The sequence below is a fragment of the Amblyomma maculatum genome, chromosome 4 (assembly GCF_055883805.1).
Source record: "Amblyomma maculatum isolate TAMU_Amacu chromosome 4, ASM5588380v1, whole genome shotgun sequence".
In the NCBI taxonomy this organism is placed as follows: Eukaryota; Metazoa; Arthropoda; class Arachnida; order Ixodida; family Ixodidae; genus Amblyomma; species Amblyomma maculatum.
The window spans coordinates 147,625,481-147,769,659 of NC_139347.1; positions in this window are offsets into that span (position 1 = coordinate 147,625,481).

The following is a 144,179-nucleotide window of genomic DNA, read 5'->3' on the forward strand; positions in this document are numbered from 1 at the left end:
GGACCGCAATATCCGGCGTAGACTGGTGCGCGCACATACGAATATCGAGAACTATGCAATAGAACTCACTTGACAGAGCTGGCACAACATAGATGAACAAGACTCCAAATGCTCGTAAGACGTGGAACCTCCTTCGACATTTACTCGACCCAGCAGGAGACAAGCTCCAGACACGCCAACAGCTCGAGCGAATCTTCCACCAGTATCCTGACACGTCTGACGAGCTCAAACAAGAGCTTATAAATACTTACATCCGCCTTGAACCCACAACCAACCTCCCCTTCTATCAGGGCGCGGACAAGCTCTGTCTAGACGCTCCAATTCCTTTTGCGGAGGTCCGAGCAAAACTCAATCGCCTCAAGACGACTTCGACGGCCGGCCCTGACCGCATTTCAAATAAAATGCTTAGGAATCTAGACGATGCATCCATTCATGCTCTTACCGACTATTTTCAAAACTGTTGGGCCAGCGGTACCATCCCTCAAGAGTGGAAATGCGCCAATCTAGTCCTCATCCCCAAGCCGGGCAAACCACCAACCTTGGCCAACCTCCGTCCCATCTCTCTTACGTCCTGCGTTGAGAAGCTGATGGAACACGTTATCCAGACCAGACTCTCACGATACCTTGAAGAAATCCATCTTCTCCCAGGCACAATGTCGGCTTCCGCCCTCATTTAGCGGCCCCGGACATCATGTTTCTTCTTCATCATCAGGTAGTCATGAGACGTACACTAGACACGAAAGTCATCGTCGGCCTCGATGTTGCCAAGGCATTCGACAACGTCCTCCATGAAGCGATTTTTGAACAACTTCAAGCTCTACGTGTTGGACATCGCATGTATGCGTACATCCGAAACTTTCTCACCGATCGCGCAGTGCAACTTAAAGCCGGCATTAGAGATCCTTCCATCATCTCTCCGGGAAACCGTGGCACGCCGCAAGGCGCCGTACTTTCGCCGATGCTTTTTAGCGTCACACTGATAGGCCTGCCGAAGCTACTGGCCAACATCCCCCATCTGCATCACAGCATTTATGCTGACGACCTCACACTTTGGATCACGCGCGGCAGTGACGGTCAGATTGAATAGACTTTACAGACCGCGATCGAACGGATTGGAGATTATCTAAGTACAGTTGGCCTCACTTGCTCGGCGACAGAGTCCGAGTATATCATCATCCCTTCCCAGGGACGACGCCCTTCAAATATACTTCCTGACATCAGCCTCCAGGTGCAAGGAAACCCGATTCCTCGAACAGACAATATCAAGATCTTGGGCTTGCATCTACAGGCCAACGGCAGCAACAACATCATGATCCAACGCATCGACCAGTCGGTTGTACAGATCGGACGCCTCCTTAAGCGAATCTCCAACAAGCATCATGGCATGCGAGAGTCCAACCTCCTGCGCCTCATTCAAGCTTTCATCTGCTCTCGCATCACCTACTCTGGACACTACTTACGTCTCACTCGTGCCGAAGCGAACGGCTAGAGGCTTCACTTCGAAAAGCGTACAAGACGGCCCTAGGTCTTCCCATGTCCACAGCTACCCATAAGCTCATGGCTCTCGGAATCTCCAATACCGTGAGCGAACTGATCGAGGCAACCCTCACCGCCCAATATTAGCGGCGCTTACTCACACATGCTGGCCGAGCGATACTGCAGCAAGTTGGGATCTCCCCACCGAGATCGGCCCCAAGTTACGCTGAACTTACACCGGAATATCGCCTAAATCTCCGCATTCCTCCCATTCCCAAACGGATGCACCCGGAAAACCACGCCGAGAGACGGGCCGATCGGGCTCGTCAATTCGAGAAACGCTTCAGTGGACGTCCGGACGTCACGTATACGGACGTCTCTTACCATCCATCGAGGCCAGCGATGGTGGCGGTAGCTCTCGCCCCTCACCGCAGCTGGTACACTGCCTGCAGCATTCGCAATGCAGAAACAGTCACCGCAGCTGAGGAGGTTGCCATTGCGCTAGCGCTAGCCGATCCTAATACCAAAGTCGTCATCAGTGACTCTCAACCGGCTATTCGCAATTACGTAGCTGGCCGCATCTCTTGCCAGACGTTACACATTCTACATTATACAGCACCCTCTTCCACATCTCGCTTACTTCTTTGGGCTCCAGCCCACGAGTCGCTCAGCGGAAACACCCAGGCACAAACTCTCGCTCGAGATCTCAGCTGCCGAGCCGAGAGTATGATCAGCCACCCTGCTTCCGCTGACACTAACATATCACGCGCTTCTCTACTCACCACTTACACGGACATACTCCAGCACTAGCGACTCCAAAGATGCACATATCCTCCCGCACACCGCGATCTAACAAGACGCGAGGCCGTCCAATGGCGCAAATTACAAACTGGCAGCTTCCCACACCCCCTCTTATACAGCAGGATCTTTCCGGATCAGATAGCCCCCATGTGTAAACACTGCTCAACTCCGGCCACACTCATACAGATGGTGTGGACTTGTACACATTACAACACAGACAACACAAACACCCCAGAGACGTGGGAGTCTCTCCTGTGTACTTCCGAGCCAGCAGACCAATGCTGGCTTATCCAGCGCGCGATGGAGGCCGCGGCATTCCAAAGGATCCCCGCCGACCTCCTCTCAGTCAGCGCAACCGGCCCTTTGACTGCTCCCCTGTTTTTGGGCGCAATAAAAGAGTTCACCATCACCACCCGATCAAATGGTTGACTTGTTGAGTTCGGTTCCGGAGACCTCGGATGACGTCACCGTACACGTGAATAAAATGAAGGATGAGGCCCAAGATGCTAATATTTTTTATTTGTGGAATTGGGGGGAGGGGGGGGGGTTACCTAGCGTGATTGAGATGGGCGTAGTGCCGGTATTGTGCGGCCTGGTTTAGTATAGGAATAATAATAATAATAATTGGTTCACAGGAAGGGAAAGCCGCAGTATCTGTCACATTTGTTATGTGGACACCTGAACCGCGCCGAAAAGGAAGGGTTGAAGGAGGGAATGAAGGTGGAAAGAGAGAAAGGGGAGTCGTGGTGGAGGGCTATGGAGTATTTCGACCACCTGGGGATCTTTAACCTGCGCTGACATCGCACAGCACACGCAAAAACTCTGATTTTGAAGGCAGGCAGGCTAGGCTAGGCAGCGCAATGTTAAGTCGAGAAGGTTGAAAGCATATTGCAGGTTGTTTTTCCTTGTTGTCGTAGACAGTGATGTCAGCATATTAGGTAAAATATATGTCGGGGACACCGACGATTTTTGTAAGGGCTATGTGTAAGAGGATAGGAGTCAACACATCACGCTGAGGCATTTTCCCACGCGCTCCCAGTGAAACACCCAAAAGCTTGTGGTCGCGCAATGTGAGTGCGGTGTCATGATGTACATCCACACTTCGTTTAAACAGGCTTGCCTATGTAAGGTTACATCCGCAAGCCTGTTTAAACAACGTGGAGACCTAGGATTTCTTCGTAGGTAAAATTGTTCAACGTTTTCGTCATTGCGACGCTGAGAATAGTCTTCGTGTCGTCCATGGGGGAGTCAAGAAGGTTGTGGATAAGTTGTAGAAAGATATCCTGGATGGGACGGATATCATACATGGAAGGAAGCTTTCGGTTGCTGAATTCAAGATAACGGCTGACTGGGTGTTGAGCACGTACTGTGTGTTTGTCCACACTTAGCTGAGAGGATTGGAACGGAAGTTAGCGAGGCGAAGTACTTTGCCGGATTTTGCTATGAAGGCTACTTTGGCGTCCCTAAACTGCGGTAGCAGGGCGCCGCCTAGTCAGCATTTTTAAAGCTGTTGGTTAGGGTAGTGATGGAGAGGGAATCGAAGTTGTGAACTGCCTTGTTATGCATTCCGTTAGGGCCTGAAGCTTAAGACGATTTGGGTTGCTGAATTTCTGCCCTGACCAGCGCGTCAGTGATGTGTTGGTAGAGGAGGTCTTTTGTTGATTTGATATAGTTGGAGTAGTCGGCCAACGGATGTGTGGGGAAGTAGAGATCACAAAGCTTCTCAAAGAGTTCCTGCGGTGAGACCGCTGATGTGTGTATGAGCTTGACATGGTTATGCCTCTGATGAGTCTTAGAATGAATCGAATCAATGAGATGGCAGAGCTGGTCCCAGATCTGGGGCAGGCTCATGTTGCTATTTAGAAGCATTGTCAATTTGGTCGTAAGAGTCGCAGCATGCGTCTCAAACTTCGCTGTGAGCCTGGCCGGACGCTGTCTGGGTGTTCTATTCTAGCGCTGGAACCGCCTCTTCCTCTCAATACCCACTTTGGGTTCCAGGAATGGCAGACGTTGAGAAACAATCGCATCGGCAGGACAGTCCTCTGTAGAGGGCGAATCACGGCGCCGACATCGCACTGGAGCTGGTCGGAGTATAGTTATGTCTCAGATGATGTCTAGAGCGCCCGTTGCTCTGAAGGTGCGGAAAGAGTGTCATTTACTGATGGTAGCACCAAGAGAAGGTCTCCTCGTTGGGCTTACTTGTAGGAAAATGTGGATAGTGTAGGGATCGTTACCCATATTCTCTTCGCTGTTCCATCACGAAGCTTGGGGAATTCGGTGAGTGAATGTGTAGTCGGGTGTGTGATATCTGAGACACTGTTTTCGGTGCGGGTATTGGTGGTATGAATAGTCAGAAGAGTTAAACAGGCTTGCTGAGCTTCAAGCCATGCCATGCCCCATTGTGGGTGTCGGTTGTGTAGCCACTGACCGTGTGTGGGTTGTTGATGTCCCCTAAAATTACGAGAGGGTATTGTGCGGCGAGATTGACGAGTGTGAAGAGTAGAAGTACCGCAGGCGTTTTGAATTGCTGTATGCGTTGAGGATGAAGACACTAGTATCCCGAGTGCGCTGCCACACGCCGTCGATGAAGAGATGCCACTCATCCTATATGGGATCTTGCTTACACAGCAATTGTCCGACATTCATTAGCAGTTTCGAATCCCCATCAGTTACATCTTGTCATTTGCATCAAAGGGGAGTAGTACCACTAGATTAATACATTCATGCTACAGACACGATGCCAGCATATCATCACCCAATAGAAACTGGCCTGCAGCATATTTCACTTGGTTGCCACACTGCTTGTCTCGGTTCTTTTCACAAGTGTTACTACTCTGCATTTCATCAGGAACCCTACATCTGCTGTCCGATCACCATAAAGGTTTTAATGGCCACGCGCCCATATTATCCCCTTCTTAAGGCATTCTTAGCATTAAGAGCAGCCGACTAGAACGATCTTCGTCGCGATATTACTGCCATCTTGTGACCCTTGATGTTTTGGGAAAGTGTTACGACGCATCATGTGTAAATAAATCTTTTTTTTTTACTATTTCTGTCCTACCCTTTATGCAATACTCCTTACGGGGACTTCAAGCAAATAAAATTATATAACGTATGCAATACACATACTCCAGAATCTCAAAACTACCCCATTGTTGTAAATGCAGAATTAAATCGCTAGACATCTCAAATTAGTTCATGCGATATAATTTTTGAGTGTTAATGTTAATGCGACATCGGTTCTAAGTCGTTTGAGTAAGATTGCCTCAGTTCGAAAACAAAAAAAAAATCTTAGAACACGGGAACTGATTTTGGAGGTTTTCGTGGGGTATATGCGGCTCTTCGATCATAAGACTCTGCAGAAGGTGCGAAAAATAATTTTCTCTCTTCAGGAAATTCTAAAGGAACGCGCACGCTCACAGGCATCTTTAGCGCACATAAATACTGTCGAGTAAGAAAATGGAATTAAACCTATTTACTGAAAATAGATTTAGCTCCGCCGAGATGTACGAGCGTGCACTTTGTGGTGTTTCGAAACCTGCTACTGATTTATTTATAGGAAAGGAAAGGCGCGGTAACTGTCTCACTTGTTGTCTGTGGGCACCTCAACCACGTCGTAAGGGAAGGGAGGAAGGTAGGAGTGAAAGTGGAAAGAGAGAAAGAGGAGCAGTAGTGGAGGGCTACGGAGTAATTTCGACCACCTGGGGATGTTTAACGTGCGCTGACATTCGAAACCTGCTGCAATTCACAATTCACACTAACCACTCTTCGCTAGTTTCCTACTACTGCGCTAGCTGCCCAGGCGCGGCTCTTCGATTATAAGACTCTGCAGAAGGTGCGAAAAATAATTTTCTCTCTTCAGGAAATTCTAAAGGAACGCGCACGCCCTCAGGCATCTTTAGCGCACATAAATACTGTCGAGTAACAAAATGGAATTAAACCTATTTACTGAAAATAGATTTAGCTCAGCCGAGAGGTCGCCCCGCCGGGGTGGTGCAGTGGTAAGACGCCCGACTACTGTGCCGGAGTTCCCGGGTTCGAACCCGACCTCGGCGGCTGCGTTTCGATGGAGGCGAAACGAAGTGGCGTCCGTGTGCTGTGCGATGTCAGCGCACGTTCCCCAGGTGGTCGAAATTACTCCGTAGCCCTCCACTACGGCTCCTCTTTCTCTCTTTCCACTTTCATTCCCACCTTCCTCCCTTCCCCTACGGCGCGGTTCGGGTGTCCACAAAGCAAGTGTGACAGTTACTGCGCCTTTTCCTTCCTGTGAACCAATTTAACTCAGCCGAGAGGTACGAGCGTGCACTTGGTGGTGTTTCGTAACCTGCTACTGATTTATTTATAGGAAAGGAAAGGCGCGGTAACTGTCTCACTTGTTGTCTGTGGGCACCTCAACCGCGTCGTAAGGGAAGGGTGGAAGGTAGGAGTGAAAGTGGAAAGAGAGAAAAAGGAGCAGTAGTGGAGGGCTACGGAGTAATTTCGACCACCTGGGGATGTTTAACGTGCGCTGACATTCGAAACCTGCTACAATTCACAAATCACACTAACCACTCTTTGCTAGTTTCCTACTACTGCGTTAGCTGCCCAGGCAACCGAAACCTAGAGATCAGCGTTGGTACTGTATCGGTAACGAGCGGTCCCACATCGCTCCGGACGTTGTTAACATAGTACCAACAGTGGGCCGAATATTTGTGCTGTTTGAGGGTGGGTGTCCAGTCACCCGTTAATGCTTACATTACAACGCTCCCGGCTATATAAATCTCTCTGCCAATGGTTTAGAAACATTTATTCGTTCGTGTATGCATAATGGTAAGGATTCTGAACACCGCTCCAGCATCCACCAGCTAGTGTGCTTTCCGCTTAAGCTTTTTTGAAATAGTCGTACATTCTTGGAATGGTTGTACGCATCAGGATGTTGAAGCAAGGTTTACATTCTTCGAAATTCTTCTTCATACGCGACAGTATCATGGCTAAATATTAAATGCGTTTTTTTCTATGTCTACGTGTTAGTTAAACATTAGGTATTCGTTATGTTATTCATTTTTTACCTTTGGTTATTCTTTCAGATAGAACTGCCAACATAACCCTCTCAACCGATTTTGATAAGTGTAAGGCACCCAGAATTACGGCGTCTTGACCTTAGTGATTAGCGCACTCGTAGGAGAACTTAGATATTTAGAGGTGTTGCATAAACCACAAACTACTAACATTCGTTTTCACATGTTATATTTTTTGGCAGCGCTACCAGCCGCAGTAACAAATTCATGAAAACATTCTATAATAATTCTTATAAAACCAATGCGTCAATGTCGGGGTTCTCTACAAAAAGATGTTTTAAGTAAATGTGACAAGCTGCTTTACGACAATTAATCACTGCTAAATGATTATCTGTGTTGCTGGGAGAATCGTTTGCCCTGACAACAGTGGCTAAAACAATTTGTCACAGCAGCGTGCGACTTACATGTCAAATAACCGATGCGGACTAAGCGTTCCGTCACAATGATCACAATTTCTTTTCAAAATGTCGCTGCATCACTCAGAATTTTGATGTTTCCATGTAATTACGTGCTTTCCGCTCTCATTCGCATCCTGCCGCAGCAATGTCGGTGGCCGGCGCCCTTGCCATAAGATTAAAATGTCGAAAAATATTACCATAAGATGCAATTTGCAAACTAATCTTCATTGACATTCTGTTAATGCGCACAAATCGTTCGGGGAAAAATATTACTGGAAAATTAGCATTATCAGGAACATTGTTTTTTAAAATAGTTCAGTGGTATATTTCATCAGCGAAGAAATGGCACTTTGCATGTTTTCATGATGCACCCCATTTTTTAGGAGCATACTAATTAAACAATCCGCTGGTTTATTTACTTCGATGTACTTATTTAAGGTTTGCATTAGAGCTAGTGAAAAATTTGAAGGAACAGCTATCAATTAGCGTGCCTGAGCTGAATCCGAGTCAGGCAAGCGAGCACATTTCTCAGCCTTTTGCTAGCATGTTTACCGTTCCTATAACCTTGGTGCCTGTGGGCCCTATTGCACATACACGTTCTCATAGGGGAACTTCTTTACACAATTGATTGCAAATTCCTCAATTTGTAGCGCTGACATGTCACAGTCATCAGTATGCAGCTGTACAACTACAATAACTACTACAACTTATGAAATGCTTTGGTGAAATCTAAAAATATAACACCTATATGTCCATTATTGGCGAGGAATAACGCAAAATATGCATTACTTATACAGATCTTTACAAACAAACAAAACTAACATCCAATACACGTTTTTCGGAGAACCCAGTAATAACATCTGGTGCTGAAAAGACACTGAGAATATTCATTAAACAGCTTCTTTATATCTCTGTTATCAGTTACCGGTGTGTCATACACTATTTATTGCAAAATTGGTTTCTTTTTCTCCTTCATATGCTTCCAAATTTATCAGGATTATGTTTAGTGAAGTTAAACGGTAAAGTTTTATAAAAATAATAATATTTAGCTACTTTCAACTTCTGTTCATGCCACCCTTGGCTTCTTTTATTTTATTCGGATTGATATTATTTTTCTTCAACCTTTTTATTGTTCGTTTAGCAGAAATCAGGTCGCGTGTCATTCAGGGTGTGCGCTTGTGAACTTTTTCTCTTAATAGGTATGACATTTGCACCACAGTAGAGACACCTACTTTTGAAAGTATTCCAAAAAGAACATACATTGGCGCTGATGAAATCAAAAAGGCAATTTTTCATGTAATTAAAATATTTGGGACTTCATCAGCATATTAATAATCTTTGTAACAAGCCACCGAAGAATAATTTTGTGTGATTTGCACAAGTGGAAGGGTAATGCTCACCATGCAGGGATCTCACAGTCCTTCTATACAAACAAAATATTCCGAGGATTCCCGACTAATAGAAACTAAATCTAGAAATGAACTGCATGTTCCCTGTACACATGTTGGTTAATGTACCACCTTTGTTAGGTTAACGCACGATAATGTTGAAGGCGAGGCTAATGATTTGTTTTACGGACTTGTTCTCAAACAGAGACGGAGGAAGAAAGAAGGAAGAGGAAGAGGAAGTGTGCGCGCCCGTTCGACCTTTGTCTTGTGGCAGTTGTGTCGTCCCCGCTAGCCGTGTGTACCCAGCGTACTGAACCGACTAGAACGTCTCGGTCGCGACGCTAAGGGCGTAACATTGTGGTGGAGAAGCCGGGTACCGATCCCTGGCGCTATAGACAGAACCGACACAACTGGAGCCTCGCCGGAGTCGTCGCCTTGCGGGCCTCGAACCGCAAACCAGCGCCATGCAATCGGCCAATGACCCGCAAGCAGCCCGTGGTGACGCGGTGATCCAGGCTGAAGACCGGCCTGCGGGCGCAGTGAACAGTTCGCATCACTATCGGGAGCCCCGGACTTTCGCGGGAGCGGCAGGCGAGGACGTTGACTAGTGGTTGACCCACTACCAACGGGTGAGCCGCTACAATCAATGGGACGCCGCCGCTAAGCTCGCAAACGTGGTTTTATTCCTGACCCATACCGCTCTTGTTTGGTTCGAAAACAACGAAAACTCTCTTAACACCTGGGACCGTTTCGTTACTGAATTGCGGCAGTGCTTCGGCGACTGTCTTGCACGAAGGAAGCGAGCTGAACACATGCTTACGCACAGAGCTCAGCTACCTGGGGAAACATGTACAACTTACATAGAGGAGGTCCTGAAACTATGCAAAACAGCAAGCGCTAATATGACCGAGGAAGATAAAGTAGGACACCTTCTAAAGGGCATCGCAGATGATGTTTATAATTTTCTAATTGCCAAAGGTGACCTGAACGCCGTCTGTGATGTAATTCGGCATGTTCGCACATTCGAGACATTGAAGACTCGTCGCATAACGCCAAAATTTGGGCGGCTCGCTAACGTTCCATCTGTGGCGAGCATTGAAGACAACTTCATGGACTTGTCGTCGACGATCCGGCAAATAGTTAGCGAGGAACTGCAGCGGTTTGAGCCCCTGTACGGTCTCCATCATCTTTGCCCACTGACGTTGTCGGCTCTCAAGGGCCTACTTCCTTGCTCCCTTCGATGCCCGTTGTGAATTCTATCAATACGGCACACGCGGACGTTTACTCCAACAGCCCGACGCCAAGGTTCGACAGCGCTGGTCACCCGCCTCGCTACGACTCGCGCCCGACTAACTTCTTGTCGCACTATGATCAGCACTATGAGTACCACCCTCAACCACCACCTGCTGGCTATTTCCGGCGTCCAACCCGAAGACCTGAAGATAAGTTTCGCTACCCAATGCACCCTGTCTCCTCGGAGCCCTCCAGGGGACAAGTTTTTCGTCGCACAGTCCCCGTGTGCCGGCGCTGTGGCATTGAGGGGCACATAGCTCGATACTGCCGCAGCCGCCCACTCACCCGTTACGATCGGCCCGTCCTAAATGCTCCGCCACGTAACCGTTTCTACGACTCTAATTGGCAATAGCCCCCATCTTCGTATGAATATCCCCAGACCAATGGACCACGCAACCACTCTCCTGCTTCCGAACGAAGTGTCTCACCACCACCTGCCTCTTCTGCGCGCCGCTTTCCGTCACCACGACCACGACGGCGGTCGGCATCGCCTTTGCCGGAAAACTAGTCAGCGCGGCCGCTGGAGGTCAGGCCGCTGGAGACTGTGCGCTGCCTCAAGAAATTCCTCCATCTGTTGTTATGTTAAAGAATACGGTCTATGTGCTTGTGGATGGTGTGGCGACAATGGCTTTAGTGGATACCAGGGCAACTATTTCAATAATGAGTTTATCGTTTGAGAAGCGGTTAGGACGCAAAGTTATGTTTGTTTGGGACAGAAATGTGAATTTTCATGGCGCGGGAGGTGAATTGTTGTGTCCCCTAGGAATGTGTAGTGCTTGAGTGTCCCTAGGTGGAGCGGTATTCGCAGCGGAGTTTGCAGTGCTTTCGCGATGTACGCATGACATAATTCTAGGTATTGAATTTTCGAGAATGTGTGGCGCTACGGTCGACTGCCGCTCTGGGGAACTCTGCGTCGATGGTTCCTTTCCTTCTGGACTCTTAGAGAAGCCACACGTCCGTGAGGATGTGTTCTGTGTAACAGAGGATACCAATGTGCCAGCCTTGTCTATGGTGTGCGTCCCAGTTTTGTGCCCCAGCCGTGCTTCCGACACCTTCGACGCTACAGTGGCACCGCTTCATTCTAACTGTGCAAAGAAATACATTCTGGTTCCTCATCGCCTACTGTCGGCAGTCAAGGGCTGCTCACGGCTGTGGGCCATTAATTGTTCTTCGCAACCAGTAGTTTTGCCTGTGAATATGAAGATTGCGACCTGTAGCCAAGACGACGCCCCGTCGGTGGCTTTGGTTACTGATGCACCTGGCGAAAGTGCTGCCGCTCCAGCCCCTGACTCGCAACTACATCGGATGATCAGCCGCTCTCTAACCAGGGACCAGCGTGACGCTTTGGAGGCCTTACTGGTCAAGTATTCTTCCATATTTGATTTTTCTGAGCCTAGCGGCTCACGGTGCATTCCCGTGACACGTACCCGGCATCGCATTGACACAGGCTACTCACACCCAATTCGACAGAAGCCGTACAGAGTGTCACCAACAGAACGCCAGGTCATCAGTGAGCAGGTTCGGAATATGCTGGAAAAGGGTGTTATTCAAGAGTCATGCAGTCTTTGGGCCGCCCCTGTAATTCTGGTGAAGAATAAAGATGGTACATGGCGCTTTTGCGTCGACTATCGCCGTCTGAATGCTGCAACAAAGAAGGATGTGTATCCCCTTCCGCGGATCGATGACGCCATAGATTGTCTGTTCTCAGCATCATATTTTTCATCCGTCGATCTGCGATCGGGATATTGGCAGATCCCTATGCGCCCTGACGACAAGAAAAGAACGGCATTTATCTCACCCGATGGCCTGTTTGAATTTAATGTAACGCCTTTCGGGCTTTGCAATGCTCCTGCAACTTTCGAGAGATTTATGGACGCTATCCTACGGGGACTAAAATGGCAAATATGTATGTGCTACCTCGATGATGTCATTTTTGGCCGGACATTCGAAGAGCACAGCGAACGCCTCGCTCTCGTGCTTGACTGCTTCAAAAACGCCGGTCTAGTACTTCATTCGAAGAAGTGTCGCTTCGGTGAGCGTCAGATTTTGGTATTAGGACACCTCGTTGATCGTGAAGGCGTCAGACCTGACCCTCAAAAGACCGCGGCCGTTGCATCGTTTCCAAAACCTCAGAACGTGAAGGAACTCCGAAGTTTCCTAGGACTGTGCTCATATTTCCGCCGCTTCATTCCCCGTTTTGCTGACATTGCTAACCCGCTTACGTGCCTTCTCCACAAAGACGCTCCCTTCGAGTGAACATCAGAGTGTGACTCTTCTTTTTGCCAGCTCAAGTTTTTACTAACGTCACATCCGATTCTCCGGCATTTCAACCCTTCTGCTCCAACGGAGCTGCACACGGACGCCAGTGGTGTTGGCATTGGTGCTGTGCTGATTCAGCGTTACGGCGACAAGGAACATGTTATTGTTTACGCCAGTCGTTCCTTAAGCAAACCTGAACGCAATTACACAATTACTGAGCAAGAATGCCTCGCGGTAGTTTTCGCCGTTCAGCGGTTTCGCTGTTATCTATACGGGCGGCCCTTCACAGTGGTCACTGATCATCATTCCCTGTGCTGGCTGATAAACCTCCGTGACCCATCTGGCCGTCTTGCACGGTGGGCAATTCGTTTACAAGAGTTTGATTATACAGTTTCGTACAAGAGTGGATGCCGGCACGCTGACGCGGACTGTCTCTCACGTTTAGCGCTTCCCACAACGGAATGTGACGCCGACAATTTTGATCATTACATCGCTGCGGTTCTACCTCCATTCCCTGATACCCGTACGTTCCGCACTGAGCAAAGATGAGAATCTCCAACCATTCTTTACCGCTGCAAGGGACCCTACAGCTTCCAGTCTCTATTGTATACGGAGTGGTCTTTTGTACAAAAAGGACTATTCTCCCACTGGTCTCCGCTACCTTCTGGTGGTGCCCGTCAGCCTACGCTCCTCTGTTTTGCGCGTTATGCACGACGACCCCACTTCGGGACACCTGGGATCTGCGCGGACACTCTATCGCATCCAAGAACGTTTCTACTGGCCCCGGATGCGTGAAACCACTGAGAAGTATGTGGCTAGCTGTACTCAATGTGCGAGTCACAAACGCCCCGCCGGCACTCTTCCTGGTCTTCTTCATCCAGTGACGCCTCCAAGATCACCTTTTGAGAAAGTCAGGGTAGACCTCTTGGGGCCCTTTCCCAAGTCTCATTCCTGCAACCGCTGGATCGTCACCTGCACTGATTACCACACTCGTTACTGTGAGACGGCAGCCCTTCCATCGGCTACTGCACACCAAGTCTCCCTCTTCCTGCTGCACTTTGTTATACTGCGCCATGGGCCTCCCCGAGTGTTGATCAGCGACCGAGGGCGTCAGTTCACCGCTGATGTTGTCGAAGAACTCCTTCGTTTGTGCCAAACGCATTTCCGACATTCTACCCCGTATCATCCGCAAACAAATGGGTTGACCGAGCGAACCAACCGGACACTCACCAATATGCTTTCAATGTACGTCGCCGCCGACCACAAGGACTGGGACACTGTGCTACCATTTATAACATACGCATACAACACCGCCCAACAGGAAACAACAAGTTACAGTCCATTCTTTCTCCTCTATGCCCGGTCTCCTCGACACATCCTCGACACCATCCTCCCGTTCTCCACAGATGACGAACCTGAGATTGCTGAGATCCTGTGCCGGGCTGAAGAAGCCCGCCGAGTAGCCCGCCTGAGAACTCTCGCCTCACAAAAGCGCTCGAAATCCCGCTACGACGACCACATCGCCACGTCACCTACCTCCCTGGAGATATGGTCTGGCTTCGGCGTCCACTAAGGAAGCGTGGCTTAAGTCAGAAACTGCTCGCGAAATTATATCGGTCCCTATGTTATCCTCGAGGCAATTAGTGACCTCACCTATCGAATTGCGCGGCCGACGTTCTTCACGAACTGAGCTTGCCCACGTCGCGCGTCTGAAACCCTGTCATCCTCGGGCTGACGATTAACTCGCCCGGAGGGCTTCGCCTGCGACGGGGGAAGTGTTACGGACTTGTTCTCAAACAGAACACGGAGGAAGAAAGAAGGAAGAGGAAGAAGAAGTGTGCGCGCCCGTTCGACCTTTGTCTTGTGGCAGTTGTGTCGTCCCCGCTAGCCGTGTGTACCCAGCGTACTGAACCGACTAGAACGTCTAGGTCGCGACGCTAAGGGCGTAACAACTTGTAATACATAATCCCAGCATTAGGGCGCTCCTAATTATTATTTAGCCGATTAAAGTCCGCCTTTACTAAAATCCTATTGTTAGCACGACTGACCATTTTATCCTTCAGTTTCTGCAAAAATACTCGACAGGAGTATAGGGTGTCCGCCCGCGGCGGTTAAACATCAAAAGGTGAGGGTGGCTGGTCCTGGCCCTGATGGGGCTGGAATAAGGTCACCGCCGCTTGCGGCGGGGGTAGCCTAGCATTGAATTTTTATCTGTTGTGGGCCATTATTTCACCCGCCACAGCTTCGGTGGTGGACGTAGGCTGTTGCGGCGCACGTATTTGGCTCCCTGTTCTTTTTCTTTCTTCTCTATTTTCTCTTCTGTCCGCACGAGGCCGCGGAGGTGGCGTTTCCTTTCGTGTGGAGACAACGAGGCACCCTAGTTTCCTCCTTCCGACAGCCACACAACCGACCGTTGTGCAAAAGTGGACGAAATCTACGGAGAAGACTCTTGTGGATTCAACAAGCAGACATCTCTGAAGATGTCCAAGAACCGCAAATAATATAGGGCTAAATAAAGTTTTTCCTCCTCCTCCTCCTCCTCATCCTCCTCCTCCTCCTTCCTACAGTCACAACAACAAGAACAACGTTAAAAATCCCCATGTGGTCGAAACTACCCCGTAGCCCTCCACGGCAGCTCCTCTTTCTCTCTGTCCACTTTGTTGTTGTTGTGGCTGTAGGAAGAAGGGAAAGAAAATGCACGGGCCTGCTACTGACTCTGTAGCTGAGCCACCTCCGCTGCCGCGTGCACGCAGAAGAGAAAATGCAGAAGAAAGAAAAGAAAGAGGGAAAGAAAGACGCGCGCCGCAACAACTGCCGTCGTCCACCACCGAAGCGGGGCTAGTGCAATGATGTCCTACAACAGATAAAAATTCGGTGGGAGGCTAGCCCCCGCCGCAAGCGGCGGTCACCGACCTGTCCCAGCCCCATCAGGGAAGATTTCAATCCCACCTTCCTATACTCCCTTAGGGCGAGGTCAGGTTTCGACAAAAACAAGTGTGAGAGATACGGCGCCTTCCTCTTCGTGTGAACCAGTTATTATTATTTATTAATAATATAACTTTCCTGCAGATAGCGTAAACAATGAAGTTGTGTCCCCAAGAGTTTAATTTGCCGCCCAAACATTAAGTGCCAAAGATATTTTCGAACGGATAGACAGATATGCTATTTTTGATAAGGATGGCTACACCACCACCTCAGTTGCATCTGTCTTTTCGCCAAACAGTATAGAGAGACGAAAATAGATCGTCAGCTATTTCTTCATTAAACCAAGTCTCCGTTATAGAGTAATGTAAGGATCATAGTCTTACTGATTGGTTTCCGATTGAGAAAGGGGTGAGGCAAGGCTGCATACTGTCGCCCTGCCTATTTAACCTATATGCAGAGTGCATCATGAGGAAGGCCGGTCTGGACGAGTCTTCAGCTGGAGTGAAGATTGCTGGAAAACGTATCAACAACCTTAGATATGCGGATGATACCACTTTAATGGCAGAAAGTGAAGTGGAACTCAAGAGACTTCTGCTGCGCGTACAAGAAGAGAGTGAGAAGTTTGGGCTTAAACTGAACATTAAAAAGACGATCATGGCGTCTTGCCCTATCAAGTCCTGGAGCATCAATGGACAAGAAGTGGAAGCTGTGACAGATTTTCTGTTCTTGGGCGTCAAGATTACCTCGAAAGGAGACTGCAGCCATGAAATCAGGAGACGCCTGCTTCTGGGAAAGAGAGCAATGGTTAGCCTTGACCACCTAGTAAAGAGCAGAGACATTAGTCTGCCAACCAAGATCCGTATAACCCGTTCTATGGTCTTTCCAGTTGTGATGTATGGATGCAAAAGTTGGACTGTGAAAAAGGCTGACCGCCGAAGAATTGACGCGTTTGAATTGTGGTGCTGGCGAAGACTCTTAAGAGTTCCTTGGACTGCCAGAAGATCAAATCAGTCGATATTGTCAACCACAAACCCTGACTGCTCATTGGAGGGTCAAATTCTAAAGTTAAAGCTCAGCTACTTTGGTCATCTGATGAGAAGAGAGGAGTCGCTGGAGAAGGATTTGATGTTGGGAAAGGTTGAGGGTCGCCGGAGAAGGGGTAGGCAGCGAACGCGATGGTTAGATGGCATTCTCGAGGCATTGCGGATGAAGCTATGTGATGTTAAGAAGATAGTGAGAGACCGGAAAGCGTGGCGTGACGTGGTCCATAGGGTCACGAAGAGTCGGACATGACTGAACGCCTGAACTGAAGGATCATGCTTCAGTAATAACACTTCTAACGCATCAGTTGTATTTCTGATACGGCGGGCATTCATATTGATATATCTGAGCTCTTTAAGAGGTGCTGCAGTCTCCCATGAAATTTGTGTCTGAGGAATCTCTAGGCATGTCCGTCCCAGGAGACGTTCTTTGGGAAGTTTTCTCACATTTGTTTAAACTTTCAACCAAATAAAAAGTATTTTAGCAAATTTAAGCTTATCATTAAAGCTTATCAAGCTTTTATTCTAAGACTTCTTTCCTCTTTTCAACTCTCCCGGAGAAGTTCTCGTTTCGTTAATGTTGATCAAGAGTAATCAATCTGGGCGTAAATATGAGACCCTTTTAATCCCTTGCAGTTTGCGAAAATGGCCTTCTTTTCGGGGTACTCTTGAAAGAAATATTTATTGGACTGTTTTCCTTGTCTTTTCTGATCTATCTATTAGGCCAATTGACTCACATTTCGCGACCAGCTTTTCCTGAAATACCTCATTGCTACTTTTCCTTTTTTTCTAGATCCTATGTTGGGTCAGCCGCGTCCTTAATTCCATAAATACTCAGACTGGAATTTCTGCTATGGTCCTCCAAACTATTTAGCTTTTTTGTCTGAAGGCCACGACTTGTTCTCAAGTTTTCAGCATCGTTTTCTTTTTACCCAAATATAACTCTGACGCAGAAAACTGATGTAGTTTAGCGTGCATCTTTTTTACTATGTTTTGAAGGGTGGTAAGTACATTGTTTATGCTGCACAGCTGTGTTTTCATTTTATTCAGTTCTGTAAGACTACTTCATGGCTCTCAAGTCATTCTTCGTACAATGCCTTTTGCGCTGGTCCTAGATTTGTTTCCGCATGCACGCATACAACTGGCTACCAGAAAACAATCGTAAGCAACACTGGCACACTGCTGTGGGCAAGGCAGGATCACAGTGCAACGGGTGTCACTTTGAACACTGCTAAACCTCATAGGCCCAACCAGCACCACGAAGAACAGGTGCCGAGACAGAACCGCTGCGGTGCGGGGTCCACTGTGCCCACTGATACCGAAGAAGCATAGGGTTTTTTTGGTGTAGCTACTCATGATGTCAAACGGCGCTGACCAAAATGTGTCACCAGAAAATCAGGGCCGGAGGAGTTGACGGTGCAAAGTTTTTGATGGTTCGCACGAGCTCCATACAATAGATGCTGATATGGTGATCTGTGCAGTGGAAATTGCAAGTCGTTGATATAGCGGCGGTTCCCAGCATCATCTGCACAACGAAGAACAGGTGCCTTGTCAGCATCGTTGCAGTGCAGAGTGCACCGTGGCACCCGTAAATTGATGCACTTGGGCACCGCCGTCAATCGGCCGTTTTTTATATGCAATTCTCGTGTAATCAGTGGTGTGGTTGCACCTTCGTTGGTGCTAAGCTACGGCTACACTGGTTTGCCACATGAAACTATGGCTGACATATCCTAGTATTGCTGAAAGCATAATTTCAGTTACCTAACTAGTTGAGCGGACGCTTTCAGGCGCCTAACTACGGGAGCTGACGCCCTAAAAGTGATTTCTCAGCAAAAAAAAAAAAAAAGGGCGTAACGCTTACTAGTGTGCAATGAAAAAAGTATTTATATCGGCATTATTGTGTGTTAGGTTAACCTCATCCAGTGAAACTTCACTTCAGCAGCTGTTTTGTGTTTCACAGGTTTTAGTGCAGTTATTGACAATTATTTAAAATGGCCGAGATATTCAGAAATGCTTGCTGTAATGAGTTCTGAGCTCTATTTACGCATGGACCATTATGTGGCTGTTTTACATAGCCAATTTGCTTGCACACGCCTCAAAAGTCTGCATGCTGCAGCTGACAAGATTAAGTGCTGATTTTCTTATGACATCATTGGCTTTTGCTTCAGCATAAGCCACGTGTATGGAATAACCTCGTATCTATGTTTGAAAAGACTAAAGAAAAGGAGATAAAGAGCATTCAAGCTCTCAACTTTATGAAACATAGTCAAGATCTATGCTTGATTATCGGCTGTGGCATGTATAAACTGTCAATTTCAGGTATTGGGTAGTTAAACAAATTAAACATAAACTATAAACATAAACTGAAGGTTGTACGGGCCTATGCACTTACATGTAGTTATGATGACCAGGCAGTTGAAAGCTTCTATGAAGATGTAGAATCGGCAATGCGAAAAGTAAAGACGCAGTATACTGTACTAATGGGCGACTTCAATGCCAAAGTAGGGAAAAAACAGGCAGGAGACAAGGTAGTAGGTGACTATGACATTGGTTTTAGGAATAGCAGGGGGGAGTTACTAGTTGAGTTTGCAGAGCGCAATAACTTACGAATCATGAATACTTTCTTCAGCAAACGGAAGAACCGGAAATGGACATGGAAAAGTCCGAACGGGGAGACTAAAAATGAAATCGACTTCATAGTGTGTTCAACCCATGCCATTATGCAAGATGTAGAGGTAATCGGGAAAGTGCGATGCAGTGACCACAGGATGGTGAGGTCACGAGTTAGCCTAAATCTGAAGAAGGAACGCAGCAGATTAGTAAGAAAGAAACCCATCAACGAATTAGCTGTGAGGGGGAGGGCAGAAGAGTTCAGGATCTCGCTACAGAAATGGTATTCAGCTCTAACCGAGGATGGCGGCATTACCCTACTAGGAAGGAACAATAATTTCAGAGATATCATTACTGAGTGCTCGGTAGAAGTAGGCGGTAGGAGAGTTGGAGAGGACACCAGTAAGCTGTCTAAGGAGACGAAAGATTTGATTAAGAAACGCCAGAGAATGAAAGATTCCAATCCAACAGACCGGATCGAATTGGCCGAGATATCAAAGCTAATCAATAAGCGCAAGGTGGCCGATATAAGGAAGTATAACATGGAGAAAATTGAGCATGCTGTAAACAACGGGGGAAGCCTTAAAGCGGTAAAGAATAAATTGGGCATAGGCAAAAACCAGATGTATGCGATGAGGGACAAGGCGGGCAACGTCATCGCGAATATGGATAAGATAGTCAAAGTAGCCGAGGAGTTCTATACAAATCTCTACAGTAGCCAAAGTAGTCAGGACCGTAATGAGATTGGCAGTAGGGAAAAACATTCAGACGTTCCACCAGTGACGAAGGACGAGGTCAAGAAAGCATTAGAAACTATAAAAAGGGGGAAATCAGCTGGAGAGGATCAGATAACTACGGATTTGCTGGAGGACGGGGGGGGGGGGGGGGGGGTAGATATCGTGTTAGAAAAAATGGCCACCTTGTATACGCAGTGCCTGGTGTCATCGACGATACCGGAACCATGGAAGAATGCAAACATTATCCTCATTCATAAGAAAGGGGTCTCTAAGGACCTTAAAAATTACACACCAATCAGCTTACTGTCTGTTACGTATAAGGTATTTACTAAGGTAATCGCTAATAGAATCAGGACAACCTTAGACTTCAATCAAGCAAAGGATCAAGCAGGGTTTCGGAAACGGTACTCTACTATCGATCATATCCATACCATCAATCAGGAGATAGAAAAAAGCTCGGAATATAACCAGCCCTTATACATAGCATTCATTGAATACGAAAAAGCATTTGATTCAGTTGAAACCTCGGCGATGATGCAGGCATTGCGAAATCAGGGGGTAGACGAGCCGTCCGTGAAAGTGCTGGAAGATATATACAGTGGCTGCACAGCAAGCATAGTTCTGCATAAAGAAAGTAACAAAATTCCTATAAAGAAAGGTGTTAGGCAAGGAGACACAATCTCCCCAGTACTATTCACAGCTTGCTTAGAGGAAGTATTCAGAGACTTGGAATGGGAGCAGTTAGGGATAAGGGTAGATGGAGAATACCTGAGTAATCTGCGATTTTCTGGTGACATTGCCTTGCTAAGTAACTCGGGAGATGAACTACAAATAATGATTGATGACCTAGACAGGAAAAGTAGAAAGGTAGGCTTGAAAATCAATATGCAGAGGACTAAGGTAATGTTCAACAGCCTCGGGAAGGAACAGCAGTTTACATTAGGTAGCGACGTACTGGAAGTAGTAGGCGAATATGTCTACTTAGGACAGGTAGTAACCGCAGATCCGGACCATGACAAGGAAATAACAAGAAGAATAAGATTGGGATGAAGCGCATTTGGCAAGCACTCGCAGATTATGTCTACCAGCTTACCGGTATCGCTAAAGAGGAAAGTATATAACAGTTCCATCTTACCTGTACTCACCCATGGCGCTGAAACGTGGAGGCTAACCAAGAGAGTTCTACTTAAGTTGAGGACAACCCAGAGGGCTATGGAACGAGAAATGGTAGGGGTAACATTAAGAGATAGGAAGCGTGCAGAGTGGGTCGGAGAAATAACTCAAGTTACCGACATTCTAGTGGAAATTAAGAAGAAGAAATGGACATGGGCAGGACATGTAGTGCGAATAGAGGATAACCGATGGTCGCTTAGGGTAACAAACTGGATTCCAAGGGAAGGAAAGCGTAGCAGGGGGCGGCAGAAAGTTAGGTGGGCGGATGAGATTAAGAAGTTCGCAGGGGTCAAGTGGATGCAGCTAGCACTGAACCGGGTTGAGTGGAGAAATATGGGAGAGGCCTTCGCCCTGCAGTGGGTATAGTCAGGCTGATTATGATGATGGTGATTTATTCACATTCTCTGCATAGGGCCATAAAGGTATTACAACTATTTATTACAGTACGAAGTAACATTCCACCTATACTCTTGGCACTGCATGTGTACAAACACAACAATAAAACAGGTAACAATCCGAAGCAAACAATATATCAGTAAATAAAAAAGATGGCCATATAATACACTGCAGTTAAGGATAGGTCCGAGGACGTCATTCTTTTAAACCAACTGCAAAGCTTAAGCAAGGAATTCGAATAAAATACCGAGGAAGGTTGTCAAAAACCAATATACGCGAATTATAGCTCGCAAACACCCGTGAAAATCTGTTTCTACCCATTATATATAATTGACAAGTGCTTTTGCAAAAGGATTCAGGTCACAACACTCAACCAAACGTTTTAGCAATTTGCTCCACTGCTCAATGATTAGGACAAAAAATGAGTGTTTAAAAGATTCGGCATAAACTTATAGGTGTGATGTGTTTGAATTACTTGTCCTGGTATAACAGGGATGATGTAATGTCATATATGTTGCCAGGCTTAAGACATGAAAAAAGAAAGCTGAATTTTGTGGTTCACAGTTGTGAGCCCATCGCTAACTCTAATTTCGGTTACTGGCTGACTTCTGGCGTATAAGCTAAAAATAAACCTGAGTGCTTTTTTTGTATTCGCTCAAATTTCAGAAGGTATTGTTGGGATTATGGCTCCCCAATATTACTAGCATAATTGATTAGAAGGAGTACTGTCACGTTGTGCGCCATGGGGTTTACATCGTGGGTGGCGCCGCGAAGTTTTCACCGCAGTGATATTGCCGATATGCACAGACAAGAAGTAATCTAGTGTAAAATGTGTCCCTAGATAGTAAAGTACTGAAAATTGAGTTTATTTTATGCCTTTTATACTGCACGAAACATTAACATATCCTTATTGCTGGCTATATGCATAAGAAAGGATTCAAATGCATTCAATTGCATTTGTCAATTATTGCACCTTACGGTAATTTTATCGAAACGATTACTGAGTTCGATTTGGTCAGTAAGAAAATGAATTATCCTATAAACATTAATGTCATCTTAAAAATGTTTTATTGATATTCGAGGCGAAATACATGAACCCATATCACTAATATAAATGCAGAAAAATAAAGGGCCTGCTGCGGAACTCTGAGGCACACTGGATCGAGCGGATTTGTAGGCAATGGAAACCGAGTTGAGGGACACAAATTGTACCTATTGTTACAGATATGCTGCACTCAATTTTATTAAAAAATGAGTCACCCAGAAAAGAAAAATATTTTATGAGAAATTTTCTCGTGCAAAATTCTATCAAGTGCTCTTCAGAATTCGACAATAACTGTTGCTTGTGCTGTATTACATTTATGAACGTCTTCCAACTTGCCGAAATGAACGTTCAGCTTAGCCATTCCACTAAAAGTGAGACTTAAGGCTGTTAACAACTGCTGATAGTGAGCACGTGGGTAAGAATAACCAGTTACAGTAGCTCTCAGAAATAGCTGTGCATACTAATCGTTAATTTGCGCAGCAGATTTAAAGTATTTCGGTTATATCCCTCCAAACCCCATTGCTTTCTATGCCAATAAATTTGCGCTATTTATTTCATTGATAAAGATATTGTCCGAGTTGTATTCATCCTTTTACAGTTCTTGCAGGGCTTGGAAAAGTGCCCGGACGTTGCAATGTAACTAACGATGTTTTTCTGCTCTTGAAGCCTTATGTTGATGCAGCTGGCTGTCTGGTGGATGTAATTTTTACGCATACCACGCAGGCAGAGACTAGAGGACGCCGGTTTCATAGGGACAGTGGTGTTGAGAAAGTCTTCCCGCACCCGCTGACGATCAAAGGATTGTTATTTGAGTAGAGGGCTGCAAACGTATTCGGCGCTCAGAGGACGCACAGCCTCATGAATGTTCTGCGACATTTTTTTGCGGTGGCTGATGTCATGAATTCATATGTATAATATGAGGCCGGATTTGATGAAGTCTGTGTAATATTTAGAGATAATGACAGTAACTCAATAGAAAGTTGTTACGAATTGAATAAAACAGTCTTCCATTCTGTACTGAAATATATTTTATTACTCATTTTTGAACTGTTACCTTCCTGTCTGAAGACAACATGTCTTCATGCTTGAAAAGTAAAGAGGCTGAAAATTTTAGAATACTAAAATTGTCCAGAGTTACACCCCTCGGCTCATTCTTACGGCGACTTATGAACAATAGTTTTTGTTAGGCGCCTAAAAAAATTTTAACATTTGTTTGCAGAAGTAGACCACGGAAAGTTTTGTGCAATCTTGTTGCTAGGGCAGAAGGATCGACATCGCAACTAGATTACGAAGTCTAAAATGTTTCTATTTTATATGGAATATATGTCGTCCCAAACTGCGTCAAAGAATAGAAAAGACTATATACGTAGCAAACGACGCCTTGAGTTCGAAAAGTACTGATTTTTTTCTATTGCAGATGTCTTCAGCACCGTTCTCTGTGGAAGTGAGCATGAATAATTTTGAAATGCTGCGTGGTGCAAATACGATCTATTACGGCAATTACAAACTGGGATTTGCCAGTGGAAGGAATTAGCGTTGCATTGTTTTAAATTATTGTTAACATCACTGAATTTGTACGTCATTAGAGAATCAAAATGTCTTAAGAAGAAAGTATTAGTAAAATGGTACTAAGGTACTCATTTCTGTTCTGTCTATATGGATATCTTAGGTCCGTTTTTTTTTTTTTTTACTTCCAGCTTAAAGTCTTTGCGCAGAAAGATCAAATATATTACTTGATCTTGCTCATAATGATAGGTCGGTTATTGTTAGAAAAGCAATAAAATACTACAAAATTTCTAGACCTCTGGTGCAGAAATTATAATTTCTTTGGGATTTTTGCCTAGTGCCATTTAGTTCATAGATTATAATATCTAAGAATGACTCAACTTATTTATAAATGTCAAATAGACGTCTCAAGATCATTTTTGCCACTTGGAATCCGATACGTTTCATAGATAGCTCTGCTAAGGAATTTGGTCTTATGGAGGAGAGAAAAAGTTCAGCTCGCTTAACACCCATTCGACTGAGACTTTTTTTCCTTTTCCGCCTCGATATGCGCCACTTTTTTGTTTCTCAGGCCAGCAGTATCTTCATAGCGGAAAGAAATCTCTTAACTTTGAAGCCCCCACCAGGGTGGTGCAGTGGTTACGGCGCTCGACTACTGTGCCCCAGGATGCGGGATCGAATCCCGGCCTCGGCTGCCGCTTTTCGCTGGTGGTGAAAGGCAAAGCACCCATGTGCTGTGCAATGTTAGTGCGCGTTAAAGAACCCCAGGTGGTCGAAATGTCCTGACTCCTCCACTACGGCGTCTCTCATAGCCTGAGTCGCTTCGGGACGTTAAACCCCACAAACCAAACCAATCCAAACCTTAACGTTGAAGTGATGTCAATCACTTCATATCTTATGCTTTCCTAAGATGTTATATATCCTTTAATAAAAGCTAATCTCTGAGAAAAATTGAGGCGTCAAGTTTGACTGAGTAACCCAAGTAATCCGCTAAATTCGTGTACTTTTAGTTTTTCTTGTCAGGAGGCCTTTTAACTAACACGTTGTTAACGGAAACGTACATAGCGGTAAACGCTTGTTAACTGTCAGATGCACACACCACCAGAACGAACCTAGCTCAGCCTGAGAGTCGTCTTCTTCACACTTCACCAGCGCGTCGTCGTCATCTCAATACTGCGTACTTGAACAATATTGAACCAGCGAAGATTACAGAAACCAAAAAACGAAGTACGTGAGACAGTGCCGGACTAACAACTGAGCTTCCTCAAATAAACGGCCGGCTAAAGGAAACTAACGATAGATGCGTATCGAACGCTGTCAAGAGGACCAGTTAGCGTCGAGTGAATACAGTATTGCGAGTACGCTGATAATCTTAGGCACGCAAAGCCTAACATAAATCCCCTTATTGCATCTTTGTAATACTAAGTTCACTCGACACTTTCTGGTCCTCTTGATAAAGTTTGATATGCATGTGTCGTTTGGTTTCCCTGGCCGGCAGTTTCTTCGAGCAAAATTGGGTTGTTAGTCCAGCACTGTCTCGTGTACATCTTTGCTTCAGTTTCTGTGTTTTTGCAGTTCAAATGGCCCCCAAATAGCCCCCATGTTAAAGGTTTTGAACTCTCCAGTGGTGTGTTTATATATACCCACTCATCAGCCTTCAGTCGGGGGTCTATATACTCTGCAATGGCAGTTGTATACCTGTCGGAAGACCATTACTGGTTTATATTCTATTGACTGCATTTGCACTGAATGCACTCCTGTATTCTGAGAAAAAAAATAAAAAGTGTTGTACTCAGCTCTCCTTACCTCGGCGAATATGGACGCACAGCGACGCCTGTGTTGGTGAACACCCGCATCTTTCTGGTTCAGTTCAGTTCAGGCGTTCAGTCGTGTCCGACTCTTCGTGACCCTATGGACCATGTCACGCCACGCTTTCCGGTCTCTCACTATCACCGCAATATTCTTGAGCTCACCTGGCGTCTCACCACTTACTTCTATCGAACGAGGGTGTTTTCTTAAGTAAGATCGTTTTCTACTCAACTGACAGCGTGCCGTTAGAGAACAATTTCCTAAATATAATAATTAGTCTTTATTCGAGAGCATGCTGAAACAAATAATTTTGAAAGACGTCTTTTTGTGCCCGAGTATGAAAACTACACACCAGCTTATACAAGGCTACCTGAAGTGCGGTTACTCAAAACATCGCTTTTAACGGAGTATATCTCGAGGAGAATCAGAACAATTAGGAAATTCTAGAAAAAGTTACAGTTTTGTTTACATACTTCGTAGAAGGCTTATTTGTATGTATGTATGCTCATGTCATGGATATATACTTTTGATATCTAATCATCTTGGCAACAGTTACTGCGAAACTTCATTGACTATTGCATCATATCGGGATGGCATAAGCATAAGGAATGGCGACAAACAACCGACTAGCTTGAAACTACAAAATGCTGGTTGAGCACATTACAATTCCTTTTATGGCCGTCATACAATGATGAAAAAGTAAAATAAACACCTTTATTGGTATTTTGAAGAAATAGTAATTTTAATCTATGTTGCTGAATAGGTCTCTATCCCGTACATATGGGGCTCTGCTACATGAAAAAAGTTCGAAACAGAGACAAACTATTTTATTTTAAAAATTACGAAATTGTAAGTGCTAGAAGAAGAAGCTTCTAGATTGTCATTTACGGCACGCAGAGACTTGAAGTACGCAAAACGCACTTGCCAGAGAAAGTTACCATAGCCTGGCCGATGTCTTAAGGTCCATTCAAGATAGTTCAGCAGCATGTCGTCACGTACAATCGCAGTTTTTTTTTTATTTTGCACAATGCGCCAGGGACTCTTTTCACCGCTTTCGAACACATTTTCTTTCTGAAGCACAGCCCCTACATTGGTACTTACCATACGTGACGTGCTGTTTTGTTTACTTTAATGCTCCTAGAACTCTCCACTAATTTTTCTTCAACAAAGGAACAGTCGATCTTGCTTAGAAGCATTGGCTATCTGGCTTATATTTTCCCTGTTCTATATAATGTTGGACTCCTGAACAAGCGCGATATGTGTGTGGCCTCGCCTCTCATATCTCTAGATAGCAGTTTCACTCTTACATCATAGGAGTGCAATTTTCTGAAACGCAAAGTTTATAAAAATGGGCCATTTACAACCTAAGAATGAGAAACAATAATTTCAACTTCAGCAACCACTAAGATGGCATCCCTTTCTTTATTACTAGTAATTTGAAACATCCCAAGGCTTTCGATTTGATCACAGGATGTTTGATACCATCGGCAAACTAACAAGCCAATGAGGGAGTATGCAGCTTTCCAAACACCGCAATCACGCACATAAATGTCCTTCAAGGAACCTAGCGGTAAAGCGTGCAAAAATAAATTTGAAGACCTGATTGCTTGGTCTTGGAGTTTACCTCCTGAAAGCGACTCTCGCTATGAGAGACGCCGTAATGGAGGGCTGCGGAATATTCGACCACTTGAGGTTCTTTGACATACACTGACATCACACAGCTCACGGGTACCTAGTTTTTCGTCTCCACCGAAAAGAGCTCGTTGAGGAGGGGATTCGAACCCACATTCTTGGGCGCACTAGGCGAGTGCCCTAACGACTCCGCTACCTTGGTAAATTTCGAAGAGTTAAGGTGCCAGCAATTGTCCCAGATAAATTTATTTTACTTGAAATACTGTGGACTATGCATGGTTCTAGCAGGAGGGGAACATTCTAACATTTTACAATGCAAGAAATGACCAGCACCTGCATAGAGAGGAAAGAAGACGAAAGCAAAAAATGAAACAATGAATCAAAATTGAAGATATTGTCACGTAGTGGTGACGAGGTTGACGACACAAATGAAGGGTCGATGATTGCACTAAAGAAGCTCTTTACTTGGGCTGACTTGCGCCCGCAAAAGAACTAAGCAACTCGGCGGCGGCGATAGAAACAAACGTGCTCGTCAATCGTCGAACAAAGAATGCCCGTCACACTCGGCAACGCTCAATTTAAAGGCTGCACAGAACAATCTAGATAACGTCGCAAACAGCTACCAGCACGGGCTGGAACATTGTGGAAAGACACCCGAGTGGCCGGAATCTTCGAGATAGATCTCAGTGCATCTTCCACTACAACGAAACTGATAAAGCTGTGACTCGCGACATCGAGCATTAAAAAGCAAAGATTACGGAACTGATACGCGATCCAGAATCAGAGTGAGAAGCCTGTATACCGGCGGCAGTTGAAAAACAACAAATACAGTTTTGAAGATTCTGCGGTATTACTCCCTTCTTAAAAAAACATCGCCTCGATGTTCCAAAACAAGGAACCTAAACATAAACACTGCAAAGCTTAAACTCCACAGATTCTTTAACGCGGGTAATATGGCTTCAGTCGTACAACATGTACAATTTCTGGGCGTGCGCGTCGCCGTTGTGATGCTGACGTTCCGTCGGGAATGACTTCATAGTCCAGTGGTTCGACGCGGCGAATGATTTTGTACGGCCCAAAGTATCCACGCAACAACTCTTCACTTAATCCGCGACGGCGAATTGGTGTCCAAACCCACACTTGGTCTCCTGGATTGTACTCTGCGTGGCGTCGTCGTAAGTTGTATCATCGGCTGTCGGTGCGCTGTTGGTCTTTAATACGTTGTCGTGCAAGTCGTCGGGCTTCCTCTGCACGCTGCAGGTAGGCGGCGACGTCAAGGTTGTCCTCGTTGGTTACGTGCGGCAGCGTTGCGTCGAGCGTCGTCGTGGGCTCCCTGCCGTACACAAGCTTAAACGGTGTCGCTCTGGTCGTCTCCTGGACTGCCGTGTTAAATGCGAAGATCACGTATGGCAAGATGGCGTCCCAGGTCTTGTGTTCAGCGTCGACGTACATGGCGATCATGTCCGCGATAGTTTTATTCAGGCGCTCCGTAAGGCCATTGGTCTGGGGATGGTACGCAGTTGTTCGTCGAAGGCAGTAAGCGACGAAGTTCCTCTCGGACGATCTCACGGATGAGGTCGCGAAGGCTTTCTCTGCTTGCAGATGCGCTGTGGTATTGGCTTGAGTAGTCCGGTTTAAGTGGTCGCTCGTAGTGGCGCATTCGGGTGTCCAACGTCTTCTCGATAGTCGATGTTCCACTTTCACATTTGTCCACTGTTTTCGGCGGGTTCCGGACGAGGCCTTCGGTCATGTTAGGGTCGGCGCGTCGAAAGAGGCGCTTCATCTCCTCTGTGTAGACCTGGACGGACTCGTTTGGGAGTTGAAGTCTTGATTGAAGGATGACAGCGGCTCTTTCCTTACGAAGTTCGCTTCGTCGTTTCAGCCGATGAATTCTGCCACACGGTCGAAGAGGTCCATCCAGACCTCCGCATCTGCTGTGGGAAGTCCATGGAAGATGGGGGGCTGCCGGGGCTGCACCAAGACAACTGGTGCTGTTTACTGGACCATTTTCAAAGGTGATGCTTTCCGGTCTCGAACGGGGTCAGGCAGCAAACCATATTCGGGTGTAGCCCTTGAAGTCGGCAGCTGGCTCGGTGACCTGTTGGCTGTGGCTGGTCCCCCAGAGTGACTGGAACAAGGCTGGGGTCTTCGCTGGAAGAATCAAGGGCAGCACCTCCAGCAGATGTCACGTGGTGGTGACAAGGTCGATGACACAAATGAAGAGTTGATGATTGCACTGAAGAAACTCTTTATTTGGGCTGAGTTGCGCCCGCAAAAGAACTAAGCAACTCGGCGGCGGCGATAGAATCAAACGTGCTCGTCGATCGTCGAACAAAGAATGTCCGTCACACTCGGCAACGCTCAATTTAAAGGCTACACAGAACAATCTAGATAACGTCGCAAACAGCTACCAGCACGGGCTGGAACATTGTGGAAAGACACCCGTGTGACCGAAATCTTCGAGATAGATTTCGGTGCATCTTGCACTACAACGAAACTGATAAAGGTGTGACTCGCGACACCGAGCATTAACAAAAAAAGATTACGGAACTGATACGCGATCCAGAATCAGAGTGAGAAGCCTGTATGCCGGCGGCAGTTGAAAAACAACAAATACAGTTTTAAAGGTTTCGCGGCAATATCGACAGGCATCGCAACACAAAGCAACTAAAACCAAACTTCATTAAATGAAAAGACGACGTTCCAATTCTGTTGCAAAATCGCTGAACAGAAAAATATGAGAAGGTAAAGCATTCCATTCAGATACAGTTCTTGGGAAGAAGCTATCTTTAAATGTGCTTGAGCGGCCGAAAATTGATGCCAGTGAGTGTTCCTGCATGTGTCTGGTTCTCCTCGTACATTGACACATTTAGGCTACTTCATTTTTATTTTTCCTTGTAGGCAGTGCTGAAGAAAAATCAAGTAACAATTAATAAATCAATTTAAAGAATAAATAACAAGTAAAGGGCTCAAAGCCCGATTATGAAGTTATAAAGTGCACAAAGTCCACTGCGATACCAGTGAGTTTTTGGGCACAGGAAAAGTTTGCCTCGGAGAGCACTTTTAAAGCAATCTTCAACCTGCAAATCAAGAAGTTTTATACAGTAAAAAGCAAACTGCTCTGAAACGTATATTCTACTCATGCCGAGGGAATTTATACTTAATAAAAACATACCAGTGTACTTTATACGCTGCCACTTGCCCTGACTCCTACCTTTTTGTGGCACCTTGTACCGTGAACATTCGCTGTCCTTCAGTAGAGCGCAATGCGTTAAGGTGCTGACAGAAAATAAAGTATACATAAAAGAGAGGTGTCACAACAGCTACTTTATACTTTGCCTTTTCGAATAACCAGTTGCATATTATTGAAATCCCCGCTACAGAAAAGTCAGTCATAGGTAAATTTGGAAGCCTAAAAATTGCGCTTCCTCTATGTAAACATACATAAGCTCAAAGAGTCGAAAAACAAGCAAATCCATGCATGAAAAATTTTTGTAGCTCGCAAATGGCGGTCACTTATCAAGTGGGAGTGGTGACTGATGAGTACCACTTCCTATTCGCATGTACCTATGAAAGTGCCCTCAAGATACACGGATTTTTTTTATCGGTCACACGCAATGTGGCTATTATAGGTTCACACAACGGCAGAACATAGCGATGCAGTAAATATTATAAAAATAATGAGACATGTGACGCGCAAGTTTATTTCCTTCCGAATTCCATTTATGGCTCTATTCTGTTCATAAGGGTGGCCAGGAAGCTTCTTGAAAAGTCATTTTGTACGCAACCCAGGCATTACGTGAAACGACAATTAGAATGATTTGAATTCTCTTACGCCAAAACATTAATGGTGCGCATATAGAATGCAGTACGTCAAACATAATCCCTATTTGCGTTCAGTGCGCGTGCGAACGGAGCGATACCTCCGCGATGTTCAAAGCATATGCGGCGGTTTAAAAATGCTTTCCTGGGGAAGGCTACCATCCGCTTAGTCAGTCTACAACTTTTCGTAATAGACAACATTACACAGAGCAGACTTATAGATTTAAAGGTGCAACTCGTTCCGCGTTAATACCAAATATTGGTGTACACGGTAGATTCTTCCACTTTACCAAACCTCTTTTATTGCTGGAGAGCGTTGAAAATAAAGAAGGCGTGCTGCGTTGTCTCAGTCCGCTGTTGCGCGCTCCAATACACAACCAATTTGCCCTCGCGAGTTATAAACGGCAAACCAGGATTCTGCGTCTGTTCATTGCGTAAAGATAGTGCGTGCGTAAAGATAGGTGCTGCACTCCCCTATGGGGCTTAAAGGTGGAGGCTAACCAAGAGAGTTCTACTTTAGTTGAGGACAACCCAGAGGGCTATGGAACGAAAAATGGTAGGGGTAACATTAAGAGATAGGAAACGTGCAGAGTGGGTCAAATGAATAACTCAAGTTACCGGCATTCTAGGGGAAATTAAGAAGAAATGGGCATGGGCAGGACATGTAGGGCGAAGACAGGATAACCGATGGTCGCGTAGGGTAACAAACTGGCTTCCAAGGGAAGTAAAGCGTAGCAGGGGGCGGCGAAAGTTAGGTGGGCGGATGAGGTTAAGAAGTTCGCAGGAGTTAAGTGGATGCAGCTGGCAGAGAACCGGGCTAAGAGGAGAAATATGGGAGAGGCCTTCGCCCTGCATTGGGTATAGTCAGGCTGATGATGATGATGATGATGATGAGTGCGTGCTTCACACATACGGCAAAAACCACTACTTTTCCACTAAACCACTAAAAATTCAATCACTAAAATAGCTGCCTGAGATAAATATTTCCTGGTGTGGAATTGTAATCTTACATATTGCCGCAAACTATTCAAACCTTTTCTTCTTGTCTTTTAACAGCCGTGCACGCGGCCTTATCACTCGCATAGTATACACGGAAAAACTTGTTTCTTATAATGATTGTCATTATAATAATTTCTTTATAATCATTCTTTATAATGATTGTTTCTTTTAATGATTGATTTGGTTCCAGACACCTGCGTCGATTTCAATATATTCCAGTTTGGCCTGGTCATCTTTTACGCCTTTATGCAGATGCTGCCCAACCGGCTTTAAAGTGGGCGTTCACGAGTGGAGGGTGCATTCGTAGTTCAACGACCTACGTGAATGCTCACTGTTATAGTGGCAGCTGTTACCCAGTAAAGTTAATTTAAGCGCAACACCACCCTTTACGCGCAGCGTTTGTCTTCGGCATTTTGACGACCAGATTACCACAATGATCAGTGTTCTTGTTTGTTGTTTTGGGTGTAAAAATCCCAAAGCGCCTAAGGCCATAATGGAGGGCTCCGGAAATTGCGTAGGCTAGGAGGGCAGCCTAGTTGGTTGGTGGTTCATTATGTATGTGTACCAGAAGAAATTCTAGCTCAAATCCAAGATGTGCATTAACTCCCTCTTAGGTTCAAGAAGAGTACCTTGCAGAAGGAGGGAACGTGGGTCTTCTGTAATAAGGCATGCACAATATCTTCATATTAAAATGATTTACGTCAAGCAGGCGTACAAAAACGGGACGTCACTAAATTAAAGAGGAAAAAGGAAACAGCCTAGCAAAAGTTGCCTAAATGAGTGTATTGACATAGGTGTATTGCATTGTTTTATATCAAAACTTTATAATCTGATACGACCAAGCTTTGCTGAGAAAAGTGCCTTCTGCAATAGTCTGCATGCCGTCAATAAAGCTATAGAAAAGTCCGCACAATTATTTAATGGGATACATACGCTTAACTTTACATATAAGTGGTAGCTTTCTGCTGTCCACATTCAACAGTCATACATATATAGTCATGAAACAGGATGTAAAACTATCATATGCGAAACAAACTATTTAAGGCTGCTGGAATTTTCCAGAACATTGCATAAGTAAGAAATCTGAATTGATATGGAGGAAAGAACAAGATGCAAGATTTTAGTCCGGAGATTGTGCATGAAATTATTTCCTTATCTCCAGGAAAGTTCCCACAACCTTAATATGGACCCTAGATATGACTCGGATGTTTTGCTTCATAACCTTTGAAATGTTTAGTATCTGTACCATTCTCTCCGAGAAACAACATATATGTGAAATAAAGTGAAATAAATTGCGAAATAAATAACGTGTTGGGCTGTTTAGACGTAAACAGGTAATTAAAGGGACACTAAAGACAGCCAAAGATGGTATGAAAATCTAATAAACTACATTTGGTGACACTGTCGCCGCATATTCGGCAGCAAAAAATTGAATAATTGCTGAGATATTGCGATAAGAAGTTGAGGTTTTTTTCTTGTTCCCGCCGGTCTAATTCAAACTGTGGCCTCCAACTACGTAGTTGGAGTTGAGTGACGCACACTATGACGTAAGCGGAGACTCCGTGATAGCTAGCGAGCCGGCGCGGCCCGCGGCGTCGCATCCCTCAAGGGCCAACTTGGCAACAGCGTACTCGCAATGACGACCTCAGCCGAAATGAATAAAACGATGAAGAGAGTAAGAAAAAAAAACATTGAGCGCTTGTAATGCACAATACTTTACATGTTTCTCAAGCTTTTGCGCTCCTTCTTGCACTGTGTATAAACAAACCGAGCCCTCGGTCATCGCAACGCTTCCTGACATGTTTACATACAAATAAGATTTAGGGTGCGTTCCAATTCTTAGACGTCTAGTAAGACTGCTTCGTAGACGTCTACGTAGACGTCTACAGGTTCGCGTATTGGAACGCGTCTACCTGTTTAGGCCTAGCGTCACCTCGCGGCATAAAGGTTGAACTAAAAAGTCTTTATAACTATTATAACGCTGTTTTCTTTAAATATTTACGACAATACAGGTAAAAATCCCGTTTTTAACGCGGTTCGCCGATTTTTTGCAGTAACAATATTACACGTGTAATCGCCACAATGTAGATGGACTATCAATAGGTTAACTTGTAGCAGACCGACTTCTCACGCAATGAACATGCTCACGAATTGACGGAAGATAACATTAGTCCGTTTTTCCTTTTTTACTACTGATGCTGAAGTCTACATGCTTCTCAGATGTCTTATTCACACAGCTGTAAGAATGAAAGCATGCAAAATACTGTAAACTTGAGGCGATTACGGACGAAAGGTGATAACCTGCTACAGCAAACAAAAACTGTGCCGTTACACCTGTTGTCTGTAGCCACTAGACGAGGAAATCAAACACAACAACTCGTTTTAATAATGTACAGGCACAAAAAAATCAATGCACAACAAGTCGGCATCGTCATGCGAGTTCGTTCTTCTGAGATTAACTGAAAATCGGCAGAAGGGTTTGCCACGGCTATAACAGCAAGGTAGAAACACACACGTGCGCCGTACAGCAGCCGTCCTGACTCCCGGCGAGGTGCCCAGAAAGCGACGAGTTCGTCGATAACATCAAGACTGAAGCAGACTGAAGAAACTCATCGTCAAGTTAAAAAAAGAAGACCAACAGCATCCAACGCACGCTTTCCTCTTAGAGCGGTAAAAGAATCTGCAGTGCTATATCTCACGACCATAAAGACAGCTAGATTAGCCTCTAGCTAGCGCATACATTGACGTAACAACGCACGTTTGAAAGATCGTTCATATGCATACTCCGGCGTTCGCAAAGAGCACGACCACCGTACAGCTACTGCAACAACCGCACGCACGACTCGCTCAGCGCGAAACGCTCTCTGTCCGCCATGTTTAGACAGCAAAGTAGTCTGCATCGATGTTGACTTCGGCGAAGCCGTCTTCGCGAGACAGCTTCGCGAGAATTGGAACGCATCCCAAGATGGCGGCTGCCCACGTAGCCGTCTAAGTAGACGTCTACGAGGGGGTATTAGAACGCACCCTTAGTTACCAGCAAAATAGTGTCCTCGCTGCTGCGCTTGTCAGTTTTGAAGCTTCGTCGCACTTTTTTCCTTCAAGGTTTGTGCTACAGCTCCGTGTTCAGCGAAAATTACGTCCACGGCAGCAGAACATGACCGAAGTGCCGGCGCCACTACATTTGCCAGCGCTGTGAAATTCCACATGTTAAAATGGATCCAGTGCACAATATAGTGCGCATAGGCATCCAGAACATTAGTTGCAAGACGTGAGAGCAGGCAGCATGCGCCGTTGATCAAGAAGTTGTAATTTTTAGACCCGCAGCAGACACTTTATTGTCTGCTTTATTGCTATTATAAATGGGGTGATGACATAAAAACTACAAAAATAAGAAGCAAGGTTGTTGTGGCGCGGCGTAGCCGAGCGGTTAGCGCCGAACGTTACGGAGCAAGCAGTAGCGAGTTCGAGTCTTACCGCTTCTGGCTGTTTTTTTTTTCTTTTTTTTTTTTTTTTTACAAATCGATTATTTTTCAACATTTGGTAATGTATTTCTGGTGCTTCGTTATTTTCTGGCGACGAGCGCAATATATCGCCGCTCTCCTTGGTATGAGCGGCAAGTATGTATGCCCCTTTTGTTTACGACGCCTGCAAATAGAACGTTGAAGGTCTTGTTGACGCAGTATATGTTGGTCAGATGTGCCATGATTTAGTGAACAATTGAATGATAATGCGTTTTTCCTTCGGTACTTAGCATATGTATGCTTTTCGTGGCGTACGTAGCTGCAGTCAAGCGGTCAGGTCGCAGTCGAAGCGGCAACGGCGGCGATATGTTGGCGCAGAAGTGTGAACGAAGGAGCGCGTCGGCGGTAGCGGATTTCGCTCGCTCGTGCCTCCGAATGCTCAAATGGGAACCATCAAGGCGCATCTGCTGCTCCAAGCTCGTAATTCAGGCGCTGCAGGTTCAAACAAACTATCCGAGTGCGCACGAAATGCCTCAGCCGAAACATAACCAAAACTGAAGTGGGTGCCTGTGGCGCCTCCAAGTATATTTTTGTATTTGCCTTGCAACGTTTACGTTGTCTTTTCGCCGTCGTTTACGTATGATAAAAGCGTGCTATCATGTTTGAGAAAAAACGTACTACCGCATTCAAACATGCAACGTAATTCGCATTTGTCAGCCTCCGGGATCCCTAGCGTGTCACGTGATTTGTAGTTGCGAGCCTCGGCCGTTTGGCTGTGGTGGCGATACCTGTATTTCTGTTATTCTTCTTTACTACCTTATAACAGCTCTGTTTTCAGTAAGAGTGGTCTTTTTGTAATCAGGAACTGGCATTCTATCGATGCAAACCCACTTCCTTTCTCTCTTTAGTGTCCCTTTAAGCACTTAAGAATTTGTACAATGGTTTGGTTTATGGGGTTAAAATTCCCAAAGTTACACAGGACGAGAGACACGACATAGTGGAAGGCTCTGGACGTTTGAAATAAATGAAAAAAGGTTGGCAGATGCAATGAAATCGAGGAATGAACGATGATGCGGTCCCAGTGTCCAAACAGCATATGACTGCGGATTATGGGGGGAGAGGTCAGCAGCCGCCAGGTGCCGGATCCGCGTTGGCTTCAACGCTGGACAATCCCACAGTAGGTGATGGATGTCAGCTTCTATATTTCTAGACTTTCAGATGGGGCACCTAGGGTGTGAATATAAATACCGAAATTGTGGCCACTTTCGGATCACTGCTGGTGTTAGGGTCACCCCAACTCTAATCCTCCGAAGCGCCACCTCTGCACGGGTTAGACCGCGGGGGAGGCTTACCGTACACGGAGGTATAAGAGCACGTGTACGGCGCCGGAGGTGCTCCTTTCTTGTTAAAAGCAGGGTGGCATTGTCCAATTTTATGAGGTTTGGCGATGTCGAGGTTGAGTTTGAAAGGCGGCTCACAGAATCCACTTGGATTTGAGCACTTAAAAGGTCACGCGGGGTCCATTCAATACCAATTGGATTTGGTAGGCGAGCCGCTAGACTGTGTATGTTCTGGCAGATTTCCGGGCTACTACTAACGCGTCTAAGTAGCTTTGTCACCTGGAGGGCATCTGTACGTATGATAATAAGGGCCGTGGCAAGCATGGGAATGGCGGTCACAGAGCGAAGCGCCTCTTGCACTGCAAGCAGTTCCGCACAAAAAGAAGATGGAGGTTCCGGTAATTGAAATGTTGACGTCTATCTTCAATGAAGATTTGCTAGGACAGTAAACTGCTGTTATCACTTCACAGGCTTTGATGCTTGCGTCGACGTAAATTATAATGGAACCATGTGGCAAGCGGGCGTCTTGTTCCATAATTCGGTCCGCGAAGTGATGACACCGTTTCCTGTGTTCTTGGTCGGCGTAAATCAGTTGGCTTGTTATCGCTCAGCTGTACAAAACGCCAAGGAGGAAGAACTGGCAGTGGCGGTGGTAGTAGTTAATGTGTCGAAGCATAGGCCTTCAGAGCGCACGTTGCGTGAGAGAGTGTGACCTTAAGCTTGCGTGCATCACGTCGTTGCTGCACCAGTTCATCTATTGTGTTTAGTTGTGCGTTTTCTTAGAGCGCCGCGATTGGTGTAATGCGAGGGAAGCAGGTGATGACCCTCATTGCCTCTCGATTTATAGCCTCAAGTCGATCCCATTGTGCCCTTGTCAAATGCTGAAATCGGGCTTGATAAACGAGGCGCGGTTGCACAACTGCCCGCACCAACTGTCTCGCAACATCTGAGCGAGCGCCGCCCATTTTTTGAGCAATGCGTCTAATCAGACCCAATGTCTGCAACGCCTGTTTTTTAGCGCCAGACAGCCATGTAGTTCCAGATCCTGACTCATGAACTGTTAAGCGCAATATTTTTACTGTTGGACTTTCCTGAAGTGGGGTTTCCGGATAGACGTAGACGAATAGGTGTTGCCGATAGTTTACGGCGGCTCCAGCGGTTGGCGACTGATATGAAAGTAATTTTACTGGCGGAAAGTTCAAGGCCAATGGAAGATGCATATGTGCACGTAATATCTAAAGCTGATTGCAGGGCCGATGATTGAGTCAGTAGGTCGTTGTGTGTGCTCCACACCATGATGTCATCAGCGTATATTAAGAATTTAACGTCAGAAATTTCATGTGACCTCCATGCAAGTGAGATAAACGCAATATTAAATAATGTTGGTGACAACACAGATCCCGGGGGTACGCCGCGAAGAGGGACAAATGATCCTATGGCCTCGCTACTGAGGCGTATTGCAAATTGTCTACTTTCAAGGAAAGATTTTACACAATTGCGTACTCTTAGTGGTAAATGGAGCATGTCAATTGAATCCAGAATGGCAGCATGACTTATATTATCGTTAGCCTTTTCTACATACATGGCGAGGACGGTGCGTACATTGTGGCTGCGTGTTGATGATAATACTGAGGACGCCAAGACAGCCAATCCGTCTTCTGTGCCTATAGATGGTCGAAAGCCAATCTGGGCCGGGTGGTAGAAACCGTGATGTTCAAGCCACCACGAGATTCGTGGGGCGAGCATTTTCTCAGCAATCTTGCAAATTGTTGCCGTTAAGGATATAGGTCGAAAGTTGCTTAGGTTTGTTGGTGCTTTCCCGGACTTGATGACACCCTCCTCATCTCAGCTAATGCAGATTTTTCGTGCGCACTCCAACAACTTCAAGACGATGCCACCAAGCTATATGATTGGTTTCAATGTAACTTGATTGAAATAAATCCCCAAAAAAACTCAACTAGTGTGCTTTCACAATGCACACAAACCAATCCCTAAAAACGCAGCGGTTGTTTTGCACAGCTCCAGGTGCACTGCATGTTCTTGCTGCCCCATTACATGTGTTCCGACCGTGAAATATCTTGGCATTTACATGGACAGTGATTTATCCTGGAACACACATATGGCGCACCTCAGTAGGAAGCTTATAGGCGTCGCATGCTTGCTCTATGCTCTAAGGGCCTACCTGCCGTTTGCCATAAGACGTTTAATTGCACAGTCCTTGGGATATTCTTTGCTGAGATATGGCATGTGCTGTTTCTTTAACTGTTCTGAAACATGGAAAAATAGGATAAACCGTATTCTCAAGAATATGGCTAAGAGTGTAATCTATTCAACACCCCATAAACTGCAAAGTGTATTCCTTTCTTCAGGTCTGCCATCCTTTGACACTGTTTTCAAATAAATCACTGTACTTAGATATTTCTGGAACACCGAATTTAGGTTGCCTAATGTTAAACCTATTCCACTACGGAACATTCCTAGATATTTCGTGCCTACAGTGCGAACTCATTTTGGTATGTCTGTGAGGTCATTTTATATCCCATGTATATTCAATGAGCTGCCTGATGACGTTTTCAACTTGAACACTCGCAGGCAGTTACGGGGTGCTATTGCCGAGCTTGAGCAGCTCTAGTTCATGCTGTTTTCGTCCACAAAAAAAATAATAATAATTCTGTGATTTGGTAACAGAGGTTGTTGCTGCTGCCGGACGGCGCCCTACAAGCCCAATTGCGGCTTTGGCGCGTCCGCGTCCTGTATTGTTTTTTTTGAAGTGAATAAAGTATTATTATTATTATTATTACTTTGGAATAGGGATCACAAGAGCCGATTTCGAGCTGTGTGGTACATCGCCATCTAGCCATACCTTGTTAATGGTGTCAAGGAGTTGAGGAAGTGCATCACCACAGAGGTTCTTGTAAACCTCGTACGTAATGGAGTCCGGACCGGGCGTTGTCTTTCGGTTGGCTTCATCTATAGCTACAAGCGATTCGGGCATGGAGAATGGGCTCGCGATTCCCTCGGTGTCGGCAGCAGATGGCAGTTTATCGACATGGGCTGGCATGCCCCACAAGTAAGTTCTTGTAACTGATGCAGGCAACACGTCGTACTTGGGGAAAAACTTGCGCGCTGCTTGTCTTGTGAAATCATTCGGAGACAAGTTTGCTGCAAAGCATGCTGTGGCTGCTGCATCAGGACGACGACAACCGTGCTCCATGGCATGGAAAGTTCGCCAAAGATAAGCATTCGTGACTGTGTGGAGAACTGCTCGCACCACAGGTGCCATTGTCGTCGTGAGAGATCACGCTCATACCTTCGAGCCTTAGCAGTAATGTAATTTAGTCTTGTGCGTGCATGTGCAGAAGTTGGGTCTCTGGTTGCAGTCAATCCCGCTTGTCGACGAGCAGCCCACAAGTTGAGCAAAAGCACATCCGGTGTTGTCGACCAACCTTCACCAAGGTAATGGTTGTAGCCTCATTTAGTGCGCTTTTTATGCGGTCTAGAAGCGATGGTGCCGACTCCACAAAGTGATTTTGAAGAATGGCGCGGAAATTGTTCCAATGGACAACTGTACACTTGCGGCGTAATCGTCGGGCCTGTGATGGATAGAGACCGATGACAATAGGATGATGGTCACTGCCTCAGGAGTCCGGCTCTAAGTGCCACGAGGGGGTGCCGGTTCCTGACCACTACGTAAGATCTGGAGCGTATGTTCCACTCCCAGTATGAAGCACACTCCTTGCTGGTGTATCTGGATGGTTCAGGAGAATAAACAGCGCATCCGTAAAGGCGTCTCGCACTCGCCTGCCGCGAGGACTTAAGGTGGGGTATCCCCAGTCCTGGTGAGGCGCATTGAAGTCACCACCAACTAAAACTGGACATCCCGGGTATTGTTGCCTAAAATTCAGTAACCATCCCAGGTTTATGTGGGAGGGAGAGCCACCACCAGGTCTTACATAAACTAACACAACTACAACAGTTGCCTTACCAAATTTGACTGCCACAGCAACAACCTCCTGATATGAAGTACACCAATTTTCCAGAGCAAGGCGTACCTGAGCAAACCGTGTGTCAACATACACAGCCACCTTTCCCGGAAGAGTAGCCGTGTGCGCACGTCGGTCGCCCATGGAAGGAGGCACGTATCCACTAAAACCAGGAATGGGTGGCAACGCGTTGGTCTCCTGCAGTAGCAAGGCCCATACATGAAGCTTGTTCATGCGAAGACGGAATTTGAGCGCTCCAACCTTTGTGGAGAGCCCTCTACAGTTCCACTGAAGCACACCGCGATATCTTGTAGTCGCCATCTTGATTATGAGTCCAGATGTCGCAAAAGCACAGATGTCAGGTTAGATAACTGAGTGACCATAAACCTCAGTAACGATTTCGAAGAGTTATCAGGCAGGGCACCAGAAGACTTTTGGGAATCAGTGAACGGCATGGGAGTATGAGACATAATCGTTGGCGAGGCAGCTTTGATATTCGCGGTCTGGGATTCCGTTGCTCGCATACGACGCGCAAGCAGTGCCTAGACATTGCATAGTACTTAGACATATCACTTTTCGCCTCCATCGGAAGGCGCCCGCGATACCGGGATTTCAACCCTTATTCCTGTGCAGAAACGTTTGGCAGCCTAACCACTGCACCGCCATGGCGGGTCGATTTATGGTTCACAGAACTGAAGTCACTGACCTAGAGAGGTAATAGTGATGAATACTGAGTTAGGAAATGTAGGCGCCTAAGAGAAATAAGAAAAGAAGAAAATTTAACTTCCTTAAGCTCCAGGACACATTTTTCTGAATTTCTAAGCTGTTTACAGCAAGTGTGTTGACAGCTAAAAAAGGTAATTTTATTCCCTAAACACAGTGGCCTCATTTTTAGAACCTCATTATCATACGTACTTAAAGAAGTTGTGCACTTAGGAGGCAGAAATAATTTATGTAGAGCGTAGCGGTAATGAAAACTTGTACGCTGGCTTTTCATTCTGGAAACTCAAAATTCCTTGGACCCTGTTTTTCATTTTTTTCAACCTTTCTATTTCTTAAATAATTACTATAAATTATTCTGCTAAGCCTTCATCGCCTCTCACACACTTATCGATCATTATGCACCAGAATCACAAAATCCCATGATACAATTTTACGCAGCCCGGATTATGTTCCTCAGGCCATGAAGACTAATACTACTACTTCTACTGCTACTACTGCTACTGCTGCTAAGCCGACGGGTTTTCGACTGACTGAGCTTTATAGCCGATCGCTTAAAACGAGCACCACGCCAACTCCCAAGAGCAGATCTCTCATACTCTCCTCTGCAATGCGATCTCAACGCTCATGTCATGCGGTTTGTGAATCGTATGATGAACATGATGCGCCATGTTTGTTGCATCAGTGGTTAAAAACTGTAGCTTACAAAGATCCTATTTTGAGCAGGAAAACTCGCGGCACAGCACGAGAAATGGCGTGCAGCCTCGTAGCATGTGGGGGCCGGCGATATTTGTTTCCCCACCAAAAGACGGTGCCATGGGGCTTCGCTCCAGCAGCTGTCTCAACTACAGCAGTTATTTATATTCTCCTAATGGTGCCAACTGTGTAGGCACCGATACACGGTTTGGGATACCAGGCTATTGAAGAAATCGTATAATGCGAATTTTGAGTCAGAGAATTTCGGTGGCAGAGGTTGAAACGAGAGTGGGCGGAAGGGCTGTCTCCTTTCCAATTTCGCAGGTGTCTTTGGTTATGGAGTGTGATAAAGTAATCAACCCTGGGTATTAGCGACAGCGAGAACCATACGAAAGCCCAGTGAGTATGCTGGCACGTCCACGTAGGCTTTGCTAGAACTATCCCCGTACTTGTTGTCCAAGGCTTTGGCGTAAATTGCGCTTCGTTCCCATTTGTCCTAGGTTTCCATGTGCATGTGGATAGGAAGTGGGATGAGATGGGGTCTGGAGACAGGCGTATCCCTCGGTTCCAGTAGTTTAGTCGTTCAGTCATGTCCGACTCTTCGTGACCCTATGGACAATATCACGCCACGCTTTCCGGTCTCTGACTATCTTCGTAACATCACATAACTCCATCTGCAGCGCCTCGAGGATGCCATCTAACTACCGCGTTCGCTGCCTACCCCTTCTACGGTGACCCTCAACCTTTCCCAACATCAAATCTCTTCTTATCAGATGGCCAGATTAGCTGAGCTTTAACTTTAGAATTTGACCTCTAATGAGCAGTCAAGTTTATGGTCGACAATATCGACTGATTTGATCTTCTGGCAGTCCAAGGAACTCTCTAGGGTTTCCGCCAGCACGACAATTCAAACGCGTCAATTCTTCGGTGGTAAGCCGTTTTCACATTCCAACTCTCGCATCCATATATCACAAGTGGAAAGACCATAGCACGAGTTATACGGATCTTGGTTGGCAGTCTAATGCCTCTGCTCTTTACTAGGCGGCCAAGGATAGCCATGGCTCTCTTTCCCAGAAGCAGGCGTCTCCTAATTTCATGGCTGCAGTCTCCTTCCGGGGTATCTTGGAGCCCAAGAAGAGAAAATCTGTCACAGCTTCCACTTCTTGTCCCTTGATGCTCCAGGACTTGATAGGGCAAGACGCCATGATCTTTGTGTTTTTAATGCTCACTTTAAGTGCTAACTTCTCACTCCCTTCTTGTGCGCGCATCAGAAGTCTCTTGATTTCCATTTCACTTTCTGCCAATAAAGTGGTATCATCCGCATATCTAAGGTAGTTGATACGCATAATGAGAATGAAGAAGTGCAACAGACTCCGAGAAGACGACGACGCTGAGTGTTGTGAAATCGGTGCCCTCATCAACGTTATTTGTGCGGACAGCTTTGGGACTGTAAATCTTCCATGTAACAATATGTTTCCCAGCAATCTTCACTCCAGCTGAAGACTCGTCCAGACCGTCCTTCCTCATGGTGCACTCAGCATATAGGTTAATTAGGCTGGGCGATAGTATGCAGCCTTGTCTCACTCTTTTCTCAATCGGAAAGCAATCAGTAAGACAATGCCCAGTTGCATGGTAGTCTGCATGAACTGGGTTATGCCTGACTCAGAGAGCAGTGCATGATCAACAGGGTTATTTGTGTTGTTAGGAAGTATTCCGACAACTCCCTAACCTCTTTTTGGGTACCTAGGCTGAGGAGCTGGACATTAGAGGGCATGGAGGTAGACGAAGGCTACCATCGTGCTGCCCCAGAGGGGCGCTTTGTTGCGGTACCACTCCTTGTGCTTTAAAAGGAGCTAGATGTTTCTGTACGCCGTGCAGCTCCTTTGTAGGCTTGGGTGAGGCGGAGTACTTTCCGCTCTCCTCATTCTGCGTACTGGTTCGCCATGCGCCCGCTGAAATAGGTGGCTTGCTGTTTTCTGGTCCGGAGAGCTTGGATGATGTCGCCGTGCACGGAATGTAAATGAATGATGAGGCCCAAGATGCAAGCCTTCGTTACTAGTTGAATGGTATGGTTACTTAGCATCAGTGAGATGGGCCTACTGCCGGTAGCCAGCGGCCTGGGTTGGTAGCGGCCTGGGTTGGTAGAGGAAGAATTGATTTAGAAGGGAAGCAGGCTAGGCTAGGCAGCGCCCGAATGGTAAGTCGATAATGTTGAAAGCAGATTGTAGGTTGTGACAGTTATGTCGTCAGCATATAAGATAAAATATATCTCTGGGACTTGGGCGAGTTGTAAAAGTGGTACGTTTAAGAGGACAGGAGTCAGCATAGCACCCTGAGGCATTCTCCCACGCACTCCCAGTCAGGCATCTGAAAGCTGGTGCTCGCAGTAGGTGAATGTGTCTGTGTGTTTAAAGAGAAAGTTGTGGGTGTAACTGCATATCCACACTTCGTTTAAACAAGGTTGCGGATGTAATGTTACATCCGCAAGCCTGTTTAAACGATCTGGAGACCTTCTAGGATGGCTTCGTAGGTATCCTTGTTCAATGCTGTTATTAGGTCGACGCCGAGAATAGGGTTCGTGTAGTATACGTGGGGGGAGTTAAGAAGGTTGTGGGTAAGTTGTAGAAAGATACCCTGGGTTGGTCGGACATATAACATGCACGGAATCTTTGAGGTACCGAATTCAATATACCGGCTGAGCTGGGTTTGGCGCACGTGCCCCGTGCGTTTGTCCACACTTACGTGAGAGGAATGGGACGGAGGGTAGTGAGGTGAAACTCTTTGCCGAATTTATATATGAAGGCTACATTGGCGTCCCTAAATTAAGGTGGCAGGGCACCGCCTTGTCAGTATTTTTAAGCAGTTGGTTAGGGCAATGATGAAGAGAGAATAGAAGTTGTGGACTACTTTGGTACGCGTTCCGCTGGGGCAATGAGCAGAACATGTCTTGGGCGCTGAATTTCTACCATGTCTTGTGCGGCGGTGACGTGATGTTAGAGGGGGTCATTTGGTGAGCTGATAAAGTTGGAGTAGCCTGCCAAGGAATATGAGCGGAAGTAGTGATCTTGAAGCTCCTCGAATTCCTGCAGGCAGACCACTGATGTGTGCATACGTTTGACGAGGCTATGCCTGTGACAGGCTCATGTTGTTATCCAGTTTCTTACAGAAAGATTTCCAATTTTACCGAAAGCTTTGCAGCATGCGTCTCAAGCGCCTTAGTGAGCTTGGGTGCCCGCTATATGTGTGTTGTATTCCAGCGCTGGCACTGTCTCTTCCTATCAAGGCCCACCTTGGGTTCCCACAGGGGGAACTGATAATAATCGCATTGGCAGGGTAGTAGTCCTCTAGTAGGGGCGATTCATGGTACGTTCGTAGCACTGGAGTTGATCGAAGTAAGTAGCTATGTCTGATATGATGTCTAAAGTGCTCGCTACTCTGAAGGTACGGAACGAGCCTCACTTACTGATGACAGCACTAAGAGGAGGTCTACTCTTAGGAAAATATGAATTATCTAGTTATCTTTACCCAGACTTTCTTCTGCGTTACATCGCAAAGCCTGAGGAAGGCAATGAGTGAATGTGTGGTCTGTTGTGTAATGTCTGACAGACACTGTTCTCGGTGTGAGTAGGGGTGGCAAGGTTAGTGAGAAGAGATAAATAGGCTTACCAAGCTGCAAGCCATACCATGCACCTTTGTGGGTGTCGGTTGTGTTGCCACTTCAATGTGGGGGGAATGGACGATCCCTAAAATTACGAGAGGGTATTGTGCGGTGCGCTAGACGAGCATGAAGAGTCGGTCGATGCACCGCAGTCATTTCAAATGGCTGTATAGTTGAGAATAAAGACACCACAACCCCGAATGCGCTTCGACACGTACGTCGTCGATAACGAGATGCCGCTCATCCTATGGGAGAGTTTAACTACACACCAATTGTGCGATCAAATTAAAACATTATCGGCAGGATTGAATCTTCATAAATTGCGTCGTGCCATTGTCCTCAAAATGCTTCAAAAGAGCACCGCTAGATTTACATTCATGCTACACACGCGATGTCAGCGTAACATCACCCAAAACTACCTGGCCTGCAAACTTCTTGGCTGCTGCATCGCCAGTCTCTTATCACAAGTGTTACTACTCTGCACTTCATGAGGAACCGTACATCTGCGCACCAGCCACTTTCTAGGTTCCACGGCCAGGCACCCATGCTGTCCCCTTCCCAAGGCATTCTTTGCGCGAACAGCAGCCTACCAGATCGACTTTCGTCGCCATATCACTGTCATCAAGTGGCCTCTGATGTTCTGTTAAATTTTTGCTCCTCATCTGTGTGAAGAATCCTTTTCTTATTTCTTCACCGCCCTTTATGAAATACTGTTTACGTGGTCTTCAAGCAAATAAAATGATAAAATCTTTGCAGTACACATACTCCAAAGTTTTAGAATACGGCCCCCTTATCGCAAATGTAGGATTAATTGCCAGACATCACACATAAGCCCATGCGATACTGTTTTGAATGGTAATTTTCCTGCAGCATCCGTTCTATGTCATTTGGGCCAGATATTGTACCAGTTCCAAAACAGAAAAAAGATCTTAGAGTACATGAACTGATTTTGAAGCATTTAGTGAAGTATTTGCTGCTCTCTGATTATTCTACTTCATGAGGAGTTGAGAAAATATTTTGTCTACTCAGGCTCATCTGAGGTAACGTGCAGGCTCACAGATATCTTAAGTGCACAGATACACTGTACAGTAATAAAATGGAAGAACAACTCTTTATAGAAGATAGATTTAGCCCAGCGGAGAGGTACGATAGTACACGTTTTGTGGTTTTTCCGAAGCCTGCTACACATTCACACTCACCATACTTTGCCAGTTTCCTTTTACAGTGTTAGTAGTACAGGTAGCCCGAACCTAGTGCTTAGTGTTGGTAATATGTCGGTAATGACCGGTCCCACTTTGATCTGGACATTGCCAAAACCGAACCAGCAGTGTGCCCAAGATTTGTGCTGCTCGAGGACGGGCGTCAAGTCTCCGGTAATGGTTACGTCCCAACGCCCTTGATATTATAAATATCTCTACCAATGGGTTAGAAACATTGAAGGGTTCATGTATGCACAACGTTAAGGATTCTGAACACCGAATAAGCATCCACTGGTTTGTGTGCCTCCCGCTTAAGCTTCTTAGAGATAGGCGTACATTCAAGTAACAGTTGTATGCGTCAGGATTTTGAAGCCAGGTTTATATTCTTGGGCATTTTATTCGTGCGGGAGAGTCCCATGCCGAATATTAAATGTGTTCTTTCTACGTGTATGTGTTACTTAAAAGATTAGGTATCCGTTATGTATTGATTTTCCCCCTTGGTAATTCTTTCAGATAAAACAACATTATCTTCACTACCGGTTTTCGGTAAGGTCAAAGCGCCCTAATTCTGGGCGCCTTAACCTTACTGATTATCGTGCCGGTAGGGTAACTTCGCGGTGTAATTAGAGTAGTCGCATACACCGCAAACCTTGTAACATTCTTTTTCACATGTTATATTTTTCTGGCAGCATCACCAGCAGCAGAAACAGTTTGATGAATATATGTATAATATTTCTTATGAAACCAATGCATCAATGTCGGGATTCTCCACATGAAGAGCTTTTACGTAAATGTCACAAGTTGCTTCACGGACGTTGAATGCTTCTAATTGATTATCTGTTTTGCTACGAGAATAGTTTGTTCTGACGACAGTGGCTAAACTATTTATCACACTATCTTATGACTCACATGTGAAATAACCGATGCGGACTAAGCATTCCGTCATACTGATCACAATATCTCAGCATAATGTCGCTGCATCACTAAGTATTTTGACATTTCCATGTCATCGCATGCTTTCAGCTTTCTTTCGCGTCCTGCCCCAGCAATGTCGGGGGTAAAAAAATTGCAATTTAATCTTCTATGACATTCTGTGAATGCGCACAAAATTATCGGAGAAAAATATATTACTGGAAAATTAGGATGAACATTACATCTGTTTTTTATTTTTTAGTGGTATATTTCACCAGCGAAGAACTCACACGTTACATGCTTGCATGATGTATCACATATGTAGGAGCACACTTATTAAACAATTCGCTTGCTTAATTATTTAGCTGTACTTATTTAGGGTTCGCAATAGCTTTAGCAAAAACTTAAAAGCAACAGCTGTGAATTATGGCTGAGCTAAATGCGAGTCGAGCATAATTTGTTAGCCTTTTCCTACTATGATTGACGTTCCTAAAACCTTGTGTCTGTGGTCCCTATTGCCCATAGATATACTTTCTCATAGAGGAAACTTCTTTACACATTTGATTGCAAATGTTCTAATTTGTAGCACTGATATGGTACAGTCATCAGCATTCAGCTGTAGACTACTATATGAGGTGAAAAGCAAACCCGAATAAATGCAAAGCCTGCATAAAGTAATCGTGATGACAGTGCCTGAATAAACAGAGGGACAGCGCATCTTAATTGAGAACCAAGTATCCTCTGTTCGATTCCCATCTCAGAAGATCTAACTGAATTGGCAACTCGTGTCACCTTGGCTGCATCATCTCCCCTAATGGCGCCCGTACAACCTACCGACAAATAAATGTCTCACGATGGTAGTTGCAGTTTATTGCATGATTGGCTTCTTCTAAACCAAAAACAATTTTCTATATACCCTTGTGTTGAAAGTGCAGTAATGTGGAGCGATCTATGAGAAGAAAAAGTGTCAAAGAAAATAGGTTTAAAGAGCTTCCAGTTTATTATGGCTTAAAGAGAAATGATCATGTACGGCTCTGAAGGTAGCATGATGTTAATAGGATTTCTGGTGCAAGTAGCAGTAAAGGAACCGGAGTGCGATGATACTGAGGATTTGCTTTGTGCAACAACTGCTAATCCTGCAGGAAAAAGAGGGTGCGTCTCCATTTTCATTGTTCTGTATTTTTTCATCCAGGTCATGGCTACTCTGCCCTAGTTTTATTCTTATACATATATACTACGGAGAAAAACAGAGAGCGTGACGAGTTTGCTATTTTTATAGGTGCACCGGATAAAGAAAAGCTCCGAATGAAACAGGGGGATAACATTTATGATAATTCAGTTCAAGAGTCATGTCTTTGATATAATCCACAAGGTTAGAGTTAATTGCACATGTATTATTCAATGAGGTCGCTTTTTTCATTTAGATGTCTTCCAAATTATCTAAATTAGGTTTTGGCTTATAGGTTTTCTTCGCCAACAACCCGAATCTCTATGAACGCTGACTTCTTTGAACGCGTTTCAGTTGTTGACATCTGTTTTAGTGTTCTGGCAATTGTATACTGCACCCTTATTTAGCGCGCTGTCGCCCCAATTGCGTAGCCTTTTCTGGACGTCTTCAGTAACGAGGCCTCACGTGTATAATTCAAATTAAACCTGGTGGTATGAACTTACGACTAACTGTTATTTAACAGTTTGCATGGCTTTCATCTCGCTATAGGCTTAGGAAATGCAAGCCTAAGTTATTATTGCGGCGAATTTATCTTTCACTGCGTGTACAGGCAAAGGCTTGGGCCTTGGCCACTGTAAATGCGAAAAGACATCAACACTCAGTCGTTATTGCGGCGGCCATATCCTTTACTGCCATCACTGGCAAGGGCTTGGCTTTCCGGCACACTGCAAGTAAGAATCGGAAAGGAGTACCGACCTAATTTATCAAATCAGGGACTATATTTGTTTTTGGAACAGAGCATCACGTATATGCAAACTTCATTTGTTGGTTTGTGGGGTTTAACGCCCCAAAGTGACTCAGGCTATGAGCGACGACGTAGTGGAAGACTGCGGAAATTTCGACCCCAGTTGATCGAAATGTCCGCAGCACCTGGTTGTACCTGGCATTTTTTTGCGCGCACTGACACCGCACAGCACACGGGCGGCTTGCTTTTCGCCTCCTTCGAAAACTGGCGGCCGAGGCCGGGATTCGATTCCGCATCCTTGTGAACACTAGTCGAGCGCCGTAACCACTGCGCCACCCCGGCAGGGTAGATATTCTAAGTATCACACACGATATCGTTCGTATTTCGACCTGGTCGCAGGAAATTCAGACCGTATCCCATGTCTACTTCTCTGATCACAACACAGCATTGGTGAATTTCAAAGTGCTTAGATTGTTATAAACGGCGATTAAAGACGGAACAAGAATATCTTGTCAATAGCTGCAGAACCACCGCAAAGGAAAGCTGAAGAATCATCTCATGAGTATATTTAGGTGCACTGCCACTGGCGGAACCAGCTTAAGAATTTACAAAGTTTTTAGCATATAATACTTCCAGTGTTCGATTTGTAACATATGGTGTATTCCCAATGTGTATCCATGAATAGGAGCTCAAGCAGTCTTGGTAACATATTGTGGCACTCTCTCCACTCCACATACTAGTGAAATAGTGAGACGTAGTTAGTATAAAAACAACCCGTCATGACAGAGGTCCCTGGCCTTTCAATGTATTCTGCTGTGAAGCATGAATATTTGTTGACAAGTGCTTAGGTCGTGAGCGGTTGCTGCGACACCTAAATTAGCCCATACCGGAAGAAATGTTTGTTTTAGACTTAATTCGAGAAACAATCATTCCTAGTAGTCATTTTCGACATTACCTTAAAAAAACAAACTAAATATACCATTAGGAGTAATATTGGCGCATGGATTAGGTGCGAGCAGGAAGTTAAACATGGTTGGAATAGCATTATTATCGTTTATTATATGGCACCGTGATAGCCTATATCTGGCAATAACGTTGTAATCACGCAACACTACTTCCGATTACATAATTGCACGTACGAGCAGCGTTCCACCAAAATAGCTGATTGAAAGGCTTTATTCCACTGGAAGTTGCTGAAATCAGAACGTATTTTTTGGAGCAGTAAGGGCTGTTTCAGGATCAGTCTGAAAAGATATTATATGCTATAGATAAGTTCGTTTTAAAACGGTACATTTTATCTCGTAAAGTTATGGGTCTGTTGAGGACAAATAGTAAATTCGCTGCGGATAATGAAGTCGGATTATCTGATGTTTGAAGCGATGTTATAGTAGAAAATATACCGGGGAGAAATCAAAGGCGTTTTTCATCAACTGGAATTTAGAAAATCTGAAACGCCAACATCCACGAGGACTGCGTTCCAAGTAGCGCGTCCGTCTCGCTATTTCAGAACATGTGACGCACTTACAAATAGACATTTCTACATTGCGAGACATATATAAACCGTTTGGCAAATATTGCATCGAGCTACCACCTTTTCTCCTGTTGTGAAGTTTTGATTACAATTTTCGCTTTTTGTCTGGGAAGGTATCTTCGTGCGTTAAGAAGTAATTTTTTCTGTTATTTATCCTTCCTGTGGACACTTCGTACCAAGCGTTACACAGTAGTAGTCAACAGTTCCGATGCTACAGAGTCTGCTTGCTAGCAGTATATTCAGGCAGCCACGACGACTCCAAATCTCAAAGTATCTGTGGAGAATAGAAAAATATGTATTCAGAACTCTGAAATGATTAATAGTTTTAATGGGATCTCAAGTGCCAGAATATGCCGATCACAAACCGGACCTGTAACCTTGAAACTTTTGACAATGCCTGAGCATATTTACTGAAGTTGTGTTTCTGAACAGCTAAATTATTTTTAGAAAATTTTGCCATGTACAGTACGACCATCTGTTAAAGGGAACATGACATCGTGTGGCCTAAACGCAATGCAAATACTTCTGTCAAATACTGGCAAGAATGGGCGGCATCAAGTACATGCTCGGAAAGAGCAGCCGGCAGTGTTTGCTGCGCATGCAACTTGTGCGATCATTTGTCGCTGGTTCTCTCGGGAGTGCTTTGTAAAGCGCGGCAGCAACATGACCTCGTGATCCTCTTAACAGAGAACCATACTGTACATGTCTATAGCAATGATTTCTCAGATAAAGGAAGCATGAATTCCTGGCCCCAAAAGTGTTTTTCTGCACTCTGTGTGATTTCGATTTAGCCATACGTCCTTACCTAACCAAACGTAAACTTCCATTACTATAGGAAGATGCTCTACAGTAGGCTCACATAGATTTATTAGGCAACCATTCCAACTTCTCCAATCATGGTATATATGAAGGCATATAGTGTGCCGCTGAAAGCCACTATTCGACTGAACTTCATAAACGCATCCTTAAAATGAAAATATCTTCTGAACTTTCTGATTAGGGCTTTAAAAACTTTAAAAAGCAACAAGAACATCCGAAAATTCTAGGGAGCATTTGGACCATTAAACTGCGAAAGTCTCTATTCCGCGGTGGTCCGAAGCCCTCCATTAAAGCACTTCTCTTTTTTCACTCCCACCTTCCTCCTTTTCCTTACGGCATGGCTAAGGTGTCCGTGGATAATTGTGGGAGATACTGAGCTTGTTCTTTTCTGTAAATCAGTTTAGAAGCTGCTGACGCCTCAAGTACTGTATCTGCTTGTGTATGATGTGGGATGTCATGCTCGAAGAAGCGCCAGATGAAAGGCGCTGAACAGGTGCCCGGATCGGACGCCCGGTGGGGTTAGCTTCATATTTGAGTGAATCGCCTCATGACGTCGTGGCTAATCATGACATCTAGACTGGATATTGCCGCGAAACCTTCAAAACAGTATTTGTTGTTTCTTAACAGCCGCCGGCATACAGGCTTATCACTCTGATTCTGGACCACGTATCAGTTCCGTAATCTTTGTTTGTTAATGCTCGATGCCGCGAGTCACACCTTTATCAGTTTTGTTGTTCCACAAGATGCACCGAGATCTGTCTCGCAGGTTCCGGCCACTCGGGTGTCTTTCCACAATGTTCCAGCCCGTTCTGGTAGCTGCTTGCGACGTTATCTAGATTGTTCTGTGCGGCCTTTAAATTGAGCGTTGCCGAGTGTGACGGGCACTCTTTGTTCGACGATTGACGAGCACGTTTGTTTCTATCGCCGCCGCCGAGTTGCTTAGTTCTTTTGCGGGCGCAAGTCAGCCCAAATAAACAGTTTCTTTAGTGCAGTCATCGACCCTTCAATTGTGTCGTCGACCTCGTTACCACGTCTCTCCCCGGAAGGGCGATGACGATGACGCCTTTTTGGGACCGGTAAGCGCCAGCAGTTTCGCAGAACAACAGCGATCAGACCCTGAGCTGAAAGCGCTAGCCGATTACTTGGAAGGAAAGACTGCTTCCCCTCCTGGTGTGTTCAGGCGACATTTATCATCCTTCATGTTAAGCAATGGCCTCCTCGTGAAGAACTTTGCACCCAACAAGACGGCGCAGCTTCTCGTAGTGCCTAAAACCCTTCGGCAAGAAATTCTACAGGCGTTGCACGATGAGCCCACAGCAGGCCACCTCGGATTTGCGCGCACGTTGCGTCGAATCCAGGAGAAGTATTACTGGCCGCGACTGCCTGCCGAAGTTTCCCACTACGTGAAGAAGTGTCGTGAGTTCCAACGACGCAAGACGCCGCCGATCAGACCAGCTGGACTACTAAACCCGATTCCGCCCCCAATCCTGCCCTTTCAACAAATTGGGATGGATCTCTTCGGCCCCTTTCCATCTTCGTCTACGGGTAACAAGTGGATCATCGTGGCCACTGACTACCTTACCCGTTACGCCGAAGCAAGAGCACTACCAATGGTAGCGCGGCAGAAGTCGCCAAATTTTTTGTCGAAAAAATTCTCTTGCGACACGGCGCCCCAGAAGTGCTCATCACGGACAGGGGAACGGCGTTTACGGCAGAGTTGACGCAAGCCATCCTGGAATACAGTCACACAAGCCATCGACGAATAACTGCGTACCATCCCCAGACCAATGGCCTTACGGAGCACCTGAACAAAACGATCGCGGACATCATCGCTATGTACGTCGACGGTGAACACAAGACCTGGGACGCCATCTTGCCGTACGTGATCTTCGCGTATAACACGGCAGTCCAGGAGACGACCAGAGCGACCCCGTTTAAGCTTGTGTACGGCAGGGAGCCCACGACGACGCTCGACGCAATGCTGCCGCACGTAACCAACGAGGACATCCTTGACGTCGCCGCGTGCAGCGTGCAGAGGAAGCCGACGACTCGCACGGCTGCGTATTAAAGACCAACAGCGCATCGACAGCCGACGATACAATTTACGACGACGCCACGCAGAGTACAATCCAGGAGACCAAGTGTGGGTTTGGACACCAATAGGCCGTCGCGGATTAAGTGAAAAGTTGTTGGGTCGATACTTTGGGCCATACAAAATCATTCGCCGCGTCGGACCACTGCACTATGAAGTCATTCCCGACGGAACGTCAGCATCACAACGGCGACGCGCACGCCCAGAAATTGTACATGCTGTACGACTGAAGCCATATTACGCACGTTAAAGAATCTGTGGTGTTTGAACTTTGCAGTGTTTATGTTTAAGTTTCTTTGTTTTGGAACATCGAGGCGATGTTTTTTTTAAGGGGGGAGTAATGCCGCGAAACCTTCAAAACAGTATTTGTTGTTTTTTAACAGCCGCCGGCATACAGGCTTATCACTCTGATTCTGGACCACGTATCAGTTCCGTATTCTTTGTTTGTTAATGCTCGATGCCGCGAGTCACACCTTTATCAGTTTTGTTGTAGCACAAGATGCACCGAGATCTGTCTCGAAGGTTCCGGCCACTCGGGTGTCTTTCCACAATGTTTCAGCCCGTGCTGGTAGCTGCTTGCGACGTTATCTAGATTGTTCTGTGCAGCCTTTAAATTGAGCGTTGCCGAGTGTGACGGGCATTCTTTGTTCGACTATCGACGAGCACGTTTGTTTCTATCGCCGCCGCCGAGTTGCTTAGTTCTTTTGCGGGCGCAAGTCAGCCCAAATAAACAGTTTCTTTAGTGCAGTCATTGACCCTTCAATTGTGTCGTCGACCTCGTCACCACTACGTGACAATATGATGTTATCATGACATCAGTTCCGGTAATTAGACAAGGCCAGATGTGACGTCATTCTGCCATTATGTTACGACTTGTCATGATGTCACCAAGTGATCACGTTATCACTGGGGACATCGTCCTTATCATAATCAGTCACTATACCAATATTCACTATTTTTATCGGTTACTATATAACCCTAACTAGCAGCGGCGATCTCCATGGCAACCGCTACGCTAGAAAAGGAAAGCTAAGAAACGTTTCTGACAGTAGTTTAACAGGGCGGAAACTTGGTCTCATTTGTGCATGAACTGTGGCTTAAAACAGCGTAACACGGGACGAAGCCAACGAAAGCGTCGTGTCCCCGCAGAGGCACTTTGTGTAATGAGATGTTGGTGCTTGGCGCCACCATGGACCTTGAGCCCCCATACCGAAGCTGTAATCCGTTCCGTGGCGATAGTTTGAAAGGTGGAGGGAGGAAACCGTGAACGGTGGCGGTCGAGGTCGTGGGCAAGCCTCGGCCGACGGGCTCCCCACCTGTCTACCAGGTCAGGGGCTCCGGGACCTTCCTCTGCATATAAGAGTGAAACAGAGGCGACAGAATATTAGGAACCCTTAGACTACCCATAATTCATGAAAAAACAATCATCAAAAAAACTTGATCGACCTCCGAGAAGGAGTCGCACCGAAGTGACACAAAAAATCACGGCAGCAACTGAGAACTCCCCAAAGTTTCTTGTCCTGCGCTCATTATCAGAGTCTAAACCTGTAAATGAGCTACCAGTTTTTCTGATAGCGCTGAAGGCCATCATTGGGGCTAACTCTGAAGCGAAAAAACTAGAATCTGGTGACTTGCTATTCGAGGTATCAGACAAAAGCCAGTCTGACAAACTCCTCATAACAAAGACATTTGCTCACCTTAACGTTCAGGTGTCGCCCCACCATAGTCTTAACAGCTGCCAGGGAGTATTTTCTGAGCGAGACCACTTAAATCAAACTAAATAAGATCTCCTTGAGGGCCTACAGAACCAAGAAGTAACAGCAGTACGAAGAATAACAATCAGGGGAAAGAATGAAGAAATAAAAACGAAACATATTGTTCTCACTTTCAACCGGAGCACACTTCCTGAATTCATCAATGTGGAATTCATCCGATTCAAAGTTAGCCCGTACATACCAAGCCCCCGCATGCCGAGGACGCCTTACCTCTGCAAACTGCAGCGCACATAACCATGCAACTGGTAATTGCAATGCGTGAACTGTGAGGGCACACACCCTGCAGGATCACGGTCCTGTGTGGCCTTTTAGGCCGAAAAGGAAGTGATCAATCTGAAGGTAACCGAGAATATATCAACTGAGAGGCGCGCGGAAGAAACATAGAGCTCTCTCCTCTGCTCCCTATGCTGACGCAGCTCGTAGAGGGGCCAGGCCGCGTCTAGTAACGGTGGGCACGCAGTGCAATGCTGCTGACGTGCTCCCACCACAGTTCCTCACTTAGCAGCCACCGGCTGCCCCAATCTTTGCAATCCCGGAGGTCACATTCTCCCAGACGTCCGGGACACCAAAGACATCTGAGAGGAACTTGGTTCCTCTGCAAAAACCTCCTGCCTTCACAGGAGGCGATGGAGGTGAATGCGGACTCCGCAGCGGCAGTGGCGCCTAGGGAGTCCACCAATGAGGGGCGGTGCCTGCCGGACCGCTTCAAATTGAAACATACGCCAGTTAAGCCACCTGATAAAGGCGGCGAGTCTTAAACCCACTGTCTCATCCGCATCCCGCACTTACAAAAATGGCTACTGAGAGTATCGTTTATTAGAGCTGTCGGGGACTACTAAATATCTTGATGATGTATATAAAAGTCTTGCCGATCACCAACCAAACATAATTTTTCTGCAAGAAACCCGCCTAAAACCAGCAGACACAAGTTTCCTCAAGCAGTATCTCGTATTCAGGAAGGGTAGGCAAGGCAGCACTCGCCGCTCTGGCGGTGTTGCCATTGTAACTCAAAAATCAATCCCATGCCGAAGCATACCCCATTTAATACAGACCTAGAGGCAGTGGCAATACGAGCCTTAATTTTTGGTAAAATGACAACTGTGTGTTCTCTGTACATTCCTCCATAATATAGGTTATGTAGCGAAAGTTTTGAAAAGCTAATTGATCATCTTGCACAACCATGACTGCTGGTCGAAGACTTGAATGCACACCATCCATTATGGGGATGTAGAAGAACGGACTCCCGAAGTGTGCTAATCGAAAACTTCTTACTGTCCTCTGGATCATGCCTACTTAACACAAAAGAGCCAACATACTACAACATATTACATAGCACATACAGATTCACAGATTTAGCTATTGGCTCCCAAATGCTCGTAGGAGCTACAGAGTGTGTTGTAGTTAACAGTCTATATGGAAGTGACCATTCTCCCATCTCTGTAAAGTAAGCAGGAAAAAAAATTTAAATGCGTCTAATCTTAGGAAAAAGAATATGCAGCCAACTGGGAGATGTTTAGGGAACACTCATTATTGGCTAGTTCATCAGTTAATGACTTAGGCGTTGATGAAACTCAGCGCTTGATCTCGCGGAACATTATAGAGGCATCAGAAAAATACATTCCACAGATGTCAAGTAAGCCACGAAATAAACGAAGACCCTGGTGGAATGCAGACAGTAAGACTGCTCGTGAAACTCAAAACAGGGCATGGTCGAAACTACACCGATATCCCACAGTCGAAAACCTAATAGCCTTTAAGAGTGCGAAGGCAAATGGCAGGCGTGTTCGACGCATCTCCAAGCGGGAAAGCTGGTCATCATTCCTTTCATCTGTGAACTCTTATTCTGATGCACACAAAGTTCACAACAGGATAAGAGCACTCAAAGGATATAGCACAATCTCAGTGCCCCTTGTCAGCACCAGTGGTGACTCTCTTGAACATCAAGCAGACACACTAGAGCAACACTTTGAATACATATTCAGCTCAGCACACTATACAGATTCCTTTTTGCGGCACAAGGCAAGAGAGGAGAGGAAGCACATACATGATAAACGACTTTCCATAGGAAGATACAATAGCCCATTCCCCATGCAGGAGCTGAGGATTGCACTAGACACATGTGGTAACACAGCGCCAGGTCCTGACAGGATCACATATGGAATGCTCATGCACCTGCATGTGGACACTCTTGAAACCCTACTCTGCCTTGGAAGCTTGGAAGGAAGCGATCATCGTCCCAATATTAAAACCCGGAAAAGAACCCACACTTGCGTCTAGTTATCGGCCTATCGCACTAACCAGCTATTTCTACAAGCTTTTTGAGAAAATGGTAAATCGTCAACTTCTCCATTTCCTTTAATACAATAGTCTGCTTCATCAAAACCAAACTGGTTTTAGAGCTGGGCGGTCAACAGCTGATCAGCTCATAGATTTGAGTCTTATGCAAGGGATGCTTTTGTACATAAACAACATCGTTTATCTGTCTTTTTCGACCTTGAAAAAGCATATGATACCAATTGGCGCTATGGTATCATCCGCGACCCCTTCTCTCTTTGCATCACATTGAACATGTTGAATACAATAGGAAGTTACTTGTCTGAACGGACTTTTAAAGTTCGTGTTGGCAATACATATTCAGAGCAGTACATACAGGAAAATGGTGTCCCTCAAGGTGGTGTTCTCAGTTGCACACTTTTCAGAGTCAAAATGGGCTCTTTAAAAAGCGTGCTGCCAAAAACTATTTTTTGTTCTGTATATGTTTATGACGTCCAGATAAGCTTGAAATCTTGCAACTTGGCCATCTGTGAACGATAGATTCAGCTCGGTGTAGACAAGTTGTCCATGTGGGCTGATGACAATGGGTTTAAATTTAACTCTGAAAAGAGTGTTTGTGTACTTTTCTCTAGGCAACATGGCAACAGGCTTGACCCCAACATTACACTGAATAGTCAGAGCCTTGCCTTTAAAAAGGAACATAAATTTCTTGGCGTAGTTCATGACGAAAAACTTTCCTTCATTGCACACATAAAACAGTTGCGACTGAAGTGTCTCAAAGCAATGAATTTGCTAAACATTCTCTCTCACCGGTCATGCGACACAGACCACGACTGCCTTCTGAGTCTTCTGAATAGTGTATTTCTGCCACGCATTGACTATTACTCGATGTTCTATGGGTCAGCATCATCCTTTGGGATAAAATTGCTTGATCCCGTGCACCACCTCGGCCATCGCCTCGCCACGGGAGCTTTTCGAACTAGCCCGATTGCTAGCCTTTATGTCGAGGCGAACCGATGGTCACTGCAAGGAAGGAGACAATTTACTTCTCTAACTTATGCTATGAAGGTACTATGCCAACTGGATAATCCATGTCGCCGGCTCCTGCTTGACAAAACAGGCACAGCTATTTCTCAAGACAACCACCTTTCGGTTATGTGGACGCGTCGGTTAGCAGTCTTCATACAACTTCCATAAAAACCTAATTGCTCCTTGGGAAATGCACGGTATTAATTACGACATGTCGTTTCTTCAAGTAGGGAAGCACGCATCCCCTATTGCCATACACTTCATGTCACTTCAAGCGAAGTACACTTGTGATGAACGTTACAGTGATGCTTCAAATTCTGCTCAAGTGTCTTGTGCAGCACATGGACCGCAATTTTCATTTTCAAAAACAATGAACAGACATACAAGTATATTTACCGCTGAATGCCGTGGAATCCTGCTAGCTGTGAGACACATTATAGAACATAAAATACAGCATCGATCCTCTATACAGACTCCCACAGTGTTTTAACGTCCCTATCCTTTTGGAAGTGGCATAATAAGAACCCAGTCCTGAATTCTCTCTATAACACCCTTATGTCTGCCCATAAACTAGAACTTAAAATTACACTGTGTTGGGTGCCAGGCCACCGCTGTATACCAGGTAATGAGGCAGCCGATAGGCTTGCTGCATCAGCTGCCCTTCGAAACATTACAGACATTGACAACATATTATATAAGGACCTCAAGCCACACGTCAAAAACATGATTCGGCAACAATTGCAAGAGAAATGGGACGCAGCATCAGAAAATAAACTACACACAATAAAGCCAATAATAGGCAGGTACACCACAGAAAAGCAAGACAGATTTAAAGCAGTAGCTCTGTTCAGGCTGATAATTGGTCACACATACACAACACATACATATATTTTAACTAACTCCCCTCCACCACACTGTTCGAGATGTGGTGATCGCCTTGCTGTCATTCATGTTTTAATTATATGTACACAACTAGAACCCGAAAGGAGACGTAATTTTGTCTCCTTGTACACTCATCAAATACCTGCACACCCATCCATTTATTGGTGACAACCCAATGTTCCCTTTAAAGCAGGTGCCTAAATTTTTATCACAAGTAGGCTTTTTACATGGAATTTCTTATCGACGTGGGTCTCAGCCCGCTCCTCCTTGAGAGGACGAATGAGATCTTTTAAAGCATCAGCTTTTTTCCCAGCTCATTATACATCGCAAATGAATTTTAGGCCCTATACACCATTGTTTTTAGTGATATTACAGAGCGAATGCATTTTAGGCCCTATACACCATTGTTTTTATCCCTTCATGAAACATCACAACTATCCTATTACAAAACTTGAGTACACCTTTAACATTGAGTTTGGCGCTCTGTGGCCCGAAACGCCCTTGCGCCATTAAAATCCAACATCATCATCATCATCAGAGCGTCGTGTCTTCCCTTTCTGCTTCATCTCGTGTTAGCGCAGTTTTTAAGCAACAGTTTTTGTCAGGATGATTGACAGCTATAGTGTGATAGATTCGAAGTCAGTATGAGCCATAAAGACTTTCGCCTTAATATTTAAGATGCCAAATTTAAGAAACCCCCGCGGACAGCAAGCTCTTGCTGCCAAGCATTTCGACGCATTTTCTTATCGCTAGGCCCCGTGCTGCGCCACAGAAAGAATAAGAGGACGCCATCTTGAAGATCGTTAAGTTGCACTGTTGTAACGCGAAATCATTTCTTGGCTCATGAGTGGTGTGGACAAAAATTATGTACAGAGTGTGTTCGCAGGATCTTTCGATGAACAAATGTAGTTCTGCGGGTGGGCTTGGAACCCACGCCATAACAAACAGACCAGCTCTGTAGCCCACACACTAGAGCTGTGTACAATCTCCTTTTTTATTCACAAGAACTGTAAACCTTATATGACTCAGGTAACATGACTAACAATCATTCAAAGACTTTGAAGCTTGAATGTATAGGGCTATGTCAGGTGCTGTTTGCACAAACTTGTCTTCACAGTACATTGCAATGTACTCCTTAAAGTATTCTCTCACTAACCATGCTATAAGAGCTGCGTGGGACAATTCTATTGAAAAAGCCTATTTGCGGTTGTAATAGGTCCTGTATGAAATAATATGGGAGTATGCAGTAGCCCAAATGGGGCATAAAGGACCCATAAAGAAGCATTCAGGACTAGTAGGAGGACGCTAAGGATATGCATATAGGTCCTGTTTCTCCTTTTCAGACTCCTTAACTTCTATATAACATGTGGGATATATATATATATTAGGAGCATGGGAGTTGTGAACAGGCTCTGTGTACCATGATACAGGCGTTGGATGGACCCCTTAATCAGGATTTGTTTATGCAAGGTTGAAAAGGCAAAATTTGATATACGCATTCGGTGTCGCAGCTAAACTAAATCAAGAAATAAAAACAAGAGAGCCTTTTTCAAATTTGAATGAAATGAACATGAAAGTTTATTTTGCATTTCGATCACTGCATGTGAGCGCATGCGGAAATTACAATCAACAATCGCTGCACATGTTCCGACCTTATGGAGCACGTTCACATCTGTAACTGAAGGCGTGTCTGCAATACGGAGGTGCAGGGAATAAATTCGTCTTTCCACATGAACATAAGGATGCTCGAGCATAACTCAAAACACACGTCGCAGTCCACCGAACCATTCTAATGGCTGCATATCAACAGCGATGTTTATTGAAGGGTTTTCATATGCAATAAGAGTGATGGGAAGTGAAATACTGCCGCCGCTGCTCCACTGGCAGCATGTGAAGTTAAAAGGTGATATACGATAAGCGGCTCCGTACGCGACATCTTTGTAGTAGAAAGAAAAATGCGCTCTAACAGGACGAAAAAAATAGCCAGTAACATATTCGTCCATTATTAGGTGTACGTGCAAAGAACTGATACGTTTAAATGATAGATGGTATTGCCTATCTGTGTTGATAGAACAGGAAAAAGTTCAGCGTTCTATAAGGGCAATCGTCGAAAGACCACCGCACTTGACAAAAAGATGCAAAGTGCGAAACAGCAAAGTAGCAATAGAAAAAGACAAATATAAGCAAATATATGGTGTAGTGTCCTCTGCACCATGGCGACCGATGGAAGGAATTTTAGAATGACGAAGCCAGCCCCTGGCAGACTTATTATATCAGTCTTTTGCGTGTTTGTATTACTTTTAAAAGTCAGGCAATAAAGAAGAAAAAATAAGGTCGACATGGTGTAGTGGTTAGCATGCTGGGCTGGTATGCGCTGTAATCCTTAAAATCATGGTTCGATTCCTGGCGCATCATGTTTTTTTTCATTTTTTTACACACAATTTTTTATTCACCTGAACGCCTTTTTAGGCTGCATCCGCATTTTCCCCACAACGAGGGGCGCTGACCACATTCTACAACGCACATAACCTGCGACTCCTACTACTCCTTCCACTCCCACAAATCTCACAACTCCCATGTCCAATATTTCGATATGAATAGGTCCTATATATATATATATATATATATATAGGTTTTTTTCAATTCAGACATGCCTAGTATGCCAATGGCACATGGAGTGTCGTGAAACGCCTCGCCGCAGCTGAAGCCGTTTAGGCGGCCATCGTGACGTTCCGCATGAATACGAAAACTGAAATTGAAGTTTTTTTTTATATAGAGCTTAGTCTCTGGTAGCACCGCTCTCTAAAAATGTTCTACAAATTGGAGCTGCCTAAAAATGTGACCGTCTCCAAGTTGACAAACTAATAATGTAAGAGGCTAAATATTGCGTTACTACATCTTATTTAAATAGGGGGCTGATAACAGCGACTAGTTTTTTTTCTGTCCGCCTGTCCACATAGCGCACTTGCGAACAGCTTTGATGTACTTGTGATTATGTATTGTTAAAAATCTGCAAACGGTGTAGATGAGCCACGCCAAACTGTTTTACTGATCGATTGGTATATTTTTCCATGCCGACAAACCACAGCAGTCTTCATTTGATGACGCACTTTAAAAGAATGGCGCTGGACTTCATTCAGAAAAAATAGCACAACGAACATAGTTTAAAATAGAAAGATGAAAATAAGAAGTCTGCATTACGATGGAGACATGCACCATTGCATACAATCAAAAATTTGTGACAACATATCATGTAGAAAATATCGCTATCTCCGTGCTTTATGTAGAAAGAGAACAGAATAGCATGATTAGCTTGGCCAGTTCGTATCGAACAAGCTCACACGTGACTTCACTTTGATGAAATTTACTAGTGTGGCATTTCAGCTGTATCTCATAAAGAGTAGCGACGCCCCGGTTTTCCCTGTGCACATTTGGCCGTGCGCTGTCCCGCTTTTCTTTTTTCTCTAGCTTGCAAGAAATGCCGATTACAAATATTGCTAGCTATATACATATACCTGGGGTAGAGACCTTATCAAAATACGGAAAATATGTTTCTAGTCATAGGCATTTTGTATTTATTGCTCACTCTTTAGCCAAGAGCGCAGACTACAATAAGCCCATTCACGAGCATTGTGAGATAATTTTATCCTCGTTACTCGTTAGCAATTAGAAGTATGTATAATGAAAAGACAAATTACACTACCCACCTCTCTAGCCCATTTACTTATATTTTAGCCTCACAAGTTTGCGGAAGTTATATCTGAGCGGAAGTTTTTTCCTAATCCTTTATATTTAAGCCTCACAAGTTCGCGAAAATTATATCTGAGCGCAAATATTTCTTAGTTAACTGAATGCCCTCTACAGCCCTAACATAACGATATTTTTATTCGCAAGGACAGTTGAACCAAGAAGCTTGCCCAGTTCCGGGCGTTCTGTACTGGTCATCTACAGCAGAAGATATCCGCCAAGACGCATGCCCTTCATAGCGACATGAAAATCTTGTCGCGAATTCTTAGAAAGGACTGGGTGCAAATAATGCACCCGCCTCCAACACGCGATGACCAGCTCCTTCTTTTCTGCCGCCCTCCCTCAACTATGGTTCGTCTCACAAGATATGATCGATCATTGCTTCCATGCAGTGTTGGCTTATAACGCCATAACGCAAAAACAAAAAGATTCCTGGTAGTGTGACTATAAACTTAGAAACTTTGCTGCAAAAGAAAATGACTAAGCATATATTACCCGTCCTGCAATGTTGTGACAGGTGCTGCTGAGATCTGCCTGACGGAGTTGTGACATACGATAACTGCGAGTGGGGAGCAACGCTAACAGTATATTAGTTTTGAATTTCTTTGTTTCTGCGGATTCCATATCTATTACAAGGACGACATAGACATCGCTGAAATACAGGTGGGCATCACCTGATGAATACCCAGAGCAATCGACCGTGGGGAAGGCTGAAGGAGACACCTGGTTGAGTTTTCTCAGACGGCATTTGGAACTGCCCACCATTTAGCCTCTTGCCCTGCACTTGGACAATACCGGCACCACCCTTCGGTAACTCGCCACTCAGCAGCCACCTAAACACTTAATTGCAGATGCTGCCACTGGGCCTTCCAGTGAGTTCCAACAAACCTCCGGGACACATGCGCGCTCTTTTATTACTTATTAAAGAAATCTAATTCACAATACATATTTCTGGTTTTGCTTCAATGCATTTTTTGCAATGAGTTGCACAAACATCTCTATGCATGTGAATGACTGCAAGCAATGGATTGGCAAAAAGACATGAAACCAGCATATATATTCGGATACTAACATTATGCATGCCAGTATGTAGGCTTGACTTACAAATATTGCAGTGCCAATGAATTTGAGAGGATGAAAATATTTAGAAGCCAGTGAAGAACATCCGATGGCAAATATTACAATAGCCGACAAATAAGTTTGGGTTGCCAATATAGAACAGCCAGTCGATAAGAATATATATATAAATATTGGTTTGAAACTGGAAAACCAGCATCATAGGTATGCCGGCTTTTTTAATGTCTAAATATAGGTCCTACATCAGTTTTTAGACCGGTTATATTGTTACGGGAAATATTCACAGTACAGCAGTTGTCGACACCACTGAGGATGATCACAGCACTCGCACAGCACAGCATTCGTCTGCGTCTTCTTCTGGGAGTCTGTCGCACTTCTTTTTCGTCAGCACGGCCAGTGAATACCGCTCTGTAACACTACCCCCGCTCGGGAAAAGCACAGTCCCGGTGCGTTCTACGTTTGTGAAACTGAACGTGCATAATAGGGCTTTAGGCGGGACACATGCACTATTTAGGAGGATGGTGCTCTGGACGAAGATTTCGGAGGCACAGATTCAAATTCGTATGTGACGTCTGTCATGGGACGCAAAACACGGTAAGGGCCTGTGTAAAGGGGCAAAAGTTTTTCACACAAGCCCACACGACGGCACGGGAGCCACAGCAAGACGAGTGACCCAGGAGTGTGGTGGACATCACGGTGGCGACTGTCGTACCGGAACTTTTGAGTCTTGGAATGCAGAGAGCCTGGCATGAGCTATCCGGCGGGCATCATGAGCGGGGGCTACGGCATCACTGGCGTAAGTACTGGTGGCGTCTGCCGCGGGTAGTGAGGTGTCGAAGGGCAGTAACGGGTGTCGGCCAAATAACAGATAAAACGGCGAGTATCCAGCGGTAGAATGTACTAATGAATTGTAGACGAATGTCACAAAGGGTAGATGAACGTCCCAATCCCGGTGGTCGTCAGACACATACATGGACAGCATGTCTATGAGGGTACGGTTTAGGCGTTCCGTGAGGCCGTTGGTCTGGGGGTGATAGGCTGTGGTAAATTTGTGACGGACGGAGCACGAACGGAGAATTTCGTCAACCACTCGCGACAGAAAGCAGCAGCCACGGTCAGTTAGTAGTTCACGAGGGGCACCATGATGTAGAATCACGTTTTCTAGGAGGAAGTCAGCGACGTCTGTGGCGCAGCTGGTCGGGATGGCTCTGGTAATAGCATACCGCGTAGCATAATCGGTGGCGACGGCGATCCATTTGTTCCCTGAGGCGGAAACTGGAAAGGGCCCAAGAAGGTCAACACCTACGCGGGAAAACGGGTCAGTGGGCATGGGGATCGGCTGCAAATGACCTGAAGTCAAAATTGTAGGTTTCTTTCGACGCTGACACTATTCCCATGCGGTATTGTATTGCTGGACGGAGCGATAGAGCCCCGGCCAGTAGAAGCGTCGGCGCAGGCTGCTGTATGTGCGAGAGATACCCAGGTGGCCAGCTGTTGGAGCATCGTGAAACTGGCCAAGGATGGTGGAACGCAGATGTTGAGGAACGACGAGCAAAAGGTCTGCGCCGTCTGGTCGCATATTGCGTCGGTATAGGGTGTTCTCGTGGAGTACATATAAGGTAAGAGATGGATGAGGTCGGTCGCAGGTCAGAGGGAGGATAATGGAATGGAGCAAAGGATCTAAGTGTTGTTCGTCGGCAATGTTAGAAGAGGGCGACACAGACAAGACACATGCGTCATCGTCACAGTCGGTAGGGCTAGGGGAGTCGACGGGATGACGGGACAAGCAGTCTGCATCTTGGTGAAGCCGGCCGGACTTGTACACGACGGAAAATGTATACTCTTGTAATCGAAGCGCCCAGCGCCCCAAACGGCCTGTAGGATCTTTGAGGGAGGAAAGCCAACACAAGGCATGATGGTCTGTTACAACAGTAAAGTGCCGGCCAAACAAATAAGGGCGGAATTTTGTAATAGCCCAAACAAGTGCCACGCACTATCGCTCTGTGATAGAGTAATTTTGTTCGGACGTAGATAAGAGGCGGCTGGCATACGCAATCACCCTTGTGTGGCCGTGTTGTCTCTGGGCAAGTATAGCTCCAATGCCGTGGCCACTTGCATCGGTGCGGAGCTCAGTAATGGCAGTTGGGCTGAAATGGGCCAAGACGGGTGGAGTTGTGAGAGCAGCAATAAGTTCCGAGAAAGCTGCAACTTGTTCAGGCAACCCAGGAAAAGGAAACGTCTTTCTTTAGGAGATTGGTGAGAGGACGAGCTAGCGCTGAGAAATTCGGGACGAATCGTCGGAAATAAGAACATAGGCCAATAAAGCTTCGAACATCGCTGGATGAACGTCGAGAGGGAAAATCTCTGACGGCACGAATCTTGTCGGGGTCAGGCTGAACGCCGGCAGCGTTAACCAAGTGACCAAGGACTTTGATTTGTCGGTGACCAAAGCTGCACATTTTGGAGTTTAGTTGCCGTCCCGCGCGGCGAAAAAGCGCTAGGATTGTAGAAAGGCGACGGAGATGGCTTTCAAATGTAGACGAGAAAACTATCACATCGTCAAGATAACACATACTAGTGGTCCACTTGAAGCATCGGAGCAAAGATTCCATCATACGTTCGAAGGTTGCTGGAGCATTGCAAAGGCCAAAAGGCATGACTTTGAATTGATAAAGGGCGTCAAGGGTGATGAACGCTGTTTTTTTCACGGTCTCTCTCGTCGACAGAGATCTGCCAGTAGCCGGAATGAAGGCCGATGGACGAAAAGTAGCTGGCTCTATGCAAAGTATCAAGCGCGTCGTCTATACGAGGAAGAGGATACACATCTTTCCTGGTTATCTTATTTAAATGACGATAGTCGACGCAGAATCTCCAACTGTTATCTTTCTTTTTGATGAACACAACAGGGGATGCCCAGCGGCTGCTGGAAGGCTCAATTATGTCGTTCTCCAACATTTTGTCGACCTCTGTTTGGATGACGCGTCGCTCGGCAAGCGAAACACGATAGGGCCACCTGAGAATAGGACTGGCGTCACCAGTGTCAATGCGGTGACGGACAACTGTGGTTTGACCCAATGGGCGGGTACCGAAGTCAAAAATGTCACCGCAGGTGAGCAAAAGCTGTTTTAACTCTGCGGCGAATTCAGGCTGGAGATCAGCTGCAATCATGCTTTTAACAGGATCAGTGCGCAATGTAGAGGGCGAGGGAGGTGTTGCAGGGACGGCATTTGGATTATCGGTAGTCAGAGCTGAAATGGCACAATCGGTCATCAGCGACAGCTCTGCTAGTGAAATTCCCTCGGGCAGAACTTGAGTGTATAAGCTGAAGTTAAGGACCGGGAGAGTGGTACGGTTCTGGGAGATATGCACAATCAGATGAGGAAGGGTGATGTGCCGCTGCAAGATGACATCAGTAATGGGACACACAAGATAGTCGCCGTCTGGGACGGGTGGGAATGGTGACATGGGGATGTAGACGGCCGCTTCAGGAGAAAGGCGGCAGAACTGTGCTGACCGAAGGCGGGGTGAGCAGGAGGGGTCTTCAGAGCAGAGCGGAAGGTCCAAGCGAAGTAGGTCGGTAGAGCAGTCGATGAGGGCAGAGTGGGCTGTTAAATAGTCAATGTCAAGGATAACGTCGTGGGGGCATTCTTGGAGGACGGTGAACAACACTGGAGCATGACCACCACCAATGGTAACTCGCGCTGCGCACATGCCAACCACGGCAGCAGGGCTTCCATCGGCGACGCGAACTGCTGGCGAGACGGCTGGAGTAAGGACTTTTTTGAGGCGACGGCGAAATGAGGAGCTGAGAACGGACAGTTGGGCGCCGGTATCAATGAGGGCAGAAACGAGAACACCATCCACAAGGGCGTCGATGCGAATATTTTGTAGGGCAGTGGTCAGCAGAGGTTCTTCAGTCCGGGTCACAAATGCAGCGTCACCTCCGGGAGCTGCATTGGCTAGTTTTCCGGTATGTGGCTGGAATAGGACTGGGACAAACGGCGGCGAGGAAGAGGAGAACGCGAGCGTCGGGTCTGCGGGGTAGGTGAACGGTTGCCATCACGAGCAGGGACTTTGGGGTCAACAGTGGTCTGGTCGGGGCGAGGTGAAGTATAGCGAGGGGCATAGTCTCCGCGGCGGTCGACGTAGGTGAATTGACGAGATGGCGTGTGCCAACGGCTACGGCAGTGACGGTAAATGTGGCCAACGCGGGAACAAGTAAAGCAGATGGGACGATTGTCATGGGTACGCCACTCATTCGGATTGCGGTACCGATATCGGGGCGAGAAGCCGGCGGTGGTGGTGGTGGTGAAAAACTTTATATTTGGGAGCCTTAAGGGATTACATTCTAATGACGGGTCGGCTCTTGGCTGCGAGTTGTGGCCGAAAGCTGGTGCTTCACAGCGACACCCAAAGCCCAGTCTGTCAGCCGCTTTTGAACGGCCGGGTCAGAGCTGGACACCGCAGCCTCCCATCGCTCGAGGTCGGAGAGTTGCCAAGTGGCTGGAGGGTGGAATTCCGAGCATTTGATCATAATATGCTCAAAATCAGCTTTAGGTGCCCCACACAGGGTGCACTGCGGCGAGAACAGTCCTGGATGGATCAAAGATAAGAAAGCGGGGGATGGGAATGTACGGGACTGAAGCTGGCGCCACGTCACCTGTTGTAGCTTAGTCATAGATTTATGAGGAGGAGGGTAGATGGTTCGTTGATCACGGTAATGGAGAGAGATTTCGTGATAGGATACCATGCGCTCGCGAGCATCTCCCCAGGCAGTGGCAGTCCCTGCTCGGCTGACGTATCCTCGAGCAAAAGAGTGAGCTACTTCGTTGCCTGGGTGACCCGTGTGAGTGGGCACCCATATTAGTTGAATAGGGTGTTCGGGTGGGGAGAGGGAGGCGAGGAACCGGAAGGCTGGGGTAGAGATCCGACCGCGGGCGAAGTTCCGTACGGCGGATTTAGAATCGCTGAAGATGGTTGTGGCTCGGGTGGTAGCTATGGCGAGGGCAACCGCCGCCTCCTCCGCTTCCAGGGAAGTGGAGGCAAAAGTTGTACCGGCCGCGACCAGTTGCAAAGAGTTGGAAACAGCGCTGAGGGCGAACGCTGGGCGGGAGGGGTATGAGGCAGCGTCTACGTAAACGGTCTCTGGCTGGAAGCCATAGTTTTTGTGAAGAGCTTCTGCGCGTGCCTTGCGGCGATCGACATGGTGCTCTGGGTGCATATTCTTTGGCAGGGGATGCACCTTAAGAACGCGGTGTATCGCAGGGGGAAGTGTATGTTGTGTAGAGCAGTGACCGGGAGGTGAGAGACGGATGCGAGCAAGGATGTTCCGGCCGGTGAGGGTAGATGATAATCGCTCCAACTGGGCTGAGCGGTGGGCTTCTGTGAGCTCAGCTAGGGAGTTATGGATGCCCATGTGAAAAAGGCGTTCATTGGAAGTGTAGCGGGGTAAGTTGAGGGCCGCCTTGTACGCCTGTCGGATAAGGGCGTTAACCTTGTCTTCCTCCACCCGCGTGAGGAAAAGGTAGGGGAGCGAGTACACAACACGGCTCAGGACAAATGCCTGTACCAGGCGTCTGAGGTCATGCTCGCGCATGCCGCGATGGCGATTGGCTATGCGGCGAATGAGGCGGATTGTTTGATGAACCATCACCGTCAGCTTAGTGATGGTTGCGGTATTCTTGCCATTGTTTTGTATCAGAATACCGAGAATCCTGATGTTGTCCACTTCTGGTATCCGGGTGTTGTCAATTGTCAAGAAGATGGGGGGAGGAGGGCCTTTGTCTGTACGACACCTAGGAGGTCGGAGTATGAGAAGCTCCGATTTGGTAGGGGAACAAGCCAAGCCGACATTTGCGGCAAAAGATACAACAATGTCTGCTCCGGCCTGTAATGTATCTTCCATGGCGCCAATGCTACCTGTGGTGGTCCACGGTGTAATATCATCGGCGTATAAGGAGTGGGACAGGGCAGGGATTTGGTTGAGGGCGTGTGCCATGGGGATAAGGGTAATATTAAAAAGCAGTGGAGAGAGGACAGAACCCTGTGGGGTGCCAATGCTACCGAGTTTGAAAGATGGAGATGAGAGCGAGCCGATGGTGATTTCTGCTGTGCGATGACTAAGAAAGGCGGATATGTACTGGTGGACACGCGAGCCGACTTGAAGCGATGAGAGAGCATCTAAAATGGCTGCGTGACGGACATTATCAAAGGCCTTTGTGAGATCTAGGGCGAGAATTGCTCGGGTGCGCTTTGCGTGGCGGGGGTGAAGGACATCTTCTGACAGTTGCAGCATAACATCCTGCGTGGAGAGATGTGGCCGGAAGCCGACCATTGTGTCAGGGAAGAGGTTGTGGTCATCTATGTGGTTCTGGAGGCGTGCCAGCACAACATGTTCAAAGAGTTTGCCAAGACAGGAAGTTAGAGATATGGGTCGGAGATTCTTGATGTCGAGTGGTTTGCCGGGTTTAGGGATAAATGTGATACGGGCGTGTGTCCACTGGGCCGGAAGGGTTCCCGTGCGCCAGCATTGGTTGAAGAGGTCCGTGACCGCATCGACAGACGGGTCATCCAAGTTACGAAGCATCTTATTTGTGACTCGGTCCGTCCCCGGAGCTGATGTCGTCCTGAGGCGGTGCATCGCCGCCCTGACTTCAGCTGAAGAGATTTCCTCATCAAGGGTAGGGTTGGGAGAACCGGTGTAAGAAGGGAGGGTGGTAGAGGGGGTTGTAGTGACGTACAGATCTTTTAAGGTCTGAAGGAGGGCGTCATCATCTAGGGGAAGCTGATGAATAATGCGGGTAATATTCTTACGCTGCGTGGCCTTGGTGTGCCCAGGATCAAGGAGGTAGCGTAAAAGCGACCAGGTGTCTTTAAGGCCTAGATTACCGCTCATGCGGTCACAGACCTGCCCCCACTGCTGGCGAGCGAGGTCCCTTGTATAAGCTTCAATTGCTTTCACAAGGCGGGAAATTCGCCGTTTGAGGGTGCGATTATGCTTTTGGGACAGCCAGCGTTTCTGAAGGCTGGCGTGTGCCTCCCACATGTGGAGAAGGCGACTATCCGCAGCCGAAGTGTCCTCTGGTTCCGGGATAGTGGATGTCGCCGACTGCACATCCTGTGTGAGAGAAGCCACCCAGGCCTCTAAGTCCACAATGGTGTCCGGTGCGTTTTGCCGGATGCGGCGAAATCGATCCCAATCGACCACGCAGGCCCGATTGCGTTTGGGTGGGGTGAGGGAAGAGATGGAGAGCTCAGTGCATAAAATGTAGTGATCACTGCCTAATGAGTGAGTGGTATTAGTCCAGCGGCTTTCTCGCTGGACTAATACCACTCACTCATTAGGCAGTGATCACTACATTTTATGCACTGAGCTCTCCATCTCTTCCCTCACCCCACCCAAACGCAATCGGGCCTGCGTGGTCGATTGGGATCGATTTCGCCGCATTCGGCAAAACGCACCGGACACCATTGTGGGTGAGGCAGCTGCAATTACTGGAGGGGCAGGTCCTGAACCCACGGTGTCGGTGCGGCAGGTAGAAGGAAGGCCCATATTGGCAACCTCTTGGCGAACAACAGCCTGAATGAGTGATATTGTAGCAAAGGTATTGTCGGGGGTAGGCGAGAGTGAAGCTGCATGTGTCATTGCCTCGAGCTCTTGGCGGACGATGCGGGTCAAAGTAGTGTCATTAATTGGCGGTCGAGGAGGCGGAAGATCGACACAGGAAGAGCTGGCAGCCGTTTTCGGTAGACGGTCGAAACGATGAGATATGCGTCTCTGTTTCGCTTGTTCGAAATGTCGGCACACTTGTAGTACAGAGTCCACGGTGGAACAATCCCTGCATAAAAGGAGGTTGAAAGCATCGTCGGCCATGCCTTTTACTATGGGGCCGACTTTATCCTCCTCAGGCATGGCGTGGTCGACTTTGCGGCACAGGGATATGACGTCCTGTATATAAGTGATGTAAGACTCTGTAGACGTTTGCGCGCGAGAAGCGAGCGCCTTTTTCGCGGCAAGGTGACGGCCAATGGGCTTACACCGCACCTCCACCAAAAGGTGTTACGGGAAATATTCACAGTACGGCAGTTGTACACACCACTGTGGATGATCACAGCACAGCACTCGTCTGCGTCTTCTTCTTATGGGAGTTTGTCGCACTTCTTTTTCGTCAGCACGGCCAGCGAATACCGCTCAGTAACAATATATTGGCTCGGGTTGCATTTGGACCGAATGCCAATAAAGGTACAGCATTTTTGTCAAATTTTTTCAATGCTGTGCCGGTATTGGTCCGATGCTGGTGTGCTATTTGGGATGAGCGAAAAATATTTGCCAACATACATAAACCTAGATGAGAAAACAATATTTTCAAACGTACACGATAGTGTATCAAATATTCGCATTTCAATCTGAACGAGCAACCAATATTTGCCAATGCACACGAACGTACATGAAATGCTGGAAATCCGGTTGGTCTCATGGACGATGTTGCCGAGCTCATACCAGGATATGCGAAATATTGGGTAGCCACAAGCATAGATGGCCAATGTTTACCACTGGTTTCTAGGCATAGTACCAATGTCATCAAGCAATGGCATATCTAGCCCGTTGTAACCATCTTATAGAATGGCATGATCAATATCAAAAACATACTGGCAACAATGTGCCGCCCTTGGTCCGTGTTCTGCCAGGAGAATTCTAATACCGGGTCGGTTAACTGTGCTAGCTTGGGACATGTGCGAACAGGATAGGTCACCAGACGGAATACATCAGTAAGTGCTGTAGAGCTTGCAAGCTGCGCTTGGCGTGGAAATCTGCACACATCACGTCCGATTTCGCTCACTGCATGTGCTGACAAGCAGCTGGACAATGCAGTGCATGCAAAGGCTTTCGGCGTGCAAGGAACCGCCTTCTATCATAAGTTCTTCAACATTGCCCTTATCCATTAACCATAGTAACTTGATAGGATAGAGACACACGCAGATGACATAATTATATGGTAAAAAGAGCAATCTGGAGAGGTTGAAGAGGTGCTCCTGGTTACGCATGTTACGAGCCGTAATTGTTGACTGATCAGTGGTTTGGCACTTCGAGTTTTATACTTCCTCCTTCTACGACTATTTCCATTTTCATATTGTGGCCCCAGGTGTTGCGCGTACTTCGCCTGCGCAGCAGCGTTGCCTGCTGCTGGCTATGTTTCGTTAGCCTTAACCTCCCCGGTGGTTGGTAATTACAATCTTTCCAAAAAAGGTTGACTTGGCTAGAACTTTGGTGTCTTCGTGGTACACCGTAATTTCCGCACTGCGATACATTAATGATTCGAGGTCGATGGCACAATTTATCGCTGATATCAGTGTCGAAACACAGCACATGGCAGTATGACCATTCACTTTAAGCGCTGAGAGCACCTTTGACGTAAATTTTTCAGTTCGAGACGCCTACGCTGATGCTACTGGCGACGGAAGGACAGTTCAGGGGCTTGCGCGGCAGAAACGCGCCGTCCGATATCAGATGGCTGCGATCGGAACCAGCTGTTCATGTATGTTGTTAGAGGGAAGCCCTCCTTCGCCGTTGCTGCGTTTCGCGGCTTCTCCGTCGCCGTTCTCCCTTGTAACGAGATCCACCCTCGGCAGCCGCTTTTCGGTGGAGGTGAAAAACAGGGCGCCCGTGTGCTGCGCGATGTCAATGCACGTTAAAGAACCCTAAATGGTCGAAATTTCCGGTGTACTGCACTACGGCATCTCTCATAGCCTAAGTCACTTTGGGACGTTAAACCCCCCAAACCAACCAACCAGCAGCCTTTACAGCGTGATGCTCTTCGTGGGCTACTGGCACCATTCAAGTGTCCACGGAAAAAAGTGCGACAGATACTACGCCTTCCCTACCCTGTGAATTTCTTTGGACACCTGCAACGCACTGCAAGTGTCCCATGCTGAATTTGTATGTTGGTTTGCAGAAAAGGAATGACACAGTATCAGTCGCATTTAAGGAAAAATTGTTTCCTGGCTCATTGTCAAAATCTCGCATGCCCGAGATCTGTTCACGGAATTCCGCTTGATCTGTTCTTGTCTACATTTGCTCCCATGTGCAATCCCACACTTGAACACGCGCCAAGATACGCTACGCGAAAGGAGCAACAGTGTACCGTCTAAATATACTTGACGGAGAAAGTGTGACAGATACAGTGCCTTTCATTCTGGTTGCAGTTGCGACTGAAGGAAGAAGGAAACGAATATTCATGGGCCTGCTACAGCCTCTGTAGCGGAGACGGCTCCGCTGCCTGATTTATTTATTTATAGGAAGGGAAAGGCGCGGTAACTGTCTCACTTGTTTTTCTGTGGACACCGCAACCGCGCCGTAAGGGAAGGGAGGAAGAAGGGAGTGAAGGTGGAAAGAGGGAAAGAGGAGCCGTAGTGGAGGACTACGGAGTAATTTCGACCACCTGGGATCTTTACCGTGCGCGGACATCTCACAGCACACGACGCCTGTTCGTTTCGCCTCCATCGAAACGCAGCCGCCGAGGTCGGGTTCGAACCCGGGTACTCCGGCACAGTAGTCGGGCTCCCGGGTACTCCGGCACAGTGGCGGCTGCGTTTCGATGGAGGCGAAACGAAGAGCCGTCGTGTGCTGTGCGATGTCAGCGCACGTTAAAGATCCCCAGGTGGTCGAAATGACTCCGACGCCCTCCACTACGGCTCCTCTTTCTCTCTTTCCACTTTCACTCCCATCTTCCTCCCTTCCCTTACGGCGCGGTTGCGGTGTCCACAGAAAAACAAGTGAGACAGTTACCGTGCCTTTCTCTTCCTATAAATAAATCAGTGTTTTTTTTTAATCAGCAGTGGTGGCTCAGCTACAGAGCCAGTAGCAGGCCCGCGCATACTTTTCCTTCTTCCTACAGCGACAACAACAGCAACAACCGCGGCCAGCGGCAGCGACCTACCAGTCCCAGCCCCGAAGTTCTAGTACTCCCCTGATGGGGCTGGTACAGATAGGTCACGGTCGCTTGCGGCGGGGGCTAGCCTGCTGCAGAAAGTTTATCTGTTGTAGGCCGTCATTGCACCCGCCACCGTTTTGGGGGTGGACGACGGCTGTTGCGAAGCGCGTCTCTTCTCTCCTTCTTCATTCTAGTTCGTCTCTATTTTCTCTTCTGTCCCCTTCCTATAAATCAATCAATCTCTTCTGTCTGTACGAGGCAGCGAAGGTGGCTCAGCCACAGAGCCAGTAGCAGACCCGTGCATTTTATTTTCCTTCTTTCTAGAGCCACAACAACAACCGTAAAGACAGGGGTTCAGTTCAGTCGTTCAGTCGTGTCCGACTCTTCGTGACCCTATTGACCATGTCACGCCACGCTTTCCGGTCTCTCACTATCTTCCTAACATCACATAATTTCATCTGCAGTGCGTCGAGGATGCCATCTAACCATCGCGTTCGCTGCCTACCCCTTCTCCGGCGACCTTCAACCTTTCCCAACAACAAGGAACTGCAGAGGCTACCGCCCTACTAAAACAATACATAAACACACAGCTCACACCCCCCGATGTGATTGCGCTCCAAGAGACTGGAACCAGGCCCTCTCTACAGGGGTACGATGTTTACGAGAGCCAAAACGGAGGTAAAGCAGCCGTTCTAGTCATCAAAGCCATCACCGCAATCAGGCACGATACCATCGCCGACACGGACATCGAGCACGCGCTTGTCAAAATCATTCCGAAAAAGCGAAAGGAAAGGAGCACATTCGTACTAAACGTGTACAGCCCGCCAAGACAAAGAAAAGCCAAATTCTTCGAACTCTTCCACGGAGCGCACAAGCTGGCCAAAGAAAATGCACTCATTATCGTGGGAGATTTCAACGCCATGGACACGAGTTGGGGATACCGGAAACAAGATATCAAGGGAAGAACATTAACGGACGTAGCCGAATATTTTGGCTGTAAGCTAATCACAGATCCCGCGACCCCAACGAGAATCGGTAATAGTGTGAGCACGGACACTTGCCCGGACCTCACGTTCGTAAGGAAGAGCAAGGAGTCACAGTGGGAAAACATGATGGAAAACCTAGGTAGCGATCATTTTATCCTCCGGACGCGAATAGCATCGGAAAGGGTAAGATGCCGGATCGGACAAGCAAAACTCACGGACTGGAACGCGTTCCGCGGGGCTTGCAAAAAATCTGAAGGCGGCATTCAATCACTAGAAGACTGGAGCGGCATGTTGACAGAAACGCGAGACAAATGCACAAAAAGTGTAAGACGAACAACAACAACGCCCGAAGTAGACGGGCACCTTCTGCGACTATGGGAAGCCAGACGCTGTCTCACCAAAAGATGGCGGAAGCAAAAACACAACAGGAAACTAAAACTAAAGATAGCAGAAGTTACGGCAAAAGCTGAAGAATACGCAGCGCAACTCGCGAGACAAAATTGGGAACAATTCAGCGACTCGCTTAAGGGAACCTTAGGTACGGCCAGAACCTGGAATCTCCTAAGAGCACTAATCGATCCGACCAAAACAAAATCAGAAAACAATAAAAGCATCCACAGATTCATCCACTCCTTCAAGGGCTCGGACACCGACCTTTTAGAGAAGGCACGAAAAAAATGTTTCGGTGATCGCAACCCCTCACGATACCAAGGAAACTATCGCGGAGCCGAAAACGAGAGACTCGACCGCCCAATAACTGTGGAAGAAGTTTATGCGGCCATAAGGAATACGACCAGAAACACGGCAGCAGGAGCCGACAGAATCGACAATGCCCTGATCCGAAACCTGAGTGACGACCTCATACAAGAGCTCGTAAGTTTTCTAAACAAACACTGGGAGGCGGAGACGGTTCCCGAAGAGTGGAAACACGCCGAAGTAATTATGATACCTAAACCTGGCAAACAGCTCCAAATTGAAAATCTCAGGCCCATATTGCTCACGTCGTGCCTCGGCAAGCTTTACGAGCGGGTGGTGCTGCAAAGACTGCAAAATTTCATGGAAGATAATGAACATGTACCCCATACCATGTTCGGCTTCAGAGCAAAACTCTCGACGCAGGACGTGCTGCTTCAAATACAAGAAGATGTGCTCCGCAACGTACCCCGAACAGGTGAAAATGTCATAATGGCCCTTGACATCAAGGGAGCATTTGATAACGTCAGTCACGAAGCGATCCTTAGAGGTCTAGACGACCTGAACTGCGGACGCAGAATCCACGGGTACGTCAAAGCCTTCCTGTCAGATAGAACTGCCACCATCGGCATGGGAGACCTTCGATCGAACAAAATTCACGCGCCAAACAAAGGAACACCACAAGGATCAGTCATCTCACCTATCCTCTTCAATATAGCTATGATAGGTCTAGCACGAAAACTAGAGAAGATCGAAGGCATCAGGCACGCCATGTATGCAGACGACATAACAGTCTGGACGAACACCGGTTCCCTCGGGGAGAAGGAAGGAAAACTACAGGAAGCGGCCTCCTGTGTACAGAAATATCTCGGAGAAAGAGGACTCGCATGCTCGACCGAGAAATCGGAACTGCTTCGAGTGTGGAGAGGCAAACAAAACCGGACCGTCCGAACCAGTGAGAGCCTGAAACTCAACATCTACCTGGAAGGAATGCCCATCCCTGAAAAGACAAAAATAAGAATATTAGGTATGTGGGTTCAATCGAACCAACGCAGTAGTCACACTTTTACCATGCTCAAAACTACAACGCTACAAGTGACACGCATGATCACCCGCATCACCAACAGGCGGCATGGCATGCGCGAAGAGGACACACTAAAACTAGTTAGAAACCTGGTAGTGAGCCGAATTATGTACAGCCTGCCCTACCAGTGCCTCAACAAGAGTGAAATACAACAAGCTGATGCCCTGCTACGCAAAGCGTATAAGACGGCGCTCCGATTACCGCGCAACACGTCTACAGAAAAGCTCATGGCGCTTGGATTGCAAAACACATTCGAAGAACTACGCGAGGCGCAGCTTGAGTCGCAAAAACTCAGGCTGCTGCAGACAACGACTGGAAGAGCGCTTTTACAGAGACTCGGATACTGTGAGCAGATGCGAGAAATAGCGAGGACGGTAACGATCCCCGACGAACTTCGCAAGTCCCTCAAGGTAGCTCCAATCCCGAGAAACATGGACCCTAACCTCCACCAAGGTAGAAGAGAAGCAAGGGCCAATCTTATTCAAAAAACATACGCTCCTGAAGACACGACTGTGTATGCAGACGCGTCCTCGAGAGGAGGACAGAACAAAATTGCAGTGGCCACGGTGGTCAATTCGTCTCTACGCGAAGTGACCAGCGCCTCTATCCGACACTGCACAGCAGCAGAGGCCGAGGAAGTAGCCATTTCTCTAGCGGTGGCGGAGGGCTATAGAGCTGGGCGGTCGCTAACGATACTCACGGACTCTCAAACAGCCTGTCGAAATTTCATGAATGGTAGGATTGGTCGTCACGCGCTTCGTATACTCCTCGAAGCGAGCGACAGATTTAAAAACCACGAAGAAAACAAGACCAGACACAAAATTATATGGGTACCGGGGCACATGGGGGTGGCAGGGAACCAAGAGGCTGACAGGATAGCTCGAGCATACACTACTTTCCGAGCATCCGACGGGTCCGCGGAACTTTTGCCAGCACCCAAGGCATACTCGGCCATACTAGAAAACTATAGAGGAAGAAGAATGCGATATCCCCCACCGCACAGTTCTCTCACCAGAGAGGAAACTGTCATATGGAGACAATTACAGACGGGTTCATACCGAAACCTACATATACTAAACAAAATGCACCCTACCTTATACGCTGACAGATGTCCGTGGTGCTATGAAAAACCAACACTGTATCACATCACATGGGCATGTCAAAACATAGATGTGGTCCCCAAAATTCGAAACCCGAGTGCGGAGCAATGGGAGACTCTGCTGTCCAGCGACCGCTGCGAAGACCAGAAAGGTCTGGTACAGCGAGCCCAACGGGCGGCAGCAGCCAGCGGAGCCCTGGACTGAGGGCAACCGACCATTGTAAAAAGTGGACGAAGTCGACGGAGAAGACTCTTGTGGATACAACAAGCAGACATCTCTGAAGACGTCCAAAAACCGCCAAATAATATAGGACTAAATAAAGTTTTTCCTCCTCCTCCTCCTACAGCGACTCCTCTCTTCTCATCAGATGACCAAAGTAGCTGAGCTTTAACTTTAGAATTTGACCCTCCAATGAGCAGTCAGGGTTTATGGTCGACAATATTGACTGATTTGATCTGCTGGCAGTCCAAGGAACTCTCAAGAGTCTTCGCCAGCACCACAATTCAAACGCGTCAATTCTTCGGCGGTCAGCCTTTTTCACAGTCCAACTCTCGCATCCATACATCACAGCTGGAAAGACCATAGCACGAGTTATACGGATCTTGGTTGGCAGACTAATGTCTCTGCTCTTTACTAGGCGGTCAAGGCTAACCATTGCTCTCTTTCCCAGAAGCAGGCGTCTCCTAATTTCATGGCTGCAGTCTCCTTCCGAGGTAATCTTGGAGCCCAAGAAGAGAAAATCTGTCACAGCTTCCACTTCTTGTCCCTTGATGCTCCAGGACTTGATAGGGCAAGACGCCATGATCTGTCTTTTTAATGTTCAGTTTAAGCCCAAACTTCTCACTCTCTTCTTGTACGCGCATCAGAAGTCTCTTGAGTTCCGCTTCACTTTCTGCCATTAAAGTGGTATCATCCGCATATCTAAGGTTGTTGATACGTTTTCCAGCAATCTTCACTCCAGCTGAAGACTCGTCCAGACCAGTCTTCCTCATGATGCACTCTGCATATAGGTTAAATAGGCAGGGCGACAGTATGCAGCCTTGCCTCACTCCTTTCTCAATCGGAAACCAATCAGTAAGATCATGCCCAGTTCTGACTGTGGCCTCTTGCCCTTCATACAGGTTCCTGAGGAGACAGATGAGGTGAATTGGAACTCCCATCTCTTGGAGAGCTTGCCACAATCTGCTGTGATCTACGCAGTCAAACGCTTTCGCATAGTCAATAAAGCAGAAGTAGATGGGTTTCTGGAACTCTCTTGCTTTTTCCATGATCCAGCGAAGGTTGGCAACTTGGTCTCTAGTTCCTCTGCCCTTGCGAAACCCAGCTTGCACGTCCGGAAGCTCCCGATCCACATACTGCTGCAGCCTACCTTGGAGGGTTTTCAACATCACCTTGCTAGCATGCGAAATAAGCGCGATCGTGCGGTAGTTGGAACAATCTTTGGCACTGCCTTTCTTTGGAATGGGGATGTAAACTGACCTCCTCCAATCCTGTGGCCACTGCAGGGTTGTCCAAATCTTCTGACATAATGTATGCAGAATGTTAACAGCGTCATGGTTGAGGTTTTGAAGCAACTCAGCTGGAATTGTATCAATTCCGCTAGCTTTGTTCTTAGCAAGGCTGGCTAAGGCCCATTCAACTTCACTCTTCAGGATGCCCTGCTCGAGATCAGTGACCACAACCGTCTTATGTTGGGTTTGCACATTCGGGTCCTTCTTGTACAGTTCTTCTGTGTATTCCTGCCACCTCTTCTTTATCTCTGCGGCTTCAGTGAGGTCCTTGCCTCGTTTGTCCTTTATCACGCCCATCTTAGCACAGAAGCTTCCTTTGATATCTTTGATAGTCTTATACAGAGCTCTTGTGTTCCTTAATTGGCTGTTGTCCTCAACTGCTTGGCACTGTATGTTCAGGAAGGCATTCTTATCTCTCCTTGCTATTTTCTGAAAATCCGCATCGAGAACCTTGTATCTTTCTCTTTCCCCCATAACTTTTGCCATCCTCCTTTCCTCAGCTATTTGCAAAGCCTCTTCAGATAACCATTTTGCTTTCTTGCATTTCTTTTGCTTTGGAACTACCTTAGTAGCAACTTCTTGTATTATATCACGAACATCAGTCCACATCTCTTCGGGCTCTTTGTCTTCTAGATCTAATTCTTGAAATCGATTCCTCACTTCCACAGCATATTCTAATCGAACTTGATCCAGATTATACCTGAAAGGCCTTCTAGTTTTCTGCGTTTTTCTCAATCGGAGCAGCCACCTATCTCAGTTGTTTTTGTTGTGGCTGTCGGAAGAAGGAAAAGAAGGTTCTGTAGCTGAGCCACCTGATTGATTTATAGGAAGGGAAAGGCGCTGTAACTGCCTCACTTGTTCTCTGTGGACACCTCAACCGGCAGTAAGGGAAGGAGCAAGGTGGGAGTGAAAGTGGAAAGTGAGAAAGAGGAGCCGTAGTGGAGGGCTACGGAGGAATTTCAACCACCTGGGGATCTTTAGCGTGCGCTGACATCGCACAGCACATGAACGCCACTTCGTTTCGCCTCCACTGCCTCGTGCTGACAGAGAGAAAGCCGTGAAGAAAGAAAAAGAAGAGGGAGAGAAAGGCGCGCTCCACCACAGCCGTCATCCACCACCTAAGCGGTTGCGGGTGCACTAACGGCCTACAACATAAAAATTCGGTGGCTGGCTAGCAACCGCCGCAAGCGGCGTTGACCTACCGTCCCAGCCCCGTAGTACCAGGAACAGCCCCCCTTCGGTGTAAACCAACTATTGTTTTAAATGGCACTGCAATGAGCGGGTTGAATTATAGTGAACGCGTGCCAAGGAAAGGAAATTTCCACTGTTCGGCACGAGCCTCGGTCTTCATTACAAAATTGCCCAGCGATCCAAACAAATGTTAGCAGTAAGACAAACTGAAATACCTTTTCAGTTATGAGTGTAAACTCCCCGTTCCTCTTGTTCGTAACGCCTCCCACAGCTGTAACAAACTCAAAAATGCTTGCATAGACATCGTCTTTGAGAACCAGGCATCGAGCAAATATGTATACATTTTTCATACTACAAAGCTTCATTCATGAAAATGAAGAACTGTTAGTGAACTGTTCCTTGAAGACGGAATATGTGTGAAAAATAAAGTAGTCTGTTTTGTACATACAACTCCTGCTGAAATTGTTTGCCTCAATCTACCTAAACGCTGGCACAGCTGATGTGCTACGCTAAAGTAATATAAGCATCGGCAATATTTATTGTGGCAAAGTTTCAGGAAGGCATTTTTATCTCTCCTTGCTATTTTCTGAAAATCCGCATTGAGAACCTTGTATCTTTCTCTTTCCCCCATAACTTTTGTCATCCTCCTTTCCTCAGCTATTTGCAAAGCCTCTTCAGATAACCAGTTTGCTTTCTTGCATTTCTTTTGCTTTGGAGCTACCTTAGTAGTAACTTCTTGTACTATATCACGAACATCAGTCCACATCTCTTCGGGATCTTTGTCTTCTAGATCTAATTCTTGAAATCGATTCCTCACTTCCACAGCATATTGTAATGGAACTTGATCCAGATCATACCTGAAAGACTTCTAGTTTTCGGCGTTTTCCTCAATTGAAGCTTAAATTTGGCAACAAGAAGCTGTTGATCGGTGCCACAATCGATCCCAGGCCTTGTTTTTACTGCTTGTATAGCGCTTCTCTATCTCTGCCGGCAAAGAATATAATGGATCTGATTCCTGTACAGATCGTCCGGTGAAGTCCGTGTGTACAGGCGCCTCTTGTGCTGTTGAAAATGTGTATTCGCTATGGTCAGGTTGTTTTCTTGACAAAACTCTACTAGCTTCTGCCCAGCTTCATTTGGCTCGCCAAGACCGAACTTGCCTATAATTCCGGATATTTCTTCACTCCCTACCTTAGCATTCCAGTCTCCTATGAGAAAAACGACGTCTGATGATGGGGTGCGGTCTAAAAGGCATTGTAGGTCTGCATAAAATCTCTCAACGTCAGCTTCTTCAGCAGTAGTGGTCGGTGCATAGACTTGGATAACTGTTATGTTGAAAGGGTGACCTTGGATCCGAAGTGAAATCATTCGATCTTTTTTGGGGTTGTACCCTAGCAGCTTCCTCCTTTTTTTACGGCTCAGTTTCCGTGTCCGCGAATTGTGACAGATACTGCACCCTTTCTCCTGTAAATCTTTTTGAAACGCCGCTTATGCCTGCTGTACGGCGCTTCCTTCACATTTCGAGGAAGCGCTATATAAATGTCGCTGCACGGACGCCTGGATCGGACGCCCGGAGGAATCAGCTTTGTATATTAGGGAACTGTCTGGTGGCGTCATGACCAGTCATAACATCACGACCGGATTTGACGTCATTATGATGTCAGCTCCAGCTATTAGATATTACCGGATGTGACGTCCCGACCGATGACGTCATCTTGAGATCACGTGAAAGTCACTATCATCTCTGTCCTTACCCATGACTTGCTAGTCATGCCTCGGACTAATTACTATTAGTCATTACTTACTACTGGTTAATGACTAGTTAGTCATTTGTTAGCAGTGGTTAGTGACTAGTTACTCATTAACCATAGCAATTACTAGTACTAACTATTAGTCATTACTTACTACTGGTTAATGACTAGTTTGTCATTTGTTAGTAGTGGTTAGTGACTAGTTACTCATTAACCATAACAATTACTAGTACTACTTAGAGTGTGACATTGTCGTGGCTACGTCGTGGCCGGATGGACTAGGCCATGGCCACGAGTGTGAGCCATTAAAGGCACAGGGCCGGGACGGATAGGACTGTTTTCGACTTATTAAAAGAGGGAACGGAACCGACTGCATATACTACTGCCTTCACTTTTACTTTCACTCCTGCCTTCACGTCAGCATATACTCCTGCCTTCACTTTTACTGCAAGGGTCGTAGGCGCTCCTCAGCAGCTAAGGTCGGGCACCATGAAGCAATAACGCTAGAGTTTGTTTGCGCGGAAAGCGGCATAAACCTTTCGTTCTGAGACAAGCATCCAATTGTTTAGCTGGATAAACCTTGTCAAGTTATATATGCAAGGCTTTTTTTGCATCGATTTGATCTTCGTTTTCCAACAGGCTGAGCTGGGTGTTGAGATAACTGGGAGGTATTCGTTGAGCAGGAACGCTTGCCTTGTGAGCCACCGCTGGCCGGAGAGAAACCAGCTGAAGTATCTCCCGAAGAACGTTAGGTGACCGCGGACGCAGTGCGACATCGCTGCGGACTAATGATGGGTTTATCATAGCTCTCGGCTCTTCAAGAAATGCGGCTGAGATCGGCAAAAGTTATAGAGCCGAGATTTCCCCGTGAATCCGCTCACAAACTGGTGTGCATCTAAAAAAATTGGGCTGGCTTTGTCGCTGATGAAACGGAAGCACATATCTGTGGGTGTGGGTGATGCTCAGGAGGCAGGTTTATGGCGGGTAGGGCTGTGAGGCAAGCGGCGCCGGAGACGCTAGCTCCAGTGGCGTATTATTGACGGAGCTAGGCCTAGTCTTAGTGAGCAGTTCAATTCCAGGATTGAATGTATGGGTTTTTGGTATGTGCCACACACCCGGTTAACTGGGCGACCCAAGCTTCCCCGTTTGACGTGAGTCCAGTATTTTGCGTATAGAAAACTTTTTTAGGCGTTTGGCGCGATTTCTCAAAAGAGCTATGTGAAGCCACCTTTGTATCAAGAACACCTCGTCTTGAGCGCACAAATTGTTATGCATCCTTCACACTATTCTGCCAGTAAAGCTGATGAGTAAATATAGTCTTGATCATGATCAGAACTAAAACAAATCACTCTTGAATACTTCCATGAGCACCATGCAAATCATTTGCACGTCTACACCGATAGTTCAGTGAATGCCGTGAGTTCTTCAGGCTCCATGGTCATACCCTAAATTAGTACAGAAATAAAGGTTAGGACAATTCACCAGACTTCTATTTTCACAGATTCAAAAGCAGCCCTGCAAGCCTTAAAAACGGCTCTTCGCCGTGGAGCCCATGAACAACGCGTTGCAGAGATACGACAAATTCATCAGTGTGCATTAATGGAGGACATGGCATCATCTTCCAATGGCTTCCAAGACACAGCGGAATATCGGGACACACACTCTCCTTTTGGAATTCGAGCCAGTTTGCTTACTGCCGCTTAAAATCCCTAGACCCTGACCTGATGCTCCGCCTTCCACCTGGCCTACCGCGACGCGAAGAAACATTGCTGTACCGCCTGTGAGTTGGTGTAGCATTCACAAACTCGTATTCTTTTATAATAGGCATGGCAAACAGCCCTGCATGTACAAACTGTGGATGCGAAGAGTCTATAGGCCACATTCTTTGTGAGTTCCCGATATACAGTGAGGAAAGGCAGTGTCTGTGCCGTACGCTGGAGCATCTATATGGACGCCCATTGACTGAAATTACGATTTTAGGTCCCTGGCCACGGCGATCGTCTGCGGCGAAGGCCTCCCAGGCGCTGCTCCACTTTATGAAAAGCACAGGCCTAATCGAAAGACTATGAGTTTGCTATTATATGACTGTGACCTGATTGATATGGCGTGTCTGTTATGTGATGTACTAACTTCAACTACCCCTCTCTCAAAACTTTTTTATACACTCATCCCCTTCCCCCAGTGCAGGGTAGCAAACCGGTTGCTTTTACTCGTTAACCTCCCTGCCTTTCCTCCTCATCTTCATTCTTACGGCTAATATTCCTGCCCAATTATAGGTAGCAGTCACATACAGCTCTTGTCTACTTGCATCTAATGTAATAATAGTGAGCTGCTAATCGCTATCCGCCCGTACTCCCAGTGTACTAAAGATATAGGCGAACCGAATCGCCGACGCAGATGCTGGCGGAGATCAATATTTCATACATTAGCTAGTCGTGCGTTGTTACAACATCTCATATTTCTGTTTCTCATTCTGCATAACAAGAATAAAGTAAATCCAGACACTTACACTTCTTTTATTACTTCCAGAGAAACCCGTCATAAGCATCAACTCACACTACAAGAATATTTTTGCACTATTAACACATACAGTTTCTTGTTTTTCCCGCGAGCTGTGCGAGACTGGAACTCTCCAGATCAGGCAGCGGTCTCACAGTCCACTACCACAAATTTGTTGAACTTGCAGGAAATTTTGTATTGTCAACCACGAGGAAGTGATGATCAATAATGTGTTTGTTTTATTTTATATGTATAATGTGAACCTGTCATGACGTCAACCAGTGATTGACTGTACCTTTCATTTTATTATTTCATATGCTTGCCTCCTTTTCTTTTTCTTTTAATATAAGAGTTTTTGATTATTCCATTTTCTACATATATGTTTGAATGCCTGTATGAACAAATTAACCCACTCCTGTAAAAATCTCTGATTATGATTGACTATACCTAAAAAAAATTAAAAATAAGTAAATTTGATTCTTCTACTTATTTACCTTTTGTGCTACGAATCATTAGCAACTTTCTGGAAATGTAATCTCTAATTTTCATGAATCGCTGCTTATGATAAGCTGTTGCTCCTCTTCGAATCGGTTTATGTTATTTTAGGCTTCTGAAGCTAAAGCTTCTTTTATTGCAACGCATACTGCGTCATTTGCCAACTGGCTTATTCTGCAAATGTAATGTAATCAATCGAAGATACGCTGGGGTGCTCCCGATCAACCCTTATTCTGTTTCCATTGCACTTCGGTGAATACAACCTGTAATGCAGCAAGGAGTAATAGTGAGGAAACAGTGCCCCATAATTTTATTATACTTTTCTGGGTGGGGGAGGGAGGATTGCATTACTTTCTCCAGGAGGGGTCTCGTTTCTGTGCAGTCAGGTAATATCTTCAATTACATGCCGTACATGTCTCAGTACACCATTAGCCTAATGGTAGCCATTATGATTTTGTGGGCAAAGGTGCAAATTGCACCTTTCCGATTACGCATACATCACACACAATGCGAGGGGTTTTATGTCCATTTGAAATTCTTTCGTTTGCTAGTAAGACACCCGACTACTGTGCCTGAGCTCCCGGGTTCAATCCCAACCGCGGCGGCTGGGTTTAGATGGAGGCGAAACGAAGTAGCGTCCGTGTGCTGTGTTGTGACTGTACGAAAAATAAAAAAGAAAATGCACGGGCCAGCCCCGCCGGGGTGGTGCAGTGGTAAGACGCCCGACTACTGTGCCGGAGTACCCGGGTTCGATCCCGACCTCGGCGGCTGCGTTTCGATGGAGGCGAAACGAAGAGGCGTCCGTGTGCTGTGCGATGTCAGCGCACGTTAAAGATCCCCAGGTGGTCGAAATTACTCCGTAGCCCTCCACTACGGCTCCTCTTTCTCTCTATCCACTTTCTCTCCCACCTTCCTCCCTTCCCTTACGGCGCGGTTCAGGTGTCCACAGCTGCAAGTGTGACAGATACTGCGCCTTTCCTTTCCTGTGAACCAATCAACCAACCAACCTGCTACTGGCTCTGTAGCTGAGCCACCTCCGCTGCCTAGTGCGGACAGAAGGTAAAATAGAGAGGTTAAGCAGGAGACTGGTGCCACCACTGGATAAAAGTCTAAACAATACGGAGGCAGTCGCTTGGCGGCGCCTGCAAGCTGAGAAGTTTGTAAACCCGGTCTGGGCATATTATGTCCAGATGGACGATAGAAAAAACGACAAATGCAAACACTGTGGGGAGAGAGGGATCTAGGAATGTGCTAGCTTCCCGGGGGCTAAAACAAATATAAATAATAAATATAAACAAATAAAAAAAAGCCTGGGAAGCCCTGTTGCGGAGCGAGGTCCCTGCTCCACAGCAACAAGCCATCCTCCTGGCTGAAGAAGCCGCGAAGAGCCAAGACCTCTTTGCCTGCTTCTGATCGCGGAGGTCTCGGCTCACGTCATTTAGGCCTCCAGGCCGGGGATGGCGATTGGAGGCCTCTTTATCTGGTGGAAAAATAAAGTTGTTATCACATCACAAAACGTTGGTGGTAGGCTTGCCCCAGCCACAAGCGGCGGTGACCTACCTGTCCCATCCCCAACAGGACCAAGAGTAGCCATCCTCCGCCCACTCCCCTCCATGTGCTGTGCGATGTCAGCTCACGTTAAAGATCCCCAGGTGGTCAAAACTACTCCGTAGCCCCCACTATGCCTCCTCTTTCTCTCTTTCCACTTCCAACCTACCTTCCTCTCTTCCCTTAATTAAGGCGCGGACAGTGCCCACAGAACTGTTCCTTTCCCTTCCTGGGAATGAATTATTATTATATTACTATTATTATTCATGATTCGTAGTGATTGCACTCATTGAGCTCTACGATTACCTTTCGCTGCTATTCCTGAAGAATATGCCATATATACCTACTGCCTGGCTTTCAGCCCGCTTTACGAATTCTCAAAGAATAGGCGGCATCCATTGATTTGTCCATGTTGCATTTATACACACGCGGAATTGTTCTGTAAACCCCATATGTTCATGGGACCTGTATATGTGACCATCGGTCGGGCCCGCAAGAACGTGTACGTGCACGTTGCCTTGGAACAATGTAGCTTTCCCTGTGGTAATTACAATTCTCTCCATGCTCGAGCAGAAGAGTACGTGCTGCCTGTGTCATATGTTCCCCAATAAAAGTCACTCCTACTATGTCCACAGTATAGTGCTTCCTTTGTATATCCGTATATGCTTTTTTCCCTGGAAATGTTCCAGGCAGCGCACCAACATCGCACCAACCCCGGCCCAACGTCGACAAAAACTGGTACCAACATTGGCGTAACACTGGTTTTTTGAGAAATTACTGCATTTTTATATATTGGTCCGGCTTATATGCCAACATTGCACCTGTCTTGGCACTGCCAACATAGGCTATCAGCTGGCCGTGCCTCTAGTGTCACGTATTGGCATGCCACTAGTATTCACTGGCACATGTGACATCGGCAATAAACCGGCTGTGCCGCTAGTATCACATATTGGTATTTATTGGCATGCAACACGTATTCATCGGCACACGTAGCATTGGCACTGTCACTGTTAAGCCACCTTTAGCCATGCAGTTATTTCACCCTTGCCCTTACTGCTGCCATTTGCTAAACTGTCACTCTGACAATTGTGGTTTTCTTATGCAGTCATTTCCAATACCACCTTGCACGTCATCTTCCTAAGGAGCCATAAAAACCATGCAATTAAATGAGGCAAGCAAAATATTTTCCGAAAACATTTTATTGAGAGTTCATATAAATGTACATGCCACAAGGACATCAGAGGGCCAAAATGCAGTGCAGGAGGCATTGGGTACATTGTTAATATGGGAGAGGCTAGTAGGTGTAATTGAAAACAGTGTACTAAGCAGCACATGACCAGGTAGTGCAGGTAGAGGTGATGGGGTGCAGTGTGCATTGGTCATGATGGAAGGGGCTGGACATGTTGAGAAGGGTTGATGCACTATAGCCCTGTAGTGCGAGAGGTGTCGTAGGAATAGTAGGCACCCCGCAGGAAACATTCAGGAACAGTTTGTTGAGGAGCTTGGCCCGTGGGTCTTACAAATGACATCTGCGCAGAAGACAAGCATATATCACCATATAAGCATATAATATCTAAACTCACCTTCTCAACAGTTATCCAAACACATATTTTAAGTCTGGGTGCTCTATACGATTGAGTACAAAATACAGAACCCCGCTATAGTAAAACCTCTGATATAGTAAAGTGAAACTGAAGTCCCAGTTCATCTTTCATAGGAAACTGTACATTTTACCCCTTTATAGTAAAGATGTTTTTGGTAAAAATCGGTTAAAGTGTTTTTGGCCATGGCGACGACTCCCGCGCACTACCTAGAGTCGCGAGGCCAAGACTTTTTGTATTTGAAAGCAGAACAATAACCCCGAGTGTTCGTTTAGGTGGCTTTACTACTAGCCGCAGCAGCAGTCAGAAGAAGCCTACGTTACAGAAGCCTTGGAGCCGTGAGGGAAAGCGCGCACCGTGAAGAAAAAAGTAAAGCTGTCTACAAATATAGCAAGGAGGAGGCGTGTTCCATTCAAAAAGTAAAGGAGTAAAAGTGGAGCAAGAAATAGGGAAGGGAAAGAAATGGGTCAACATTCACTGAAATGTGCAGTACAAATCATGAGGCAGTGGTGGCAGAAAGTGGAGGTGCAGCGAGTAAGGCCTTACAGAACTTGAGTGTCAAGCGAATTTATCATTTATTGCCTTTTAAAAGACAGAAAGAGCCAAAAGGGACACCATGTTCATGCAAGGCTTTACTTTTTATATGAAATCGAACTTGGTTGCATTCGTAATCACGTCTTCATGCTTCAGAGGTACTTCCACAAGATGTAGAGAAATTTTATAATTAAAAAATCACACAAAGAGATGATAAAAGCGAGATGGAAGGTATTTAGGTTTTTTTTTTTTTCATTAAGCACCAAGACGTGTTCAGTAAGTGCCTATTTAACTACTAGACAGCACTTTCAGGACCATGTCATCACAGACCACACAGACCACAGTAAAGACCATGATATAGTAAATATTTTCGCTGGCCTCAGTGGCGTTACTATAAAGGGGTTCTACTGTATATATTGAAGGCCTATTGCCACACATTCTTCTTTTAGAGCACTTTGCGACAGATTTCTGGGCCTGCAAGAGCCTGCAGCATCTTATGACGTAGGGATAATAAACATATATGCAAAATAATATCCATTCCAGATACAAAAGAAAGATATTTGGAAGGAAAAACCTGCTTCCGGCAAACCGATAACTTCTGGTGGATGCTTAGCGTTCATATAGAATTGCAGTTCCTGAAAATATGACGGTTCAGGCTCCAGAACTTTCAATTTTTAAAATATTCTTAAACATTCCTGCAATAGACAATGTGGATTACTAAGCATGCAAAACTTGATATTAAAAACACATTAAAGAATATTTTTCTGGGGTACACCAGTTACAGGCACGCATACATTACTGCGGCCAGGATAAAGAAATAATTGCCCTGACAGAATCAATCAAGCTATCTTCAATCAGCTAACTGAGGGAGATCTGTACATCGCAGATATTCTCAAGGCTGTGTACGCATATAATATTCTCAAGATAGCCGTACCATTTCAAGTTCCAGCTTTTAAGTTTTCAGAACTTTATTGCTTGTGCATTCTACTATAAACAATTGCCTTACTTGTAATGTACCAAGGAATGGTTTTCATACAGTGCTCATTATAAATTAAAGACACCAGAACAACATGCACACAAACAAGAAAAGAAGAACGGGACAGAGCGCCATTCACAACTGATTTATTGTGCAGAAGAAAGTACATATATATCTCACTGCCGGCATATGCGCAAGGAACCCATTCAGCATCACGTAGTTTAAGATATGTTGAACAAGCCCATGCCTCATAGCACAGCCTCTTTCTCTGAGAAAGCATTTGTTGAAGATAGCTTATCTTAAACTACATGATGCTGAATGTGATGTAGCTGAATGTGTTCCTCGCGCATGTGCCGGCAGTGAGATATATATGTATTTTGTTCTGCACAATAAATCAGTTGTGAGTGGAACTCTGTCCCGTTCTTCTCTTGTGTGCGTGCATTGTTTTGGCGCCTTCAGTTTATAATAAATAAACACGTACAAGCCCAACAAGAAGTTCTAGTAATCATACAGTGCATCCTTGCTCAGCTAAAATTATTACAGTCAGCCTGCAATGAGCAACTGAGCAAGTACTGGAAATTTACTTTGCATAGGCAGGAAAATGTTATGCTAGATCTGAGTACAATGATATCGTACTTCCTTATCAGCGAGCAGCCTACCAGGTATGCATTTTCCCTCATCACAGCTAATCATATGGCCATACCATCGGCAACCTTCCACGTGCAAGATTATATTCGGTTAGGCATACATGGGTGATTTTATGTCCAGGTACCAGGTGTGATGCTCGGGCATCTGATTTCTTCAAACCAATTCATAGTAGTTGTTGGTATAGAGAATAGTAATCTGCCTGAATATCTGAGGCCAAATATTATTTTCATTGCTTAAGCACACCTTAAAATACAATGCTTGATGTGACTATGGGATCATAAAAAAATGATACATCTAGCATGAGAGTGATTTTTCACTTTCACGCTATCACAAGTTCCTTGAAAAACCAGTTTAATCCTGAGCTGAGAAGTTGTTTCGCACACATTTTATATTTCAGTATCTATAAAATGTTGATATTTTGTGAATATATTTCAAAATCAAAATTTTTTAACAGCTTCACAAATTATTTTTTTCTCAAAAATGGACAATATTTTGTACTCAAATTAAAAATAAGATTGTGTCTTGAGAAATAGTATTGTTTGCAGAACAAAACAGTACATACGCAAAAAAAGCACCAATATCGCTCAACTTTAATGTGCAATACACGAACTGAGAGTTCATCTAAAATTACAAGTACAATAGCCCTGTATACATGGACTCGACAGCACCGGGTTGAATCAGGGTTGAGTAGGCAAGGTCATCATTCTCGACACGGCTGATGTCTACATGAACTCGCTTTCTAGTGAGTAAGAATCGTAGCAGAGCGTAGCATCGAGATTCGAAGTTATTGTGCAAGTTCTTCCTCGTGTTTGATCCCATTGCCTTTTACTATCGAGAGCTTCGATTATTTTTTATATTTGATGAGCGCTAAAAAGCATTCATTTCGAGTGACGCTCGTCGCCGCTCCAGAGGCTTTTTCATATCCCAGAGTTTCCCATAACTAGACTCCCTGACTGGACAGCGTCTACATGCCTTTAGATAACCGGGTCAAGCGAATTAACCTACCCACTGCAAGCGAGTTAACGCGACCCGCTTCGCCGCCTATTTTACTCGACCCGACTGTGTATACATGAACCCCACAACTGATTTTTCACTCGACAGACGTACTCGGCCCAATTCTGCTGAGTTCATGTATACAGGCGTGGAACGCACGTGTAAGAAGTAACAATGCTGCTAAGAATCCAATCTGCTTTCTTCTGGCTCCCCCCCCCCCCCATCCAGTTTTCTAAAAAAATATCTTGTCTGACAAAGGAGGATATTTGGAGTTAAGCAACTAAGCAACACAAGATCCATATGCTTGCTTTAACGCATGACTCCTCAGTGCACTTACAGCTGCAATTTGCTTGGTCATGTGGCAGTTCACTAAATCGTCTGACTAGACATGACAATAAAAAAAAATCGGGGATCATTTCTACTTTTATTAAGACATGCAAAAGCTTTTTTGTTGTTGACATAGCATTCAGAGACTGCGGGAGTTTGGCAGTTTTATACGTCTTATTTCGTTTGGCGGTTGCAAAGGGATGTAGAAAAAGAAATATGCGTAAGGAATATAAATGGTGACAACATTCCGAAATGAAACTAATGGGCCAATGATGCACACTTCGTATCTGAAATGGCGTCACAGGTAACATCAAACACAGAAAATCGTCCTTGAGTATGACAAATTTGAAGCCCAGGAGGTGAGTTGGTTGTGGGCAGGTAGTTGGAAAAGGGCAGTCCCCCTGAGAGGTAGGCGGCAAGATCCCTGCCACCCTTTATGGGGAAAGCCCTGGCAAGCATGGAGCAAAGGTGCACATATATAAGAGCAAGGAATGCACACCGAACGCACGCCTGAATGAGCAGCCGCACTAATAATTTCCTTTTGTCTTGTAGCCCACCCCTCCTGCACTGTAAGCTAGTCTGCTGTTTTCCGAACACAGAAGCATATGCAAAAACAAACAGAATGTTCTCTAAAATTTACAAAATTTCAGCGAGTATTGCATGATGATCTCCTTTTTGCAAATGTCTTGCTCTAGGGTTACAGAATAAACTCATTGCAGCTGCGAATAAAGCGGGTTGGGAGCTAATGGCGAATCTCAATGGCTTGGGGAGAGAATTATGTATGAACAAATACATACAATGCAGGCAGCGTAATGAAGGGAGAGTGGAAGGCAAATAACCTGAGCAATACTGAATGGCTTTCTTCTCTGCAACCTCAATAGAGGCTTCCTGCGAATTCTTGTAATGCAAGCATAATCAAGTATGCAATATTCCATCACTTAAAGCACCTGCCCTCCCGTGTTACGCAAATGACAACTACTTCGTCAGTTCAACAAGCTATGTCTGTTATTGTGCTATTACACCACAGGTTCACTCAATCATGCCTCAACTTGAAATAGTGACATACTGTTGAAATAAAGCAACTAAATATAGCACCAGCTATTAAAGCACTGCCAGGTACATGAAGGATATTATTTTCTGCATACTGATGGGCAAGACTTGTGAACAAGTAAGTCTTGAGCTAAAAAGCCAGTAAAAGTCATATAGCATGCAATCATATAGCAAAAAGCCAGCAGAGCATTTAAAGCCTTTATATAATGCAAAACAAAGGCAATGTGTCATGCCTACCGAGGCAATGTTTCCTTACACACAGCATGTTTCATGGCAAGGCTCCCACAGTTTTTGACAGGTTATACAGCACCAAAATGATGACGATGTTGTCTGCCTCACATTCAGGCAGCACCCCTTTGATGGCAGATGATTGCTTGTGCAAAAGCAGTGCGATGATACAAGTGGAGCAGCTGGACTGTGGGCGTTATAGAGCAAAGAGCCCTAAATACAAGGAAAGAAAGTCTCCTTTAAATCGATGCCTCTAAATCATGATAACAGCATACCACGGCTCTTCTCTGTTTAGTTAATCTATAATTTCAATTGAAAGCTGTCTCAAAAAATGGACTTATTGTAACTCTATGTTACACATGGTATAACATAGCTGTGCGAGGCCGGTGGGGCGATCAGTTAGCATAACGACCGGAAAATGCATACTGATGTTTCATGCAGTCTTGATGCTGGAGCAAAGTGTCATGGTGCGAAGAACAAAATTAAAAGCATGCACGGGCGTCAAACGTACGCTACACAACCGACGCGACTAGAGGTGTGCACGGGCATAAAATTTGAGCCCGACATGGGCCTCATGCTACAAATCCGAACCCGGCCTGGGACTGAAATTGCCTCAGCCCACCCAGCGCTCACACTTAAGGCTCCGGCCCTGCTGGTCCTGCTATAACAGACCAGTTAGCAAAACCTACAAGTCGGCTTCCCTGTGAGGTAGGAATTTATGCACAGTGGCGACAGAACCTGATTCAGGGATAATAGTTAGGTGCAGTACATGCATCTACCACAGTCCACGCTGCTTGGGATGCAGTTCCCCACGCACAGGCCATTGTCAGAGAAAGGTTTTCGGGCATTCTTAACACTGGAATAAAGGGGGGAGCACTGTCACCCTGGGGGTGAAGAAAGAAAATTTAGAAAAGGGACACTAACCGGAGAGGGGAATAGTGAAGCGACAATGCGCACGCGAATAATACTGTGACGAATGGGCAAGAGGTGCGCGAATTACCCTACCCTTCAGGCGATGTGCTAGCAGTGTACCCAACTATTACCCCAAAGTCTATGCCCCCATATGTCTGCCGCACCGGGAAGCTGACGTGTAGGTTTTGCAACTGATCTATTGCAGCTGAAGCAACGATACAGAAAGAAAAAAATAGGCGACAATCCCTGGCGATGCATCGTGCGACGACGACGCCAACGCCTGTCGCTGCCGCTGGTGCACATCGAACAAAGCGAAGGACCTCAGCGACAGAGACGCGTTTTCAGCCTTGCTTTGTTAGCACCGCCTCCTCGTCTGGTAAATGAGTACAGTTACGCTATATCCAGTTTCTTGCACTAAACAGCAACACAGATAAAGTTTCTTGAAAATATGCTTTTGCCCGGACTCCGCCGACTCCGCCCGAGGTCACCCAAGGGAACTCGAGCGGCAGAGCCAGGCGACGGCTATACGCCGTTCCAGCCACTGTAACGCCGTGAATATCCGAAGTTGGCTTTTAGGGCTACGATGCCACGCAGTTGTTTCCTTTAGGAAATTAGTACTCTGCAAAACAGTAACGGTTTAACTTGAAATAAGCTGCAAAATGATCGGCATCAAGTCGCGCACTCTTGAGAACCACTTTTGAAAAGTTAACAACGTAAGAAATATGCTAAAAGAAGAAAAATCTCCCTGGCACATGGCTTACGCAGCCTGCAGCAACAATGAAATGTAAGACAATGCTGGCTCGGTGGTGGTTTGCCTACCGCTTCGGTCCCGGTCTCCGGAACGGCGGTCAGCCTCGATTTGTGGTATTTTGCGACGAACCATCCTCCGCTGTGGAGTGTCTTCTGTGAGTCGTTGGTAGCGTTCTCTTCGTGTCTTGTCTCTTGAGTCGGTGTCGTGGCTCCGGTCGATGCCGCTGCGTTGTCAGCAGCCATCCTTGGAGGCTCCCGCGTGAGCTTGAGCAGCGTTTCGTCGGGCCGATGGCCCGAAGCTGCTAGGCTTAGCGCGGCGTTCTCCGCTTCGGATCTGCGAACGGCCAGAAGATGGTGAAATCTGGACTTACAGATGAAAATCTGTTATCAGCAGATTCAGCTTGATTAGTGGAAGCCGATGGAGTAACCCACTTTCTGTAGCGTTGATGTTTTCCGGGTAAAATACGGCGTCGAAGCAGGAGGTCATGTGGAGCGCGTCCGCTCCATCTGGCCCCCTAGCGGTGTCCCGGGACGAAAGAACGGAGCGCCCTCTTTGAAACAAAATACAACTGTCGCCCTCATGCCGGCTAAGCGATTGTCGCGTCATCCTTCGAGCTTTTTAGTAATCGCTTTTTCAGCAGCAGCAGCATAGACGCGCTGCTGCTGCTGCTCATCTATGTAGGGCTCTGTGCCAGCATCGAAGCGCGTCGTCGCCCTGGAGAGCCGCCTCAAACCTGTTCAAGTTGTATTTTGTGAATGCTGTGTTCTACTACGAATAGTTTGCTCACTTTTAGCATACCAACGAAAATGCTTTCATACAATAGTGCTCAATCGAGTGGAATATTTCAATCACCCTGAAATGAGGATTTGAAGCAAGTTTGTTAAACCTATTGAGCTAAGCATCTCAGCACTACGACTTGCCACCTCTTTATAAGCTAGTTGCATACGACGCTTACATTTTTTCTCATATATCCGCACCGTCAGCATCATTCTATCTGCTAGATTAGTCGTTTGTTGGCACGATTCATTCGGCGCTTGTTTCTTTCTCACAGTTTAGTTTCTTGCGTATATTTTATTGGCGAAGAAAATGCGGTAAAAGCGCATTTCTCTATGCAATCTGTTATGAGAGCCCGGAAATGTTTGAAAGAAGTCTCCAGTCTGTTAGCGTTCGTCTTTTTATTACTACGCAATTCCTTCCCCTGGGCGGCGGCCGCCCCTTGGACCCTGAGTGGTGCGTCGACCCGTCCACAGCTTTGGCGCACCTGCGTGAATTTCGAGATGCGCATGCAACCTCGGACCTTGCTCGCATCGCATGCGGTGAGAGAGTGCGATCCGGGGAACGACAGGAGTGCAAAGTGCGCGAGGACGGGATTGAGCGGTGCGTCAGCACGGAGAGCAGGCGCTGGAAAACTGTGCGAACGAGCGCGTGCGAAACAAAAATGTGTCATTTTAATTCAGTTGTTAATATACCCATTGTATCGTTTTGTATTTTATTTGTGTTTGCAGTCTTTCCTTTCACATTTTTTTTCGTTCTAATGCGAACAAGTCAGTTTACATGTGGGTATCTTCACTCCATACAGAATATTTGAAAAAAAAAACTACCTTCTCCGCGCACGCCTGTAACTGTTCCACCACGGAGGTAGTTAGAGAATAAATAAGATTTGATACCGATATGAGGTTAACTGTAAAACAACGACTGTTTTATTTAGTTTTAGAGCCCAGCTCTTTGGCGTCCGTTCCTGGGTTTCGCGTCGGCGTCGTAGTCGGCCTCGTAACCAGCTCCGCCCCCCTTTCATCCCCCCAGCGCTAGCAGCGACCAACTGATACCGCTGGATGCCGCTGACGCCGCTAGAGAGTCAAGATAACGTGTCTGCATAGAACACCGTCGCCGCCATGCAGAAAGAGGAGGGGAGGGTCCCCCCCCCCTGTTCCTGTGTGGCGGATAGGGTGCTCTTCAGTTGCCGACGCGCCGGATTTTTCACGTAGGCCCCGGCACGTCGACGAATACGTGACCACCTTCCCACTGCTAGACCTGGTTCTTGGCTCGGCGGAAGCGAGGGTATCATATTGTTTGCGTCGTCATCGGCGGCGTTGTCCCTCAAACCAACTCCGCAGCTGGGGCTGACTCACTATCGGCGTCAGCAGCATCAGTCAGTCACTGCTATCTCTTCCCTTCTCCCTTTATCGCGTTGTCCGCTTGCTGCGCGCGCTTCTGCCCCCATCGTTTGCCGCTGGGTGTACACGCCGCCCCCCTCCCCCCTCTTCCTGCGAGTCTCCGGTTGTCAAAGCGCCGGCTCGAACTTAATTCCTTTCTTCGCTCCTCCTCCAATGCAACCCCTGTGCGGTGGCAATCAGAGAGCCAGATCGGTGGCAGCGGATCTGTATATGTGCACCGCCCGAGCCGAAATTGCCGCTGCCGTTCGCCACTGCGAAATTATCTGCCAGTTCTTTCTGAGCCATGAGCGAGACGACCGGTGGAAGTCCTCCGTCTGCTGCTGCTGCTGCTGCCGCTGCCGCTGCCGCTGCCGCTGCCGCTGCCGCCGCCGCCGCCGCCGCCGCCGCTGCCGCTGCTGCTGCTGCTGCTGCTGCTGCTGCTGCTGCTGCTGCTGCTGCTTCTTCTTCTTCTTCTTCTTCTTCTTCTTCTTCTTCTTCTTCTTCTTCTTCTTCTTCTGCTGCTGCTGCTGCTGCTGCTGCTGCTGCTGCTGCTGCTGCTGCTGCTGCTGCTGCTGCTGCTGCTGCTGCTGCTGCTGCTGCTGCTGCTGCTGCTGCTGCTGCTGCTGCTGCTGCTGCTGCTGCTGCTGCTGCTGCTGCTGCTGCTGCTGCTGCTGCTGCTGCTGCTGCTGCTGCTGCTGCTGCTGCTGCTGCTGCTGCTGCTGCTGCTGCTGCTGCTGCTGCTGCTGCTGCTGCTGCTGCTGCTGCTGCTGCTGCTGCTGCTGCTGCTGCTGCTGCTGCTGCTGCTGCTGCTGCTGCTGCTGCTGCTGCTGCTGCTGCTGCTGCTGCTGCTGCTGCTGCTGCTGCTGCTGCTGCTGCTGCTGCTGCTGCTGCTGCTGCTGCTGCTGCTGCTGCTGCTGCTGCTGCTGCTGCTGCTGCTGCTGCTGCTGCTGCTGCTGCTGCTGCTGCTGCTGCTGCTGCTGCTGCTGCTGCTGCTGCTGCTGCTGCTGCTGCTGCTGCTGCTGCTGCTGCTGCTGCTGCTGCTGCTGCTGCTGCTGCTGCTGCTGCTGCTGCTGCTGCTGCTGCTGCTGCTGCTGCTGCTGCTGCTGCTGCTGCTGCTGCTGCTGCTGCTGCTGCTGCTGCTGCTGCTGCTGCTGCTGCTGCTGCTGCTGCTGCTGCTGCTGCTGCTGCTGCTGCTGCTGCTGCTGCTGCTGCTGCTGCTGCTGCTGCTGCTGCTGCTGCTGCTGCTGCTGCTGCTGCTGCTGCTGCTGCTGCTGCTGCTGCTGCTGCTGCTGCTGCTGCTGCTGCTGCTGCTGCTGCTGCTGCTGCTGCTGCTGCAGCAGCAGCAGCAGCAGCAGCAGCAGCCAGCAGAGCTGCCAGAGCAGAGGCCCAGCGCCGTCGCCGCCAGAATCCAGAGGTGCGTGCCGCCGAAGTAGAAGCTTACCGTCGCCGCCGTCGAGATGATCCAGGAGTACGCGTCGCCGAAGCAGAGGCTAATCGCCGCCGCCGAGAAGAAAGGAATACGTGTGAAAAAAAAGTTCTGTGATAGCGCATACATGTGTTGCTCGATTTCTTTGCCTCAATCTATCGAAAAGGTGAAACAGCTTATTTGCTGCGCTCAAATTTCGCATTAGGAAGTAACGTAATCGTCGGTAATTTTTTGAACTCTACAGTTATTCCTGCTTGCCATTTGTAGCGCAAGCATTGTATTGCAGTGAACGACGGTGGAATCGTGAAATTTGGGGTGTGAATAAAAGCGGAGAAACGTTACAGACTTCTTTTTTTAGCACTTGTGCAAAAAAAAATAATCCAGAAATTCACAAATTATGCTATCAATGCACCTGCATGGCGTTGAATCAAATGTTGTTCTCTGAGCTGCCGTTCTTGTATACTGGCTGCTACACGAAGCTATTTTGATTTCCTATGAGATTTTTTCCATGATTTCCATGAATTTTTTCCACTGCAGGGATTTGAATATTAGCAGCTTGTTTAGCAAATAACTGGCGTACTCGTTTGCCGAATGGGTGTTTCAAGTTAATCATAGAGCATTTACCAGTACCGTATGTGTGCCATATTCCATCAGTGATTAATGCGCCATGGTCATTGCAGTCGTACTTTTCATTATACACGTATGGAATGGTCTACTCTTGCAAAGCCTAAGACGTAAGTTACGCTATCTCTACTTATGTGAAATAGGTATATGAAAGAAACAGAGCCTTAAAGTATAGCGGCTGACGCATTGCATCGTAAATTCCCGCCCGGGCGGCGGCCGTATGCACCTTGAACCACACGGGGAGCGTCAGGGCCTGCGTCTTGGATTGCATCGCGCAGCGTGTAACCCGACAACCCCACCTGCAGAACGCATCCAGTCGGGCAAGTCGGCACCGCTGTTGCTGGCGCCGTGCCTCCATGTTTTTCTTCCTTTGTTTGTGATGTTTTCAATGCACCTAGGAAGCAGCGAACAGAGCGTCTATATTTCGGCGCGAGTGAGTGCCATCAGTGGACTGGAAGAGAAGTGCGCAGTGTGTCGCCAACAAGGGCAGACGCTTGAGAAAAAACAAATGTGCAAACGAGTGCGATGAAGAAAAGTGAAACAGTAAACCAGTTATTTGTTTCAGCAAAACCTTAATATTATTCATACTGAGATTGTACGTGCAGCGTTTTCACTTCATGTTTTTTCTAATACTTCACATCTTAGAGCGACAACGAAGCAGGAAGCGTCGATACGCTTTGCCATATGTGGGAACGTCCATGCATGTGCGGACCGACGTTTAATTTACCGCTCTATAACCCAGCTTTAATTTAGATCACCATTGTTTAATCGTTTAAGCGAAAGTATGTGTTGCGATGCTTCATATTCGTATAGCTTAAACGGCCTAATGTATTTTTAAAGTGTATTTCGATTGAAGCGCGCTCGCCATAGTCGATCTGAGTCACGTACGAGCCTTAATAGGCCGACTCTTATCGCTCATTTTTTGCATCGCACTGCATGCGTGTCCTGCGATAATCGTCTGTTTGAAGCCACTGTTATTAAAACTAATACACTCGAGGGCAAAAACATTTGCTAAAACTTTGGGAATTCTCTTCACCCAGAGCAGCAGGAATCGCCACGGGAGCAGCCATGAAAGAACCTAGACCATTGCCGAATAGAATACAAAAAATAGCAACCATTCCCTATGCACGATATATGACACGTCGTTTTGATACTTTCTATTCTCCCGGTCGGCGTGGAGCTATTTATCGCCGCCGCCGCCCTGACGAACCAGCAAACGGTGGTGAACTTATTAATATTTGACGCCGTTGACCGATTGTAGGTCTCATCCAAATTCGGCACAGTATACATGTGGATTGATTACAGTGCCAGCTTAATACCTCTGTCACATGAGCAAATTTAATGTCATTCGTATTGAATGACATTAGCATATAATGTCATTAATCCCGTGCTACACAAGAAAATTTAATGTCATTAGGTTCGAATCACATTCTTCATCGAATGAGTATGGGGAACTCATTCACATTCGATCGCGAACCGAATGTGTACTCTTGACGCCAGAGACGCAGCAGAAACAAGTAACCCAACAACATATTCTGCGCACATTGAAATTTAAAAATTGTATTTCTAAAGTTTTGTTTTAAAACCTGTTAATTTAGGTGTAAAATTATTAGTACTGCAGGCTCTCGCGGAACGGCATTCCTCTCGGTCACAGCAGTGGTCCAGTCATAGCAGGGACTCACGATCTTTTTGGGCTCTGTGTTCCTTGGTAGCCGCATCTCCCTGTATGTTTATCTCGGAACTAAGTTAAAGTTTTGACTGCGCGCCTCACAGTTTGGACGCCAATCGCATGCTCTACGTGCCTCCATGCGTCTTCGCACTGTGTATCCGCGCTCCGCTGTGTTCAGCCATATAGTATGTTTACTTTTATCGGTTTGTGGGCATTTTGCGGGTGACTCGGTACTTGGCTTGTATTGTTATGGCTAAAGTGCTACCGCATAGTCAAAAGTAATGTTTTTCGCTTGAATTATCGTACAGAAATGTTTTGATCAGCTTTAAAATGTTACACAGTGATTTCAAACGCCTTTTATGCGCACCGATGTTCCTTAAGTGCAGCATTTTTTTATAGCTGATCGTAATTGCCACCATTTGCGAATGACATGATATTTTACTACCGTAAAGCACCGAAATAAACCGAATGACATTCGATGCATCGAATGATATTCGATTTGGATGACATTAAATCTGTTCGTGTGACAGAGGTATAAGTCAATGAAGATCTAGTATAAAAGAACATGGTGTAATCCCAAGCAACATCAACAACAGCTAGGTGGGATTAGAGCAAACGCGATGGAAACCAGCACGCGGAACTATAACTATTTAGACACAAGATTTCCGAAGTATTGAAAATTGCAAAGGTAACTTGATTATAACAGCACAGTTAACGACTCCAAGTATTAAATGAGCCTGCCAACCGCAAAAGCACGCTAATGAGGTTTCCCACGGAATATTTCCAGCCACATGCTAATTGCATCTAATATTGACCAGTAGGTGAAATAGACAAGACAATGTTGACTAAAGTGTATGCCAATGCATCTGGCGGGACATGGTTACAGAACTGACAGTATTGCCCAGCATATGCCATATATTAGCCAACGTCAGTGGAGTAATGGCTAACGCTGTTCGATATAGCCATCCTTATCAAAGGGCAATGCCAATACTGTTAACATGTAAGGTATGCCAGTGTATATCTGACATTGGCGGGCCATTGTAACAGAGCTCACATTATTGTCCAGCATATGTCGAATATTGGCCAACATCAGTGGACTGACGGGTAATGCTGTCCGCTATAGCCATCCTTATCTCATGCCAGCGCCAACAGCGGTGATACGCCGCATATCCAGGCCCATCACTGCTATTCTTGCATAATGGTGCCACCGATATTGTGACGGCACCGGATATGCTGGGCCAATGTTGTCGTCGTTATAGATAGGCACGAACAATATTGGTTACCAATGTAATCCTCAGGGGAATGGCACAACCAATACCAGCCATAAGATGGCAGCGCTGGGCCTACATAGGGCTGATCTCTGCCAACTCAGTGACAATACTGGCCCGGGCTCTTGTGCTGCGTGGGGTGATCCCCAGAAAAACCGAAGTTAGGGGCGTACGTGTGTTGTTTTGGCGCGCGTTATTTTTTTCAAACCTAAGATAGGGCGACCATGCAGTGCTGAAATGTGGTGTGTCTACGTTCGCCTTCCCAGTGAGTGAACTACTTTGTGCGCTCTATGTGTGTGGTTTGTTTCAGACCCCGACCCTGCGCACAAGGCAGCGCCGACAAGGGTTTAAAAAGGAGCCACCGAGGCCCCAAAGTCAGTCCGCCCACTTCGCTCCCGAAGAAGGAAACCCGAGCTGCCGCGTGCTCCCGGGGGTTACCCGAGCTGCCGCAGCCGGTACCACATCCTCATACTGCAAGCTGCACCGGAAGGACCGTCGCCTTCGAGTGCCGCTCATCGGCGTCGTCTCAGTGATGGACTACCGCCGCGCTCCCCGGTCAATTGTATGTTCGAAACTGCTGTGATCTTTCTTTCCCTTACTGTTACTTGATTTGTTACTTCCATCCTGGAAAAGCATGACCCTGTATACGTAATTCGAAGTATTCAATTAGGTTGTTTCTTCACTCATGTCGTTGTCTTTTAGAATGTTAATTGCTGCCTCAAAATCTTTTGTGTATTCCTAGTTCTGAGCCTTTAGACCTCTTCTTATTGTTCTTTTAAGTCAACGCGTCTTCGTCTCATTATCCACGTTTGCTTACCGGCTACGCCGGGCATCGAACGACGACTCTCCTCTTTTGTCATTTCTCGGTGATGAACTTCTGTTATTATCGAGCGCGTGACAATTAAACTGGCGTCCGCGGACAGGACGTTCGATGCAAAGGGATCGTGACAAATGGAGAGAGAGACGTGTTGATTCTTGAGGTGTGCCTCCATAGGCTGGAAGAGCATTGTGCGTGAACAGGATTTTTTGTGGCGAGCTTCTATTTGAATTGTTGAAAATGTTTCCGTAGAGAGAAGCATGGATTTTGAAAAGTTGATCTCGATGGGTAGCCACCTTGGCTTGAGTGGCACTTAGCTTAGGAAATGGGTAGAGGATAAGCAGCTTGACGAGAGAGCGTTTGCTAGACAGGCAGCGGAGGAAGAGTGTTTGGCCGCAAAGGAAGTTGACGAACATCAGATTGAGATGATGCGCTTGAGAATACAATGCCAGCAAATGGAGAAGGAGGCCAGAGAAAAGGAAGGAAGCCGAGAAAGAGTGAACTAAAGCTAAACGCAAATAAACACCTTATCCCATTTGATGAGAAAAAGGATGATTTAGACGCATACATAAGACGTTTTGAAAGCCTTGCGAAAAGCCAGAAGTGGCCAGAGAGCCAGTGGTCGACGATTCTGGCTACTTGTTGGAGTGGCGAAGCACTCAGCGTTTATGGGCGTTTGCCACCGGGGGATGCAGCCGACTACATCATAGTTAAAACGGCCCTTTTAAAGAGATTTCGTTTCACGGTGGACGGCTTCAGAGACAAATTCAATTCCGGAAAACTGGCAGATGGAGAAACCGCAGCTTAGTTCTTAGCGCGTCTCAGCCACTATTTTGATCACTGGATCGAGCTGTCAGGAAAACGGAATTCAAAGACCTAGGAGACCTCCTGACTAGGGAAAAGGTTCTGCATGGATGTCATTCCCGCATGGCGCTGTACCTGAAGGAAAGAAAGGCGAATAAGCTGGAAGAGATGCTGGATTAAGCTGACCAGGTTTCAGTGGCTCAGGGAAGTCTAATTCTAGCTAAATCAAAGTAAGACAGCAGAGACGATACCGGGAGGCCCGAGGCAGACAATAAAAGAGGAAGTCGAAGGACAGCTCCCCGGTGGTATATTTCAACCGCACTGGGCATCAGGCTTCACAATGCCGGACTCACGCCACTAACTACAGCCCCACCTGCTTCAAGTTCGGGCGAAAGGCTCACAAGGCGGACGCGTGCCGCGCAAGGCCAAACAATAGGACACAGGCGTCCTGTGGTTACTCGCCCGCCCAGGAAGTAAATCGGGAAAGCATTCGTAATGGCTATGCGGAGCTCAAACACGGGGAGAGAATCCCTGTCGTGAATGCAGTTATGATGGCGTGACAAAAGTTTCTGATTGAAGGACTGCTGGTGGTGTCGGGCACTTATGAAGGCAAAGAAATTTCCGTATTACGGGATACCGAATGCAATACAGCCATCATGAGGAAAAAGCTCGTCCACTACGATCAGCTGACTAGAAAGAGCAGGCCTGTTTACTTAGTCGACAGAACAGCGAAAATGCTGCCCGAGGCGCGGGTTGAGGTTGACACCCCGTATTTTTCGGGGATCATCACCGTTATCTGCATGAAGGAACCTCTTTACGACTTAATTCTGGGAAATATAGAAGGTGCAGGGACACCTGATGACCAGAAGGAGGTGGTTCAAGAACCAGTTTGTAGCGAGCACGACGACGAGGAAGCTGTAGAAGCAGTTGTAACTAGCGCACAAACCAGGAAGCAACCAAGAGAGTTCCAAGCGCTCAAAACGCCCGATGTCGCGGAGGAGCCGAAAGGAAAGAGTGACCCGGATCAACAAGCAGAGGACAAGTCGCTCGAGCCTTGTTTATCCCAAATTGGCAAGAAGCTCATGTGCCGGGACGCCGAGCGTAAGATAGAATTCAGGCGGAAGATGGTCATATATACAGAAGCTACACTGAGAAAACTGGGCAGGTACTGCGTCAGCCGGTTGTTCCAAAATTTCACCGTGAAGCGGTATTGAAAACTGCACACGATGGAATAATGGCGGGGCATTTTGGCGCGCAAAAGACCAAACGAAGGATGTTCGATACTGGAGACAAGGTCCTACTTTTGCTGCCTACCGACAACAAGCTACTACTTCAGTTGAAGGGACCCTTCGAGATCAAGGAGAAAAAAGGTGAAGGAGACTACGTAATCGAGACAGCAGGAGGGAGACAGATTTTTCACGCCAACTTGCTTAAAAGTTATGGGGATCGAGAAAGCCAGCCAAGAGAAAGAGTATACCACGCGGTCTGCGGCATCACTGAATCGGACAGCGATGGGGCTATTCCTATTCCGGCTTGTCAGAAGACAGAGGGCGAACAAGACGTGGAGCTTTCTGATAGCTTGATGGTGGATGAACGATATCAGCTTCGAGGTGTAATTTCAGAACATGCTCTCATTTTCTCCGACGTTACGGGAAAAACAGACTGGGCTGAATGTCGGTTAGAGCTCATCACCAGTACTCCGGCGCACGTAAGGCAATATCCCCAGGGAAGCAGCGTAAAGTACAATCGAGAGAGTGCTTGGCATTGATTTGGGGAATTCAGAAGTTTTCCGCTTACCTGTACGGGGTGCCCTTTCTTGTTTAAACGGACCACCAACCGCTAAGCTACATGCAACGGGCCAAGCAACTGAACAGCAGGGTCCTGCGCTGGATTTTGCTGCTCCAAAAGTATCAGTTCAGAATCGAGCATATAAAGGGCAAGGAAAACGTGGGAACCGATTATCTTAGCAGGTTATAGATTCTTTCGCGTGATATTCACTGTATTGACATTCAAATGCTGTATCACACGTGTAGGTTGACTTGTGCGCAAGCTTTATATAACGATTGTGCTTGTCTCGCAAGCTTACTTGAGTATAGTATAGTATAGGCCCGTGTGCCGCCTTCTGTGTGTCTAGAATATTATGCGATAATATACCGAAAGTGGGGAGCCGTGTCACAGAATAGGCGGCGTCCAATAATTTGCCCATGTTGCATTTATACACACGCGGAATTGTTCTGTAAACCCCATATGTTCATGGGACCTGTATATGGGACCATCGGTCGGGCGCGCAAGAACGTGTACGTGCACGTTGCCTCGGAACAGTGTAGCTTTCCCTGTGTTAGCTACAACTCTCTCCATGCTCGAGCAGAAGAGTACGTGCTGCCATGTCGTACGTTCCCCAATCAAAGTCACCCTTACTACGTCCAAAGTATAGAGCTTCCTATGTATATCCGTATATTCTTTTTTCCCTGGCAATGTGACCCCCAGAAGAACCGAAGTTAAGGTTGTACGTGACTGTTGTTTTTGTTTTGCGTTATGTTTTCCAAACCTAAGATGGCGGCCATGCAGTGCTGAAGTGTGGTGTGTCTACGTTCGCCTTCCCTGTGAGTGAACTACTTTGTGCACTCTATGTGTGTTTTGTTTCGGACCCTTACCCTGCGCACAAGGTAGCGTCGACAAGGGTTTAAAAAGGAGCCGCCGAGGCTCCAAAGGCAATCCGCCCAGTTCGCTCCCGAAGAAGGAGACCCGAGTTGCCTTGTGCTACCGGGGGGTACCCGAGCTGCCGCAGCCGGCACTGCATCCTCAGACCGCAAGCTGCACCGGAAGGACCGTCGCCTTCGAGTGTCACCCGTCTGCGTCGTCTCAGTGATGGACTGCCGCCGCGCTGCCCGTCAATTGTATGTTCGTAACTGCTGTGTATTTCTTTCCCTTACTGTTATTTGAATTGTTACTTCCATTCCGGAAAAGCGTGACCCTGTATACTAATTCGAAGTATATAATAGATTGTTTCTTCACTCATGTCGTTGCCTTTTAGAATGGTAATTGCTGCCCTCTAAATGTTTTGTGTATTCCTTGTTTTGAGCCTATAAACCTCTTCTTATCGGTGTTTCAAGTCAACGCGTCTTCGTCTCATTCTCCACGTTGTGATACCGGCTACGCCGGGCATCGAACACCCACCCCCCTCTTTTATCCTGTCTCGGTGATGACCTCCGGTTATTACCGAGCGCGTGTCACGCATCCTTTCGTTGAAGTCGACCATGAGAAGCTTATTCTGCGTTTTTACTTTCTGCATTCCCGCTTTTACATATCACTAGACAGTTTCAACCAACTCGTCATCATAAATACGAGATATATATACGCCTGTACTTTTAAAATGTCCGTTTATACAGACTATTAGGCTACAAACGATGCTTGCCACTCTTATTAATGTTACATAAATTATCTACGGTACAGTATATGCGTGTATTGACGAATAATCAAACTCTTTGCTTTCGCCTCTCAGCTAAACCTCTGTAAGACAAAACATGGCCGACCTTAGTGATGTGTATGTCTCCCTCTTAACATTACTAAGCTTTAAGAATCGAAATTCACCTTTACTTATACATAGAAGCGCACTGCTGAACAAGCCTCACTAGATAGGGCTCCAGCTTTAAACAAAACCAAGATCTCTTCACAACGACAGCCTCTTTAGAACCAGGTTCTAATATATTTAGCCATCATGGTCAGTGGGTCCTCATTCATTGAAGACTGAAGGCTGAGAGATTATTGGAGTATATATAGGAGTTGTGGCCAATTAGTGCACCAAAGTTCTTACAGTTTTTGGTAGAGTAAGTGCGTTCCGGGAGGTGTTCACCGTGGTCAGGTCAAACTAGACACCTTTATATGCAATGTCGTCGACGAGCGATTGTTTTTAATCTCATGGAACTCGGCATCTGTTTTCGAAGCATGATCTTCTTGCATGCCAGACGCATGTTCGACCTATGGACCACCGCTGCCATATAACCTTTATTACTATAAAGAAAATATTTTCGATGCAGTAAGTAGGTATCTATGAAATAATAAACCGTTCACTCAGGTAATACACTGCAGAGGCTGTTATAAATGCATGCAATGCATGGTACAAAATGTCTTATATAGATAAAGTAAGAAATCATCATCACCAGTCTGACTATACTCACTGCAGGGCGAAGGCCTCTCCCATATTTCTCCAATCAACCCGGTTCTGTGCTACCTGCATTCACGTGACCCCTGCGAACTTCTTAACCTCATCCGCCCACCTAACTTTCTGCCGCCCCCTGTTACGCTTTCCTTCCCGGAATCCAGTTTGTTATCCTAAGCGACCATCGGTTATCCTCTCTTCGCACTACATGTCCTGCCCAAGCCCATTTCTTCTTCTTGATTTCCACTAGAATGTCAGTAACTTGAGTTATTTTTCTGACCCACTCTGCATGCTTACTATCTCTTAATTTCACGCCTACCACTTTACGTTCCATAGCCCTCTGCGTTGCCCTCAACTTAAGTAGAACGCTCTCGGCTAGCCTCCACGGTTCAGCCCCATAGGTGAGCACAGTTAAGATGCAACTGTTGTATAGGTGATTTTGATCAAAAATTCAGGAGAATCCCCCAAGGTGGAGTAAATTACTCCCTTGTAACTGTTGTATACTTTCCTCTTCAGCGATACCGGTAATCTGATGGTCATAATCTGCGAGTGCTTGCAAATTGCACTCCATCCCAATCTTATCGTTCCTGTTATTTCCTTTACATGGTCCGGATTTACGGTTACTACCTGCCCCAATTAGACATATTCGCCTACTACCTCCAGTGCTTCGCTACCTAATGTAAACTGCTGTTCCTTCCCGAGGCTGCTGTACCTTACCTTAGTATTCCTCATATTGATTTTCAAGCCTACCTTTCTACTTTTCCCTTCTAAGTCACCAATCATTCTTTGCAGTTCATCTCCTGAGTTACTTAGCAAGGCAATGTCATCAGCTAATCACAGATTAGTGAGGTACTCTCCGTCTACCCTTATCCCTAACTGCTTTCATTCCAAGTCTGTGAATACTTCCTCTAAGCATGCTGTGAATAGTACTGGGAAGATCGTGTCTCCTTGCCTAACACCTTTCTTTATGAGAATTTTGTTTCTTCCTTTATGCAGAACTATAACTGCTGTGCTTGAAATAAAACAAAAATTATGAAATAAAACAATAAAATATTTGAAACCACAATTCTGTTCATGGACTCAGAATACATCTGCCTAACAAACACTTAAACATACCTGAAATTTCTGTATTTTGTGGCTAACGACAGTCACCGTTTGTAATACTGCCCGTGTTCTAAATTTTTGCCTACACTTCTTTCTATGAAAATTTAAAACCGAAGTTAATGAAGCTGTACAAAAGCCGTGCACAATAGATCGTTTTCTAACCGGTATAAATAAGCAGACATTATTTTTTTCACTGAACTACCATTTTGTGTTTCACGATGCAGCTCGTTACTAAGTCAGTTATGACTTTGTTGTAACGCCTTTCAATACTTTAAGTCCACGTAACATCTTGGTTGAGGTGTTGCATACGATAGGTGCCTGTGCCATGTATCTGATCTGCCTGGATCCCTGGTTTTTCTTGGTTCCCTGTACGCCACGTTGGCCTCGCGAGCAAACGTTTGTTGCCCTACTGTGGCCCTTATCATGTGGTGCGCCAAGCCACCGATGTGACATATGAACTTGTCCCTCTAGTATCCGCATCGTTCTGTCCACAACCCGCTACTATTGTCGAGCTTTCTGCATTAAGTCATATTAACTCATGGCTTACTTGGGGTTTAATACAGGGACGGCGCTCACAACCCCAGAGTGTCATTTTACGAGCAGATAGTGTTCCCCTCTCTTGCCTCGCTAAAGCGAAAAAAGAGATGACGAAGTAGTGGAACTTTTTTGTCGTGCAGCTCACTAGTACGTAAGTTGTGGCTTTTTTGCAATGCCAGGTTTCATATAAACAAGGTTTCATATAAACAATATTTTCTTTTTAGCTTACTTATGCTTTTATAAAGCGGATGCTGTCCAATGCTTTGAATGTTTGATTCTTTTATTTTTGTTTTTATATAGAAGGACAGGTGTTTTATATAGAAGGGCAGCTGTTCTATAGCGCTTTTATCTGCCCTCCTGAGTGCGGATATGCATTTTATGGGAAACTAAGCAATAGAAAAAAACTATTTAATGTACATGTAAGGTTGTGCACTACACAATGCACGCATCTACTTATGAAGACTATGTTATCGAGAGCATATAGGAAGACGTAAAATGAGTGAATAGGGAAGTAAAAATACTACAATATATAAACCCTCTCAAAAGGTTGTCGTGGGAGCTGCCATATTGAATACTGGGCTCTGCTGCTAGCACAGGAAATGTTGAGGATTCTATCTGCCAAACCTCCCCTAAAAGCCCAACCAAACCGGTTCTGCCGAGGCTCGTGAAAACGTCTATAGGCGGGCGACTTCAATGCCAAGGCAGGCAAGAAGCAGGATAGAGACTAGACATTCGGAGACTCCCACTTATTCTCTATGTATATTTGCGGGGAGGTGCTAATATAAGACTTCGCGAAACTCAAGAATTTACGAAATATAAATATCTTCATCAAAAGCAAGAAAGCAAATTGAGCATGGAAAGTCCCTATGCCGGGACTGAAAATGAAACATTTCATAACGAGTTCTGCCCCTGACAATGCGCAGGATGTATCGGTGAGCGGAAAGGTGCGGTCCGCTAGGCATATTATAGTAAGGTCACCATTTAACTTAGAATGGGAGGGAATCAAGCACCCAAGTAAGCAAGAAACATTCAACCAATTAGCGGCAACAGGGAAAATGCAAGTTTATAGGACCTCGCTGAATAATAAATATTCAACTTTAAGCGAGGAAGATTACCTTACTGCAGATGCATAATGCGATAACTTCAAATATATGCATGTTACTGAGAACTCGGTAGAAGTCGGCGGTAGGACCTTTAAACGGCGTAGTAGTTAAGCAGCCTAGGAGGCTCAAAAATCTCTTTGTGAAATGCCAAAGCATGAAATCCTCCAGATCAGCGGACAAAATAATCCTGGAAGAAATATCATCGCTAACCTATTTTCTGAAAGCATCCAGAACAGAGAACCATAATGTAGAGAGTGGAGCACGTCCTGAAGTACGGCGGCAGCCTAAAAATATTGAAAACGAAACTGAGCACAGACAAATATAAGGTCTATGCACTTAAATAAGGCGCGCACTCTCCTTACGAGTATCAATGGGATATCAATGTTGCCGACGAGCTTCATACTGATGAGCACAGTATTCGAAGTACTGCCTGGATATAATAAGAATCGCAGTACAGCAGTGAACCGGACGTCCAGGCCGTAACGAAGTACAAAATAAAAGAAGCATTAAAAATATATAAACATGCAGGAAACAGTTCAGGAGCATCAGGTAATAGCAAATTTGTTAAAATCGGGTAATTGTACTGGAAAAACTGGGCGCGCTGGATGTGTAACACCTCATGAACTCCAGAGTTCAGGAGTCAATCAAGAACGCAAACATCATCTTAACTTGTAATCAAGGAGACATAAAGCCTTCACATATAACAAGCAGATCAGGTCACATTTTATTACAAGTAAGGTGTACATATAGTAGGGCAGTGGCTGATAGAACCAGTCTAATCGTAAGCTTTATTTACTCATTAATTCTACCAATCAGCATTTCATAAAGTATACTTTAGAATGAATCATATCCCGATTTATGTAGGGGAATATTACCAAACTGAATGCATTGCACTCACAGATTGCGAAGCAGCCTTTTATTCAGTTCCACGGTTAGGAACCACTCAGTCATTCCAACATTAGTGCACATTCTGCATTACATGCGCCTACATAATAATATCAGTCCCAGCTGCACAGTATCCAAATTCCTCCCAAAGTATGCAATGAAATTATTCAAAATGAAAAGTTCATGCAATGAGACACGATCTACCAGTTCTATTCTCCATTTCGTTATAGGATGTAATCTGAAAACTAATTTGAACAGTTAGATATAAGGGTTGATAGCGAATACCTCAGTAAAATTCCTTTATTGACTCATTCATTGGTAATTCAGCGGACACGTATATATAAGAATAAAGAGCAATATAGCCAGACCATGTGGAGTGCTCGCCTGAAAAGTATTACGCAAAGACCTAAGGAGCTTTCAACCGCTTCAAAGAGGAGCAGCAGCTTACGCTATTTAATACGTCGGCTTTGAAGATCAAGTGCTGCGGATGTCAACCAGAAGGAGTTTTAAACTTTTTTTTTACATAGTGTATAGAATGTTTGTATAATTCATTCATTTCTAGTTGTGTGTCGAAAAATTGAAAGCAAGAGTCTCCTCAAGGCATCCCAATACACGCATTCTCGCGTAGAGCCCATAGGTATCATTTCAAATTCTCTAAGAGGCCAAACACTTCGCTACTTAAAAATGGGAGATACAACGGACACTAACCCCCAAAAATTTTACCGAAGAGCAATGGCGAGCCAGAAGCGACCTTGAGTTTGGAATATCGGCATGGTCGGGTTGGCCAGAATAGGGGGTTGGCTCGGGTACACAGCTTTCCGCACTGAGGAGGCTATACACCCATGAGTAACTTTTCGAGCCTGCGCTGCACGAATGAAAGTTTATATATATATACTGTACTTTTATATTCCTTCTCAGTGTTTAGGATGGAATGTACACAATACTGAAAAATTTACTTACTACCAAATGAGCAGTCATGTTCTCAACAGCATCCCAAAATGTGCGTATACTGCAATGTAACCTCGATACAAACCATACTCAGAGGACCTCAGAAAAACGAGACCTGTAGCATAGGTCGTTTGTAACAAAGGATTCTAAACGGACTGTAGATTTGGAGTACATCTGCACATTGCTCATCAGTGTGTAAGCGTGCCTAAACACATTCGCACCTTTTAACAGAGAATTGTTCAAAGCAACCTAAAATTTCCTTGATAGTTGTCTTTTTTTTAGTGCAGAGTGTATACGCTCCTATACAACTTCTACATGTAAAACACGTCGTGTTGCAAGCTTCCTTTTGATCTTTATACTTTAAGAGCTCTCAGATTCTCGTCAGCCCTAAATGGTAACACTTCTTCCTCTTTCCGCATTCGTTATTCTTCCCCGCTCAACCTATATTAGAAATGCACTTTACTTTCTCAAGGACTGCACATTCTGCGAGATCCTTCGGCACACCTGGCCCGCATCTGCATAAACAAAGTTCTCAAAAACTTTTCGCGCCACTGCAGTCCCTTGGGTATTCGCCCAAGCTTCAGCCTCAATGAAGCTTTGCTCAGCATTCATATACAGCCCCTCGTCCGCACTCCATGTTTTTATAAGGCTGCATTTTGTGAAAACATTCCTCCGAACTTTACTGCACAGTCCGTTCAAAACGTCTGAAATCACATCAAAGACAAACCTCACGTCAACAGCTGCTGCACAATTCTGCTGCATTTCGGACAGTAGAGGTTCTACCACTCTTCCTCTGGGCTGCAACTTGATAGATTGTACCAGTCTTCGGTCTAATGGTTGAAGATGGGATGTGGAGTTTGGAGCAAACAATAACGTTGTTGCTTTGTGCACACGTAGATGGTTCTGGTAATCGCCATTGTCCGGAAAAGCAAGAGTATTATGTTGCTGTGATTTGTTTCTTTTATTACTAAAATACAAATAGATATATGGTGGGATATATATAGATATATATCCACCATCGGCGCGTTATTTTTTCTTCTGCTATGCATTTAATGCTCTATATTCCAATAATCACCCAAAGACAAATTCCTGTAAATGTCAACACTATAAACATAAACATTAAAAAAATACCCAACGTTTGTTTTGTGCTCGCAGACTGATCACTCTGTTCGCTTCTAGTATATATATATATATATATATATATATATATATATATATATATATATATATATATATGTGGTAATTGTACCACGTGATGCTTTTAGGTCCAGAATAAGAACAGCAGGTGCAATAAACTCTGAAGCTTTTATTTGTGACCAGAAATTAGGAAAACGAATTTCAGTCCAAATGAGTACATTATCTGAACATGGAAGCACATCTGGCAGATTTGTCTTTTGGGTTTCTTGTCGTGCTATATCTGTATTGAAAATGCTTTTTCCTTTATACAAGGAAGGGCGAACATAGTGCATTGAAACGTCAAATTATCAGGCCACTTTGTCATAAAATTTGATTCCTAACATAAATGATGAAAACATTGAATACGTCCTAATATATATTGTATTTTTATGCTGCAGTGCGTCATAACGAAAAGCCATAAAAATGTTTTCGCTCTTACCATTTACGTCAGCGCAGTTTCTTCATAGACAGAGAAAAATACCAAGGCAAAAACGTGACGCTTTCGCTAGATATGTAAGCAGTTGTATTACATTTTTGACTCGATTTTATTAGTGTTGTCTCGGCGATAAATGCTGGCTCTTGAATTTGAGTATGTGACCCTAGGTGTGCCGTCCACAAATATGATTGGAACTCCGGTTTTATTGCGCGCTGCAAAAATGCTTGTCACTGGACTTCAGAAGGAGTATAAACGGAATGAACTTCAGCCACACATCTTCAGCCAGTATATGGTCTTTGTGATAGAGGATCGTATATTGTGAAAGCACACTATAATGCAACCTCCCGCGAGGTCCCATGAGAGATAAAATCTTTCAGTATTCCATGCAAGCGTAGTCAAAAATAGAAAGAAATAAAAGAGGAGACCATGGTGGCAACTGATGTGCTCCTATTTGTGCTCTGAGCACGGCAGAAGAAAGTCTGCACTGAATAATGGATTCCATGAAACGACGATTGCTTCTGAACTGTCAGCATTATAATTGATCTTTACCCGGCTCGTATCTGTTAGAGTTTTCAGAAGAGCGCGTTAAATTTAAAAATAGCAATATAGCTTCTCATATCATGACATTCTTATAGCCTAGGAATCGGGTGTTCGTTTTTATCTAGTCGGTTACAGCATGCGCATACCACTGACCTTTTAATTTCGATTATTTCGACATTTCTAATAATTTAGATATTTTAGCTTAGTTGCTTTTGTAACATAGGCCATTATGGAGCTCACATTGTGCCGGATGAAATGTTTTTTTTATAGTTGTGAAGGCATTACGAATGAAAGCTAGTTTCAAGCGCCTCATAGCGCATATCGGTCTGTGCTCGTCTTCTTCCTTCAACTGCAACTGCACTAAGCCGTAAAGCAGCATAACAATTTCCCACATCCTCGAGAAAGTTAGACTGATCGACGGCGGCAGCGCTTCAAGCGAGCCACATGAACGACTTGTGCCTTGCGTGAACGCCAGTTATTCCCCGTCAGTTGGGCGACGACGTAATTAACGTCAGTCAGTCGGCAAAACGCTATGAAGCGGCCATTTTACTTGTACATAAAGGTCTAGTACAATCCTTCCTTGCGGGTATGGTCCAAAGCCAGTCAAAGTCACCAGAAGAGTAAGTCACTGCAATGTGACGCAGGTTGTCGTAGCCTTTCACGCGGCTTTGAGACCCGCGTGTGGGTAAGCAGGTTGTACAGCGTGCTTCTTCAGCACGGCATAGTACCGATATGGGCAACCGACGAGTTGTCGGGAAGCTGACATCGAGGAAAAAGCGCGGAGCTCTGGCGTTCACAAAATAGGAGGATTTAGAAAACCGCGTAACGTCAAGATTTGCAGCATTGTAAGCGTACGTGACATACGGTAGACTCTTAATCTGGCTGCACATACGCGTTAAAAGGTTCCAGTTATAAGTGGAACTTCAATTTGTATAAGTGGAAGTTCCACTTACAGTGAAACTTTTTTAACACGTATGTGAAACCAGATTAAGTGCGTAGCACTGCTTCCTAGTCGCGATGGTCAGACAAGAAGTATGTAAATGGTAATCATCTTTGTCAGGGTGTGGTGGGTGAGCTAGGTGAGACTGTTGGTCTACGGGTATACGATTCGAAGTGTTGGTAGTCATATCCATTAAGCCGGAGCATTATCGCCATCCACTGTCAATTAAAAAAATAGGTATGCCTTGGCGAAGCATAAGGGAGAGTTGAAGGAACGTCGAAACATAAGCAGCCTTTGCGGTAGCGAGAGCAGCGCCTCCGCGTACCTCGTGAGACACTCTACGCAGACAATAACCCAGCGGCGGCCCTCTAAAGTTTTTGAAAAAGGACAGAGCAGGTCAATTCCGACTTTTTGAAAAGGTGAAGTACGTGATCTGATGGGCTGCAAAGGACAGCGGGCGTGGTTTCGCCTGCCTTAAGTAGTTGGCAATGTTCGCATGTTTCAACGAACTGCTTGGTTGTCTTATAAATTTGCGACCAATAAAAATGCTGGCGAATTCGGTCCAGAGTATGAGAGCAGCCTAGATGTCCAAATGAGATGCCAACACTTGCACGTGGAGACTTTTCGGGATGACCAAAAGCAGGGCAGCACCGTGGACTGAGATTTCTTGAAGCAAATACTATCGTTGAGGGTAAATGGCGCTCAATTCGCTCCTCTTTCTACCTCTTCCATAAGAGACTACAACTACAGGTCGCTGCGTTGCTGTTGCCTTAAGGTCGCCGTACTGAAAATAGTCATAGCGAACGAGGCTTAACACCCTTCGAAGCGGTCTTATTGTTTACTGAGGTCTGCAATGTGTGGCGTGACAAGCAGTCTAAAACACTGTGATGTCGCCCATGTTTCTACGAAAAACCGGCTATAGTCTTGTAGGCATAATGTGCAGCCCACAGGACAATCAGATAGATTACGAAGTCCAATGAGCCAGCAGAGATAATGATGGTCGCTAACGGTAGTAAAGTGGCGTCCATACAGGTAGGGTCGACACTTGTGCACAACAAACGCAACTGCGAGGAACTTCTATTCTCTTACTCTGTAGTTGCGCTCACATTTTGTTAACGTGCGGCTGGCGTAGGCAACAACATACTCAGCCTCACTATCCAGCTGAACAAGCTCCGCTCAAAGAGGAACACCGTTGGCGTCAGTGAACTCCGTCACAGCTGAAGGACGCGGCGCAGGAGTGGTGCTGAGGTTAGAGAAGATTTGAGCAAGTTGAAAGATTATTCGCACTAGGGGATCCACACAAACTGCGAATCCTTGTACTGGAGGAAAGTGGGAGCGCGGCCAATTTGCGCAAAGCAAGCAATTAAGCGTCAAAAATAAGTAGAGTTCGAGGAAGCTCCAAAGGCATTTCAGGGTGAAAAGAGTTTCAAAGTCTCGTACTGCAGCGATCTTCTGCTGATCCGGCCTGATACCATTCTTAATGACAAGGAGGCCAAAAACTAGGTTTTGTCGGTCTCCAAATGACAATTTTTTTAGTTCAAAATGAGTCTCCGCTTTTTTCGGTGCATTCCAGAACGATATGGAGTCTCTCTGTGTGCTCTTCGAATGCCTTGCCGAAAACGATGACATCATCCAGGTAACAGTACATATTTGCCATTTCAGGCCACGAAGGGTAGCGCGCACTCGAACTCACTCGAAAGTTGAGTGAGCGACGCATAATCTGGACGGGATTACATTAAATTCTTACAAACCATCTGGAGTTACAATAGCAGTCTTCATGGTTGGAGGAATGCAAAGGAATTTGATAATAACCAGGTAGCAAATCGATGGGGGAGAAATATGACGACGAAAGCAGACAATCGACTGCGACATAAATGCGAGGTAACAGGTATGCATCTTTCTCTGTTATTGTTGTTGGCGACCTTGACTCCACTCAATCGTGTCGTTGTTCCGGTAACCTGCCAAAGGGCGGGTCCAAGAACGTGAGGCCTGCTGTTGTCGTCGCTGACAAAACCGCGCGATGTGCTCGTGGCGGCCGCAGTTGTAGCAAACGGGCGACTCACGAAAAGCGTAGGTGTTGCTGCCGGATGAATTTGACGGTTGTGGATAGCCGATGAGAGCTGCACGACGCATTTGCGAATGTGGAGAAACCTGGGTGTTCAGAGATGCAGAAGCGCTCTCATTGCCGTAGTGGTAACGCGGAATTTCTGGTTGCACACACACGAGGCTGGGTGGTCATTCTTCTGTAGCTGAACTGCGCATTCCGTGTACACAGGTCACATGTCGGCGCCTTGCATATGCTTGGCCAGCTTATCACTGACAACTCTGTGGATCACAGAGGCGAGATCGTCCTGTACAGTGTAGTCAATGCTGGCCAATGTAGGGACGTTGGAAATGCGTCCAAATGTAGGTAAATTACACCGCATGTTTGGAGCTTCAAATGTGCGGCAGTACTGGATAATGTCTTAAGTACTGGCTAGTGTTTCTTTTGTGACAAGAAAATAATGAACATATTCGGTGATTCCCTTTTAGAGATGGCAAACCTTATTTTTCTTTGACGTGCGTCTAATGACAATTCGGCAGAGCTTCAGGACTTCTTCGATGTATGTCGTGCAGGTCTGTCCTGGCAACTGTGCTCATTGGGAAAGGGTCTGTTCCGCCTTTCGCTTTTTTGATCTGGAGTCTCCAAAACAGTTTGATATCTTTTCCACAAGCGTGTCCTATGTTGAGTAGTTGTCGTCGTGGTTCTTGAACCAGAGCAGAGCTGTGCCGGCCAGAAAGAAGACCACGTTTGCGAGTTGCATGGCTGAGTCCCAGCGATTGTATTGCTGACACCTTTGTAGTCTGTTAACCAGTCCTCTCCATCCTCATCGGCCAAAGCAGAAAATGTTGGGCTCATGCTGATGCGACCAGGAACTGGCCGGCATTTGATGCGCGCGACCTGAGCTGGAAGCAGCTCCAGTTGAGCGTGAAGAGTGGCCTTCACCGACGTGACTTGACATTGCTGTTAGGTCAGGCGGGAGCCCGGCCAAGCGTCGGCTTCGTTGATGTTCGGTACGGTCCAGGACTATTCTGCACGCCCCCGCCAAGTTGTTACGGGTATTGGTGGAACTCAAAATGCCTGGCACCTGTAGCGTTCAAACCGTTTCAGTCAAAAATGCAAATTTTTCCATGTCCAGCAAGGCGACGTTTTTATCTGGGTAAACTGCTATGTGCTTGCAAAACTTACGAGTAGCATTTTCCTGAGGTATGGTGCCCAACGGCATGCGTACTCAGATTTCGGCAAAGAACGAGACGTCATAGAGGTGCAAAAAATTTGATTATTGCATTCCCTAAAGCGGCTATGGAAGCAGGCGCAAAAGAGCAACATTAGATGGGCGTATTTCATTCTCATGTGTGCAAATACGAAGGCAGGGTGACTTTCTCGCTAATAGTAGTGCTATGAACTGGTTCTGAGTTTTGTTGCTCTTCCGAAACGCACTTGTACTTTACTTGCACTTTTTAAGGCGAAAGCCTTTAATGCCCCATGGTCTCAGTCACGATCGTGTTCGTGCGTCCGTCCATCCGCAACGCTTTAGTTTGATGACGCCATCAGTGGGGCAGTATGTCATGCATTGAAATAAATAATGATGTTATCTGTTGTGTAGTTTGTCGTATCGTGAAATAAATGCTGGCATCATCAGTGGTGTAGCATTTTGTGCATTGAAATAAATGTTGACGTCATCGGTGGTGTAGTATGTAGTATCTTGAAACCAATGATGGCGCTATCAACGATGTAGCATGTCGTAGCTCGAAATTATGGATGACGTCATCTGTAGTGTGTATGTGGTACCTTGAAGTAAGATTTCAATAGCGGTGTAGTACGTCGGGCTTGAAATCATTGATGATATCATCATTGTATGTCGTACTATGCAATAAACGATGACGTTTTCACTGGTGTAGTACAGCTCTTGCCTTGAGAATAATGGTGACATCATCAGTGCTGTAGTATGTCGTAACTTGAAATTATTAATGACGTCATCAGGTGCGTCCGAGCAAGGGATCCGTTATTTCATGCTTCCTCAAACACCTCAACACATAGCATAGGTTATATTCAATAACAGTATATATAGGGTACCAATGTCCTTCTATCCCTGATAAACAAGCAAGAGCAGAGGCCGAAACACCAGGAAAAGCTGCCGTTATATTAGGGCCAACATTCCCCAAACGCCACTGGACTTGAGCAAGTGGTGCAACACTCAGCAGGAAGTAGTTGCTTTACTCATGCGCCCAAACAAAACGCCCCTTATATTAGTGTCAATGTACGCTCGGCCAAGAAACACAGTACTTAATATTCAATGGGTTAAGCATATTCGCCATTCATACCCGGGAATTGCGATACTAATCGGTGGAGATTTTAACGCTCCGCTCCGCTCCGCAGATTTTAACGATTATGATTCCAAAAAGCGGTGATGAAGTTCATACTGCCTTCGCAGAAATGAAATTTACACTGCTACATCATACAGGAGTCGCAACACTACCTGCTACACAAACACGCTCACCAGACTGGACGTGGTGTAAGTGCCCTGGTGCACCACAATGGCAGGCGGAATTAGATGTGTGGGGTATTGACCATGTCCCATTAGCAATGGTCCTAATTTGGGACATATGAAGAAAATTCGAAATTTTCTGTTACACTTTGGGATGGTGTACCGCAGGATGCTCAAAGGCATTCAGTTAGCCCATATACTCTTGTTACCACCCTTCACATGGTACTTAAGGATTGCACCATTACAACTACTTTGAACGAAGATCAGCCAACTCCCGACCTGCACCTACTAAAATTTTGGGGACGCCGAAAACAGGCCGAGATACAGGCTGGCCGCCATCCTGAAGACATGCAAAGAAAAATTGAGGTTAACAGAGTGACGGCACAGGCACGCCGATATGAAAAACAGCTGACTCATAGCAGATAGGGATGAGTGGTGAAGTTGTTTGGGCTCAGGAACTACTAACAAGGCCCTCTAGAGGACTTTCCATGGCATGAAAAGAAGCGGCAGGTTAAAGATCATGCAGAAAGTATTAGACTCGCATTACAGCTTACACCAGAGGATTTTTCAGATGCTGCTGCCCGTTTCTTCCCGAACCGCGCACATTATCCGGCACCTTCACCGAAAGCTGATACGGTTGATAAAACAGAAATAACATTGCCATTTACGAAAATGGAGTTATTGGCTGCTATAGAAGAAGCGAAGGGTAAAACTGCGCCTGGACATGACGATATTCCTTATGACGTCTTCAAGAATGAATTTAAAAGGAGCCGCAGTTGACAGCTTGTTGGATGTGTTAAATGAGTTATAGCAAGGAGGAGACAATCCACTCGGCTTGAAACACTCGGTGGTGGTAACAATACCAAAGGCTGAGAAACCTCCCACAAGCCTAGAATTTTTGCGGCCTATCTCGCTAACACCCACAACTTGCAAGATCTATGAAAAGATGATAGCCACCCGCCTGTCATGGTGGTTGAAAAGTAATAAAAATACCATGCTCGACAAACTGGGTTCCGAACAAACCTTGGCAAACAAAATGGACTGGCTATGCTCGCTGAAGAGGTCATACACGTGTCGCCTTATAGCCACCTAGTGCGCACTGTTGTGGCTACCAACGTGGCGAAGGCATAAGAAACCGTGTTGCATGCCAAGATTCTTAGCAACATGAAATGCGTGGGCATTATCTTGCAGGTCACAAAAGCAGTACACAATCTGCTTAAGGACAGGACGTTTTCTATCCGGATAAACGGAAACCAAATTGGCAATTACACCTCAAACAGAGGCATTCCACAAGGGTCAGTTTTAGCACCTTTACTATTAATTATCGCACTGATCCCATTGGCGTGGAAATTAGCTAAAATACCAGACGTGCGATAGATGATGTCATGATTTGGTCTGTTCATAACCAACTTGAAAGAGAGAATCGGTATCGGCAAGAGGCTTTAAATACCATAGATGAGTACGTCCAAGATGCAGGTCTGGAATTGTCACCTCAAAAGTCCAGTTACATTCATGTTGCCAACAAGAATGGAAGAAAACAATGGGCAACGCAAAGGGTCACCCTAAAGAATGGAAATCAGGCATTGGAAGAGGTGGTCGAGTTGAGAGTTCTTGGCCTAGAAATTCACAAATCCGCAAAGGAACACAATGGATTCATAAGGTGAAAGGTAGCTGCGACTTCCTTAAACTTGATAAAACGCATTTCGTCTAGGGGAGGTGAAGTTCGAGCGGACATGGCAAGTCGTCTTGTACAATGAGTGTTACAGCCGAGGATACTATACCAGGCCCAATTCCAAAGACTCACGAAGCGGCAAGGGCGAAATTGGAAACAATAAATAGAAACGAAATGCGCACTATCACAGCCTTACCAAAACTTACCTCTATCCCTAATCTCCCAGAGTTTGCACAGATAAATACGTTGACAGAAATAATTGAGCAATGAGAGGCGACAAGGGATATGAAGCGAAAGTACGTTACGCCCATAGCATCCTTGTTCAACCAAGTGGCAGTTCAAACACCACCAATGACTGACCCCCTCCGTGGGAATTCACGACTATTACGACAAACAAGACCGCTCGGCTTCGTCGCAAAAAAAGCTGGCATCCTGACCTCTGGTTGATGCACTTTCAGGTACTTGCATTGCATATACGGACGCATCAATTATAGAAAATGGTGGTAGAACACCAGCTACTAGTCCAACACACAGCGAACTAAAGGTACATAAAGAATATGTTTCAGAATACCCGGACCCACTTGTGATGGAACTCTATGCAATCCGCGATGTTATGGAGGCCATAAATAAAATAGATTCCATAACAGAAGCCCACATCTATACTGACTCCTTAGCCGCCATAAAACAACTGAAGAAAGTGACGAAGACGCTATGTGTTACCTAGGAAATCCACGCACTCAATAAAAAAAACAAAGCATCCAGATACATTGGACACAAGACGATGCTGAGAATGCTGAGCAGCGAAAAGTTGACCACCTCACACACGAAGTTCCAAACACTAATGCGCCCCCACCAGGCTCCCTTTTGATGCCTGCTCCGCTGTTCCCATCTTAGCATCCTCTTTAAGGAAAAGTACACGTGCTCTCATTCCCCCGTGTACATTCCCACTCCCTCGAAACTTAGCGTGATTGGGGGAGGTTTCCCTTAGAAGGATAAGAGCTGGGGCGGCCCTTAACCCGTCGGTAACATGCCGATGGAAATCGCAAGCAGACATCGGACCAACCACATACCCGAAGTGTTCCACACCAGCTGCAGAAGTGGATGTTCGCCACCTGTTATGGACTTTTGCAGGCACAAGGGCATCAAGGACAAATATTCTGCGCAAAGTGGGACTAACCACAACACGGGAAGAGGACTTCTCTAAATGGCTCACCGACAACGCTAAGAGCGGGAGCCTGCTCCGGTTCCTCACGGAAAACTATTTACATGAGTTTCTATAATATGCCTTATGGCAAGCTTGCGTACAAAAAAAGGAAAGAAAAGACGCGGTATCTGCTGTTGTTATTTCTACTGGAGGCAGAAGGAAAAGAAAATGCACGGACCTGCTACTGAATGTGTAGCTGAAAACGCGTCCGTTTGCTATGCCAGCTGCTGGCATCCCGCTCGAGGGCCGTTACGCACCATGTAGGCAACTGTTCACCTGTCGTGGTGTTATTGGACAATGCTCCCGAACTGGCCGAAGCCGGTTTGTGTGCAAGTGGGAATTCCACCGACTCTCCTAGTGGACTTTTGAGTCGCCAGGTGTACGGGAACGCTAGGTCACGTTAAGCCTAGCGTCCCCAAACAGGTCGTGGCGGCTCCGCACACGCTCGTTCAGCCACGAAGGATGGAGCACCCAGTCGTCGGTGAATAAATTTCACCGAAACAGCTCTCGGAAGAGGTCTGGTGACAATTTCTGGGACGCCATGAGAAATACGGCCACATTGGACGCAGCAAGTCCATCCTCGGCCTTAACGCGAGAAGCAAAGACGCCGAGATGAACCCGTCGGAAGTCAATGCGGCCAAAGGCGGGTCTAAACTACCCTCAGCAGGCAGCAAGCCACCTCTTCACCCACGCAAGGCGGCCTTTCCCCGCCTTCCGGTGGAATTTCATAAAGTAGCAGTGAGGTTAAGAGGCTTCGAGCTTCAGGCTTGCAGCCCCCGGGCAGTCCACCAGGCACTCACCGCATCAGTGGATCTCGACACTATGTTAGTGTTGAAGGGAGATTGTGTTCGAATGAACTCTTAAAACAACACAATCATTGCCAGCACCGAGGATCCTAACCGCATGAGAAGCTATCGCCGCTTGCAGTCCATAAAACTGGAAGGCAAAGTCCCGTCGTATCGTCCAGGGGCGTCATCTACGGAGCTTATCCCCAGTGAGGGACACCCGATGAAGGACTGGACGCTGTAGTAAGTGGCCACTCGGACTTGCCAAAATTTTCTGCGCCTCCGAGATGGGCTCCAAGCAGGACAAGATCCGCCGCATCTGGGAGCCCCTGTTCATGTGAGTGTCACCCGTGACTACTCTCTCCGGAATGATTTTGTCGCAGTCTTACTTGGTGCGCTGGTATTTGACCATTTGCACAGTTGAGACCAGTCTCCTTGTGAGGGTCCTGCTGCTTGTGTTACTTGCGTTTTCATCATCCTGAGGTGTTTCATGGCACTCTCATGGGTTTGAGCAAAATCGTAAGGTTTGACGAGGAATTGGCAAAGCTCGTTCAGTTTTAGTTGCATTCGCCGGCAGGCAAGTGCGCTATGAACTTTACTACGGTTAAGCATTGTTCCACTGATACAAATTCCGAGAACAAGTCGAAACATGCCTGAATTGCGGCACAACGGAGCACCGCACTGACATCTGCAGCACGCCGCCGCAGCAGCTGTGCCAGAGCTGTGGTGAACAACCCCCAACCCCGAGTCCTGACAAGCTCCCCCAGTGCACTCCTAAATTCATTGTTTGTGGGGGCGCTTATGCAACAGGGAGCAAGAACTGCAAGTATTACTACGTGGATCAAGTCAAGTCCGTCGCGGCGAAGCACCCGATTTCCAATGCCGGACAACAACGTGAATCAAGACCAGAGGCAGCGTCGAAACAAGAACAGTGGACAAGGAGAGCACCACAGCGCCCGTGATTGCTCCAGCTCATTTCCATCTCTCCGCGCAAGGCCTTAGTCTACACCCCGAGGAAGAAGTAATAGCAACGGACGAGAAGACACCAACAAGCCCGATAAACAGATGGGCTGGCGTGCCGGGGCCTCCCAGAATAAATGCCGGAAGCAGGGCAAAAGGGAAATTCATTCCCCTTTGGATGAAATTCTTCCGGCTAATAGAAACATAAATAAGCGCCTAGATGCTAGGGATCAGCGGACAGCAGCCAGTCAGGCCACCGTTGCCAATTTATTCCCCAATCCGCCTTAATTCTCAAACGGTAACCCACGCCCTAGGACCATGAACGAACAAGCCATGGACACTACGGGCAGCAGCAATGCGCTCAAACGCCCTGCTACCTCTAACACAAAATTCCAAGCAAAAGCGATGGCGGAAGCTCCATGGCAGAAAAGTGTGCAGTGATCGCGTTTACGGGAAAATGTGTCAGCCGCTACCCGATTACCCTTCATGGAGTCGTAATACCATACGTCTCCAGGCATAGATTCCTGGGAGTAATTATTGACCACCGACTATCTTGGTCGAAACATATTGCTATGGTGAAGAAGAGGCTAATTAATTTTTTCCATGTACTTCGTTACATAGCTGGCATCCAATGGGGTCCAACTGAGCGCTCTTTAATACGGCTTTACGAGGCTCTGTTTGTTGGCTACATCCGGTACAGTCTCCCAGTACTCTCTAGTATGAGCATTTCCTGCTTGCGGACTTTAGAGAGCGTGCAAGCGCAGGCACTGAAAATATGCCTTGGACTGCCCAGATGCACCTCTAACAAAGGCACAATTGAAGAGGCACACGCTCGCCCAATGTCCATATACTTGTCACACGAACCACTTCGTGTATATTTACGAGCACTTACAAGACACCGTTTTCACCCACTCAGCAAGATTCTGGATGCGAGGCCGGACTGCAGTTTTAGAACTGCACTCCGCTGCCATCAGTCGCAAGTACCGACAGGATATGCCCTCCCATATCGTCGCACCCAACCACCATGGACGATGGATAAGCCTTTGGTGCACCTTCGTGTTCCCGGAATACTAAAGAAATCTATGGTACCAATTAGTGGACTCAAACAACTTACTCTGGCACACATCTGGTCAGAATATCCCAGTTATATTCACGTATACACCGATGGATCTGTGTCAGCACAGGCATCCGCTGCAGCTGTGGTCATACCAGCTCAGAAAACGACTCTGCATTTGCTTTCGGGACATACCTCTACATCAACCGCTGCCGAACTTGTAGCCATTCGGGAATCTATTCGCTATATATGTGGGGAACCACCTCAAAAATGGTGTATATTCACGGACTCGAAGACTGCATTACAAATTTTGGAAAACTTCTTACGCCACACTGTCTATCAGTCCCTGGCACTAAACATTACGGAGCTCATCACATCTGCCCAGCTGCAAGGCCACATGATAATGTTTCAATGGATTCCTGCCGACTGCGGCCTCCATGGGAATGAGCAGGCCGATGTTAAAGCGAAAAGCGCTCTCATCAATGGCTTCCAAACAGCTGTGCCTTTTTCAAGAGCGGATACGACGTGTCTTCTAAAGAGTTATAAGAATATTGCTACAGCAGCTTATCGGGCTCAACCAGACGCCCGACACATCCGTCTAAGAAGGCTTGATCGAACATTTAAATTTAATGTTCCGCGTGATATTCCGCGTCATCAGACATGCTTGATACATCGACTTCGTTTAAACGTGGCTTTCACGCGCAAGTACTTACATTTAATTGGACAGATGGACTCACCGGAATGTTTGACTTGTGGCATCCCAGAGACTGTGGACCATGTATTATTGGTGTGCCCAGAGTATGCGAACGAAAGAAATGTGCTAGCTGCTTCCTTGAAGCGTATAGACAAGAGGCCTCTGTCGGAGGAACTGCTGCTGGGCGCATGGCAGGACAAGGGGAAGGGCATCCAGGCAGTGCGCGCTCTTTGCCGTTATTTGAGCGCCAGCGGACTTGATTCACGTTTGTAAAGCAAGCTGCTGTGTCTGTATATATGTTTCATATGCCTTCTCTCACATCGTCACTCATCATGACCTTCTTTCTTCTCTCCTTCCCCTTCCCCAGTGCAGAGTAGCAGGCCAGATTTGAATTATTCGGGCCGACCTCTCTGCCTTTTCCTATCAATAAATCCATCTATCTATCTATCCTTCAGTCAAGGACCCCCCATCTAATTCTTTAACAATGCAAACAGTTGATGCCACTTGTAAACGTTGCGTCAAAGAGCTTGAGGATAAAGTTTAAATATCATGTTTCTAAAATTCCGTTCGCAAATTATGAAGCAATTAGAATCCATTCTATCCCCTCACTCCCTCCCCTAGCGCAAGTCATTCAACCCCTCCGCCTAATATGCCTACCGAATAACCATAGTTGCTCCGCGCAGCCAGGCAAATGAGGTATGTCAGTAGAATTGCAGGGGGTATCAAAACAAAAAAGACAACATGCAGTCACATATTCAAACCCTGCAAAAACCTCCTGACATTACTTTCCTACAAGAAACAAACGCAATCGTAGAATTACTAGGCCATAAGATTTTCCAATCATGCTCCAATGCTCCCTGCCACTTGCTTGTTCTAATGCTCCCTGCTACTGCAACTCTCATTCAGAGAAATATGGTAGCGATACAACACAACATAGACGGAACAACAGTACCTCATACACTCACCAAAATCATTCCGCAGAGTAAGGAGAATATAAACAGCTTTGTCCTCAATGTATACAGCTCGACCAAAGACAAAGGCACCGAGATCCCAGGTCTCCTTCAGAAGGTCGTTAGAGCAGCAGGGAGAGCTCCATTTCTAATCGTCGGTGACTGTAACGCCCAACATACCGCATGAGGCTACAGAAAATGCAGTACCAAAGGAACCAAAATTTGGATTGCAGCACACAATTTTGGCCTATTTTCGCAATGACGCGCAAATTACCACAAAAATAGGTAATAACGTCCTTATCGATTCATCTCCAGATCTCAAGCTGTCTCAAAACATTGGGGATTTTCGGTGGTGCAACACGGGTGTCCCACTTGGCAGTGATCAATATATTATCTCAACCGCTTTCCAAATCCAAGCCAACAGACCCCTCAACACGACCATCAAAATTATGGATTGGGTCAAATTTCGCAAAATTCGGTAAAAAACCGCTCCAACCGATACCTCTAACCTGGAGTAATGGATCTCAGATCTTACCTCAGATGTAGAACATGCCTGCATGCGCAGAGCAACATAGTACGGTCAATAAATTACTACACATGTAGGAAGCGCATGCCGACCTTCTTAGACTTAGACGCTGGAAAACACAGCGCAACCCTCTCTTGAATTAGAAAAGCAACAGTAGGGCCAAATTTGCCATAACATCAATGGACAGTTAGGCACCAAAAAGGCGTGGCTCCTAGTTAGGCATCTTCTAGACCCCAGTAGCACTAAATCGGCTCAAAAAGATCAATTGATTCGACTTGTACACCACTCTCCGGGTACAAAGGACGCACTCATTAATGAACACCAAAAACAATATGTAAACACCACAGAAAATGAACCGCTGCCAGACTGCATTGTGTTGGATAATGCGTACCTCGACAGGGACATCGGGGATGCAGAAGCGTGGCACGCGCAGGGTCAACTGCGCGTAGGCACAGCGCCTGAAACGCACGGAATAACCAATAAAGATATCCGAAATCTGGACCCTAAATCGATCCTCGCCCTAACAGAATTCCTCAACCGCCACTGGCAATCAGGCACCCTCCCACAAAGCTGGGAATATGCCAAAATTACATTCATATTCAAACAAGGCAAAAAGCTAGCGCTAGAAAATTTGAGGCTCATCTCCGACCTCTTGCCTGGGCAAACTACTTGAGCACATTATCCTTACTAGGTTCCAGAACTACGTTGAGGACAAGGGTCTCCTCCCGGACACAATGATTGGTTTCAGGGCAAACTTATCTACCCATGATATTAAGATTCGTCTAAAAATGAATATTATCGACATGGACAGAAGCAAACATAACAGCGACGCCCTGGGCCTTACCTTAAACAAGGCCTTTGAGACATCTCACACAGAATCATTCTTCAAACTCTAAGTAGTATTAACTCAGGTATCATAAGATACAAATATATCAGATCTTTTTTGTTTAAACGCACAGCTGTCATAACACTAGGAAACGTAACATCCGCCCCAATAACACTAAGAGCACAAGGTACACCGCAAGACTTGGTCCTCTCACCATTTCGCTTCAATTTGGCACACATCCGCTTCCTGTGTATAACACCCGAAATTCCGAATTTGCAACACAACTTCTATGCTGATAATATCCCCCTCTAAACCACTAATGGTAACAAGGAAGAAATCGAGGAAACTCTGCAACTGGCAGTTGACAAGTTAGAAAATTACGCCGCACAAGCAGGATTGACTTGCTCGCAGCCTAAATATGAACTCCTTGTCATTATTTGTAAGGAGAGAGGTGGGCGGGCACATCAAGATTCCATTTCCATTGCTGTTAGGGTTAACGGGCAACCCATGGACAACCACCTCCGTTCTGGGGACAGACACGGATAACCTAGCTAAAATTATTTTACGAGTTAACCCACCACTTCCGCCTTGAACGAAAGAAGTTTCCGCTCCCGCTCAAGCGGCTTAGCAAAAAACACGAAATTGCCTGGAGGAGACTCCAAATCACCACGGTTTCAGAACCCGGTAATTCTCTCACATATTTTCCCCAGCCAATTTTCTCCTGACTACACACTGTGCGATGAGAGAGCTACCCTCAGTCGTATACTCTGGGGATGCAAGGAGGACCCTGCATCTCCAGAATTAGAACTCCTGAATCCAAATGATTGGGAAACCCTGCTGCGCAGCTCGGGCCCAGACATACAAGACCGGATCCTCAAGCGCGTCTATGAGGTCGCCAGCCGGCTTAACCTGCTGGATACCTATTAGGGCAATGTAACTCGGCCTATATAACTATCCGGCTAAATAAAGGCACCTTCTCTTTCTCTCTCTGTAGCTGAACCACCTCTGCTGCCTCGTGCGGACAGAAAGCAAGAAAAAGAGAGGGAGAAAGACGCGCCTCGCAACAGCCGTCGTCTACCACCGAAACGGTATCCGGTGCAATGACGGCCTACAACAGATAAAAACATGGTGTCAGGCTAGCCTCCCCCTCCCCCCCCCCGCAAGCCAGGGCTAGGAGCAGCCACCCTTGAAGAGCACAATTCTCCGTGGACACCGCAATTGAGCCGTAAGTAAAAAGAGGAGAGTGGAAGTGAAAAAAAGGGAAAAGCGGTGCCGTAGTGGTGGCCTTCCGACAAACGTGCAATAGAGGCTTTTCATTCATCGCACTTTAATGGCTAAAGTGCCCCTTATAATGTTTTTTCAGTATTGTAATCTATTTTGTTATTTTCCTATTTGCGGTTTTCATGTGTTTGCTTCTTCCTATTATGAATTTATAATTTTGATTTTTCTCTTTTTCGTTTTTTAATTTCTTTTCGTATTTATAAACTCAAAGCCTACGTGGCGGTGCGGACACGACCGTCGAGAGCGCATTGAAATTGCGGCCGCCGTTAATATTTCCTTCGTGTTCAGCGGTGCACTCGTCTTTTCGCTCAATGCACGCCGGCATCCTTATGTTAGCCCAGGAAGATTATGAACACATTCTAAGGGAATTGGCGTAATGTAGTGATAGCGCACTCAACTGGTGCACGGACGGATGGTGGCTCGAACCATTGCATTGGAAGGGCTCAATTACATTTTTTATCTATTTTTTTAACGAAGGAGGAAACTGCTTTTATTGCGAAAGAAATACTACGACTGCCAAAGCGAGACATCGGGGCGCCACAGCTACCTCGTGAAGAGGCGTAGCTATATGTTGTGAAGAAGCCTAGCTACGGCCTCCTAATAAAAACCAGCCTGTCATGAAATTTGAATTTACGTCACCTCTATGCCGCGGACAGAAGCTGCCTACTCGGGTCGTTGTTTCGTAATAGAGGGTGATATCAGAATCAGCCTGCCTGAACCGTTTGCATTCTCTTTACCCTTACGACACGCAGGCACGTCCATACGGCCTGGCTGAAGCGTGACTTTTTATGTGGGCTGGTAGCTTACGCTCTCGCGTCATACCCTTAAGTTTAGCTTCAGTGTCCCCAGTAATGTACACCTTGCACTGATAAGGCAGACCAGGGGAATAATGTAGCAGGCAAAAGAAGGTTCCGCCGTTGCTTTCACAATTCAACTAAGGTTAACCAGAGCTCAGCCAAAACTACTTTTTTTCAGCGGGCTATATAGTTGGGCGAGTTGATTCATGACGATCGGAAGGTATGTGCTCAAAAACGACTATCACAAGAGAGAACGTTTGACTGGGCCACGTGAGGGGTATCAAAGTGGGAAGGAGTAAGACATAGGGTCCTTAAGCTGCTCTATGGGGGCAAAAGTCCCTTGGCCTCGGCATCCCCTTTGGCCCAGCGCACGGTCTGAGGTTGGTTTACCGGCCGTAAGCGGCACACAGCAGCCTCCAATCTCTCCTGTCGCTCAGCTTCTTTCGGGAATTCTTTCGGAAGGTTTGTTCGGGCAATTGTGATTTATGGAATGGAAGGCTGCCCGTGGGACACAAGCAGAATCTACAATGGGGTGTAGCGTCACCTGGATGAATTAAAGAATTAAGATAAGGGAACTGTAGTGTTCGCTCGAAGTAGGCGCTACACGACTTGCTCGGTTTTCGATAAGGATTTATGGGGTGAAGGGTAGCTCAGGAGCAAATTGCGGTTGTATAAAGTAATTTCGAGGTAGGTGAGTAGGCATTTGCTCGTGATCTGAAATGAATGTAGACTGTCCACTGCCGATGTGACGACTACTCGGGTGGGTTCATCTTTGGCAGTATTCCCAGTGTGTCCATATCCGCTGGAACCCATAGGATGGTGATTATGCGTGGAAGGGGTGTTTTAAGTATGAGGATATGGCAAGCCGGTGTATTATTTCGGCGCATTGCAAAGTTACATATCGCCATTTTTGAGCCTTCGAAGCTATTGTTACGGGCCGTACACGTCCCGGTGTCACCAGCAACATTGCTCGGGATCGCCTAATGGCTTCACAGGCGGCCTAAAAACGACGTGACAATCATCCGTAAAAGTCAGGAGCACGTCCGAGAAACCAGTGCACAGCAACACAAGGGCTTCAACTTCAGCGTACTCGTTCTTTCACACAGCGTCTAAACATCTTTGTCGTCTTTGCGACATCTGCGGCTACACCCGTAACACGACCCTCTCCCCCCCCCCCCCCTTACGGGGTAAGCATGTTCCTGGTGCTTCCTGAACCGAGGAGCGAAAACAGTCTGGCTTAAGACGAGCGAAGTGGACAATTTGTGTGGGTGGAGCAGGGGATTTGTTCATGGGAGACAGAGTTGAGATCTTATAGGTCCTCACACTCAGCTGCTAAACATGGTAGGGACCCACGTAGCGATGCATGAATTTCTTGCAGAGGCTGACAGGATGTTCTAGGGGCCAGAAGAGGACGCGGGATCCAGGTCGGTAGTCAACACCATCGTAATGTTGACTACCGACCTGGCTCCCGCGTCCTCTTCTGGCTCCCAGAACATCCTGTCAGCCTCTGCAAGAAAGTAATGCATCGCTACGTGGGTCCCTACTAGGTTTAGCAGCTGAGTGTGAGGACCTATAAGATCTCAACTCTGTCTCCCATGAACCACTCCGCTGCTCCACCCACACAAATTGTCCACTTCGCTCGTCTTAAGCCAGACTGTTTTCGCTCCCCGGTTCAGGAAGCACCAGGAACGTGCTTACCCCGTGAAGGGGGGGGGGGGGGGGGGGGAAGAGGGTCGTATTACGTGTGTAGCCGCAGATGTCGCAAAAACGACAAAGATGTTTAGACGCTGTGTGAAAGAACGAGTACGCTGAAGTTGAAGCCCTTGTGTTGCTGTGCACTGGTGTCTCGGACGTGCTCCTGACTTTTACGGGAGACACTTGCGCTTGACAATGCTCAGTAACAATATATTCAGCATGAGTGGGAGCAATTGCTAGAGCAATAGCGGCTTCAAATTCCTCCAGTGAATGAGATATCTGGTCGAGGGTAGCACAGCAGAGGAGTTCGTGGGCATTATCCCAGGCCACCAAAGCGAAAGCAGGGCGGTGGGAGTATTCTGCTGTGTCTAGACTTGAGTCAAAGGTGGGTAGTAAATTTGAAGCGTCCTGGCTCTTCCTATTTGGCGTCTATGATTGTACGAGATTGGTATTTTGCAATAATGGTTGAATGTTAATTTCTCGCAACAGCAACAGCAGAACAATAAGAACAACAGTAGAAGAAATTAAGTGCTCGGTGTAATTCTGTTACAGTGAACGCACCGTTTTGCGTGGTCTAACCATGCCTTCAAAGTGCTTGACAGATACGACACCTTTCTTTTCGTTACACCAATGACTAATGAAAGCTGTAATAGGTTGCGTAAGATGTTAGATGTTTTACACGGCGTTTTTAATAGGTATGTCGAAGGACGCTGAAAAAAGTCCCCTCCGTACTCCCTCAGGGCAGGGGTCATTATTGGAATAGATTGCCAAAACAGGATTGTCTCGCTCGTGTTGCACCGACAGTGTATCTGCCTCGATGCGACGCGACTGGCATCTTGCTCTGCAGTATGATTGCCTGCACAGGCGCACTGCGCAATTGCCTCGACACGTTAGACCGCGTTAGGATGGCGAGTGAGCCGGGTACTTCTACTCTTGCGGCCGAAGAAGTGCTCCATATCCGGCGGGATGAGTTGGAACAAGATAGAAAACAGCGCAAATGTGACTACCTTGACTAATTTGCGAGCGCAATCAAATCGCAACTTGCAGCAAAAAAAAATAAATACCGACCAACAGCCAACCCAAATTACAGGGTGCTATCCTTCGTTTAACTTTGTTTAACCTTAGTTGAAACCTTGTTATTTTCATTTTGACTTTCGTTGCAGATATTCGTTGTATTAATGGGAGCTTTGAAGAACTTCCACGTATTATAGCTAGACACTTCTCGCGCTGATGTATTGAAACCATCCACTATGTTCGTGTCCGCGATCTGGCCTTGTACTCGGTGGGTGAGATCGGCAAGGCGTGCTTTAAGTTTCTATTCTATTCATGATGCAAGCGGCGTGTGCGGCTGCGGGAACTTCCCATAGGTGGAGGAGGTGGTTTACATGTCGATTCCGCCTCTATAAGCAGTACCTGCGTTTCATATACGTGTAGGCGCAACATCAGTGACTGGTACCACTTGATGTACTTTGCTCTGCTACTCTCGCGTTGTCAGTGGCGAGAAGATTTTGCTAAAAGGTAACCCAATACAAAACGTGGGCTTTGTTGCTCTACGCTTGAGCGCACTTGTGCAGATTCTTCTACTGAGGAGGCAGTGGTCGATGCTAAGGGCCTCCTCGACAGCTAGGAGGGTTTCCAGTCTACCTGTCTTATTTTGGTCGGAAGGTAAGATTGAAATACGTGCCGCGCGTCATGGCGTTACCTACGTTATGTTGCGTAAACATAGTGATGCGGAAGGTAAGATCCAACTGGGAATGAGCTCCATCAACTTATTTTCTCGCACGTGCACTTCACAGTACCACCAAAATTGACTGCACCTCTACATTGAACCATTCTAATATTTTCATGGGGCGGGCGAACTTCACCGATGCTTCCCCTTGGACAAGCCCTCAGTAACGTACACAAAGGCAGGTCGCAATGACTTGTTGGGACAACCACACTCTGCTAGGGTTGAACGACCGAACGAATCCCAGCTCTTACGGATCCCAGTCGGAAAAAACTACAGAAAATTTTCTGATGGTATGACAGAGTTTCTGTGCGGTTTTTGACGAGAAACCTGTTGTGACAACAGAACATTCTGCAGTAACATTAGAAATTTCTGTAGTTACAACAGAAAAGTGCTACAGAACTACAGGCAACAGAAATATACTACAGAAAAACTACAGAACTACAGAAAAATACTACAGAACTACAGACAACAGAAATATACTACAGAAAAACTACAGGATATTTTGTCATATTTTTGACACAGTTCTGTAGTTTTTTTCGACTGGGATGCCTCTGCATTCTCGGCAACCAAACGCTCGATTCCGCAGGAGTGTAGTGAAAGGTAGAAGCTCCATCGCGAATACTATAATGTTGCTCATCAAACTGCCCTGACGTAATTCACTATGTTGGGAAGGAACTATTTCCGAATACATTCCAAATTCTGAGACCCCGCTTTGGCCTTGTCCACCTAAAATACGGAGGCTACTGTGGGCCATACTACCCCATATCTATTTCAACAGCGAATTAAGTTTATCATGCGTAGTTATACAGCGGTACCTCAACAGAGTGCCCGGACGTCTTTATTCCAGATGAAGATGGCAGTTTTCAGGAGGCTTGGCAGAATTCTGCACTCAAGATTGGTCAGTGCCAAATATGATAATGTGGACCCGTGGGCGACACCCGGATCAGAAATATGAAATAGGTTACCTGCATCACTGGTAAACACAAACGCTAACTATACATACTGTAAATGTATTGTTACGACGAGGGTAAGACGTCGGAGCGCTGAACAAGAAGAGAGGGCAGGGAGCTCAGCTGGTCAACGGCAGCGCGTTCGGCACGAGAGTGTTTTTCCAACGTGTTGTAAGCTTCATCTTCTTCTGTACTGTTACATTATCCCCCTGGGCAGACGGAGCCCCCCGGACGAAGTAGTTATTCGTTTCCACGAGAGTGACACGGCTTCATCCGGGCGACATGGGCAACTTCGGTTCTGACTTTGCGACGACCACTGGCTGTCATACGTGCTATTTGGTAGTTTACTTCACTGACGCGCGCAAGTACAACGTAAGGGCCAGCGTAATACGCCAAGATTTTCTGTGCTAAACGACGCTTTCGGAGAGGTAGCCAAAGCTACACTAAGTCTCCAGAGGCATAAGACACATGGTTATGCCGGCTGTCGTACCGAGCTTTTGAACGCTCTTGCGAAGCGAGAATTCGCAAACGGGCGAGACGGCGAGATTATTCCGCTCGACATTGAGTTTCCGCGATGCACGGTTTGTCATGGACGGAGTAAGGAAAAATGGTGTCTAGACAATACCGAGGAGGACGGGCATATAGAAGGAAGAACGGGCTGTAGCCGGTCGTCTCATGTGTTGCAGTGTTGAATGCAAACGTTATAAACGGCAGTATAGTATCCAAATTCTTGTGGACAGATGCGATGTACATCATCATCATCAGCAGCAGCAGCAGCAACAGCAGCCTGACTATACCCACTGCAGGGCGAAGGCCTCTCCCATATTTCTCCACTAAACCTGGTTCTGTTTTAGCTGCATCCACTTGACCCCTGCCAACTTCTAAACCTCATCCGCCAACCTAACTTTCTGCCGCCCCCTGCTACGCTTTCCTTCCCTTGGAATCCAGTTTGTTACCCTAAGCGATCATCGGGGATCCTTTGTTCGCACTACATGTCCTGCCCATGCCCATTTCTTCTTAATTTCCATTGCGATGTACACAGATAGCATATTTGTGAGTGTGCAGTTCGTGCGCACCGTCAAGCCGTTGGTTTGAGGGTGATATGGGGTGGAATGCCGAAAATGCAACGCACACAAAAGGAGAAGCTCTTCCACAACATCTCCCAAAAACTGGCGACCTCGATCACTGATGATCACTCGCGGAGGCCCATGGAGGAGGATAACAGAACGGAGCAAGAACAGGGACACGTGGTGAGCGGCGGCTGAAGGAAGAGCTGCCGTTTCGCAGTAGCGCGTGAGATAGTCGGCACAAACCACGATCCAACGATTTTCATCGGATGACTTCGGGAAGGGACCCATAAGGTCGATTCCAATTTTCTCAAATGCACCACGTGGTGGAGTCACAGGATGCAGCAGGCCCTGTGGCGTGGACGTAGGACGTTTGTGTCGTTGGCACTCAGTGCAGCTCACCACATGACTCAGTCATCTGGCGCATATTTGGCCAATAACGCCGGTTGCGGGCACGATGGAGCGTTCGTGCAGAGCCCAGTTGACCGGAAGTGGGGTCGTCTTGCATGGAACGCAAGATGCACGAGCGGTAGCTCTCGGGAACCACACGCAGAAAATTCGTGCCAGTGCTTGAGTAAGCCTTTTTGTACAAACGGCCACCACGGAGACAAAATGGGATGGAAGCAGCGGAATCCCGCACCTCCGCAAGCAGTGGCTCGAGGCTTATGTCTGTTTCTTGCGCAGTCCGCAGAGCCGAGGCATCGGGAAACTCTGGCACGACGGAGGCCATGTAATGAACGAAATCAGCAGTCACATTTGGTCGTAGGAAGAGTGAACGAAACAGTGAAGTCCTACTCCTGCAGATGAAGGGCCCAGCGTGCCAGACGAGCAGATGAATCACGAAGGTTGACGAGCCAACAGAGAGCATGATGGACCGCAACAACCGTGAAATGGCGTCCATATAGGTAGCACCGAAACCGCTGAACAGCGAAAACTACAGCGAGACACTCCTGCACAGTAACAGTGCAGTTACGCTCAGATTTGCTCAGGGAACGGCTTGCATGCGCAATTACACGCTCACCTGTTGCCGAACGTTGCATAAGCACAGCCTCAGCACCAATCCCACTTGCGTCAGTGTGGACTTCAGTCGGAGCGGAGAGGTTGAAGTGCCGTAGAATGGGATGTGACGTAAGAAGAAAGTTTAGTTGGCGGAAAGACGCGCCACAATCTGAGATCCAGACGAAAGGGACGTCCTTTTGTAAAAGGGGTGTCAGATGGTAGGCGACGTCGGCAAACCTTGGGATGAATCGTCGAAAGTAGGAACACAGCCCCAGAAAACTACGGAGCTCCTTTTGAGTCTGTGGTTGTTGGAATGCTAACACTGCTGCAGTCTTCTGTGCATCTGGCCGAACTCCATCGCGGTTGACGAGATGCCCGAGCACCAGCGCTTGACGTTCGCTAAAACGGCAAATTTTGGAATTCAAGACAAGGCGAGCCTTCTGCAGGCAATCTAAAACAATAGCGAGTCGCGTGTTCAGTAAAAGTCCGGCCAAAAATAACATCGTCTAATAGCACATGCAGATTTCTCACTTGAATCCACGAAGTGTTGTGTCCATAAATCTTTGAAATGTGGCCGGGCATTACATAGGCCGAAGGGCATCAGGTTAAATTCAAATAGGCCGTCGGGTGTAACAAGTGCAGTTTTTTTCCTTGTCAGCAGGTCCATTGGAATCTGTCAATACCCCGATCGCAAATCAACTGAAGGGAAATAAGAAGAGGAGAAAGGCAATCTGTGGCATCGTCGATGCGCGAGAGAGGATACACATCCTTTTTAGTGATGGAGTTGAGACGACGATAGTCGATGCAGAATCTCCATGTTCCGTCTTTTTTCTTTACCAATATCACGGGAGCAGCCCAGGGACTGGAGGATTCCTGTATTATGCCCCTGTTCAAAATGTCTTGGACTTGCTCGGTGATGATCTTACGCTCTGATGGCGACACTCGGTACGGCTTTCGACGGATCGGATGGAGAAATCCCGTGTCAATCCTGTGGCGTGCGGTTATGTGCTGGGACAATTGAGGTTCTTCAATATCTATCGTTGTAGGGTGTTCAACGATGCGCAGATCATCTGAAGAAGCTTTTCGTCAGCAGGTGATTTAGCAGCGGGGTTGTCTAGGGAAGGAGCAACGACAGCTACACGATTCTCGGAGAGTTGCGCTACATGAAGCTAGTTTGGAGCCCGCTGAAAAAATAACTGGTTCCGGTTAGCAATCTATAGGCCACAGTCCGGTACGGCCCCATTTCACGCAACCCAAACAATGCAGCGCTAACACAATTTTCTTTACGCACTGTAAATGAAGAGCCGCCACAGAAGCCACAAATGAGTCGTTAATGGCGCAGGAGCTGGACACCTGGACGCTCACTGCAGAATGTGGCGGTACGAGCACTTCATCACACACCCAAAAAACGTCTTCAGAATTTGACGTCTCTTGCAAACATTCCCGAGGGAGAGAACCACTAACGATTAGCTCTCCCGTTCGACAATAAACTGCAGCGCCGCACATACGCAGAAAGTCAATTCCCAAGATTACGTCATGTGTATATCGGGACAGTACTGCAAAATCCACCGGAAATACTGTGCCCCCCAAAGAAACGTTAAAGCTGCATACCCCAACCAGATACAGTTACTCTCCTCCTCCACTTACTCCATTAAAATTACAAATTTTGTCCCAAACAAATAAAACTTTGTTCTTCAAAAGGTTCTTAAAATCTAAACTCATTACTGTAACTGTGGCACCAGTGTCTACCAACGCCATCGTTGGCAAACCTTCAACAAGCACATTGAACTTGTTCTTTAACATGCACACAGACGGAAGAATAATAGGTAGAAGCGCACATTGCCCAGCGACCTCACCTCCATTGGCAGCGCTGGCTAGTTTTTCATCATTGGTAGCGGAGATCGGCGCCGTGGAGACGGGGAGCGGCGCACACTAAATGACGGAGGCGGTGTCACACTACAGTCAGACGCTGGCGAATGGCTGCGGAGCCCTTCGGTTTGAAAACGGCCCCTCCGGAAGGGAGGTTCTGGCCGATTGCTGTCGATCTAGGGCTGGACGGTGCGTTGGTTCGATGCAGTCGGGGAATTCCTGACCAATGCGCGCCCATTGCAGTAGCGGGAAATGCGACCCACGACACCACGCCGGTAGCACATCGGAAAAGGTCGGTCAAAAAGTGGCGTGTCAGCTGGTTCCTGCATGGTAGGCCGCGACAAATATCTAGATGATGGGTCCGAGACGATGTAGCTGTCCGGCGATTGGCGCGATGTACGGCTGGAGTAAGGGCGAAGATCTCTACGCTGATGGCAAGATAATTGTTGGTAACTCTTTTCCGGTCTGGTCGCGGAGTGTATAGGTCTTCGAAGCAGGCGAAGTTGGTGACATTCGCGGACATGGGCGAGCACGCTCCCCGATAGGTTGGATGAGCATAAACGTCGCCTCCGAAGCCATTGGGCCGGGCAAGCTGCTCACGTCGGCCCATCTCATCTCGAATGGTTTCACGGATGGCGCACAGTAGGCTTTAAGATGGCGATACTGCAATACTAGCCACTGTAGTGACATTTGCGAGCCGTACAAATTTCGGTGTAATGCGGCGAGCGTTTAGGGTCTCGAATATTCGGCAGTGTCGGATAACGTCAGAGACCGTACTCAAGTACTTCTTGGCAATGCGGAAGTGGTAGACGTCTTCCGCAATGCCCTTGAGCAGATGGCCTACTTTATCGTCTTCAGTCATCCTGCTGTCGACGGTCTTGCACAACTTGACTATGGCCTCGATGTAGGTGGTGCAAGTTTCTCCGGTTCCCTGGGCCCTCTGAGCAAGTGTCTGCTTGGACTGTTTCTTCTTTGCAGCTAGGTCAACTAAACATTCTTTGATTGCTTCGACAAAACTTCCCCAAGTTGTCAGTGAGTCCTCGTGGTTCTCATACCACATCAAGGCGGTTTGTGTCAAGAAAAAGACAACATTCACTAGTTTAGCCACCGAATCCCAGCGGTTATAGTGGCTCACACGTTTATAATGAGTGAGCCAGTCATCAACATCTTCTTCCGCTTGGCCGGCAAAGGAACGAGGCTCGCGAAACGGTAGCGCCGCATTCGTGGTGGTCGGCGTTACATCGCGAGACGGGGGTAGAAGGTCCCGTGTTATTGTTCGGGGCTGTTCGGTAGTCTGCTGCATTCTTGTTGAAAAGGGTGGGAGACCAGTGAGGCGACAGCTCCGACGAAGCTCCAGCGATTAAGGATGCGTCTTGAGGGTAATCGTACCCTGCACCTCCATCAATTTGCTACGACGAATGTAAGACCTCGGAGTGCAGAACAACAAGACGATAGGGCAGGGAGCTCAGCTGGTGAACGGCCGCGCATCCGGCACGAGAGCATTTTTCCGACGTCTTTCTCTTTCACTTGTGTTGTAAGCATCTTGTTCTGTACTGTTACAATATTTCAGAAGTTCAACCTGTTTCTTCAAGTGACAGGCATTGCACTATGCTTATTTTCAAGGGCACGTGACGGCCCCCGATGTCATGCCAACACGCAATTAATTCACTCAAAGGATGTATCCGAATGTCGCGCTTATAAACACGACCGTCAATGGTTGGGGTATATCAGGTTTCTTCCATTTTATTTTCGGGTATGTGAGAAATGGTCGGCCTTGCTGAGATCCGCCGGTAGTGTGGATTGGTGCATTCAAGTATGTTCACAATTTTAAAAATTACTACGTCACACCTGTATGTATATGTTATAAAGGGCGCAGTGCATACGAAGGTCGTGAGGAAGATATTTGGGTCCCAAAAGGTATAAGCTTACCGTTTTTGAGTTCCTTTTAATTTTCACCAACAGCTTACATTTCCTTTTCATTTCAAACACAATCACTGATTTGCTTTCTTATTGCCACTTCAAAGGAACCTTCAGTTCGAACATTACGTCTTCGAAGTGCTGCGACATATTGTCTTGTGTTCTAGAACATCAATAAGAACACAATGAGCATGCGGCTAAGAAGTTAAATAAAAATAAATACATTTCTTTGCCGTCAAGTCATCCGCGCGTTATATAGCGTCTGCAGCGAATCATCGAAACAAGAACATACGTATAAGAACTCCATTTTGTAAATACCAAGGAAATATCCCAAATTTGAAAAATCACTACTATATCTCTATATTTGGATTCCGCGACATTGTAGTTTGCTTGAACTCATGTATTAACTGAGCACATTTATTATGAAAATGGTTCCTTTCTGCGATATTTCGATAATTTTGTCTATGCCGCCGATTTCGACGAAGCGCACTTCAATTTAATACGGAGCGCGTTGTAAACTATATTTATTGATAATTTTAGCACATCTTCGAATCTTCCATTTTGAAGAGTTCCGAAATTCATTTGCTGTTACTTGGAATCGCGGACATGACATAGACAAACCTAGTAGCTATGAATCCCAATGCATATCAAAATTTCACCGGAATGATTTTAAATAACGTTTATATAGCGTTATTCTATATCAAACAGAGTAGAATACACAAGCATTATCTCTATCACCGGACAATAGCATGTTCCGAATAGCATTACAATTTGGATGACAATTGTATTTAGAAGGGGTAAAA